General features: G+C 35.5%; 5 protein-coding genes and 1 long non-coding RNA gene across 14 annotated transcripts; 4 read left to right on the top strand and 2 right to left on the bottom strand.

Moving 5' to 3' along the window:
- The first annotated feature begins 36,045 nt into the window (after positions 1-36,045).
- Positions 36,046-43,021, top strand: LOC108331137 (oxysterol-binding protein-related protein 1B). Its single transcript, XM_017565768.2, has 10 exons — positions 36,046-36,833; positions 38,335-38,694; positions 38,770-38,866; positions 39,540-39,955; positions 40,069-40,224; positions 40,385-40,552; positions 40,655-40,795; positions 41,609-41,839; positions 42,221-42,334; positions 42,442-43,021. Exons 1-10 carry the CDS (start codon positions 36,342-36,344, stop codon positions 42,616-42,618), a joined length of 2,352 nt encoding a protein of 783 aa, XP_017421257.1. The 5' UTR covers positions 36,046-36,341; the 3' UTR covers positions 42,619-43,021.
- Positions 43,022-70,049: 27,028 nt separating this feature from the next.
- LOC108332116 (phosphatidylinositol 4-phosphate 5-kinase 2) lies at positions 70,050-74,752 on the top strand. Its single transcript, XM_017567238.2, has 8 exons — positions 70,050-71,371; positions 71,454-71,618; positions 71,710-71,875; positions 72,041-72,151; positions 72,265-72,458; positions 72,553-72,683; positions 72,769-72,835; positions 73,901-74,752. The coding sequence occupies exons 1-8, from the start codon at positions 70,392-70,394 to the stop codon at positions 74,208-74,210; spliced, it is 2,124 nt and encodes a 707-aa protein (XP_017422727.1). The 5' UTR covers positions 70,050-70,391; the 3' UTR covers positions 74,211-74,752.
- A 3,077-nt stretch (positions 74,753-77,829) lies between these two features.
- Positions 77,830-95,178, top strand: LOC108331695 (translation factor GUF1 homolog, chloroplastic). 4 transcript variants are annotated; one of them, XM_017566569.2, is made up of 22 exons: positions 77,832-78,131; positions 78,217-78,393; positions 78,526-78,612; positions 79,097-79,153; positions 79,273-79,338; positions 79,688-79,750; positions 84,489-84,533; positions 84,633-84,733; positions 85,243-85,339; positions 85,556-85,627; positions 85,983-86,137; positions 86,251-86,308; positions 86,763-86,843; positions 86,980-87,066; positions 87,204-87,275; positions 87,411-87,545; positions 87,647-87,720; positions 88,793-88,880; positions 94,065-94,142; positions 94,250-94,325; positions 94,640-94,680; positions 94,932-95,178. In XM_017566569.2, exons 1-22 carry the CDS (start codon positions 77,859-77,861, stop codon positions 95,025-95,027), a joined length of 2,079 nt encoding a protein of 692 aa, XP_017422058.1. In that variant the 5' UTR covers positions 77,832-77,858; the 3' UTR covers positions 95,028-95,178. The 4 variants fall into 4 exon arrangements, 2 of the variants coding, with proteins under 2 accessions (XP_017422059.1, XP_017422058.1); XR_008248576.1 differs by lacking the exons at positions 94,250-94,325; positions 94,640-94,680; positions 94,932-95,178 and having other exon boundaries at positions 77,830-78,131; positions 87,647-87,683; XR_008248577.1 differs by lacking the exons at positions 94,065-94,142; positions 94,250-94,325; positions 94,640-94,680; positions 94,932-95,178 and adding an exon at positions 90,699-90,719 and having other exon boundaries at positions 77,830-78,131; positions 87,647-87,683.
- A 1,996-nt stretch (positions 95,179-97,174) lies between these two features.
- LOC108330108 (protein PSK SIMULATOR 1) lies at positions 97,175-105,906 on the bottom strand. Of its 5 annotated transcripts, none has more exons than XM_017564605.2 (13): positions 105,772-105,906; positions 105,466-105,669; positions 104,865-105,181; positions 104,390-104,482; positions 104,196-104,286; positions 103,663-103,720; positions 103,288-103,391; positions 102,994-103,063; positions 102,597-102,700; positions 98,755-98,871; positions 97,777-97,853; positions 97,585-97,629; positions 97,175-97,467 (listed from the first exon to the last, which is right to left on the bottom strand). In XM_017564605.2, the coding sequence occupies exons 2-13, from the start codon at positions 105,667-105,669 to the stop codon at positions 97,335-97,337; spliced, it is 1,413 nt and encodes a 470-aa protein (XP_017420094.1). In that variant the 5' UTR covers positions 105,772-105,906; the 3' UTR covers positions 97,175-97,334. The 5 variants fall into 5 exon arrangements, with proteins under 5 accessions (XP_017420094.1, XP_052732951.1, XP_052732952.1 ...); XM_052876991.1 differs by having other exon boundaries at positions 105,466-105,672; positions 105,772-105,895; XM_052876992.1 differs by having other exon boundaries at positions 97,175-97,235; positions 105,466-105,901.
- Positions 98,642-101,864, top strand: LOC128196354 (uncharacterized). 2 transcript variants are annotated; one of them, XR_008248579.1, is made up of 4 exons: positions 98,642-99,521; positions 99,715-99,781; positions 99,906-99,990; positions 101,622-101,864. It is a non-coding gene; the product is annotated as an uncharacterized LOC128196354 (long non-coding RNA). The 2 variants fall into 2 exon arrangements; XR_008248578.1 differs by lacking the exon at positions 98,642-99,521 and having other exon boundaries at positions 99,647-99,781.
- Positions 105,907-116,800: 10,894 nt separating the features above from the next.
- On the bottom strand, positions 116,801-134,103 carry LOC108331711 (protein PSK SIMULATOR 1). The gene is made up of 12 exons (XM_017566591.2): positions 133,403-134,103; positions 132,562-132,899; positions 132,383-132,475; positions 132,184-132,274; positions 131,315-131,393; positions 127,808-127,905; positions 127,471-127,540; positions 127,202-127,305; positions 120,934-121,047; positions 117,977-118,053; positions 117,798-117,842; positions 116,801-117,699 (listed from the first exon to the last, which is right to left on the bottom strand). Exons 1-12 carry the CDS (start codon positions 133,700-133,702, stop codon positions 117,216-117,218), a joined length of 1,893 nt encoding a protein of 630 aa, XP_017422080.1. The 5' UTR covers positions 133,703-134,103; the 3' UTR covers positions 116,801-117,215.
- Between the last annotated feature and the right edge of the window lie 10,076 nt (positions 134,104-144,179).

The following is a 144,179-nucleotide window of genomic DNA, read 5'->3' as shown; positions in this document are numbered from 1 at the left end:
AGATTTTAATAGTCTTTGTAACCATGGAAATTTTGCTCTGTGACCAATAACTGTTGGCTGTCATTTTTCGTGTACACATGGAATTAATTTTACAAATGTAAATATTTGAAAAGTGGTTTAAATAAAAGTGGATAAGCATTAAAAATTGGAAATGTGGCTAGAAAAATAAATTAGGGGCACTTTGGGTTTCCCATTTAATTACTTCTAGATTTCAATCGGTTCATGACAATTGAACCCACTCAATCTCAAAGAACAAAAACCCAAGCTTGGGTTCTTCGTTTCGTGCAAGGAGTAGTGGCTAGGAAGGTTTTCGTCTTTTTTATTTTTGGTTATGGTTCAGTTTTTTTGGTAAGGAGGAGAAGCACCCTTCTTCTCATTTTGTGGTTTTGGTTCAGTTTTTGTAAGGAGGGGAGGCTCGGTACAGGGGCTCATGTGCGACGCCCTGTTCATGGCGTAGTGCCCCACAACAGCAGGGCCTCCACGGCACGAGGTTTTTTTTTTCTCTAGCGTGTTCACGGTGATTTTCGTTGGCAGTGACAACCTGTTTTGTACGGTGGTCGGTGGTGGTCTCTCCCTGTTGCAGAGTCCTTTTTTGGTAGTGAGAGTTGGTATGGGTTTGGATCAGCAACACTTTTCTTTGCATTGCTTGCGATGGTTACACTGGATCCGTATAGATGATTCTGCTTGTGATCTGGTTGTGAATGTAGGGTACATTGATGGACACTGATGAGGCAGTGTCTCACAAGGATGAAGATGATGTTATTATTTTGAATATAATATTGCAAAATATATTTTAACGTTGATACATTCCGAAGTCTCGTGTGATGCGGTTGCCAATGTTAAATTTTTTAATGTACAACGTTCAAATTGTTGCGTCAAAATCACTTCCGCAAGGCACATTGCGGAAATTTTCCGATTGGCTTTGGACCTTAGGCCAATCTTCGTTGATTTCCCACTCTATTATAGAGAGTGGCTTTGTTCATTCCAAACACATACTTTCACACTCTTCTCTTTCTCTCATTCTCTTATTATCCATTTGTTTTCTCTCATTTCTTTTATTTCTTAAAAATATTATGAATTTATTTTTATTCTTTTTTTAAGAGATTTCTTGTTGTATCCTGGGAGCTTGCGCAATACACCGCGAATAAGTCTTTAAGGACAATGATCTACACGCTTCAGGAAGTCTTTTGTTCGTGATCTTTATTTTATTATTGTCAGCTCCTACAATAATCTTAAGGACTTATGGCTCACAACAACAACAACTCAATCCCGGAAAATCAGAATATTGTTTCCGAGTGTTCACGAAACCTTTCCTGGATGTATCAAAAATTGAAGTCTTTTCTGGTCAGAATTTCCAGGCAAGAATGCGTGTCAACCCTCTTACACATGTACGGAGTCGCTTTTGCTCTTTCATCTTCAAAATCCGACTCCAGTCTCCCTTTAAATTCGAAAGTAGCTGAAGACTGGGTTCATGCAAACAAGGTATGTCGTCATACTTTACTTAATGCACTCTCTAACAATTTGTTCGATGTGTATGCTTCCTATAAGGAAGTGAAAGACATTTGGGATTCGTTGATTCTCAAATACACTGCTGAAGATATAGTCAGACAAAGATTCATCATTGGGAATTACTATCGCTGGGAAATGGTTGAAGACAAGGACATAAAGTCGCAAATTAATGAATACCACAAGCTACTCGAAGATATCAAAGCGGATAACGTTCTTCTACCAAATGAGTTTGTTTCAGAGCTTCTGATCGAGAAACTACCACCTTCCTGGACTGATTACAAACAACAACTAAAACACAGGCACAAACAAATGTCACTTTCAGAGCTGATCACTCACATAATTATTGAAGATACCAACAGGAAAGAATGTGTTACTGCGAGGGCCAAAGCTTTTTCTGTAAAAGCAAACATGGTAGAAGACAAACCTGCTCCAAAAAGGTACGAACACAAATATGATCACAATAAGAAAAATAATTTTCGTAAATATCGCCCCAACGCATCTAACCCTACCTTTAAGAAGAAAGGAAATTGCTTCGTATATGGGAAGCCGGGCCATCATGCACCGCAACGCAGGCGTAGAGTAAGAAACGACAATCCTCCTAAGGCAAATATAGCCAAAGGAGATGACATTATTGTTGCGGTCGTTTCTCAAGTAAATCTGATGACAAATGTGAGCAAGTGGGTGGTAGACTCTGGTGCTACCAAGCATATCTGTGCAAACAGAAGTGCCTTTACCTCTTACACTAGTGTAGGGGATGGAGAAGAACACGTCTACCTCAGTGATTCCAGGACCACTCCTGTTCTGGGAAAAGTGAAAGTTCTTCTCAAACTCACATCTGGAAAGACTCTGGCCTTGAGTGATGTGCTACATGTGCCATCAATCAGAGTTAATTTAATCTCTGTAGCACTACTGGGAAAAGTGGGGGTTAAAGTGTCGTTCGAGTCTGACAAGATTGTAATGATAAAAAATAATGTTTTTGTGGAGAAGGAATATTGTGATCAGGGTCTCTTTGTACTTAACATTTCTGAAAATATTAATGAATCATCTTCTTGTGCTTATATTATTGACTCATATGATATATGGCATGCTAGATTAGGACATCTGAATTCTTCCTATGTTATGAAATTAAAACAACTAGGATTAATTAATATGCATGATAAACAGAGTAGTAAATGTGATATATGTGTAGAATCTAAAATAACAAAGAAAACCTATTTTTCTGTAGAACATCAAACTGAACTCTTAGAGTTAATTCATACTGATCTAGCTGATATGAAAAAAACCAGGTCTAGAGGAGGTAAAAATTATTGTGACCTTTATAGATGATTATTCTAGATACACCAAGGTATACTTAATCAAACACAAAGAAGAAGTCTTTGATGTGTTTTTAACCTATAAAGCAAAAGTAGAAAATCAATTGAATAAGAAGATTAAAAGGATTAGATCAGATAGTGGTGGTGAATATGTTTTGTTTAATAACTTTTGTGTTAAAGAAGGTATCATACATGAGGTAACTCCACCATATTCACCTGAGTCTAATGGAGTAGCGGAGAGAAAGAATAAAAGTCTTAAGGAGATGATGAATGTTATGCCTATTAGTTTTAGTGCACCTGTTAAACTGATTTTTGTCGCCTAAAATTAGAACAAACTAAGTTTCCCCACTAATGAAGTATAGGGACAACCTAGGTATCAATCCAAAGACTCGGCTAGAATTAAGCTATAGAAATGTAGAGTTTAGTCTTGATTTTATTTACTACCTAATTAACTACTAATGCAAGGTGGGGAAATGAAATATGAAACAATGAAATTAAAGAGAAAAGAATAAAGAAATCAAATTTGTATAAAAGAAAAATCAAGAAATAAAATGCAAAGAAATAAAAAAAACTGAAACCTAAGCTAAAGTATAAAATGAATGCAATTAAAACTAACCTATGAATGCTAACAGTTAAGAATGCAAGGAAACCAAAACTAAAACTGAACAAGATACTAAGATGCCTAAAAGAAGTGGTATATACATGTATCCGAACCAAAAGAGTGGACATCCAACATCTAATCTACTGAACCTAATCTATATTCACAGGAAGACAAAAATCAAAGTAAGAAGTATTGGCTAAAACAGAAATCAACTTGCAATGAAACCAAATCAGCAACACAGATCACTCTATCCTAATCTATATATCATCAAAAAGCAAATAGCAGCATAAATCAGAATTGAAACAAAGCAAGAACAATACCTAAATTCTAACTAATCAAAAACAAGATAACAAACTCACAAATAGAATTGAAGTCATAGGTGAAATGTACATTGGACTGAATAAAAGAGTGCTTAGAGTTCTCAGGAAGACATGCTGATAATGTGAATCCCAATCCAGGGTGTTCTAAGTCATATTTCAAAACTTTAAATTGACTCTTTCCACTAATTTGTCCAACCAACGTTCATTAGCCTATTCATCAATCTAAAATTCACAAACAAATGAGCTGAAGCATAGAACATAATTTAAATGTACAAATGATTGAGGATAAAGTTTCAATTACACACAGAAAGACATTATGACTAAAGTAAGCCTAATCCAGGGTCTTATAGTTCATATTTCAGAACTTGAAATGATAATTTCCACTCATTCTCAATCAATGCAAATCTAAATCTGATATACACTAAAAAGAAAAAAATAGAAACACAAATTCAGATGAATCTTTATGCATTGGACTCATCTCTAACTCGAGAAGACATCTCGATAAAAAAATGCTCAGTACAGAGTCATTTAATTCCAAAAGGAATAATAAAATTGCAAAGATTCAGAGTCCAATTCATTTTCAATGAAACAACACAAGAAACACAGAAACATTGAAGAAGAACAATCAAAACACAAGCGAGAATAGAACTCTCGCAATTGTCTCGGCGAAATCCAGAAGCAAATGTAAACCCTAATCTATGAAAGCGATAAACCTAGAACTACTTTTTATTCTACTCAAAAACTAAAACTGTAAAAGCTCTGTGAAAGTAAAAGTATAGAGAAGTATGTATTTGACATGAGAGAACCCTTTTTATAGGGTGAAAAACGAAAAAAGAAAAAAAAATTGGGAGAGGGGAACCTTGCTTGACACGCTGTAATCTTTGCCCTCCACGTGGCAGCTCCGGTCAGCTCTTCTTTCTCACCGGTCAGCTCCGGTCATCTTCTCCGGGCAGGTGATGTGCTCCTCTCTTCAGCTCTCTTCACTCACGGGAGCCCTAGCTTAGCTCGAAGGGAAGTGCTTTTTTTTTCTTTCTCCAAATGAAGTGCTCCCGCAAAGAGCCCCTAAGGCAATAGTGCACCAAAACGCTCCACATCACTAATTGGATTTCAGCCCACCAACGTTTGCAACAACAGTGCTCCCAAAACGCAGTCGTTTCCAGCAACCCAACAGTGCAGTTCAAAGGCGTTTTCAGCACTTTAGTGCAATTTAGAATCAAGTGTAGTGTTCCAGGGCCCAAGTGTTTTTCCAACCGCAACCATCAACCCAAATGCTTTTCAATGCCCAATTAAAAATCACAAATAAAAGTGCACAAATAGAGAGTTATCACACCCCCACACTTAGACAACTGCCCTCCTGGGCAGGGACAAACTAAAAAGAAAGACTCAATCTACATAGGAGAGAAAACTAAAGACACACATCAAGAACACTAGACTCTTATCACAATCAACTCAACTCTGCTAATTACACAACTACCAGCTATTTTTCTCTAATAAGAACTGCACAAACAGAATCACCAACTCTAAATCTAAGTTTCAGTAACTCTAGCAAGCAAATAACAATTAGATTCAACCAAAATAAGCAAAAAATTACAATTCAGAGAAGTAGCAGCCCAATTTCAACCTCACAGGATAAGGTGTTTCTCTCAGATTCACTCAACTGTTTAGGTTAGCCTGTGTTTCACTCCACATAACATGATAAACCACAATTCTTAACTTTGGAAAAACTCTAATTGACACTGCTTGAATCAAGATAACTCTAGATCACTAGGACTTTCTTGGCTTGTAATGTAATGGAGAATGGAAAGGCTAGATATATGGAAAATAGAAGCTGGAATGGATTAGAGAATGTGCAAGAAAGAAAGGAGAATCTGAAACTCACTGCAGGTATTTCCTTTTAGCTTGGCCACAATCTATTGTTTTTTTTTTCTTCTGATTTTCTCTCTTTCTGATACTTTCTTTTTCCAGGTCTTTTTCTCAATCAATTTTCTCTTTTTCCAAACTTCTTCTCTTTTTCAGATCAGATTTTTCTCTTTTTAGAGCTATTTTTCTCTTCAATTTCACCTCTGGCCTTACTCTTTTTATGCTTTCTGAGTTCCAAATTGTCCCTACCTCTCACAAATCTCTCAAGGTTGTTTATTTATATGGTTGGGGAATGGTTTGTAATGGATGGAAAACAAAGAAATAGCTAAGGCTCAAATGAGGGTACAATGGAAAGAAATGTATGTGAATGGGAAGAAAAAAGAAGGCCTAGATCATATTTAAAGTTCTACCAAGATCAAGCACACTCAAAGAGAATCAATGCAAAGTCAGAACTATGGCTATACATGCATGCAATCACATTAGAAAGAAAAAATTTGGCCCAAAACTCTCCAAGATTAAAAAGTTGTCAAAATTGAACTTGCTACTCTCTATCATACAAAAACTGCTTAATTGAATTGAAGTAATTGCAAAAACTACTGCTAGAGCTACCTCTACTCAAATCTAGAGCTAAAGACACTATTGGAAATCTATCTTAAAGAGACAAAGCTAAGAAGTTAAGTAAATCAGCAAAAAGTTAAGTAAAATGTGAAATAGAATCTAGAAATACCTACACAATATTACCTAAAGCTATTTACAACCTAGACAAACTAAGACAAAACATAATGTAACCAAAAAGAATCTAAACTAAAGCTCTACAAAGTAAAACAACAAAAGGAAAAGAAAAGTATCTAAACAAGATCTAAACTATCAAAACAGAGACGTAGAAAGAAGAAGAAACTTAAAACAATGCTTAAAATGAAAAGAACCTAAAGGGAATTCTAACTAAAGGCTAAAAATAGGACCTAAGTAAGAGAGGAATCTTAAAGAAAAGAATTAAAACTAACAAATCCTAAAGAAACTTCTATTTACATGCTAAAACCAAATCTAAGAAAAATGAAAAACACCTAAGGGAATTACTAAATGGAAACTAAAACAGAATGTAAAACAAGAAACAAAAATAGAAGAAGAAAAAGAACCTAGTGTGAATTCTAAGAAGAAAAAGAACCTAATTTGAATTCTAAGAAGAAAAAGAACCTAATTTGAATTCTAATTACAGAAACAATAGAGTCTCAACAATCCGAGAAAACAACTTCAATGAATCCTAAAAACAAGAAAACAACTAGGTATTTACAAACTAGAATGAAGTATTTACAAACTAAAACTAGAATGGCTATTTACACCTATGAGCTTCAATGTTTACAAACACAATGAGACCTAAACTAAAGGGATCACAACTCAGGAATTTTTTTTTTACCCCTATTCTACTACAGAACATATCAAACATTATACATAAATAACAGAAAACGAAAATTTTAAACTATACTCTCTCACCCCCACACTTAAGAGGTACATTGCCCTCAATGTGTGAGTGAGTAAGGTTTTATATCAACACAAACATATGTAATAGGTATATACAAGACAAACAACAACAAATATTTACATAAAAGACTTAAGATTGAAACTGTAAAATAATTCTGGAGGGCTTAATTGATCCCTCTCACAATCTTCTATTTATAAGAATAAATTGATACACAAGTACATGATAAATAGGGTAACCCTAGACACAATATAATCATGATAGGGTAATCCTAGACACAATATAATCATGATAAATAGGGTAACCCTTGACACACAATAATGATGATAAAATAGGATAAATATCCTAACACTCCCCCTCAAGTTGGAGCATACAAATTGTATGTACCAAGCTTGGAACAAATAAACTCAATCCGAGGACCCCTTAATGACTTGGTCAATACATCTGCGAGTTGATCGTTTGACCCAATAAATTCAGTACATATTTCTTTGGTCAACAACTTTTCACGAACAAAATGACAATCAATTTCTATATGTTTAGTCCTCTCGTGAAACACTGGATTTGAAGCAATGTGGAGAGCAGCTTGATTGTCGCAATACATCTTCATAGTATGGATGTCACAAAATTTAACCTCTTGAAGGAATTGTTTCACCCATATAAGTTCACATGTTAGTGATGCCATTGCCTTATACTCGTCTTCCGCGGTTGATCGAGCTACTACATTCTGTTTCTTACTTTTCCATGAAATAATGTTTCCTCCCAGAAAAACACAATATCCTGTAGTAGACCGTCTATCAATAGGTGAACCTGCCCAATCTGCATCACAATATCAAGAGCATACTTCCTTTGGGAGATTACAACTCCATCTTTTGATTGCGCTACTTCAATGCCTAAGAAGTATTTGAGACTTCCAAGATCCTTGGTTTGAAAATGTCTACACAAGTACTCTTTTAGTTGAGATATTCCAACAATATCATTTCCTATAATGACAATATCATCAACATATATTATTAAGTAAACACATTTCCCGAGAGAAGAATGACAATAAAAAAGTGAATGGTCTGCTTCACTACGTTTTAGCCCAAATTTTTGAACAATGGAGCTAAACTTTCCAAACCAAGCACGTGGGGATTGCTTGAGGCCATATAGAGATCGATGCAATTTGCATACCATACCAGACTCCCCCTGAGCAACAAACCCAGGAGGTTGCTCCATATAAACTTCTTCCTCAAGATCACCATGTAGGAAGGCATTCTTGATATCCAATTGATGAAGTGGCTAGTGACGAATGGCTGCCATGGCAAAGAAGAGACGAATAGTAGTCATCTTGGCTACAGGAGAGAAAGTGTCACAATAACCAAGACCATAAATCTAAGTGTAACCTTTTGCAACAAGCCAAGCTTTGAGCCGATCAATTTCACCATCAGGGCCAACTTTAACTGCATACACCCATCGACAACCAACCGCCTTTTTTCTTGGGAGAAGGGGAACCAGCTCCCAAGTATTACTATGGTCAAGAGCCTGCATTTCTACAATCATAGCTTGTCGCCATCCAGGATGATCAAGTGCTTCTTTCACATTCTTGGGTATAACAACAGAGGACACTAAGGATAAAAGAGAAAAATAGGAGGGCGAAAATTGATGATAGCTTAGAAAATTATAAATGGGATGAGGGTTTCGAGTGGAACGAGTACCTTTTCTGAGAGCAATAGGCCATGCTAAATCATTTGCACCAGGAGGTGTGGGAGGAGGTGACGAGGGAGAAGAATCTGAAGTAGGAGATTCACCATTGTCTTGGGGAGGTGGACTATCCATTGGGGCCTTGTGTGGGATGATCTTAGTATGTGGAGAAACAGGTGTAGAAGGATTGTGATCAAGACTTGGAATGACAGAGATAGTGGGGCTATTTGACTCAGCCATTGGAATAGGAAGGACCTGCTAGAGGATAGAAACATCCTGAACAGATGGAGAGAAGTAAGGAGTCTGTTCAAAGAATGTGACATTGGCAGACTTGTAATACTTCTTAGTTTCAGGAGAGTAACACCGATATCCTTTTTGAAGTCGAGAATAGCCTAAGAAGACACATTTGAGAGCGCGAGCGGAGAGTTTGTCTAGACCTGGAGACATGTCATGAACAAAACATACACAGCCAAACACTCGGGGAGATGTATGAAAGAGAGGATCATTAGGAAACAAATTGGAGAAAGGGACTTTATTATCAAGAGAGGAGGAGGGCATCCTATTAATAAGATAACATGCAGTTAAGATGGCATCCCCCAATGATGGACAGGAATATGGGCACCAAGCAAAATGGTACGAGCAGTTTCAACCAAGTGTCTATTTTTTTGTTCTGTTATACCATTTTACTGTGGTGTATGAGGACAAGTAGACTGATGTAAGATACCATGGAAACTCAAGATGGCAGAAAAGGAGGATGAGAAATACTCTTTTGCATTATCACTTCTTAATATTGTGATTACTTGACCAAATTGATTCTTGATTTCATTCAAAAAGGATGTAAAGATAGCTAACAATTCAGAACGATTTTTCATAAGATAAACCCAAGTACATCTTGAATATTCATCAATAAAGGTAACAAAATATCTAAAACCAAAGGAGGAGATATGACTAGGTCCCCATATATCAGAATGGATGATGGAAAAACTAGAATTACATATTGATTGAGACCTTTTAGGAAAGGAAGATCTAACATGTTTTCCTAATTGACATGACTCACATTCTAAGGTTTGGAGACCACTAAGTTCAGGACACATCTTTTTTCATTTGGACAAATGAGGATGGCCAAGTCGATCATGTAGCACTTTAGAATTAGGAGCAACAACACAGGACACCCTTGGACGAGATCCAAAATGGTATAATCCGCCAGCTTCATATCCTTCTCCAATCTGTCTCCCTAAACCACGCTCCTGTATAACAAAAGATTTATGATCAAAGGTTATTGAACAATTTAACATTTTAGTCAACTTGCTTAAGGAAATTAAATTAAAAGGACAATTAGGGACAAAAAGGACTGAGTTGAGATTGAGGGAGGGAGACAAAGAAACATGACCGACTCCTTTGGAAGAAGTTTTAGATCCATTTGCAAGGGTTATGAAATGAGGTTTTTCTCGAAAGGAAATAGATGAGAACAAAGAGGTATTACCAGAAATGTGATCAGAAGCACCTGAGTCAATTACCCATGAATTTTGACCTTCCATAGATTGAGAAACGCAGGCTGTTGATGTATTGGGAGATTGAGATGGTTGTGCCAAACTGTTAGACTTTAACCTTAAATACTCTTGATATTCATCCTCAGAAAACATAGAAGTGGAAGTTTTAGTCTTCGAAATATTGGCGGTTTTGGAAGGGAAACCATGTAAGGAGTAGCAATTCTCTTGAGTATGACCCATCCTTTTACAGTATGTGCATTGAGGACGTCCCCGACCTCCTCGTCCTCCTCCTCTAGTGCCACGTCCTCCTCTTCCTCGTGTGGCAACCATGACAGATGGTTCCACTAGTTCATGCGCTTCTTGAGTTTGAGGTACCGAGACACGCAGAAGGCGAGTGGTCAATGTTTCCATAGAGGGGACCTCATGACTAGTTAGAAGTTGATCTCTGAGATGATCAAAATCGGGATGTAGGGCACGAAGGATCAACACCATGTAAAATTTGTCTAGTTTCTTTTTTATATCCTCTAATGGATCTACTTCCAAAAACATCCTAAGTTCTTCGACAACAGATTGGGCTTCAGCCATGAAGGACACCATATCATGGTCTGCCATTTTAAGAGATCCAAGCTTGTTCGTAGTGTCATAGAGACGTTGAATATCGTTGGCATAAATGCTTTGGGCTTTCTTCCAAAAGGAGTGACAAGTTTTGAAAGCCCTCAAAGATACAAGAAGTTTGGGTTCCACTGATTGCCATAAAAGGGCACACAACTGGAAATCTGCTTGTTTCCACTGATCAGCTTTTTCAGTAGGCACATGGCTTCCATCTCGCTCAAGGTGGTCATAATGCCCTTGGCCAAGGAACCACATTTCAACAGCAGCAGACCATGATAGATAATTTTCCATTTAGCTTCTCGGAGGTAATTGATGGACTTCCAGAGAAGGAAAGAGTACTGCCAAATGCCATTTCTGAAGAAGACGAATAGTACTAGCGAGGAACAAGAAAACCCTAAGGGTTTAGACGAAGGAAACTGTGACACTGATGGACGACGGTGGCCGGCAACGACAGGCGGTGGCCGGCGACGACGGTGGCCGAACAGTGGCCGGCGACGGACGATGGTGGCCGACGATGGACGACGGTGGCCGACGGTGGACGGTGGCCGGCGGCGGACGGTGGCGGGTGTCGCAACCGGAAAATCGCGACGGGACGACGATTTGTAAAAGAAGATATTTTTGGAAAAGAGATTTGGAGTCGCCACCATAGTTTATTTTGGAAAACTACAGAAAAACCATAAAATGATAAGGCATGGTCTGCGAAAATGAGATTCTAAGTTCGGGAGTCGGTTACGTGTAGGGAAGGTATTAGCACCCTACAACGCCTGCCCTAAGGCAGTACCTTTAACTAAATATGCGAATATGATGTGGTTTTCAAAATGTTTAACTATTCCCTAAAATAAGATTCTAAAGAAACAACATGTATTTTTTAGTTTTTTAGGCCCGACAAGGATTGACCTTGCTCCTACGTATTCTCATTAAGAATGAGAAATCAGGGTTCCGTAGTTCTTTTAGAAACTGCTTGAAAATATTGTTTGAGAAATTGTTTAGAAAATTTGTTTGGAAATGATTTGGATTTTTGGGGAAATGAACCTGACAAGGACTAGCCTTGCTCCTACGTATCTCCACTTTTGATGGAGAATTAAGGATCACGTAGTTTTGGCAAGGCGATTGTTTGTTGTTTGAAAATATGGATGTTTTTAGTTTTTGAAGATTTTATTTTTTTTTGGTATTTTTATATTTAGGAGAATGAAAAGGTTTTTAGCACAAGGACGATGCGTGCGATCACACATGTGCCTAAACCTTTAAAACGTATTTTTGACATTTTTTTTAGAATATTTAGATTTTTTTGCGTAAAGAGCACTGGGCTGATGCGTACGATCGCACGAGCACTCACAAGGCTTTTTTTGTTTATTTTATATTTTTGTAATTTTTATGCAAAACGACACAGACACGTCTAATAGATATAAATAAAGCAAAGTGATAGGATTACCGTACAAAGGAAATACATACAATAAAACCAACTAATATCAAAAGCATAAAAATAAAATAAGGGAAAAAGCCTAAGAATAGGGATATAGAGATAAAAACCAGTGCGTGCGGAGTAAAATTGAGCTCTTTTGCTTTGGGTCCAAATATTGTTTCCAACTTCAGGTCCAATTCCCTTTCTTCTCTTCCTTTTTTAATTGTTGGCCGAATGGGCTTAACCCGAATGAAAGTGGGTGTGAAAGTGAGAAACGGGGTGTGTGAAGGCGAAATCTTTATTATTTTTTTTTATTATTTTGTTTTTTATGTATTTTTTTTATTAAGAAAAGGAAACCGGCCCAGCAAGGGCTTATTTTTTGGTTAGAAGCATTTTACTTCCCTTACGAAATCTGGATCTGGTGCACACGCCCACCACAGTCTCTCTGGACCATCCACTTATGCCTCCACCCTCTACCGAGCTCGGCGTCAACGGCGACCTCAAGCGCCCCGCGTCGGCCAGGGCTTCCCTCTCTCGTCTCCCTTTGAAAATGACGATTCCGCCGGCTCCCGCACACAGGCCGTTGCCTTCGCCGCCCAGCCACCGCGATCCAGCCTCCGACGGTACCTCCTCGGTTCGACCCTTATCGGACCGGCGCCGCTGCAATTCCAACCACTGTCACTAGTGCTTCCCAGCCGGTGGTATTGCTCCCTTCTGAAACGGTTATTCCCTCCAAGACAACATCTTTTTTTATTTTGATTAGATACTGTTATTGAAGGTGATCAGATTTGGGGCCTCCTTCTCTGTTCAATTGATGTATGTATTCTATTGTATGTGATGAACCGGAAGAGAGGATTTGATGTTTCAAGAATTTCAATGGATGAATCCAATTGATAAGTTTAGTATGTGATGGAGGAAAATAGGTTGCGGTCTTTGCTTGAGTTGAATTCCTGAAAATAAAGAAGTATGTGGTTGTATGTGGTGGTTGTGAGGTGTAAGGATGATGTAATGAGCAGAGAGGGAATCAGTGCCCTCCAGGAACGGAGATTGATGGAAGGGTGTTTTTATGTTTTGGGTGTTAAGATGGGTGGTGGTCATGCGGTGTTGGAGTTGAAGGTCGTGGTGTTCGGTGTTGTGGTAAGTGAATATGGATGATGGTTGCAGGCAATGGAGTTGAGAAAGAAAAAAAAAGGAAAAGTGGTAGAGGTGGTTACGGGTGAAGGGAGTCAAGGAGTTTGAGGTTGATAGCCATGGGTGTTCCCAGTAGCCGTGAGTGTTGAAGATGAAGGGAGGTTTGAAGGCTTGGTTTCCTGTTCTGTGAAAAGTGGTAGTGGAAGGAAAAGGTGGCTGGAAGGGTGTCACGGCGGAGCCAGGTTTATGAAGAGGAAAGGGATGAAGATCATGGATTGTTTGGAGGTTTTGGTTCAGAGATGAATATGGAAAAGAGAGGGATGAAGACGAAGGTGATGGCCATGAGTGAATATGGAGAATGGGTGTTTAGCCGTGAAAACGAAGAGGGACGGGATGAAGATTGATCAGAGGTGTAGGCCCTTTAAATTGCCAGAAGGAGATCAGTGTCGGCAAGACTTGATTGGAGAATGAGGAGTCGGCAGCTATAATTGGAGGATGTAGAAATTATTGGGTTGGTGGAAGATTATAGGCAGACATAAGTGGAGGGTTGGTAGTAGTGGAAAAATTTGTTAACTGTCTACATCCCGATGACGTCAGACGGCCCCAACTCCTTTTTTTTAGTTTTTTTTTATTAAAAATAAAGTAAAAGCATATACAACGTCCTACGCTGACAAATATTTAAGAACGAATGCTAAACCTGCGAGAAAAGTCGAACGTCCGTGAAGAGAGAAATGTCGAACGTCAACGAGACCGAATGGCTAAACAGTTGAGGACGAACGGTATTAGGATAAGGAGAATAGGAATACACGGCAAAGGACGAACGGTAGACGAGAGGACGAGCGGCGGAAAAGAGAGGACGAACGGAAGAAAAGGGAGAACGAGCGGTAGAAGAGAGTGATTAGGACGAGCGCCAGGATAAAAGGGGTGACATGGACGAGCGCCTCACCACACGTTTTGCCGATTGTTGTTCGCTGCTGGGTCGAACGCTGGACGAAACTAAGCAATATTAGTACGAACGCTGAACACAAACGTCGGACCGAACGTTCAAAAGAAAATAACATTACCAAGACCGATCGATCAAATTAAGACCAAACGTTCAAATGAAGACCGAACGTTCAGTAAACACTGTGACCGAACGTTCACTAACACATAACACATAAAAACCGAACGTTCACTAAGAATAAACAAGACCGAACACTATTTTCTGAACACCACCATGGGCCGAACGTTCAAAACCGAACGCTGAAGACAAATATCATTGAGACCGAACGTTCATCAAAACATTATGACCGAACGGTTGATGATGAGGACGAACGTCCTAAAGAACCGAATGGCCGAACGGTCGAATAGTGGACTCTTGAGAACAACCGAACGGTTGAAGCTGAAAATTGCCGAACGTCCTAAAGGTAAGTATGGACGACCGTTCGAATAAGGCAAAGTAGGAATGGTGGAGGACGAACGTTCGTGAAAGTTAAAGGACGAACGGTTGCATGCACAGTTGATGGCGAACGGTCGCGTAGGATACAGTAAGGACATTTGAAAGGGGAGAAAACGAACGTGCACGGTGCAGGACGAACGCTTATGGTCATGCATGGGAGAGGACGGTGCCGAACGTCAGAAGACGAACGCTCTTTTATTTTTTATTTTCATTTTTATTTTTTATTATTTGTTTTTTTTACTTTTTTTTTTATTTTTTTTATTTTTATTTGACACTCATGATGAAAATAAAATAAATCTAGTGGTCAATCTGGATGAAATTGGGTGTTGACAGCGGGCGATGAAGAACTGTGGCGCCGGACAAATATATATTACGAGACAAAAACTAGAGCAGGATCGACCCGCTCTGATACCAACTTAAGATTGAAACTGTAAAATAATTCTGGAGGGCTTAATTGATCCCTCTCACAATCTTCTATTTATAAGAATAAATTGATACACAAGTACATGATAAATAGGGTAACCCTAAACACAATATAATCATGATAAATAGGGTAATCCTAGACACAATATAATCATGATAAATAGGGTAACCCTTGACACACTATAATGATGATAAAATAGGATAAATATCCTAACAAAAAGAAACTGAAAAACATAAAAATAGTCAGAATTGAACAAGAACAGAACAAATATGTACAAATCAAACATGACAAACATCATCAGACTTATTCAAAACAGAAATGAAAAAGAACTAAAATTGAAAAAGAATGCATATAACATAATAGAACTAAGAAAACTAAACTCAACAAATCACAGAATGTATATGAACAAGACTAAGAAAAGTAAACACAATAGAACAGAACTAAAAAGCTAAACTAAACTATAAAGCTACAAGAAAAAGAGAATTTATTCAAATTGGCCACAGATCAAAGTTAATTCTTTTTATTTTTATGAAAAAACAACATATTATCTATCCTACTATTTACTATGCTACTTAAAACTATGCACATTACTAACAAATACCTATAACTATTATTTAAGAGTAAGGAAAAGAAAATTCTTATGGGTTTTTCTCCATGCTCTACCTAGGTGCGCATTGCTTCCATGGCTGCATTGAAATCCTTTTTCTCAGTCATTTGTTGCAGCATTCTCAACTCTCCATTCAGTGTTTGCAGTTGGTGGTTACTTGGAATTGGTGTTGGGCGTGTAAGCTTGCCACCATTAGCAGCCCTCCTTCCTTGCACAGTCAGGACTGCATCTTTGCTATTAGTGTCTGCATCTTTATTACAATCAATGTCTACCATAGGTATATCATCTGCCACATCATAATTATCACACATGAGTGAATCATCAAATAATAGAGAGTTGTCAAAAGTGAAATCAGAATCACCCAGCAAATCATCAAAATTTAATGCATTAAAATCTGAACACCCATCAGTAGGTGTGTTTCTATGATTCACAACAAAATTCTCATCCACCAATTCAGAATTGCTAGGCATGACAGTAAGAATATTAGGTAAGAGTTTCTGAGACTCAACATGCACATGATCATTAATTTTAATTTGCATCTCACCCAAATAAATAGGAAGTTCAAGTTTAGAGTAAACCTGTTCTAGCTCCTCAGCAACTGCCTTATTAAATCTATCATAGAAATTGATGTTAGTGCAAGGATCATGAACAGTCACATGTATGTCAATGTGTTTTATTTCAAGTGCTGAATCACAAATGTGAGAATGTATAGGCATGATAGGGACACTATTCAATGCAGGTTCTATGAGTTCAACTTTAAACATATCAAAAATGTTAAAATCAGGTTGAACCTCGTCTATATCAATTGGAAGATTCAGTTTAAAGAAAACCTGATGTCTTGATTCACCAGCTACCCTTTCAGGATCATTCCCATCCAGCTTGCAGATAATGAACTCTTCCTTGGCACCTGCAAAACAATTAGAAGTAGAACATATAGCAGAACTAATTTCTTCACAAATTTCACAACCACCCCCAAGGCATGTACAACCAGTGAGTTTTTCATTGCCTAATTCCAAAGAAGTTAAGAACTCAGCAAACTCAACTTGAAGTTCTAATCCTAAATCAGTACAAGCATTTTCAAAATCAGCCATATCAACTTTCACATCATCAAAAATTGCAAATCTATTATCATGAGCATCTGATTCATCATCAAGAAGTGCATTTAAATATGTGCAATCATCAAAAACACTAGATGCAGGTATATGAACTTTATCAATGGAATATGCTGAATTTATGATATTAGTATAATCAAAGCAAGGACTAAAATCAACAACTTCTATAGGCACATCATGCATATGATCAAACACATTGAAATCAATTTCAGGCTTACACACATCAGCATCAAAATCCATTTCATAGTACTGAAGCACCAAAACATGGTCAGCAATTTCCCTCATTTTTTTCAAATACTCTTTAGACTTTCTGAAATCAGTTTGTACTTCCAGCACAGTAGATTCAGCTTTTAAATCAACAGTATAATCAATTTCATTGAAACAAGAATGAGGTTCAATACTATCACCATCATAATACACATTTTCACTTAATTGAGCACTAGTAGTGGTAAAATCATATATAGGAACAACAACAAAACTATTACAATCATGGATCACAGCCAACTCCCTAAAACCATCAACTAGCTTTTCAAAATCAGCATCAGTGTAATTATGGTCATAAGGTTCACATACACATTCAGAAATATCAACAGATGCATCCATACAATCATCACTCATCAGAAAATCATCATTAACAGAATTCAAAGCAGAATGTGAATCAGTGAAAGAAGGATTAGAGTATACAAAGGTGGTTGGACAATGAATCTCTTGAAACACTAGGCAGCAGCTACCATCAGTGGTGCTTCATTGGTTGCTGCCTCTTTCTCTTCTTCAACTCTCCCAGTCAACTTGTTGACTACAACTACTAACTGAGCCACTTGAGTGGTCAGCCCTTGAAGTTCAAATGCTAGAATCCCCTGCTGTGATCACAGAATTGTGGCTGCCATGGTTGTTCTACTTGAAAATTCTCCTACTCTGGTTCAGCACACTGATCCCAGTATAAGTGTGGCAGCTGTTGTTGCATAGGCCAGGGTGGCTGCTCACAAATTGATTGAAAATATGGTGGTGGTTGCTGCAAAGGATGCTCAATAAAAGGCTCACAGAAAAGGTCAAAACTTTGTGGTTGAGCATTATAAGGGAAAAGATGATTACCATATGCAGAGGAATGATCCATGCTTACCAAATACACACTGGAAGAACACCAACCAGACCACTGAGATCTCTAGGACAGAACTAAAGCAAATATCTATCCAAGAAAAGAAAAAAACTAAACAAGACTAACCTAACACTCTAAGACTTAATTCGCAGAGTCCCCAACAATGGCGCCATTTGTTAAACTGATTTTTGTCGCCTAAAATCAGAGCAAACTAAGTTTCCCCACTAATGAAGTATAGGGACAACCTAGGTATCAATCCAAAGACTCGGCTAGAATTAAGCTTTAGAAATGTAGAGTTTAGTCTTGATTTTATTTACTACCTAATTAACTAATAATGCAAGGTGGGGAAATGAAATAGGAAACAATGAAATTAAAGAGAAAAGAATAAGGAAATCAAATCTGTATAAAAGAAAAATCAAGAAATAAAATAAAATTGAAACCTAAGCTAAAGTATAAAATGAATGCATAACAAAACAGAACCTAAACTAAAATGAGAACTGAATGCAATTAAAACTAACCTATGAATGCTAACAGTTAACAGTGCAAGGAAACCAAAACTAAAACTGAACAAGATACTAAGATGCCTAAAAGAAGTGGTATATACATGTATTAGAACCAAAAGAGTGGACATCCAACATCTAATCTAATGAACCTAATCTATATTCACAGGAAGACAAAAATCAAAGTAAGAAGTATTGGCTAAAACAGAAATCAACTTGCAATGAAACCAAATCAGCAACACATATCACTCTATCCTAATTTATATATCATCAAAAAGAAAATAAGAGCAGAAATCAGAATTGAAACAAAGCAAGAACAGTACCTAAATTCTAACTAATCAAAAACAAAATAACAAACTCACAAACAGAATTGAAGCCATAGGTGAAATGTACATTGGACTGAATAAAAGAGTGCTTAGAGTTCTCAGGAAGACATCCTCATAATGTGAATCCCAATCCCGGGTATTCGAAGTCATATTTCAGAACTTTAAATTGACTCTTTCCACTAATTTGTCCAACCAATGTTCATTAGCCTATTCATCAATCTAAAATTCACAAGCAAATGAGCTGAAGCATAGAACATAATTTAAATGTACAAATGATTGAGGATAAAGTTTCAATTACACACAGAAAGACATTATGACTAAAGTAAGCCCAATCCAGGGTCTTATAGTTCATATTTCAGAACTTGAAATGACAATTTCCACTCATTCTCAATCAATGCAAATATAAATCTGATATACACTAAAAAGAAAAGAATAGAAACACAAATTCGGATGAATCTTTATGCATTGGACTCATCTTTGACTCTCGAGAAGACATCTCGATAAAAAAAAGCTCAGTACAGAGTCATTTAATTCAGAAAGGAATCAAAAAATTGCAAAGAATCAAAGTCCAATTCATTTTCAAGGAAACAACACAAGAAACACAGAAACATTGAAGAAGAACAATCAAAACACAAGCGAGAATAGAAAAAGAACTTTATTAATATGAAAAGAAGATTACAACTATACCGGAAGTCACCAAGATTCTCGCGGCTGTCACTCTCGCAATTGTCTCGGCGAAATCCAGAAGCAAATGTAAACCCTAATCTATGAAAGCGATAAACCTAGAACTACTTTCTATTATACTCAGAAACTAAAACAGTAAAAGCTCTGTGAAAGTAAAAGTGTAGAGAAGTATGTATTTTGCATGAGAGAACCCTTTTTATAGGGTGGAAAACGGAAAAAGAAAAAAAATTGGGAGAAGGGAACCTTGCTTGACACGTTGTAATCTTTGCCCTCCACGTGGCAGCTCCGGTCAACTCTTCTTTCTCACCGGTCAGCTCCGGTCCTCTTCTCTATCTTCATCGGTCAGCTCCGGTCATCTTCTCCGGGCAGGTGATGTGCTCCTCTCTTCAGCTCTCTTCACTCACGGGAGCCCTAACTTAGCTCGAAGGGAAGTGTTGTTTTTTCTTTCTCCACATGAAGTGCTCCAGCAAAGAACCCCTAAGGCAATAGTGCACCAAACGCTCCGCCTCACTAATTAGATTTCAGCCCATCAGTGTTTGCAACAGCAGTTCAACAATTAAAAAAATATTTCAGCAATTCAAAAATATAGAAAAAGATTATTATTAAAAGATTTCCTAAAAAAATTAAATTCCTAATTATTTATAAATATCAAAAATACTACTAAAAATCTATTTTTAACTACAATTTTGCAAATCTAAAGATTTAAAAGAAAAACCTAAAACTATCCTAATTCTAAGCAATTAAAAAGAAAAACAAGCTAACCTAGACTTCTAAACACAATTAAAAGTGCAAAAATAGAGAGTTATCAGCACCTGATAATCTTTGGGTAGAAGCCTTGCTTACTGCGTGTTTTTTACAAAATAGAATACCTCATAAGAAAATTGGTAAAACTCCCTATGAGCTGTGGTGAGGTTATCAACCTAACCTTAAATATCTAAGAGTGTGAGGGTGTCTAGCTAAGGTGATGTTACCCAATCCTAAGAAAAGGAAAATAGGCTCTAAAACCTCTGACAATATGTTCTTAGGCTATGTTGAACATAGTGTTGTCTATAGGTTTCTTGTTCTTAAAAGTGATATACTTGAAAGAAATTCTATAATGAAGACGAAAAATGCTGAGTTTTTTGAACATGTTTTTCCTTTAAAGGTTAGTGAGACGTCTCAACCTATAGATAATAATAGTGATGTCTTATGTGAGGAATTAAGAAGAAGTAAAAGACAAAGGAAGGAAACTTCTTTTGGTAATGATTTCTATACCTATCTAGATGATAATGATCCAAGTAACTTTGTAGAAGCCATTAGTGCTCCTGATGCAAAACAGTGGGATAAAGCCATTAAAACTGAAATTGAATCAATTCAGAAAAATAATACTTGGACCTTGGTAGATTTGCCTAAAGGAGCAAAACCCGTTGGTTGGAAGTGGATCTTTAAGAAAAAGTATTATCCTGATGGATCTATAGAGAAGTATAAGGCAAGATTAGTAGCAAAAGGTTTTACTCAAAAACCTAACATAGATTATTTTGATACCTTTGCCCCTATGACTAAGATTTCCTCCATTCGAGTGTTGTTAGCTCTAGTAGCTATCCATAAACTAGTGATACATCATATGGATGTTAAAATTGCCTTTTTTAATGGTGATTTAGAGGAAGAAATTTATATGAATCAACCGGAAGGGTGTGTTGTACTTGGTCAAGAGAATAAAGTTTGAAAACTTTTAAAATCTTTTTATGGGTTGAAATAAGCCCCAAAATAGTGGTATGAAAAACTAGATAATGTATTGATATTTGATAGTTTTTCACTTAATGATGCTGATAAATGTGTGTACTCTAAATCTGAAAATGGTGATTGTGTCATTATATGTTTATATGTGGATGACATGTTAATTTTTGGTATATGCAATGAGATTGTCATTAGAACTAAATATTTTTTAGGATCAAATTTTGAAATGAAAAACATGGGTGAAGCCAATGTAATTTTAGGTGTTAGAATCATAAGGAAGGGAGATAGTATATTACTATCCTAAGAACAATACATTGAGAAACTTCTTAAGAAGTTTGGGTATTTTGATTTCAAACCCGTGAGTACCCCTTATGATACTAACTCTAAATTAATGAAAAATAGAGGAGAATCATTATCTCAGCCTCAGTATGCCCAGATAATTGGGAGCTTACTACACTTGATGAGCTTTTCTAGACCTGATATTGCTTATGCAGTAAGTAAACTGAGTAGGTACACTCAATGTCCTAATTAAGAACATTGGGATGCACTTTCCAGGCTTGTGAGATACTTAAGAGGTTCAATGGATTATGTCATTCAATATAGTGGATTTCCCGCTGTACTAGAAGGGTATAGTGATGCTAACTGGATCTCTGATTCAGATGAGACAAAATCCACTAGTGGTTATGTATTCACACTTGGGGGTGGTGCGATTACATGGAGATCAGCCAGCCAAAATATTATTGCAAGATCAACAATGGAATCTGAGTTTGTCGCTCTTGAGATGGTTGGTAGTGAGGCTGAGTGGTTGAAAAACTTCTTAGCAAACATTTCACTAGGAATGAAACCAACCCCATCGGTGTCAATACACTGTGATTACCAATCGACAATAGCTATAGATAAAAACAAGAATTACAATGGAAAGAATAGACATATCCAATTGAGACAGAATTTGGTGAAGCAGCTCCTAAAGAGTGAAACTATTTCTATTGACTATGTGAAGTCAAAACGAAATCTAACAGATCCTTTGACAAAACCCTTAGGAAGAAATATGATTTTAGAAACATCGAGGGGAATGAGACTTAAGCCACTAGCAAACAACCAAGTGATGGTAACCCAAACTTTGTGATTGAAGATCCCATGAATAAGGTTCATATGGGTAAAAACAAGTCACTTGTTAGTTCTGATAGCACTAATTTGATTTTAAATCAAATATGTCCATTCCTATGGTGTGTGTGAAAGTGCTAGACACTGCATTATTGAGAGGTTAAACTTTGTAATTAAACAAAGTTTTTAATGATCTTCATGTCCCTTATGGGTGGTGTATGATTTGCAGCATAACTTGATGAAATCACCTATATGAGTGTCAAGTGGGGCCGCTTGCATGAGATCTTGGCATGATCTCTAGAGCACTTATGAATATCGGGCACGTGCATGGCCTAGTAAGCGCATCACAACGATAACAACAAGGATTGTGGGGTGTATTGTGATTGATAAACCTCTAACACACGCAAGTGTCTTTGGTTCATATAACTTGTTATACCAACTATATTGTGTGTTAAGTTTCTTGATCTAAGACTGGTTCATATAGCTTGTTATACGAGCTCTGATGCATTACATCTTGTGAAATCTAGAATAATTTCTTTTCTCTTTCATTTTTATATATCTTTTGCGATATGTGGGGGATTGTTATTATTTTGAATATAATATTGCAAAATATATTTTAACGTAGATACATTCCGCAAGTCTCGTGTGATGTGCTTGCCAACGTTAAATTTTTTAATGTGCAACGTTCAAATTGTTGCTGCATGGTCAAAACCACTTCCGCAAGGCATAAGATTTTTCCCATTGGCTTTGGGCCTTAGGTCAATCTTTGTTGATTTCCCACTCTATAAATAGAGTGACTTTATTCATTCCAAACACAGACTTTCACATTCTTCCCTTTCTCTCATTCTCTTATTATCCTTTTGTTTTCTCTCCTTTCTTTTATTTCTTAAAAATATTTTGGGTTTATTTTTATTCTCTTTTTAAGAGATCCTTGCAAGTTTTGAGATCATCAGAAATTATGAGAAGTTCCTGTTGTATCCTGGGGGCTTGCGCAATACACCGCGGATAAGTCCTTAAGGACAATGATCTACACACCTCAAGAAGTCTTTTGTTCGTGATCTTTATTTTATTATTGTCAGCTTCTACAATAGATGAAAGCAGTAATAAAAAGACAAAAAGAAAGTAAAATAAAAATAAAATTTGAATTAAAATTATTAATTATAAATAACTATAGATCACTAATAAAAATGTGAATCAAAATAAGATTCATTACCTACATGTTTGTACGAGACGTCAAAAAGAAGAAAATGGATAAGTAAGGGAAACAAAGTGGGGTCCACACTAGAGTGTATGGATGAGGCTTTATAATTTGATGTGTGTAGGATGGAAAATGGGGTGTGGTCCGTATTTACTTTGACTATTTCATGTGTTTGGTTGACGTCATATGATAATGATGTTGTTAATACTATTATGTGAAGACGAATTGAATGGGTTACTATTTAATATATGAACCATGATAGTTTGACAATTTTTTTAACAACTTTTTCACAATGTGTCACTATTTTATTGGTCCGAATGTTTGAAATGGACCAATCACAAGCTATCACATAAGTTGTTGTAAAATGTTTTTTAAAAAGATATTTTCCTTAATATATATTTGAGAGTGAAGTTGAGAATATATATTTGAGAGTGAAGTTGAGAATATGTGGGTTTTTCCTTTTGGTTGTATGGATATGAGATAATGGGAATGTCTATTTGTTATACATAGTAAATCTTGAGTTTTGAGCTTTTGACCATGCGATACGGAAAATATTTTCTTTTCAGTTGTGCAATGCAGGAAAACAGTGGGGTTTAAGTGTTGCACCCTTTTCGGTCGTGCGATGCGGGAAGAGGATAATGATGTTTTAGTTGGACTCTGGCTCGTTTGTCTGGTATAGTGTCCACAGTGCAATGCACTGATGTTTTTACTCGTAAGTCCTTGTGAGCAAGGAAACAGGTCCTTTAACGGTCACTAGTGCAGCGAAGGGAAACGACCGCGGTTGTTTTTGAATATACGCTTCGATTTTAGAACCGCGACATATACGAGCGAGGTAAAAAGGTCTAGGACTTTTGGCCGCAGTTCCAACCGAGGTAATATCCTAAAGGATACTGCCTCGGTTCTTCAACAATCGAAGTAGTAAAGAAGAGGAAAAAGTGGGGGGGTTATTACCTCGGTTCAACCAAGGTAATAACGTGAGGATATGACAGCGGTTCTAGCTTGAACTACGTCCAAAGCCCTGTTTTTTTTTTAAAATCATGTGCACCTTATGACTTCGGTTGTGGCTGAACCGAGGCCATAGGAAGGCTTTCTACCTCGGTTTTGGCCACAACCGCGGCCTATTCTCCTACAATGTTTTTTTAATAGCAGGTCTGTTTTTGTTATATCCACTATTACAAAAACAGACCTGTATATCAAACAATATCATAACAACACAGATTCAACACAATAGTCAATATTTACATCACATAATGTACAAAGTCTAATAACTATAAATCAACATGTTCTAATGTATTTTAAATCTAATAACTATGAACTATTATATAATTTAACTAAATGTTTTGCAATTGTCTTCCTCAAGAATGTAAGTGGCTTCTCAGGAATTGGAGTAGGAGTCTTGAATCTCAGCACAAGACAATTGATATTAATTAGTGTATATGAATTCCAAATGTTGGAGAAAATCAAGATTCATTAAATTTAAATATTACCGTTTTCCAGCCTCTTGTGATATGGGCATGAATAATGTAGGTCATCCAATACATTACATAATATCCGCACTCATATGACCCGCTCTGTCTGTTACACTACAATATATCATCACAATTGTAAATAGTTAGTGAAAATCATTATAACAAAACAACTATAAGAAAGTATGGCTTTAGCATATGTCAAACCTTGAGAACAATCCATGCAAGCTTTCTACTGTTGGCAATTGATTTCCCAACCAACATCATACTTGCTAAATAGAACTATATATAAAAAAAAGGTTTTAGCATTCATTTATATAACAAAGAAAGTCCAAACATTGAGGTTCTTACCAATCAACTACTTGTCTGAGATGTTTGGGAGGCGACTTGTGCAATGAGCAGAACCACAAAGCATAGCTCTCCGGTACGGAAATAACAAGTAGCTGCCAATGGTGCCTAAAATTGATAATAACTTAATTGTTATATACTAAAATCACATATGAAACTTTATTAAGTTAACAAACTTCACTTACCCAGATATATAAGGAATAAAATGTATGTCCTTCCTGCTTGCAAATCTGCTTGTGAGATATGTTGTGATCTCATCAAAATCATTTGCTTCGTGAATGACTTGGGGATCAATGAACCCATAGACATCATTGTACCCCAAGTTGTTACTGACACCAAACATATACCTGAAATCAAAAATTACCTTTGATATAAGTATACTTGATATATATATCAATTTTATATAAATAATTGCTCATAGACTTACATTATTCATAGTTGAACTAATGAAATTAAAAAAATAAACTTTAAAATCATACCATCATATTAAATTATACGATCATACAAAATTTTTCAATCCTAAATATTATACATATATTATATGATCATCCAATCACATATTCAATCACACAATCATACAAAATTATATAATATTATTAAAAAGTAAACTTTAAAAATTAATATAAGAACTTGATAGTGTGAAAAGCCAATAACAAAGAACAACCTGCGATCCAAAAGGTAGAAAATTGAACTGTGCAAAATTCAAACATACAACAATATACAAAAAAATATTAGTTTTAGAAACATAATCAAACATAAAAAAAAATAGCAAATTTACCTCTAAGGGGGAGAATCAAAGAAACCAAATCAAAACGACGTTTAGAACGATTTTGATAAGTTAAAAAGCTTCCTAAATGGTGACGATGGCCACGGCAACAACCAAAATCAAGATTAAACGGTGAAAAACGCAAGAAAATGGCAAAGAAGGCGCGAAGCACAATGGTCTCGAGAGGGAACGCAGAGAAACTGTTTCTCGCGAGGAAGACGACAATGCTCGTCTCCTGTTTTCTTTTTCTTAACCTACGAAAGGATATTACCTCGGTTCTCAGTAAAACCGCGGTAATATCAAGGATATGGCCTCGGTTACCACACAACCGAGGCCTATTCTCTTTAAAAAAAAAAAATCAAAATCAATCTGAAATGGCAATTTGAAAATTTTTTTAGACCTTTTTTCCGCGGTTGCCCGCCAAATCGAGGCCAAATCCTCATTTAAAAATTAAATTTTACTTAAATATTTAGATTTTGTTCAGATCAAGGACTATGGTCGCAGTTCGGAGGGGAACCGAGGTCATATCCCTAACGACCTAAGTGCTATTAATTAATGTATGACTACAAACATCGAATGTCAGAATTTTGGTAGGGGTCTATGGTCGCGGTTCTGAGGGGAACCGCGGTCATATCTCCTGCACAAAGGATTTTCAATAACTAGTAGACTGAACTGTTATATTCTTGCAGGGGTTTATGGTTGCGGTTCTACAGACAACCGCGACCATATCTTCTACAGAGGGATTTTCAATAACCAGCAGACTAGACTGTCAGATTCTTGTAGGGGTTTTTGGCTGCGGTTGTCTGTAGAACCGCGGTCGTATACCCTCTTTGGCATCGGTTCATTTGCAATCGAGGCCTATACTGTCGAGAAAGTTTCAAAAAATGCCACTGCATCATTTTATGCTTCGGTTTCTGGTGAACCGATGCATAACGTGCGCGATAATATCCCATTTTTTTACTAGTGGGTGAGAGGAGGATGACTCCAACGACACTGTTTGGTATAACAAGTGTGAGGTTGGGTATAAGAGATATACCAAGGTCCTTTAGGATGACGTTGAGGTTCATGATGATGATGTTGGGGACCGTGTTGATGATGATGACAATGATGGTATGGTCATAATGTTGTTGATGAAGACGTTATCATGGTATGGAAATGATGATGTTATTAAGGATAACACTGTGTATAAATATTTTGTTATTATGTCATGTTTATTTGCTAACCATATATTATATTGTTATCGGTTGTGTTAATGGAAGCTTACCTGTACTTGTTTGTTATTGTTTGTTTTTGTTTCGATAGTATAATAGTTTATACTGGAGCAGAAGTTACAGATGTTCTGGATGCATGATAGAGACATGAGAGGATAGGAAAAACTTGGGCTTATTTAAAGTTTCCTGTATGCTATAAGCATCTGAAACAATATAATTGTGTTTATCTTATTTTTTTTGTTTATTTTGATTAAATTTGGAACTATGTAATTCCATAATGATTTTGGTACAATTATGGTTTTGTTTTAATTCCGCGCATTTAAATATTAAAGTTTTTGCGAATAAGTTTTGAGCATAATGAAAATTTTAAATATTTCAATTTTAATTAGGATTCGTGACATCCTTAATTTGGACGTCACACGAAATATACGTGTATTGGGTTTTGTTATATTCATTTGGGTTCATGTAATAGTCGAAAAAAATGACATAGATGACTGATGATCTATTTTGGAAATGAAGTAATCGAATGGATGTTAAACAGAACTGTGTGGATGAATTTGATAATGAATTGGATTATTAACAATGTTTCAGAAGAATCTGTATTATACAAAGTGTGAACCCTGCTTGTTTAAGGTGTGTTGTGAGCAGAATGCTTAGTTTTGGATGTTTTATATGCTCTGAACACTTGTTTAACATGTATTAGAATTTGGAATATATGTGCACTGGAATTAGAAGTGAATATTTGGTTATAGTTGTTGTTACGCTGGTAAATTATACATAAATATATTGTTTACTGAATTGAGGGAATGTGGTTCTGGTGTTAAGTAAATATAATGTTGGTTTTGGGTTAAAGTAAATATAATTTTCTGTCATGGGGTCACTTTGTTTTTGGAAAAAGGGCTAGAAAGACTGATTATTTTTGAGTTTATAAACATCATATAACTACTGTTTTTCGTATTCAAATTATTAGAGAATTATAAGGTCACTTTTTATGGTTCAATTTGTCATAAATTATGAGTTCTAGAATGTTAAATTGCTAGAAATTAATTTAAGGTAGAGTTTCGTGTGAAAGTAGGTGCAAAGGTTGTTTCAGTTTTGGACTTTATTGCATTGGATATGTTTCTAGGAATTAAATATCAGTTTTGATTGAACTTGTTATCGGTAAAATCTGCATAAAAATGTTGGTTGCTTGCTAAAAAGATCTGCAGAAAATGTTTGCTGTTTTGGTTATAAAACTCTGCAGAAAAATCTTTGTTAGATTGTTGTAAAATCTGCACAAAAGACCTTGTTGTTTGTTGTTTAAAACTCTGCATTTTCTGTTTGCTGTTTCTGTTGGTTCAAAACTCTGTATATGTTGTTTTTGCTGTTGTAATTTTGCAATTGTTGTATTGTTGTTGTGGTGTATAAATTATGCAAAAAGTCTTGCTATTATATGAATGTAATTGACATAGGAAGGATGCTTAACTCTGAACAAAACTCTGTGGGTCTTGAAAAGAGAAAATTCGAAGTTTGTTATGGCTATTTAAATTGATTGAGTACGTGAGTCAGCTTTTGATAATGGTTTTACTCTATTTTGTATAAAAGAGAAACTTTATTCCATAGTTCAAATGTGTTCTGTAGAGATTAGGTAAAAGAAAAAACGTTATTCAAAGAATGATGAGGTTACGTAACTATATACCTGATTAATTCTAGTCTGTGTTTTGTTCCTTAAAGCAAAATTGGTTGAATGAATGGAAAGGTATTACTATGAGCGTATAGACTTGTATTTGGATGTTTGATGTATATGATTAATGAATGTTTGTAACTGCTTTAACTTTGTTAATCTGTGCTATATGTGTAAAGACAACTCTGTAGTATGAAGGGATATGGATGTTAAAATGAAAATGTTGGTACCTTTATATTTATATACAATGATAGTGAACTTGGGTGATTCGTTAGCATATGATTTAGAGATGTGTGGCTGATCTTTAAATGTTGTTTAGTAAATTCCAGATCGTAATGGTTGGTTGAGATAAGAATTTTGGTGAGTTGGTGAATATAGATGGATATGGTTGTGATGTATGAATAATCTAATGGTGTGCGTGTTATATTGGAACATGTTTCGAAAGTTGCTTGCGGTCTTAATTAACTTTACTACATTACGTTGCTCTTATAAAGGTTCAATATTGACAAAGTGGTTTGGTCCGTGAGTACCTTGGTTATTTTGGATTATATGTGTTATTGTGTTACTATTATTTTGATTATTTTAATATTAATGTTTCCATTATTATGTGTAGCGATGATTGTATAAATTTGTATTATATGTGAGCAGTTGTAGTTAATGCAGGTGATGAGTACATGCATGGGAATGGGATAATGATGTATGGGATTTTAATAAAAATTGTATTTTAATGTAATGGGTTTTAAACAATTTTTTAGTTGTGTACATTTGTATTTGGTTATTGAGTCTTGTAAATAAATAATACATGTTTTTTTATAAACGTAATTAATTTATTTGAAAAATATTCTTGAATTTTCGAAATTGTTAAAGTGATTCTCAAATTTGGGACATTACACTTGACACCTTTTTTCCATAATATTTTTAAATTATTGATCAAAGGTTTCTGGTTCACATTAATGTATTTTTCAAGTTGTCTAGGAGCCAATATCATCATAGATAATATTATATATTTTCTCTTCATGAATAACAAAGAAGAAAGATAGTATATCATCAACAAAATTGACCATGAACTATGTTTGCTACTTAAGTTCTCATAAGAATTCATACCATATGTAGGTAGTACAAGTCTTAAGTTTCTTGGCTCTACACTAAATTCTGGAAATATTTCATCAATCTTCTTCCATTATGGGGAATCAACGGCATGTCGAAGAAGATTATCACACTTTCTTCCATCAACGTAGGTATTATAGGCAATATTTAAACTCTTCTTTAATGGAAAACAATATTTTCAACCTAGGTATTATAAGCAAGTATCATGTCACCTTACCAGGTGGACCATCATTGCCTTCATCACCATTATTTCCATCAAATTTATTTTTAAACCGTGACAAACCACATGTTGGACACACCTTCAGTGAAGCATACTCTTCTCTATATAAGACACAATCATTGAGGCGTCCATGTATCTTTTAGTATTCCAAACCTATTGGATATAGATAACGTGCTATTTTCAGGAAACATCTCCTTTAGCAACTTCAACAATTCTATGAAACTTTTATCAGTCCATTCATTCCTTGTTTTTTAAACTAAACAGTTTCAATGTTTCCGACAACTGTGTAAAGTTGGAGCATCTTGGATACAACTATTCATTTGAATCGTTCTTAAGAGAATCATATAAATGAACTCTTCTAAAATTTTCTTCACCAACATCACGTATCATGTTCTCTAAATGACCATTTATTCATTCATCCATATAATCTATTCCTCGTGACATTGTATGATTGTGTCGTACTTCTCCATGCCAAGTCAAACTATATAACTTCTCATATACCATAGATGAATGATCACACATGTTGCCCAAGTTTTGAAGTATTTGATTAAGACAGTGAACACAAGGAAAACAATATCTCTCGTTCAAAAAGTTTGTGTGTTCTTCAACATATTGTAGAAACTCAGAAACTTCCTTTTCATAATCTTCATTGATGTGACGTTCATTCATCCAACTTCATTCCATACTATGTTTGTAACAAAATCCATCAGTCTTAAATTTGTAACTCTCACAATGTTAGGCTTCTAACCATTCAGAAAAATTATTTTTCATAATTGCTAACACACATACAAAAAAGTCTAACATGATAATTTTGATAAAATTTCGACAATATTTCGCATTGGTCTCCGAAATACATGAAATAAAAGTGATCAGGGATGACCATAATCAAATATGCATACGGAGAATAATACAAAATGATCTCAACCGAAATTTTATCAAATTTATCCGTAAACTCCAACGTACATGTTATAGCAAACTATGAAAAGTAATTTTTTCGAATTTTCTGATCGGACAATTCGAGATTTAATACAAACGATTAAAAGTTTAATCATTTGTATTAAATCTCAATTAGGAACTAAGTTTCACTTAGTGGTTAACTATCATTTCATACTACAAATATTTTAAAAATTTAACCAAAAATAAAATGCCAGAAACCACTCAAAAAAGTTTGTCTAACATAACAACCATAATGAACAAGACAAACTTAACCAATGACATATACACAAGACACAATGTTCAACAACAAAACTAAAAATTACATCTCCAATAACCAATCAGTACATTGCAATGTATGAAAACTAAGAAACTAACCTTTTTGGATGGGCCGAAGATCGTTGTCGCCACTAAAGAATGGAGGGGGATCTTTTTTTCCAACAATGGAGAATGAAGAACTCATCGCCGTCACCGATGGCTAGTGGAACACAAAATCAATCCATGAAAACTAAAATATCATTTCAATTCAACTTCTAAATGCTCATGGCAGAATATATGATGTGTAGTAGTCAGAAGTCCGACACCAAAAAAGGATATAACTTCGAGTTTGAAGGTAGTCGACATCTAATATGTTATTTTATTTATAAAACTATCACTAGTTATATTTAATGTTGACTATTTTATGATATGATGTTGTATGTGTGACGTTGAATTCACACTTGTGTTTACTTTTCTATATGTACAATAGGGATATTATATTTTGTCAATAGTTTGTTAGGATTTATTTTCTAATATCAATTAAAAAACTTTCAAACAATATTAATTTATATTTTTTTTATCAATATTAATTGGAAACTTGTTAGATAATTTTGATAAAAGAAAAGTTGGTGAAAAACTCATAGCCTTCACTATCATAAAAATAACATTGATTAATTACACCCTAAATAGCTGAAATCGATTTAAAAACAATTTCAATTTACATAATTTAAAAAAGGTTTTTAAAATTATCATATGAGAATATATGGACGAACTAAATCACGATTAACTACAAGAAATTATCAATATTAATACTTTTAATTTTTTAATAATTATTTATTATTTTAATAACCTTTTAAATTTGTTGGTAATTAATACTTTACCATTAAATTCACTAAATTTAATTATTTTGTTTGTAAGAGACTAGAAAATAGAATATTAGAGTTGATAGGTGTATTAAAATAATGAGAACGAATATTTTATTTTAAAATAATTTCATAATATAAATAGAATTTTCTAAACTCGTCTCATTATTTAAAACATAAGTTATTTCTCTAAAACTCTTTCTCTTTGCTTCCTCTCACATCTCTCTAAATGTTCTTTCTGCTTAGTCATCTATTTGACAATCAGGATGTGTCTAGACAACAATGGCGTCAAGGTCTACAAATCTAACCGATCAATTTTTATCTTAAGTAAGTAAGTTTCTACTCATTTTTACCTTTTAGCTTCGATCTATGATCATGCATGTATCATTTAGTCTTCTTTTCTTGTTCTTGGTGGATTTAGAGTTCTAAGGACTCTGTCCGTTTCCAATTTGGTGTGTTGTAGGTTCCTCTAGAGATTTCTTGGGTTTCAAGCAATCGACGGAACGTTTTTTTGAGTTGAGCTATTATTTTGAGGTAAAGGAAGCTAGACATTGTCTTAGTTGTGTTTGTAGTATAAATTGACATTTCTATGATTTATAGACTTTTTCATGAAATTGGTGTGATTAGGTAAATGTTATGTATGTTAAATTGATGTTTTGATAATATGATGTTGATTATAATTGGTATGATGAAATGATGATGTTGTATATTTTTATAATTGTGTGTGATAAGGATGTTTTATTGTTTAAAATAGAATTGATGTGGTTGTTGGAAGTATTGGTTAAGTTACTTAGGTTTCAAACTTAAAAAAAGGGGGGGAGGGGGGCGATTTTGGTTAGTGAAATTTAGAAATATGTATGGAAGTGTTATGGTAACAGATTTGGTATTGCATAAGGTAAAATGGAACTTGTTAGGAGGGCTAGATGGATGAAAACTGTATGCAACAAAAATGATAGTTCATAGTTGATGTTTTCAAGTGCTTTGGTGTAAAAAGAGGGTTTTAAGTAGTAAATTGTTGAGCTTAGTGGTATACACTGTTTTGAAAGGTTAGAGGTCTATTATTACACTTATTATGACTTGTCTAGGTGCTAAAATCGGAAAAATCTGTTATGAAAGTGTAAATGGCTTCATATGTTGAGTTTTAGTCCAATTTAGAGGTTTTAAGAGTTGGAAATAGAAAGTAGGATATCTGGGATGAAACTAAGGTTTTGGAGAGTGCTAGCAAGTATGTTTAGACTTATTTATGCAGGTTGTAAACTAGGATGAAGTTTTAAACGTGTAGAATTAAAATTGGGTAGATTGTAGGAGTGAATTTGGGTTACAAAGGGTCAAGTTGAGTTACATTAGGGTTTTCTAAGTTTTCTCAAGATCTGGAGGGTCCTAGGGATCTTTAGAAGTTTAGGGTGAAGTGTCACAAGTCTAGTTTGTCATGTTTAGGTTGCTGTCATGGCGTTGAGTGCCAGCCCTCTAACGCTTGGCACTACCTTATTGTCTCATGGGCGCTAAGCGCCAGCTTCTAGCGCTGAGTGCTAAGCAAACAGAGGTTAGGGCGCTGAACGCCAACTTCTGGGCGCTTGAGCGCCACCCTGGGTACTTCTATGTTTTTGTTTTAAGTGATCTGTGATGTATTATTGGGTATGTTTTAATTATTTTTCAATGATTTGTTTGGTTGTTTAATGCATTGTAAAGTATGATTGAAGGTTATCAATATTAGTGTGCATTGTAAAAGTGAAAAGATGTATGTACATGGTTTCAAAGATTTTCAAAGTTGTGAATTGAGTTCCAAGGTGGAATTCTTGGTGCAGTTAGTTTGAATGCAAGGAGCTTAGTATTGGGGTTTATCCTAACATTTTAATATAGTCATTCATTCTTATATAGAGAGGATTGATACATGTGATGAGAGTAATAGGAGGTCTTATCTTGGTTCCTTCCAGTATGATCCAAGGCATGGAACAGACTAACATTATGAGTGTTGTAGGGTGAAACTCATTGATAATGACTTTACAAAGCAGTAGAAGTCATCACAAGTGCACAACTCGCCATAACTCGACATTCATTCTAAGTTCGGATAGTCCATTCATATTAATTAGTGTCATGCATAAAGTGTTTGATGATGGTGTAGTGATGTGTTTGTTGTATGTGAAATGTTTAAATGCGTTTATATGTATAACATTCCTTAATTTTAAACTAGCTCACCCTTTTATTTGTGCTTGTGTTTGTATGTGTTGTTTTCATTACTTTGTTATGATCGTTTTGTAGGTGTGAGGAAAGGGAGATGAGGTTTCCCTAGAGCATGCACTTGATGGAGGAGATGTTGTTGTTTAGTTTTCTTTAGATTAGCTTTGTAAATAGTTTTGGTTAATCTGGTTGTATATAAAGTTTATTTTTATAGTTATTCTTAAATGATTGTAATTTATACTTTATAATATTGTATATAACTGATCTATCTTATTAAATCTATAATGACTATTATATAGTTAAATGTTATATTTTGGGATGTTACATTATCTAAATAAACATTTAAAAATAAAACAATTTAAAGTAAAATAAGTTGAAATTAGATACATTTGCATGAGTAAGAAATTGTGAAATTCCCTTAAACACGTTCATGCCCTCTAAAATTGAAATTTAAAGAAAGGAGTGATGGAAATAAAAAATCTTTACATGAGCAATTTTATGAAGCCTTTTAACCAAGGAAAATGAAACATGCGCTATCTTATTTTGGACTTTTAGAAATAAGAAAAAAGAGGAAGATGACATATGTTGACATATTTGTATTTTGTGAAAATTATTTCCCCCTTACCCTACTTAATATTTATTAAGAAAAATAACCACTCTTATATTATTCTAGTTTTTATCTTCCACTATTGAAGTCACATTTATCTTACATTATTTCTTCCATTAATCTATTTATTGTTCTAAAAATTCAATTTTAAAAAGATGAAACAACACTACCATCAAAATCATAAACAAAAACGAAACTCATATTTATCTTAATTTTAAGTATTTTCTAGAAAATAAACCACTCCAAAATTATAGCCAAAAAATTTATCCAACCTATATATAGTCCCACATTTCCCCTAAATTCTTAACCAATAATACCATTATTCAATTCCTTCTTGAATTCCGTAATTTTCAGCAATATTGCAAAAATGACCTTATTAGGATCCTAATTTCCATCCAAGTAAAAAAGAAATCCTACAAGATGCACATTATTTACTCCCCAAGTTAAAATAATGATATATAATAAGTACGAAGATTCATAATTTTCATTCAATCATTTTTAATATAAGTGTCTGCAATTAAGACTAAAAGACACGACACACTGGAGAAAGAAATTTTCACAAAAATCCGGTATAAATTGAATTTATTGCTGTAATGAAAATGATTAAAAGTTCAAAAATTGAAATCATCAACACCATTGATCATAAAAAAAATGTACCTGAAAATATATTAAAATCTATATAACATTAACAATATAATTGTTCAATAACTTTAGTTATCTCATGCCTTTGTATCGATTAAAAATAAACAATTAGCATAACATTAACGAGAAAATAATTACAAATAAATAAACTTATTTATATTACAGTTTAAGTCAGTTCAACTATTTAATTCCATCATTACTTTCTTTGTCTCACTTGTCGAACGACGATTACAATTTTATTTTTTAAGCGGGCGATTTTTACTACGAGCCACCCTTGCATGGTGGTGTGGCCGCTAAGAACGCTGCCCCGGTAACCACAACACACAAGAGAGAAAGAGAGAGAGAGAGAGAGAGGGAAACTCTTCGTTCACAACACAACTCCTCCTTTATGCATTCATTCGCATCATCATCATCATCTTCTTCATCTTCATATTCAATTTCATCATCTTCATCCCAACCCTATCTAATTCAGTTCTGCAATGAATTCCTTCCGCGGATCACAAAGCCGAAACAAACACGCTCCAATCCCGCGTCAACCCGGATCCACCACCGACGACAAACCCATGAATCCGCCGGCAGGGCCGCCCGCATTGCGCTTCCGCTCCCTCTCAACCTGCAGCCACAGCCGCCCCTCTGTCTCCCGCGTAGTGCAGCGCTCCGCCTCCGCTCGCATCACCCGCCAGCACACCACCACACGCGGCGAGGTAATGCTCAGCGACGTCGTCGGTAACGGCATCTCCGGCATCCTTCACAAGTGGGTGAACTACGGGCGCGGGTGGCGCCCCCGCTGGTTCGTCCTCCACGACGGCGTGCTCTCCTACTACAAGATCCACGGCCCCGACAAACTAGTCCTCAACCAAGACGTCGAGGACGGTTCCATGGTCATCGGCGAGGAATCCCTCCGCCGCATCAACAGCCACCGCCACTGCCCCTCCCGCAATCGCAAACCCGTCAGCGAAATCCATCTCATGGTTAGTTCTCTCTCTCTCACTCTCTCTCTAAAATCAAAGCTATCGGAACTTTAACCCTAATTATCAAGTTACGTTTTGGTTAGGTATAAATCACTCGTAACCGTTCGTTCATTCATGTTACGTGGTTTTAACACAAACATCATGTCATAATCAAGTTTAATAAACTGAAACACGTTATCAGCAGTTTAAAAGTAAGTTATTAAAAAGTATGCTAAGACGGTTTAGACACATTAATTTCTCATTAATGAAATATTAGTTTGATATATAACAGTATTTATTAAATTGAAAAACTATGTATTTTAAAGACCTATTTTATCAATTATATAATAAGAACCTGCCTAATTTATTCTCATTAAATTTGACTTTATATGGATGATAATAGGTTGATCAACATCTCCATAAAAAGAAATTGTCTGTTATGCGAGTAATTTTATACTCACGGTAATAGATGGATCACGTGAATATTTTCTTATTCTTTTGTAAGTTTTAAATAAAACTATTTTAAAACGTATTCTTTAAAATGCAAACTTAAATTAAAAATGAATTTTAAAATATAATCTAAATAAAATAATATGTAAAATATTTGTATCAATAAAATTTTTGTTTTCAAAAAGACAAATTAAATAAATTGCACAACAAAAATATAAGTTTAATATCATTATATACATTTTAAAACAATTTTAATTTATAAGTTTAAATAAACGTATAAATTTGTAAAATTAAATTATAAATAATTCTTTAATTATTAATAATTTTTTCATCACTAACCTTATTTTAGTCACTTAATTCTAGAAAATTATTCGTATACAAAAATATTCATCTAAGGAATAAGAAATATTTATATTTACATACTCTAATTAATAAACATATCATTAAAATATTTATTCTTATTATTTCCATACATAAAACTATTAAAATTACATATCTATCCATTGTCAATTTATATCCGCTAAATCCCATTCAAGGATATTTTTGCTATCCTTAGTCCCATTCAAATAATTGATTTTAGATATTAATTTCTTCAATAATTTTGGACGAAATTATTTAACATTATTTTTACTCGGCGACAAAGTAAGGGAAAGTAAAAAATATTTAAGATATATATAGGTTGTGTTGAATATTTTATTTACAAAAACAGCAGATATAAATAAGAGAAATGTAACTACAAAAGATTGATGATTATAATGTAATAAATAAAAAAGAGAGATAAAACGATGAGTAAAGAGTGATTGAATTAATAGTCAACTGAACTAACGACAAATAGTTTTGGGAAAAAAGTTTTTTGATACTATTAGACTACCATGACCTTTATGGGGGTAAAATAGTTAATTATAGTTTTGTGGTTAACTCACCCCGAATCTATCTATTAGTTTCTTCCGAAACAAAATCATGGTAAACACCCTTAAACATTGAAAAAGTGAGAGTGTTGTTCTAACAGAAGTGAGTTAATTCTTCAGTGGTTCAATCATTTATTTTTCATGTTCATTGTATAAATTTGCAGGTGTGTTCGGTGCGAGAGAACAGTTCAGATAAGAGGAGGTTTTCTGTGTGTACGGGGACGAAGAAGAGACTGCATTTGAGGGCGGAGAGTAAGGAAGATAGAGCAATGTGGGTGGATGCAATGATGGCAGTGAAGGACATGTATCCTCGGTTGCCCCATGCAGAGGTTTTGTCACCCGTGGCATCAGTGGCTATTTCCACTGAAAAATTGAGAGAGAGACTTTTAGAAGAGGGTGTGAGTGAAGCTACAATCGGGGAATGTGAGGAAATCATGAAATCCGAGTTCTCTAAGTTGAAGAAGCAAATGGTGGCTCTCAAGCACAAGCATTTGCTACTAATAGACACGTTACGCCAGTTAGAGGTACTCGCTTCATTGTGTTACTGTGACTTAACCAAACCATATTGTAATATCATATTCATTTCTTCATACATATAGTCAGAGAAAGTTGATTTGGAGAACACACTTATCGAAGACCAAAGGCAATCAAAGGATGGAGCAGATTCTCATCCATTAATGCAAGACAAATATAGCGGTACGTGCATGGAAATTAATTAATGCACCCAGTTTATGCCTAGTGCACTTGTTCATTGAAGTAATAGGAAAATGGAGAAAGTTTTTTTAACAACTTGTTTCAAATATCATGATCATAGGGAAATATAAGGTTAGTGAATGTTGAACTTCATCCTTATTCATATAATCTTTTCTTTCTGTTGCTTTCTCTTCGTCCTTAATCGAACATATAATCAAAATTATTAGAATGAATCTGAATGTAGCTTTTCAGTTAGCACACCTTTTGCCATTTTCAACTCATTAATTAGCACACTGGTTCCTCCTTCTTTCTCAATTTATAATGCACATTTCTCTGGAATAGTATGTCTCGTGTTATGCTTTGACGCCTCTTCCTTATAAAGTTTTGCATTGGTAAACCAAACTATACAGAAACTTCATGTTTCACGTATTGTGTTTTCTCCTCAGCGACTTACTTTTACTGCTTTTGCAAACAAATTTTTAGCAACGATATTTTTATACCACTACTTGTATGTCTCTTCGACCTCATTTTCTCTAATTGCTTCTGATTACTTTTGTAACATTAGGTGTACCATTTTTTTTCTTCTCTTGGTCTCTCTTAGTAGGTGTATGCAGTTACTGATAGTGTGGTCACATTTGTCATCAATTTTAAACATGAAATATTATGATTGTGACAGAGGGAAGTGGGGAAGATTCTTCTGATGAGAACGATAGGCTGGATCCCTCAGACGACGACGACGATGCATTCTTTGATACATGTGAAATTCTATCAACAGGATCAGATAACTTGAGATCCTGCCATGATTCTGAGCAGGATGATAGTGGTCCAAATGAGATATGTGATGAAAAGTCTCCCATTGGATCTGTTGGATTTAACTATCCTCATACCAAGCGACGAAAGAAGTTGCCCGATCCTGTTGAGAAAGAAAGTAGCATCAGTCTATGGTCAATCATAAAAGATAATATCGGGAAGGATCTAACAAAAGTTTGTCTTCCGGTTTACTTTAACGAGCCTCTCTCCTCACTGCAGAAATGTTTTGAAGATGTTGAGTACTCTTACCTTCTAGACCAAGCATATGAATGGGGTAAAATGGTTAGTTTGTTAAATCTTCTTATTTAGTATATAGATCATTTATAGTTAGTGTCGTAATTCACTAGGAGTTGTTATGTGTGAGATTTGTCACATGCATACTTATTTGTGTACAGGGTGATGGCTTGAAGAGGATGATATATGTAGCTGGATTTGCAGCTTCGGCATATGCTAGCACCAAAGGTAGAAGTTGCAAACCATTTAATCCACTGTTGGGAGAGACATATGAAGCAGATTACCCAGACAAAGGCATTCGCTTTATCTCTGAGAAGGTACAAAGATAACTTCATTCATATAATTCCAAACCATTTATATTGAATCCTTCATGATGATAAGCCATAGACTTGCTTATCAATCAATAGCTCTGAGTGTTATTTTTTCTTGTGTAAAGTGGTTTAAAGAAACATACTTACGCTATTCATCTTATGATAGGTCAGTCATCACCCCATGATTGTAGCATGCCATTGTGAGGGCAGGGGCTGGAAATTTTGGGGCGACGTCAATTTAAAAAGTAAATTTTGGGGTCGTTCCATCCAGCTTGATCCAATTGGTGTATTGACAGTGGAGTTTGATGATGGAGAAACCATTCATTGGAGCAAGGTATATATAGTTATTTGCATGAAGTTAATTAGTAATACATGTACCTGTCAATCTCTTCCAAAATACACTCTGAATATTAGCTAATTCATGTTGTATCACCAGGTAACAACATCTATTTACAACCTCATTTTAGGAAAACTCTACTGCGACCATTATGGTACAATGCGCCTAGAGGGGAAAAGTAACTATGTAAGTAAGATCAAATTCAAGGAGCAGTCAATCATTGATAGGAATCCTCACCAGGTGCCCTTTCTCATATCTTATTTTTATGTTCTTATTTGGTTCCTGATATATTGGTCGAAATTTAAATGTGTTACATTTTTTTGTACTATGACGTGTGCCACCTGTGGCTTTTTGGACAAAAGTTCCATTTCAAGTCGGAGAATTATGTTGGTAGCATGTTATTTTGTTCACACATATTGTTCACAAGGGTTTGGTCCTAGTTCACGTAGACTAGGTCTAAAGAAGCCTACAGGACAAAAAAACCTCCATTATTAAAAAAGTCTACACGACTTTCATTTTAAAAATAAAAAATATTAACTTTTTTAAATGTAATATTAAATCTTTGATTAAGGCAGGCCTATCTAGACTTTAGCCAAACTGGTGAGGATGGATCTTCAATCTAGATCGATTCATCTCAACTTTAAGAAATTCATGTTGACTTATCTCGAATTTTAGATAGAGTCAATTTGAGTAGACCTTAGCCCCCTAAAGTACAAAAAGATAAAAATTGTACATGGTTCTTGACTCCATTCGTTGTTTGTTATAAATGATAATTGCACTAGGAAGTTAAACTCGCGTAGTAATTGTAATTTCAATCGACTCCTATCAATGTCACTGTTCGATTTCAATTACCATGAACTTAATTTTACAGTTCTATGTTGTTGAATCAAATGAATTCATGTCAGTTTTAGCTTGACAATGGATGCCCACTTTACCATTTTCATAGGCTAAAGAGATGTAAGATTACATTATGAATTACATAATGTTCTTAAGTATATATAGTCCACAGACATATTATGTAACTTATGCTTTGTAATTTAAGTTCTGCTGCAGATTCATGGCGTAGTGGAGGATAAGAAAGGTAAAACAGTTGCAACTCTAATTGGGAAGTGGGATGAGAGTTTGCACTACGTCATTGGAGGGGGTTTTGGGAAAGGAAAAGGGTTCGATGAGTCATCAAAACCACATCTTCTGTGGAAGAAGAACCCGTCACCAGAGCACCCGACAAGATATAACTTCACACAATTTACTATTACACTCAATGAAATCACACCTGAACTAAAGGTGAGTACGAAATCACACAATTGCACACTGAAATTTACAAAACTGATTTTCCTTTTTTTATCCGAATACTTATCCAAACTCACAATAACAACAGGGTTACGCTGTTCATACTAAATGTTCACATCTTTAGTTTCATTTTAAAGAATTGATCGTGCACTGAAAATTGATTTTAAATAGCTTATCCGTTCCATAAGAAAGGTATAATAATTTGTACTGCTTGTGTAAATCATTTCTAAAATCATTACAGTTCAGTCAAAAACTCATCAGATAGTAAATAATCATGCAGTTCAATGGAGAATCACATCAACAACGAGCAATCAAACACATTGAAATAATGTTGTTGGTTTGTACTAGTGTCTGACATTTCGTGTTAACAAACAGGAGAAGTTGCCACCGACAGATTCAAGGCTAAGACCTGATCAAAGGTGTTTGGAGAATGGACAGCATGAAATGGCCAATTCTGAAAAGTTGCGGCTGGAACAAAGACAGCGGCAGGTACAGATGTTGCATTATTGGACCCTGTCCTGTAATGAAATGCATGATGTTATGCTGGCTAATGTGCTCTCATTCATTAATAAACAAGAGACTCTCCATAATTGCAGGCACGAAAGATGCAAGAAAAGGGTTGGAAACCAAGGTGGTTTGCTAAGGAAAAAGGCAGCATCTCTTACCGTTATATTGGAGGGTACTGGGAGAGTAGGGAAAAGGGGAATTGGGAATCCTGTCCTGACATTTTTGGTCAATTCTCAACCGATACTGATGTTAACCCAACTCCATAAATTCTCATCCTTTTTTTACCTGAGATTTCTACCTGCTGCCCCTAACACCACACCCTTTTGATCAAAATATACATTCGTAACCATATTTATGATCACAACTTCTTTTAGCATTCAACAAATATGGTTGATTACTGCCTTCGTGTACAGAAACAGTGGTTCTCATTTCTTCTCAACAAGGCAACCTCCAATTTCCCTATTCCAACTTCTTTTCTTGCTGTCAGATGCTTGTTTCAAAGTTGGACTGAGAAGGGATGATGCGGAGCTTTGTATGAAAATCATAGTTGGTATCCTAATCATTTCAGTATCATAACATTCCACTCTGGAATAGAATGAAAACTCATTAAATGAACATGCACCTATTTTAATGCTTCCTCTGATAATCCATTCAAACATGTTTAACTGTTTGCACACGTTTATTCCATTTTGGTGCAACTTAAATTTTGTAAGTAGTCCACCACAAGGGACAACAGAAAAATGCTGCGCGTGCATGAGAAAACATAACTGACTAGAATCTTGTATTTATTTATTGTTTTTATTCGATGAAAGATGGGGTTGTTGTGTGAAAGTTCTTGTTGAAAGTATTAAGAAACAAGGGAGAAATAGTGATATTTTATGTATAGCAGCTGCCAAACGATCAAGCCCCTATGCCTGTGATCCTTGAGATTGTTGTAGATCAGACCATGTCAAAGAAACAAAATGAAATTTTCACAGTACTTTGTTCTGTCAGAACAAAAAACAAGTTAACAGTGGGGGAAAAAAATTCTATCCACGTGATTTCTTGTTCAGTAGCGTGCTACCAAACCTAGTTCAATCTGTTCATCGTCCAAAATAAACATTTGCAAAGAAAAATATTTCTTCAAACATACGTATCTGACAAAAGACTTTGTGATATATACTATTATGGAAGTTAGGTTAAAGAAGAGTTTTTCGTTTTTTTTTTTTTTAAAGCGAAAGTAAAATATATAAAATGATAGAACACTATGGATGCTTTATCCCTACAAAGTCAAAGTATGTAGAGATGGCTAAATCTCATACATAATATTTTTCTCTACCAAAACAGAACAATAGTTGTATAATATGGATATTATTACACCTTATGAATACACAAGTTTCCGGTCACAAGGCAAGTCACCTTATACTTGAGGTTACAATCCAAAAAGAAAAAATGTTTGTGTATGTTATATCTGGATTAAAATGCCACTACAATCGTGGTCCTTGCATTAGCATCCACTCATTGACTGCATATCTTGTAATAAAAAAAGAGTGCAACACCTTGATTCCCTTAGTAAATCTTCCTTTATAGTAATCATTCAATATCATTTCACAAGACCTTGTATATAACTTCTGCACACATACTAAAACACTTAAACACAATCCGTACCACATTTTGTAGTCTCTATACTTAGTCCTACCCATGCTCATTCTCTAAACAATCTTTGCACGAGTCCCTTATTGTACAACCCTCAAGCATGTTACTAAGCTCGTACACCATTCAAAAAATGTGAAATTAGCCTTATTGTGCCTAACTACTTATCCTCCCTTAGAATTTACTCTATAACCTACTTTACACGCATACACAAGTTTCAAATTAAAATATCATAGTAGACATTAGAGACAAAAGAGATATTCACAAAATGTTCTTCACTTGAAACGGTGTCTAAAAGAAAGTACAACCTACTTCAAACAAAGTATTGAAAAAACATGTGTACTCTAACAAGTTGAATTTAACCAACGATTGTTGTACACGAAGAAAGAGAAGACACAAGAATTAAGGCCAAGAGCTTAGTCTAACAGACATTTATCCAAAAGCCTTTAAATAGAATATCATTCAGATGAAGAATCAAGAGGATAACATACAACGAAAATATTCATCCTTTGAAAAACATTCAAAAGAAAAGCATAGAAGGAGATAATATATGAGTTGAAAAAAAGAACAAGAGAAAAGAAGAAAAGCAATACTCTTGAGCTTCAATTTAATATTTGATTACTTGATTACTGATTGTAAGAAAGAGAAAAAAAGAAAAGAGAGAAACACTTACGGTGTTTAGACTGCATTGTATTGTAATCACATCCTCTCTGCGAGAGTAATAGTCTGAACAACTTGTAAGCAATCGTTCATTGCAATTCTAAAGAGAATTGAAACACTTTTTGAACTCAGTTGAGTTAAGGAAATCTAAGCAAGGTTGCTTAGTACCAGGAGTGGTGTGCAAATACTCATCTAGTATACTCATCTAGTCCAGAGTAACAAGGGGTTATTTGCTGACTAAGAAGACCAGAAGTGGTGAAAATACTCATCCAATCTAGGGTAACAGAAAGTTATTCGCTGACTGAAGACCATGAGTTAGGCAAATACTCAGTTGTAATATTTTTGAAGATTATAGTGGAACCCTTTACAGAGGAGATTAGACGTAGCTCAATTGGAGTGAACTAGTATAAAAATATTTATTCATTTGTAATTTTTCTCTTGTCTAAAAGCTTCTCTTATAAGCAAGGTTGCTTATAAGAGAAGGTTGCTTCTGAGCAAGGAAATCTAAGCAAGGTTGCTTAGTATCAGGAGTGGTGTGCAAATACTCATCTAGTATACTCATCTAGTCTAGAGTAACAAGGGGTTATTCGCTGACTAAGAAGACCAGAAGTGGTGAGAATACTCATCCAATCTAGGGTAACAGAAAGTTATTCGCTGACTGAAGACCATGAGTTAGGCAAATACTCAGTTGTAATATTTTTGAAGATTATAGTGGAACCCTTTACAGAGGAGATTAGACGTAGCTCAATTGGAGTGAACTAGTATAAAAATATTTATGCATTTGTAATTTTTCTCTTGTCTAAAAGCTTCTTTTATAAGCAAGGTTGCTTATAAGAGAAGGTTGCTTATAAGAGAAGGTTGCTTATGAGCAAGGAAATCTAAGCAAGGTTGCTTAGTACCAGGAGTGGTGTGCAAATACTCATCTAGTATACTCATCTAGTCTAGAGTAACAAGGGGTTATTCGCTGACTAAGAAGACCAGAAGTGGTGAGAATACTCATCCAATCTAGGGTAACAGAAAGTTATTCGCTGACTGAAGACCATGAGTTAGGCAAATACTCAGTTGTAATATTTTTGAAGATTATAGTGGAACCTTCTACAGAGAAGATTAGACGTAGCTCAATTGGAGTGAACTAGTATAAAAATATTTATGCATTTGTAATTTTTCTCTTGGCTAAAAGCTTTTCTTATAAAACCTGCAACTGCATATTTATTTCTACATACAAGAACATTTCGCAATAAACATTTATTATTCAACTAAGGAAGTTATTACAAACAATATAGTGTACATTCTGAATAGCACGTTAAAAGCAACTATATTTTAAGATCATTTATTAAATCGGGCGTCTAAGCACTTATTTGATAAATCCAAAACTCGAAAAATGTGTGATACACTGTTGTTGACGCAATCAAATTAATACTATTAAACTATAGCAACTTCAGTATTGCTAAGATAGTAGCCAACAAAACAGAAAGGGTAAATTCAACCCTAAGTCGTCTCCCAATGAACTCGAAATTGATTTCTAACAAATTAGTTCTTATAAAAACTATTCAAAAGAGGCTAGTCAAATAAAATAATAGAAGTAATAATAGAAAATAAAACATTAAAGAACCAAATAACAAAAGATAGAAAGAAATAAATTTATAAAAAGATTTAAAAGATAAAAAAATAATGATAAAGAAAATAGGTTGATTTCACTGCTTTTTCAAAATAGGATTCATCATTGGTTATCTAAAGATTATTGTTCAATTAATTACTATCCTAGATTTTCAAATTAATCAATGTAAATTCTCAATTAATTTGTTGGCAGCCTCACTCTTAACCAAAGTACATTCTCAATTAAAAGTACAAACTTTGTAGATTAATCATAGTAAATTTAACCAAAGCACATTCTCAATTAAATATTACTATGCCTAATCATGTCTATTCTTTTACCTTTTATATAAAGTAAAAAACTAATTAACCAAAGTACATTCTTGATTAATTCTTGTTAAAGTTTTTACCACTAATCAAAGTTTATTCTCAAATATTGACAAAAGTTCATTCAATCATATGAAAGTTTCTAACTTTAAGCAAAGTAGATTCTCAATTAAACTTTGATTTAACATCATGCTAACTTGCTATAATGTAAAAATCATTACTTTTACTTGATTAAGAAGCAAAAGACATAGATAAAAGTAAATCATAACAAGAATCAAAAGAACAAACAAAATTTATTCATTTAACCTCAGAATCCAGTTAAGAAATTACAACATAATCAACCTTAGAGGCTTAACACTCCATGGAATGCTCAAATAACATGAAAATATAAGAAGAGAGGGTAGAGAACATGAGAGAAGAGAGGAGGGACGAAATTTGAACCACCCGAAATGGTTCCTAAGCTCCCTTAATGTGTTTCCCTGTCTCTTTATATAGAAATTGGATTGGGGTTTGTTTCAGACTTTTATGTTATTGTAATCTTTTTTATGATAATGTAATCTTCTCCAATTATCTTCTAAATATTCCAATATCTTCAAAATATATTTGATTTTTGTGGAGATCTAAAAATATTTAAGAAAATATTTGCTACATTAAAAAGGATTTGACAAATATTATCTTTTGATATGTATTGATATAGTTAAATAAGATAATTATTTCACTAGTACAAAAATCGCGTACAACGTCGAATATTTTGGGTTTTTGACAGCGAATTCGTGAACGACGTCATATCAGGAGAGTTTACATTTATGTCGAATTTAAAAAATTCGACGTTAATCAACTTTTTTGTTTTTTGTTTTAATTAATTGTAATCCTTTTTTACAACTCTACGAGACCTGAAAAGCTGAAAAACAACAAATTTCAGTTTTTGGTATTTTATAAAACATGAACTATGAACGTGTAGTGTAGTATCAATCGCAAAGAATCATAACCAACAACAAACAAGTTCAATCAAACAACAACAAACAAGTTCAACTAAACAACAACAACAAACATGTTCAACAAAAAAAAAACAACAAACAAGTTCAACAAATAAGTTCTTCAAAACGAAAACGAAAACTAAAACTAACCTTGAAAAGGTGGGTTCGTCGGAATAAAATTTCGTCACAGTGAGAGAGAAAGGAGAATGCGCCTATGAAGAACAAGAGCATGAAAATAATCGGTTAAAACAAACAAAAATTATACATAAAGTAATTAATTAACATGCATTTGTATCAAACGAAAGAAAGATTACATGTGATGGTCATCAAACTTTGTTCGAGAAAAGTTTGAGAAGAGAAGAGGGTATCGTGCGTTAAGATAAAGTGAATGAATTTTCAATCTCCTGCTCAAATTTTTATTGAATTCACTAACCTTTTGACGTCGAATTTAAAAGTCATTCGACGTTTTATATCCTTTTACGTTGAATTACAATTCTAAAAGACGTTTAATAATTACATTTATTTACAAAAATGTCACTGCTCATCTTTAACGTTGGTTATTCAGTGGTTGGGCGTTGAATGTGTGACGTTATACGCTGTTTTTGTACTAGTGTTTCACAATATCAAATAAAATATCTTAAGATATATTTTTCTAAATTATCTTTAATCATAAACATTTATTAATTATCAAAGCCCTCTTGGTAGAAAAATAGAGAAAACTCCAAGATCCAATTTTTGTTGCCTATTCCCTCCTCTTGGCTTAGCCAAATTTCTTCACTTTTTTTATGCTATGCTTGGATTGAATTCTTGTGGTCTTTATTATTTGTTATTCTTGGATTTATCTTTAAGTTGTCATGAAACTTTAACCAATTTATTTACACACACCTCAATGAGATCAACATAGTTGCAGCTGCACTAACACAGTCAAAATATCCAAAGAACATTTATGCAACTTAAAAGCTATTTTTAAGGCTTAGTAGGTTATTTCGTCCCCAAGTTAAGAGCTGAATTTCCGTTTAGTACCCGGTTTTAAAATACTTCTATTTCATCCCAAAGTAGTATAAATTGTATCAATTAGGTCCCTTTCGTTAAATTCACATAAACGGAGTTAACTCCAGGTGACGAATCTGCACTTTTTCTTCTCTCTCCTCTGGATTTCCTACAACATTCCATCTTTCTCTCTCTCTCTCTCTTCTTCCTCACTTTTTCTGTACTCCTCTGCACTCACAAACCCATCTCCAACCCTCTCTGATTCATGCGAACAAGATGATGGGCAGCCGATTTCAATGTCTTTGATGATGGGCAGCCGATTCAAGTAAAGAAGACTAGTCCAAAAGCAGAAAATGAAGATCTACCAAGGACTAATGTATTTGATAAAGCTAGCAAATCAATCAAGAGAGGTAAAAAATTGTTTCTTTTCACAAGTAAAGGAAAAGGAGAAAGATTAAAGAGTAGATAGTTCATCAAGACTTGGTATGTGTAGATGAAGAATTCAAACGTGGCAAACCTGTCAAGTACAAGAACAGGGTATGGGTTGTGAAGGAGATTAAAGCAAATGGAGTTATTGAGATTGAAGCTCCATATTCTAGAATAGTCAAGATGGTGAACAAGAAGTTGCTGAAGATAAGTTGGTGTGATGAAAGCAAGAGGAACACCAACATCAAAAAGTCAAACTGAACTTTATGGCGTCAAGCTAGTGACGTTAAAGAAGCGCTTACTAGGAAGCAACCCAGTATTTGACTTTTTCTTTTTAATTGATTATTTGTGTGGTTTGGATTTGATTTTGATTTGCAGTAATGACAACATTATGGATGCTGATATGAAGAGTATCATCTACTGATGGATGCTACTAGATTAAAACATCTACTGATGGATGTTATGATGATGAATATTCATATGAGAATATCAACTAATGGATGCTACTAGATTGAGCATCTACTAATGGATATTATGCTACTAGAAATCTATTGATGGATGTTACTAACAGCATCTGCTAATGGATGCTTTATTTGAATTTTGTTTATTTTGTTTTTATTTTAGCTTGCTTATGTACTTAGTTTAATGAATTGTGCTGCAATGGTTTGGTATGATGTAATAAACTGTTCTTTGTGATGAGTAATATTTTTGTGTTTGCTCTATTGTTCTATAATGCATGTTGAGTTAATGATTGGTGAGGCTTTTAAGCATAGATGGTGGTTGCTCATAGTGTGTTTAAAACAGGTGCATGATTTCAATGGTGATTAATATGTTAGGGAGGATGTTTATCAAGTTGTGGAACTTGAGTTAACCGGTAAGAGGTTGGACTCCAGAGTCTTTGATTAATTGATGCTATTGCTTTGGAATCATAATTGATTTTGTCTAATTTTCTAGGATTGAACCACTTGCTTGTTGTTTACACATGATCAAGGCCTTCTTTTCTTCTCCCTTATAAGCCAATGCTAATATGTGAACCCAACAAAGAATAATGTTTTTTCTATCCTTTGAACCTTGAGCCTAAATTTGAATTTTGAATGAAACCCTTTTTGAAATCCTTACCTTGAGTTGAGTAGAGTATGTTTATATGGTAATGGAGAATGGTTCATGTTTGGGGTTGTGAGAAACCATAAAGAACTTTTTGAAGTTCATTAAAGAGAATTGAGAAAAAGCAAAAAGCAAAAGAGAAGAAAAGAAAGAAAAGAAAAAGGTTAATATCAATGAAAGGAAAGTTGGGAATGAATTTAAGATTGGTTTCTCACATAAAAGAAGAAAGAGAGATTATTGTTAATGAGAATAAACGAATTGTGCACTCTCTTAACTCAAGGATTTTGTTGTCTAGAAAAACCAATTTTCTTCTTCGTCCGGCCTCAATACAAACCTCAAAAAGTCCTGGTGATGATAACTTGCTTGTAAGTGTGTTTGATATGTGGTTAAATGAAAGACAAAGTTGATTCATGTGACATTGTGATGATAGAGTGTAAGAGTGTCACCTCACTATACATCTTTGAGTTTGAGTGAAACACTTTTGAGTGCTTAAGTGAAACACTTTTGAGTGCTTGAGTGAAACACTGTCTTTGGTGAGGAATAGTTCCATGCACATAGGGTAACATTTTATCTGCTTGGTGATCACTCATAAGGTTGTTGCATCTGTTGTGTATGTCTTGATTATGTGAGCACCATAGTTGAAGCTTGATTGGCTAAAGCATCATTATATCTTGATTAATATTTCTATGATGAGCAAACATGAGTGATTTACTTGTCCTAGAGGAAAATGCTTTTTGGTGTGTTAGACCATTGTAGTATGATTATTTTGTTTAAGCCAAGTTACATTTTTCTTGAGGACAAACAAAGTTTCAAGTTTGGAGTTGTGATAACGGTTGAAAATATCGTTATCTGTGATTCAATTTTGATATTTAACCAACCTTTTTTTACTTAGAAGCTTGCTTAAACTCATGGTTTTAGTATAGTTTTGTGAATAAGTGAGTAGAGGGTATACTTTATGATTTTATCATTAAAAGAGGAGTTAAAGTACCAAGGAGTTGGAATGCAGAAAAAAAGAAAAAGATGCAGTGCATAAAAGTCAAGCTGGGGCTGAGCAGCAAAAAGGAGGGCTGAACGCCAGTTTCATGTATCGCACAAAGCTTGAGCGCCCTTTTAGGGGCGCTGAGCGCTAATTTTCTCGTAATTTCGCCTTGGCGCCCTAAGTAGGGGGGCGCTGAGCGCGAGCGACGTTGGCCCATGATCCAATTCAGTTGTATATAAGGACTTGGACGTTTTAGAGGGGGGATCTTTTGACAGAATTGACACAAATTCAGATTTTTCCAACTCTCTAGAGGTAGAAGTGGATGCAGAAGCTCTCCTCTTTGGTTTTTAGGGTTTATCTTTCATTCTCATTCCACTGTTCATCTAGTTTCTCCATGATAAGGGGGAACTAAATTCAATTTGTTGTTGGGGGATGATGTAACCTTGTGAACTCTCATGTATTTGAATTAGTTTTACTTGATGTTTGCTTCTTTCACTAATTGTTAGGGTTGTTCTTCTTTGCTCTATGCTTGTTATGTTTAACTCATTCATGACATGATTATTTGTTTTCGTGATATAGACACATATGGGAAAACCTAAATCTGGAGAATTTCTCCCAAAAGTAGTATTGCCTAGACATAGGGATGTGAGTTTTGGTTATCTTAAGCTTCTAATCGTAATGCATAATTAATTATTAGGGAGACAAGACATTGTGAACTAGTAATTAAGGATAGGCTATCTTCGCCGAGACATCGGGTTTTAAGTATTTTAGAAAGTGATATTAACATTAATGAAGAAGATGAATTCATATATGCATGAGAGTAAAGTAGGTGAAATCTAAACCCCAACAACATATCCATCTCATATTTTCAATATCACCCATTCATCTTTGTGTTTTTCTTCAATTGATCAAAAGTGCATTCATGTTTATTTTTATTGTATTTGCATTCAAAACCCTAAAATTGTTCTTCAAAGTCTTAATTAGTTAAGTAATTACATGAGTGTTTAGTGTCGTGAGTCTCTTGGGAAAAGATGATTGGTCTTACCAATTATTATTACTTGATATGATTCGGTACACTTGTCGAGGTCTTAACAACTAGATATAGGCATTGAGGTCGAACCAGTATAAAATGAGTTTGATTTTCTCTCCTCTATCTCTTTACAGTTTCATTATCATTGCATATACAAGTACTGTTTCATTGGACACATATTTGCGTACTGCACAAGAAAGATTCCAAGAACCTTTTAGTTTGCGAAAAAGATTTAAAAAGTGCAAGTTTTTATAAAACACCAATTCACCCCATTCTTGGTGTTGAGAAACAAAGTCCATCAATTCTAACAGATGCCTCACAAGAATTCTTCAAGATTCTTCAAACTCTTCGCGTTCTTGATTCTTGGAGCGTATTAAGTAATTTGTAAACTTCCTAATATCAAAACAATCAAGTATGAAAGTGTTAGAATGATCAAAAGTTACAGAAACATAACCAGTGCGTCAATTTATAGTTACTGTCATATCAGACACAAAGTAATCAATTACGTTAGTAGTGTAATCGGTTACATAAAAACTGTTGTAACATTATTACAACTAACTCAGCTCTTAATTGAATGTACAATTAATGTAATCAATTTGCATTAAATGTTGGTCAAACATATTTAAAAATATGACCGTTATAGTAATTATGACAAGCATGAAATCAATTTTCAAAGCTTAACAGACTTAATTGAATACACAACACATGTAATCGATTAAGCTTAACACTTAAACATATTTCAAAACTTTTTCTTCCCAAAAACTCATCACAACACATTTGAAAAAGATATTTGCAAACACATGAGTTTTAATCGATTTAACAACTAATGTAATCGATTCAAACTAGTTGTTTTGCCACAATTATAAACATAAACATATTGTGTGCATACACATATATACTCATATCATAACATAATCGTATCCATAAATCACATAGTATGTCCAACATATGCATTTGTCACAGAATATACATTTATCACAGTAAGCATGTACAAATTCACATATGTATAGCACAACACAGAAACATTTTCTGTTGTGACATTTACAACATTCATGTGTTGTCTTATTAATGTGTTGTCATCATAAAAAACAACATAACAAGGATTGGGTTCAACTATCACATTGCTCTCGTTATCAACAACGAGCAATTATAAGAATTTTCAAGCAAGTTTTTTACCGTTGCCATTCATTAAATGCATAATTGATTACCTCATTTAGATAATCGATTATCACACGTTAAATAACTGACAACAGGCTTTTAGAGGTATCGACGAGTGAGATCTCTATAAATTAGATTGGGACTCTCATTCTAATATACGAAATATGTGAATTTTGAAAGGCTTATATGTTTTGTTGTATATTGTGATAAGTGTGTTCTAGGGTTTGTGTAACCCTTGTGCTTGTGGCTCAGAGAACTTGGTGTTGGCATATAGTGATAACTTTCACGGGAGTTGTGATTGAGTGTTGTTGTTGTTGTTGTTTAGTTAAAGCCTGTCATCCTTTGTGAAGATTCAAATGATGTGTTCATCCCTTATGGCTTTCAGGGGAAGTGAGTTTCATCTCTTGGGATAACAAGATAAGTGTTCTAACCTTAAACTTGTTTATTTTCTTTGTGATTGTAACACTATGTTGGTGTGTGATAGTGGATCATTAATTCTCATTTGAGATTAACAACTAGATGTAGGATCTCTATAATCTAAACTAGTATAAAAATCACATGTTGAATTTTCTCTCTTCCTTATTCTCTTATTTGTTTTAATTTATCGTTAAGGAACTTAATTTAAAAGAGAAAATATTTAAAGGCACGATTTGCGATAAGAAACCAATTCAGGCCCCCTCTTGGTTTGTTGTTCACGCTAACCATTCTGTTGCACCGCTCTGACAAAGGTTGTTAAGACAAGATCATCTAAGGAGAATATATTATCTAGCATCTCAAAGTTTTTTAGTTTAACAAAGAACATTTAATGAAATATTTATTAAATTTGAATAGCGTCTAGACGTGGTGCACATCAGAACACTCTTACTAAACGCTTATAAGATAGACCATGAAGTGTCAAGTATAAAAGAATTAAACAAACATTTGATAAAAGCGCGTCCAATGAAGGAAGTCATAAATGCTATATCTTATTAGTTGTGACTACTTGAAAACAATCAGACTTGCATTAAACCCTTATTAAACTAAACATGTTTCAACACTATATCAATGTATAGATCATTAAATGCATGTACATATTGTACCTTGTCTTCTTTGCTTTTTCCCTCTTTATCTGTGTAGATATTGACACCACTAAGATATACTTAAAAGCATTGACGAGGACCAGAAAGATGTTGTGAGATAGAAAGGCATTCTTGAAATGTTTCCTAAAGCTTTGTCCTACCTTTGTCGTACAAGCTCTAACTATGAAAGCAATGTTCTTACCAAGGCGTAGAAAAGTACATATCTTTGTATGAGAAAGCCAACTACTTTCAACGAATTCAACTATCTCTAAGTAACGGTCATCTATCAAAGAAAGCTATAAAAGGAGGACTTGCATAAGAGAAAATAAGAATTTTTGTTATCAATGTATCGTTATGCTGTTATTCTCTCAATAGGAAAAAAGAAAGAACTTCACAAGTTCTCAAAATTCTATGTATTGTATTTATCCTCTCACTAAGAGTTATTAGAATTTGTACTTGTAAAAGAACACTGATTGTGTTTAGATATTCTAAAGAGGATTAAAATACTTATATTGTTTAGCTCAGGAGAGTTAAACTTTTTAGAAGAGGAGTACAAAAACTTACTCACCTTTGAAGGAGGTAAGGAGATGTGGGACACTTTGATTGTGACATATGAAGGTTCAAATGAAGTAAAGCAAAACAAGCTAAGTCTGCTTTCAAATATCCAGAGCATGTTCAGCAAATTTCGAACGATCTTAAATGAGTTAAGATCATTAGGTAAGGTTTATCTGAATTTTGATCTTATTGATAAAATCTTACGAAGACTCCTAGGTAGTGGAGACCACTAGATCTCTCTAAGAATATAAAAGAATCTTAATAGTTTAAGCTTAAAGGAGCTTGATGGAATCCTAAAGGTACACGAACTTGAGCTTCAGCAGGATGAAGCGTTGAAGAAAGAGAGGAATATCGCTTTGAAAGCACAAAAACCCACCAAAAGAACACCTATAAAGACATTTAGCTCTAAAAAATCCTTAAAAGAGTAAGATTTTGAAGACTCAATGAGCAACGAGGAGAAAGATGAATTATCATTCATCTCAAGGAAAATGTTTTCCATGTGGGGGAGAAAGAGAGGCACACCTTCTAGAGGTAGACATATTGGACCCACCTCCAAAAAATGACCAGTTGAACAACAAATAGGTAGGACTAATAGTCTGCTATGAGTGCAGAACTTCGGGACATTTCAAGTCATAATTTCAAGATCTTGAAAAGGCCAAGAAGAATATGGTATTTGTTGATGGATTGGCAAGTGTACCAAATCACACAAGTAATATAAAATGGTAAGACCAAGTATCGTATCCCAGACGACTCTCGCCACTAAACAGTTGTGTGATGACTCAATTAATTAAGACTTAAATAAAACTAGATCATTGGTTTAACATGCAAAGACAGAAAATTAAATATGAATGCAAATTGATCAATAGTAGAGTAACACAAAGATGAACAGATGTTGTTTAATATGAGATGAATATGTTGTTAGGGTTTGATTTCACCAAGTTTACTCTCATGTATATAAGAATTCTTCTTTTTACATTAATGTTAACGTCACTCACTAAATTACTTAGAACCCGATCTCTCGGTGCAATAACCCTGCCTTAATTCCTAGTTCGTGCAATTCCTAGCATTCCTAGAAAATTTAGTCTGAAGATCAAGAGCTTAAGACGACCAAGTACTCAGCCTCATCCCTGAGAAATATTACCCTTGGGAGAATTCAACAAGAACCTGAATTGTAAGGAACCTCCCGACACTGATGCAATTTATAAATCATGCTACTAAATGAGATAAATAGAGCAACCATTAAAACAGATGAATTCCCTAACAAATAATGAAAAAGCATATAAATTAAGAATCAATTCAAATACATGAGAGTTCACAAGGTTACATCATCCCTCAACAACAAATAGAGTTTAGTTCCCCATAGACATGGAGAAACTAGATGAATAATGGAAAAACATGAGATAGTGAAACCCTAAAAGTAGAAAAGGAAGCTCCCACCTCTAGATCCTCCTTCAGAGAGTAGAAGAGTGTGTTGTTGTGTTGCTCTAGCCAGAGATACCGAACCTAGGACGCTAGGGTCCTTTAAATAGAACAAAAGTAGAACAGAAACAAAGCCCAAGCCTGAGTCACTAGCGCTCAAGCGCCCCACTTAGGGCGCCCGGGCGGCGAGCGGTGGTCTTCCACACTCAAGCCTCGCAGAGGTCGCCAAAGCCTTCTATATTCGGCGCTCAAACGCCCCTAAAAGGCTTGAGCGGCACTTCTTGCGCTTAAGCCTTCCAGAGTACGCCCAAGCCTTCTTCATTCGACGCTCAAGCGCCCCAAAAAGGGGCGCCCGGGCGGTGAGCGGCACTTCCTACGCTTAAGCTTTCCAGAGTACGCCCAAGCCTTCTTCATTCGGCGCTCAAGCGCCCCCAAAAAGGGGCGTCCGGGCGCCCAAGCCTCGAGCTTCTTTCCTTCTAGTGCTTTTTTTGAACCTTTCGGTGTTCTATCTCTTTAGCACTTTATCCCTGCTTTCCATATTAACTCATTTTCTATCAAAACAAAGGGAATTAGTCATAAAATCACCAAATTCAACCTCGACTCTCTTATTCACACAACTTAACAGAAAGACATGATTCCAAGCAAGTTTCTAAGCAGAAAAGGGTGCATTTAGTATTAAAATTACATGACAGATAACGGTATTTTCAACCGTTATCACAATCCTAAACTTAGAACTTTGTTTGTCCTCAAGCAAAACAGAATGTAACTCAGCTTTTCAAAACAATCACTACAATGACTCAACATTTTTCAAAAACTTTTTCTTCTAGACAAGAAATCACTTTTATCAACTCAGCATAAAGATGTCAGTCAAGATGTGTAGATGCCTTAATCCAACAATATCAATGTGATGCTCAGTAGATGTTATCCTTAAGAATGATCAATCAACCAAGCAAAGATGTAATCAGAAATTCAAAGAACTACTCCTCACCAAGGAAAGTGTTTCACTCAAGCACTCAAAAGTGTATCACTCAAAAGTGTATCACTCAAGCACTCAAAAGTGTATCACTCAACTAGAAGGTGTATAGTGAGGTGTCGGTGTCTTTTTCTCTCTGCTATCACAATGTCACACAAATTAACTTTGCCTTTCATTTAACCACAATCAAACATATTCACAAGTAAGTTGCCATCACAAGGGCTTTTCATGGCTTGTAACTTGGCTCGGCTAAGAAGGAAATTAATTTTTCTGGTCACAAAAATCCTTGAGTTAAGAGAGACATTTATGATTTCATCATTCAAGTACAAACTCTCTTTCTTTTTCCCAGCTTTCCCTTGCATTGAGCTTTTCTTTTCTTTTCATCTTTCTTTTTCTTTTTCTTTTGCTTTTGCTTTTCAAGTACTTACTACTTAGCTCAATGCTTTTTCTTTTTTAATTTTCCAAGTAACCCAAAACTTGAACCTTAATCAATGCCTCATCAAATGTTCTCAACTTAACTCAAGGTAAAGATTTTCACAAAGAGTTTTCAAAACATGCATAAGGCTCAAGGTTCAAAGCTTAAGACAAATTGTTTACTTTTCAGTGGACAAAAATCATGTGAAGGCTAAAACAATAAGGGGTAACAAAAGATGGCCTTGATCATATGAAGCCTGCAAGCAAGTAGTTTAATCACAGAAAATTTGGACAAAATTATTCATGCTTCCAAAGTAATATCAATTATTCACAAAAACTCTAAGGCCCAAAACTCACACAGGTAAACTCTCAAGTCCCAGAATTCAAAAAAAAACATCCTGCTTAGTATCTCAATCAAATTTTACCTCAAGCACCTGTTTGATACTTTTTGAGCCATCACTTGTATATTATCACATCATGCATCATCTCAACATCAATCAACACACAAGAGCATTACAAAGCACTATTTATCACAAAACACAGCAGTTGAACCCAAAGCAGTGTAATTTATCCAAGCAGAGTACAATAACAAAACAAACAATTAAAAAGAAAGGTTTAGAAAGTTGGGTTGCCTCCCAGTAAGCTCTTCTTTAACGTCACTAGCTTGACACCATAAAATCAATGTGGATCAATCAACTCCATAACAGTGGAAAGGCGTTGCACTTCACAACCCAAATAATGCTTGAGACGTTGTCCATTGACCATCCAACTTCTTTATGGGTCTGCAGAGGATGGATCTGTCAACTCAACTGCTCCATGTGAAAGGACATTCTTGACCATAAACGGACCAGACCACTTGGACTTCAACTTTCCAGGGAAAAGTTTTAGTCGGGAATTGAACAACAACACTTGTTGTCCTGGATTGAAGATCTTTTTTATCAGCTTCCTGTCATGATAAAATTTCGCCTTCTCTTTGTAATTCTTATAAGAATCATAGGCATGTAGTCGCATTTCCTCAAGCTCAATAATTTGCCTTCTTCTCTTTTCTATAGTGTCACCAGGATCATAATTCAAGAATTTTAAAGCCCATAGAGCTTGATGTTCCATCTTTACCGAAAGGTGACATTCCTTTCCATAGACCATTTGGAAGGGAGATAATCCAATAGGTGTCTTCAATGCAGTCTGATATGCCCAAAGAGCATCCTCTAGCTTTTAAGACCAATCCTTTCTTGATAAAGCAACTATCTTTTCTAGAATCCTCTTTATTTCCCTATTAGAAACCTCAGCTTGCCCATTTGTTTGTGGATGATAAGGTGTAGCTACCTTATGTCTCACACCATAGTGCTTGAGTACCTTTGCAAGCTGAAAATTGCAAAACTGAGATCCTCCATCACTAATAAGTACTCTGGGTGTTCCAAAACTGGAGAAAATTTGCTTTTTCAGAAATTTAATCACAATGCTAGAATCATTCTTGGGACAAGCCAGAGCTTCAACCCATTTACTCACATAATCCACTACCACCAATATGTATTCATTATTGAAAGATGGTGGAAAAGGTCCAACAAAGTCTATGCCCTAGCAATCAAAAACTTCAACCTCTAGGATGCCTTGTAGTGGCATTTCATGACGTCTGGAGATAGTACCTATCCTTTGACACTTGTCACAGTTCCTGACATGCTTATGAGCATCTTTAAATAAGGTAGGCCAATAAAATCTTGACTGTAACACTTTTACAGTTGTTCTCTCTCCACTAAAATGTCCCCCATAAGGTGATTCATGACAATGCCATAAAATTCCTTCCACTTCTTCCTTAGTCACACAGCGCCTCAAAAGGTTGTCTGCTCCAATTTTGAACAAGTAAGGATAATCCCAAATGAATTGTTTGGCATCATGCAAAAAAAAATTTCTTTGTTGCCAATTGAGATCTTATGGGATTACTCCTACAGCTTTGAAATTAGCCATATCAGCAAACCACGACCTTTATTGGATGTACATGAGTGTTTCATCTGAGAAAGATTCCCAAATTTATGCTTCCTTGCTTGTGACTTCACTGTTAACCAACCAGGATAAATGATCAGCAATTACATTTTAACTTCCCTTCTTGTCGCGGATTTCCAGGTCAAATTCTTGTAACAAAAGTACCCATCTGATCAATCGCGGCTTGGAATCCGACTTGGTTAGCAAGTACTTTATGGCTGCATGGTCAGTGTAGATAATCACTTTAGACCTAATGAGGTAAGGTCTAAATTTTTCCAAGGCATATACAATAGCAAGCAATTCTTTCTCTGTAGTGGCATAATTCAACTTGGCTTCATTCAAAACCTTGCTTGCATAGTAAATAGTGTGAAATACCTTCTCTCTTCTCTGGCCAAGAACAACTCCTATGGAAAAATTACTAGCATCACCCATCAGCTCAAAATCTTGGTTCCAATCTGGAGCTAGAATAACTGGGCAGAAATCAATTTTTTTTTAAAACATCAAACGCCTTAAGGCACTCTTCATCTAGCACAAATGGGGCGTCCTTAACAAGGAGGTTGCTTAAGGGTTTGGCAATTTTTGAAAAATCTTTGATGAATCTTCTATAAAAACTAGCATGTCCCAAAAAACTTCTGATTCCCTTCACATTGGTTGGTGGTGGAAGTTTTTCAATAACCTCCACTTTGGCTTTGTCAACCTCAATTCCCTTGGAGGAAACTTTATGACCCAAGATAATGCCTTCCTTTACCATAAAGTGACATTTTTCCCAATTAAGAACAAGATTGGATTGGGTGCATCTTTTAAGTACAACATCCAGGTTAGACAAACACTCATGAAAGGAACTGCCAAACACTGAAAAATCATCCATAAAGACTTCAATGCATTTTTCTATCAAATCTGCAAAGATTGCCTGCATACATCTCTGAAAAGTGGTTGGAGCATTACATAACCCAAACGGCATTATTCTGTATGCAAAGACCCCAAATGGGCAAGTGAAAGCCGTCTTTTCTTGGTCTTTTGGATCCACCACAATTTGATTATATCTAGAATATCCATCCAGAAAACAATAGAAAGTTTGACCTGTCAATCTCTCCAGCATCTGATCCATGAAAGGAAGGGGAAAGTGATCCTTCCTAGTAGCATTGTTCAACTTTCTGTAGTCGATACACATCCTCTATCCAGTAACAGTCCTTGTGGGTATGAGCTCATTTTTTTCATTATAAATAATTGTCATCCCACCTTTCTTTGGTACCACCTGTACTGAACTTACCCATGCACTATCAGAAATAGGGTAAATAATGCCAGCCTCAAGTAACTTTAGCACTTCCTTTCTCACCTCTTCCTTCCTTATTGGGTTTAACCTTCTCTATGGTTGAGCAACTGCTTTGTAGTCATCTTCCATGAATATTTTCTGCATGCAGTATGTTGGACTTATGCCTTTGAGATATGAAATTGATGATCCAATAGCTCCTTTGTTGGCTTTGAGTATTTCTACCAACTTTTCTTCTTCTTTGGAAGAGAGAGAGTTGCTGATGATGACTGGTTTGTTTCCACCTTCTTCTAGAAATACATACTTCAAGTACGACGGTAGCATCTTTAGCTCCACTTTACTTCCCTTGACTTTTTCTTCTGTGTTTTGCAAAGGAACCTTTTGTAACTCTTCCAAATCAGTCAAGTTCCCATCAATTAGTTCTTCTTCTTTTTCATTTAACTCTTCATAATTGTCAACTAGCATCTCCTCCAAAGAAAGAGTATTACTTGCGTTATTTTCTTGTATCATGGAAATTTCATCAAGAGAATCCAGATGAAAACATTCCTTATCATCTTTTGGGTGAGACATGGCTTTAAAGACATCAATATTTACTTCTTCATCTTGTACTCTCACCTTCAGTTTGCCATTTTCCACATCAATCAAAACTCGTGCTGTTTTCATAAAAGGTCTCCCAAGAATAAGAGGTACATTCACATCCTCCTCCATCTCCATGATGACAAAGTCCACAGGAAAAAGAAATTTATCTACCTTCACAACCAGCTCTTCAGCTACCCCATAAGGATATTTTAGGGATCTGTTTGCAAGTTGAAGAGTCATCCGAGTAGGCTTGAGTTCCAACCCTTCAATCTTTTCAAACATGGAGAGCGACATGAGATTAATACTAGCTCCCAAATCAATAAGTGCTTTCCCAACAAAGATATTCCCTATAGTTCAAGGAATAGTAAAGCTTCCTGGATCTTTATACATGGGGGGTAAGAGCTTTTGTATGATAGCACTGTAGTTTCCTTGAAGTTCAATGGTTTCTTCTTCAATGTACTTTCTTTTCTTTGTGAGGAGCTCCTTCAGAAATTTAGCGTATGAAGGCATTTGTTGCAGAGCCTCAGAGAAGGGTATATTAATCTCCAATTTCTTGAAAATTTCCATGAAATGCTCAAACAGTTTTTCTTTTTCCTTTCTGGAATAATTCTTTGGGTAAGGAAGGGGTTTTTCATAAGATTTTGTCTTTCTTCTCTCATATTCTTCCCCTCTTTTTTTCTTTTCTTCTCTCTCTTTTTCTTTTTCCTCTTTGGAGTTAGTTTTCAAGTTACTCCCCAGGTCATCCAGCTTCTGAATCATGTGACAGAGTTGCTTCTCTATCCTCTTGAATGCTGCTTGATTGCTTTTATGATGAGAATCAAACACCTGCATGAACTGTTGAAGGGTGTTATCCATCTTCGCCATTCTTTTTTAGAGGGAGGGTTATTGTTGCCATTGTTTTTGTCTGGTAGCTTGCCCAAATTGATCTGATCCCATGTTAGAATGAGATCTCCACTGGTGGTAGAAATCAGTTTGTCCATATTGCATCCTACAAACTGGACACAAAACTCTAAAAAATTCGTTAGTACACAAAAAACAAAAATACTTGACACAAAACAACTTAAGAATAAAAATTAAAAACAAAAATAAAAATAAAGTAAAATTAATCAAGAATCACACAAATAGAATAGTTTAAACCGTGAGTCCCCAGCAACGACGCCAACAACTTGTTGATGGATTGGCAAGCGTACCAAATCGCACAAGTAATATAAAATGGTAAGACCAAGTATCGTAACCCAGAAGACTCTTGGCACTAAACAATTGTGTGATGACTCAATTAATTAAGACTTAAATAAAATTAGATCATTGGTTAAAGATGCAAAGACAGAAAATTAAATATGAATGCAAATTGATCAATAGTAGAGTAAAACAAAGATGAACGAATGTTGTTTAATATGAGATGAATATGTTGTTAGGGTTTGATTTCACCAAATTTACTCTCATGTATATAAGAATTCTTCTTTTTACATTAATGTTAACGTCACTCACTAAATTACTTACAACTCGATCCCTCGACGCAATAAGCCTGCCTTAATTCCTAGTTCGTGCAATTCCTAGCGTTCCTAGAAAATTAAGTCTGAAGATCAAGAGCTAAAGACGACCAAGTACTCATACCCTCATCCCTGAGAAATATTACCCTTGGGAGAATTCAACAAGAACCTGAATTGTAAGGAACCTCTCGGCACTCATGCAATTCATAAATCATGCTACTAAATGAGTTAAATAGAGCAAACATTAAAACAGATGAATTCTCTAACAATTAATGAAAAAGCATATAAGTTAACAATCAATTCAAATACATGAGAGTTCACAAGGTTACATCATCCCCCAACAACAAATAGAGTTTAGTTCCCCACAGACATGCAAAAACTAGATGAATAATGGAAAAGCATGAGATAGTGAAACCCTAAAAGTAGAAAAGGAAGCTCCCGCCTCCAGATCCGCCTTTAGAGAGTAGAAGAGTGTGTTGTTGTGTTGCTCCAGCCAGAGATACCAAACCTAGGACGCTAGGGTCCTTTAAATATAATAGAAAAAAAGCCCAAGCCTGAGTCGCTGGCGCTCAAGCGCCCCAATTAAGGCGCTTAGGCGGCGAGCGGTGGTCTTCCACGCTCAAGCCTCGAAGAGGTCGCCCAAGCCTTCTATATCCGGCACTCAAGCGCCCCTAAACGTGGCGCCCGGGCGGTGAGCGGCACTTCCTGCGCTTAAGCCTTCCAGAGTATGCCTAAGCCTTCTTCATCCGGCGCTCAAGCGCCCCAAAAAGGGGCGTCCGGACGGAAATTGGCACTTCTTGCGCTTAAGCTTTCCAGAGTACGCCCAATCCTTCTTCATCCGGCGCTCAAGCGCCCCAAAAAGGGGTGCCCGGGCGGTGAGCGGCACTTCGTGCGCTTAAGCCTAAAAAAGGGTGCCCAAGCCTCGAGCTTCTTTCCTTCTAGTGCTCTTTCTAGACCTTTCTGAGTTCTATCTCCTTATCACTTTATCCCTGCTTTCCATATTAACTCATTTTCTATCAAAACAAAGGAAATTAGTCATAAAATCATCAAATCCAACCTCGACTCTCTTATTCACACAACTTAACAGAAAAACATGATTCCAAGCAAGTTTCTAAGCAAAAAAGGGTGCATTTAGTATTAAAATTACATGACAAATAACGGTATTTTCAACCGTTATCAGTATTCAACAGGAAGGACAAAAAAGGTCCTCATAATCACTTGGGAGGACCTAAACGCCTATTAATTTAAGGAAGAAAAGGAAGTAAATCTTTGTCTTATGCCAGATAGCGTTGCATACTCATTAGACGACTGTGATGAAGAGGTAGACTTCTCTAACATTCACTCTATTATTCAAGTATATCATGAGTTATTGTCAAACTCATCAAGGCTATCAAAAGCCTATCAACTATTACGAAAACAAAACAAAAGATTTTCAAAATATCCAAAGAACATTTATGCAACTAAAAATATATTTTTATCATGTTTTTGTATCACATGCTCAATATACTCAGTTATAATAAATCCTAATTGAAATATTCTTTTAATGTACAAAAACCAATTAAAAATCCAAGATTAAAGGCTAAATGAGGGCATAAATATGCACTAATCAGGTAGATAATTGCCTTAGCCATGGTCCCGTAGTTAGAGCGTGTGGTTAAGGTCTTCCAACCGACCATTTAAGAGACTTGTAGGGTGTCCCGACCATTCGACATATTGGTCAACCACCCTTCGAAGCGTTTGAAAATATCATCGTTGGAAGGAAGCACGTAGCACTTCTAATTTTGTGCTTGTTAGAAACGCAGAGTCAGATGATCTCAACCATTGGATTCATCTTGATTTGATAACTGAGGACGGTACACAGAGAGGCTTATGCGATTATAGATAAGGGGTGAGCCTTCCCTATCATTTTCAAATTTACTCTTTTGCTTTCTCCTATAGATAGTTCATTCACCAAATATAGGTAATAATGTGGATCGTTCAATTATCTTTGTCTGAGGAGTCTTTTGGAGGAGTGGCAAAGGGTATGTAGATGATGCTTCTTCGTCATCAGTGTCATTGTCAATCACTCACCCATTTTAAGATCAACTAAGCGGGACGAGGATTCAGTCGATAATGTGGCCATTGTAGATACAAATTAGGTCACCAGCTCTGACGACACTAAGGTTGGTGTTGAGTTAGATGTCAACACAACCAATGAGAGGGATGAGCCCACTTGTTCTCTCCTAATCGTCCTGGGTTATGACTAGGCCTCTAGCGATGTTGAGGAATACATAACTTATTTTTGTTAGGGACATGTGTTGATGGATTGGGTTAGGAGGACGAACCTTGTTGAGGTCGATCAAAGCGCCAAGATGTTCAGCCAAATCGTTTACAAGGGGAATGAATGGGTATTTCATGGGAAGTAGAGTTGTCCTATGCACTTCTTCTAATGGAAAACTCCTAGCCAAGGGTCCAATCACCAAGAAGCATGACCAAGCAAATCCAAAAAGAGTCATCCATGGAAGGTGAAGTCAAGCTCTTCTTCTCTTGGGCCATCATAAAGTAGAATAATTTTGGGCTTTGTATTATAGGCCTAGTAGTGTAGGATTTATTTTTGGGCCAAGTAGAATACGGTTTTTGACCACTTAAGTCAACAAATGTTGACCCAAGTGGATGTCCAAGCTTGTTTGACCAATGGGTTCAACGTTTTCAAGCTAGCTTGGTGAGCAAGGGAGTAGGCGTACCACCTATGTCTTAGAGGCCATGTGTCACTCTCACATTGGAGAGGGTTTCCCATAGGTAGTGGCCACATGTCTTCCTCCAAATGGAGAGGATTTTGGCCACATGTCCTCTTTCTGCTGGAGAGTATTTTCACCTTGCTCTCCAACCTAACCAAGTTTGAGTTTTTAGGTTTTGCTTTTACAAATTGGAGACATTCTTAACCTATAAATAGAGGTGTCTCACACTCTTGTAATTAACTTTGGGTTTGAGTGATGTTATGTTGTCCTTTTTGAGCCATACTACTGATCTTAGGTCATCCAAGGCTAGGGCATCCCAATTGGTCTCCTCTAGTCACCTTTCTCATAGTTGGCCTAACCTCTCTTTGAGCATCATCAAAAACCACTCCTTTCCACCTTATATCACCTTTAGCCGAGAGCCTTAGCCTTTTCCCTCACCAAATTTTGCACCCCACCACTATTTCAACCATCTTTAAGGCATCTCTTTTAGTTTTGGCCTAACCTAGCTAGAAGGAGTGTTATCATCTTCTACATGATGTCTCTCTCTTTCAATATTTACTCACTTGTCTTCCTTTCAATGAATTCCAGATGGGCATACTACAAGAGCTAAATGTGGCACTCACATAGCTGCACTCGAATAATTGAGCTTGGATATAGGCCTTTAGGGTGCTCTACTCGACCCCCGACATCACTCAAACTCCCCTCATCTTTCTACATTACTTTTGTACCCACCTAAATGCCAAGAAGGGTTGGGTCTCTTTGATATTCAGAAAGGGGAGGTGGCTATTTTCTTTGTATATCACCTCCTTCAAAGGGTTCAAGACCGGGTACTTCAAAGTGGGAATAATAGAGACGAGTGAACTTATGTTTTTTTATGAGGCTAATCGACCTAAGTTTTGTTTGTACTACACTCTAAGTCGTAAAAGAAGAACCTCTTGACACGAGTCCATAATGACACCAAACGAAGTGACTGTAGTGGAAATGATCGATTAGTTTCTTCCTTGGCCCCCTCCCGAAGACTAGTCATGTGCCACAAATCTGTAACTCTATGTAACAAAGTGTTTGGTAAGCTATGTTCTTTATCTAATTGTGTAGTTCTAATTGTGGGCATATTATTAATGAGAAGTATAAATAAATAATAAATTAACATTTTGTTGGATGAATTTAATATAGTATATGTTATTTTAAAAAAATTTGTTGAATAATTATTTTTAAAAGAGTTAAAGAAATAATTAATTTCTAAAATTCGAGATTGATTCTTTATAGAAAATGTTATGAAACTATTTATAAGAGACAAATTATTTGTAAACATTCAATATCATCATGTTAGTGTGTACCATATTAAGAATATTATGATGTTATGCATCTTCAATTTCAAAAAATTCAAAATACATTACCAAAACAAGAAAGACATATGAGATTAAATATGGGTTGACTTTAAGTAAATAAGTTTTTTTTATTTAACTAACATTAACAAAAATATTTAGAAGATTTAATCATTTCGGAGGTACCTATTTGTACATAATTGTCTCAAATAAGTCTTCGTATTTTTTTTATCTCAATCAGGTCCCTATTCCTGTAAAATTGAGTCAATTGGAACCTTGTCGTCAATTTCAGTAAACGACGTTAATTTTGTTGTGTCATGGCATGCTAACTATGCATTGTTATACATGTGGCACACTTAGAATATTAATGATAGGGGGTTTGTAATTTTTAAATAAAAGAAATTTGGGATTTGATTGAAACCATGGCAACCTCTTCTCATCGTTGTTAAATTGTAAAAGAGAAAAAAAATGATTTTTGTTTAAGAAATAAATAGCGAAAATAATGATGCAGGAACGGGATTCAGCAGAGAAAAAACTTGTTCGAAGATGGTGGTTTTGGAACAACATGCCTAATTCCACCAGGGAAGAATTTCACTTACATTCTTCAAATTCTTCAAGTGAAGGATCAAATTGGAAGCTTTTATTACTTTCCTTGCGTTTCACAAAGCTATTGGTGGTTTTGGAGGCATCAGGATTCTAAGCAGACCAAGGATTCCGGTGCCATTTCCGGATCCTGCTATTGTTCCTATTCCACAATGGCATCGACGTTAGCCTTGCGGCTCCACTTTCGACCACAGGAACTAGACGGCACAACAAGCTGATGACGCTTGTGTCCATCCAACGTATGCATGTCTTCAACAAAGCCAAAATAGTCATCCTCATCCACATACGTCATTGCCATTGCGACTTTGAGATTAAGGTTTTTTTGGGAATTTTGGAATCTGTTCATGCAATTTTGGGTTTTTTGAGTTTTTTTGCGATTAGGGTTGGTTCTTGTTTCTCTTTTTGTGTCTCGTGATGTTGGGTGGGATCGTAGGAGAAAGGGTTTCCAATTTTGACAGTCACTGATGATGGTGAACTCCAGTCCAGTTCTGGCAATGTTGGGATGTGAACGATATCACGGTGGTTGCGATGGCAGGCAACCTGTTTCGCGTGGTGGTTGGCAACGGAGTTGCTCCATTCTAACCCTGGTGGAGTCCTTGTGGGCTTGGTTTGGATTGGCAGAAGTTTGGTTTGTATTAGGCTGTACTGTTTGTTGTCGGGAGGATGCACGACTCCGAGACCTTCGTTGGTGTTGACGGGGATATGTATCACGATGTGTGGCTCTCGGACAAGAAGCACATGTTCGGGGAGAAGTGATATGGAACGACGACGTGTACGAGGGTTGGTGGCGGTGCAACCTACAGGAGAGGGAGGGAATGTGTAGGTCCGGAAGTGGAAGAATGGCGCCATCTTTAGGAAATAAATTTAACTTATTTAAATGTTAAAATAAATAAATTCCACCTAATGCGAACTCAGGTTGCCACATGACAAATAATTATGCAGTCAGCATGTCACGACACAACAAATTTAACGTCGTTTACTAAAATTGACGGCAAAGTTCCAATTAACTCAATTTTACAAAAACAGGGATCTAATTGAGATAAAAAATAATACGATGACCTATTTGAGACGATTCTGCACAAATGACCTCCGAAATGATCAAACCTATTTAGAAAGAGAAGTTACACTTGTATAATAATAAGTAATTTTGTATAACTACTTTTGGTTTTATTTTTAATTAAATGATTTTGCCTTGCATTAAATTAAATAAGTTGTATTATTTGATAAAATACATACGTTAGAGTCTCTCACCTAAAAGTCATCACATACTCTAAAATAAAAAATTGTTTATAAACAAAACATAGAATATTGTTCAATAATCGATTAATGGATAAAAAGTGAAGCAATGGTGGAATACATTTAAGAAGACATGCTATGTCGTCAACTGTCCCCTCCAATCCAAGTATTGATTAAGCAAAAATGTGCTTAGTTTATGACATTATTTTATTTCCAAAGTAAAAGCGCAATGCATATTCCATTAGGTCATGTTTGGTTGATATCATAACTCGTTTTCTTGAGTTTGAGGCCACCTTGTGTTGTGGCCCAGAAATCATTGCAACAAATATGGAAGATCTCAGATATGTTTTGTTATAATTTCTTAAAATCAAACCAACACAACTTTTTCCTATTTCTCTGATAACTCAATATGCTTCACTTCACATAATAATAAATATCAAAACGCACATTTATAAGTTGTTACTAGCATGAAAACAAGTGTAATAACATTCTTTCACATTTCACACTTTTCAAAAGGATACACATAATACCCACGTAGGTCATGAAAATGCATGTCATTTGGTGTGATGCAGAACCTAGCTAAGAATCACATTTTTTGTTCATAAAATAGTAAATGCTGCATATATAGGGATGGTAACATGACGCAAAGTCACGTAACATATGCTACTTTCGTATTTCATTCATTCTATCGCTTTCACCAGCCCCACCACTTGGTGCTTCTCCTAATTTCATCGTGCCACCATTTTTTTACATCAAAGTTCACAAAAACATGGTTAAGGTAAGGGTGGGTGGGATTATTATGCGTGACGCCAACTATTTCAGTGTTTCTAATTCAAACAGTTAACTATTGTTATTAATAATGTTATATTAACACTGAGATTTATTCACAATGTTTCTCAAATTGGATCGGCCCCCTTCATCTTGGAATTTGCCCCCTTGCAAAAGTAAGTTAGTTTTTTTTTTTTTTAAAAAAAAACATTTCGACACAGTTTTTTTTATAATATTTTCACACTATACACGTATTATTTTTTTTATTAATTCATTCTTTATTTTGTTACTTAATGACATTCTCTGACATATTCTAAATTTAATGAAAAAACGATAAATATGTTCTGTTTTGTCAAAAAAATCTGTTCACTGTTTTTTTTTACTTATGAAAAGAATTGTATTCTTAAACAAAACATTAACTCCTTTACGAAATTAAGGTGGAAGCCATACGTAAAGGAAATCCAAAACAACAGAAAAGCTAATGCAGATGTTTAGTATGGAAATTAAAGTGAGGAAGAGGAACAGAGTGGTGCTTTTGGCGCCTGCTATGGCAATGTTCCTGGGAATTAACCATAACTATAACTATAACCACTTTCTCTCTCTACGTTTCTTGTCCGGTTATTATATCTCTTTTCCCAAGGCACTGTAACTCACTTCTCTTCTCTCTCTTTCTCTGTGGATAATCTCTTCCATTGCTCACAGCAGGAACACCATTATTACCGTTAGAGAGTTCGCAACGGCTTTTCAAATGTGACGCTGTCTTCAGGAGCTTAGGAAAAATGCAAGAGACGCTACTCACACTGTCGGAGCAACAAGAGGACAACAACGCAACCACAAAGGACATCGAGCTCCTACTGCCACCGCCGTTGTGCCGCCGTCCAACGAGGACGCGCCGGGTGTCTCCCGAGACTGTGGAGAAGGCGCTCCCGAACGGATACATCTACAGCGGCAGCCTCTCGAGAAACGCGCTGCTCGGCAGTGGGAAGTACCTCTGGTTGAACGGGTGCATGTACGAGGGAGGGTGGAGGAAGGGAAAGGCGTGCAGCAAGGGGCGATTCTCCTTGCCCTCTGGCGCAACCTACAAGGGCGAGTTTGCCGCCGGGAGGATGCACGGCCCCGAGACCTTCGTCGGCGTCGACGGGGATATGTATCGCGATGCGTGGCTCTCGGACAGGAAGCACGGGTTCGGGGAGAAGCGGTACGCGAACGGCGACGTGTACGAGGGGTGGTGGCGGTGCAACCTGCAAGAGGGGGAGGGGAGGTACACTTGGCGCAACGGGAATGAGTACGTCGGGGAGTGGAAGAATGGCGCCATCTCCGGGAAGGGCGTGCTGGTGTGGAAGAACGGGAACCGTTACGAGGGGTGTTGGGAGAACGGGGTTCCCAAAGGGAGAGGCGTCTTCACATGGCGCGATGGGAGCACCTCCTCTGGGAATTGGGGGAAGGAGTTTGTCAATGAGAAACGTGTGTCGGTGGATGAGTGTTGTAACAAGAACCACAACATAAAGAGTGTGAGTTTTCCCCGGATTTGCATTTGGGAGCTTGATGGCGAGGCTGGGGATATCACTTGTGACATTGTGGAGGCTTCTGTGTTTTATGGTAGTGGTGGTGGTGGAGGAGGCACAGGGTGTGAGAGTGATGTGCAGTTGCAGAGGAGTCCTTGTCGTTCTGTTGATGGGGATGTTAAGAAGCCTGGTCATACTGTTTCCAAAGGGCATAAGAATTATGATTTGATGCTCAATCTTCAACTGGGTATTAGGTATTTTACTTTGATTTTACCTATATTAGTTGTTTAATTTAACTAGATACATCCCTTTGAGGACTGAATTGTTCTTGTGTAGATACTCTGTTGGAAAGCATGCTTCTGGTTTGCGAGAGCTTAGGCCTGGGGATTTTGATCCGAAGGAGAAGTTCTGGACGAGGTTCCCTCCGGAGGGGTCTAAGTTTACACCTCCTCATCAATCTGTGGACTTCAGGTGGAAAGATTATTGTCCTATGGTGTTCAGGTATCGACTAATGGACATGATTTTCCATTTTCTGTGAACTTTGTTGGATTGGTGTTGTACTAATTATGGCTATGTCTTGGTGGGCATTTAGACATCTAAGGGAATTATTTGGAATAGATCCTGCGGATTACATGCTTGCTATTTGCGGCAATGACACACTGAGGGAGATGTCTTCTCCTGGCAAAAGTGGAAGCTTCTTTTACCTCACTGAGGACGACCGGTTCATTATCAAAACCTTGAAGAAGTCTGAAGTCAAGGTTAGTTGCCAGCCTTAACTACACTTTAAGATGGATTCATTTTCTCTGAGAAAGAAAACCATAAAACCTATATTTAGTACGGTGAGGTCTCACTTTCAGTTCTAGGCCACCGTCCATTTTTCTGTGGTTATTCACCATTCAATAATTAGTTGGTGGCCGTTTCAGGTGCTCATCAGGATGCTTCCCAGTTACTATCAACATGTGTGTCAGTACAAGAATTCGCTGGTAACAAAATTTTTGGGGGTTCACTGTGTCAAACCAATTGGAGGTCAAAAGGTACGTATGAACTTACCTTATTTGAACTTTGCTTTCCGCTGGTTTACTGTGAGTGTATACTTGTAACAACTTACAACTATATTCACACTTGTAAATCATATTGTGGATAACAGACTCGGTTTATTGTGATGGCCAATGTATTTTGTTCGGAGTATCGGATCCATAGGCGGTTTGACCTCAAAGGTTCTTCTCATGGTCGAACAACCGATAAACCTCGGGAGGAGATTGATGAGACTACCACTCTTAAAGACCTTGATCTTTGTTTTGTCTTCCGCCTGGAACAGTCTTGGTTTCAAGAGCTAAAATGGTATAGAATCTGCTTCCAGTGTTTTACATATTGCTTTTACTTTGAAAATTTTTTATGCTCTCAATTTTGGTCTCGTGTGATGACTTCTGTTCAGGCAACTTGATAGAGACTGTGAATTCTTGGAAGCAGAGGGAATAATGGATTACAGTTTTTTGATTGGCCTTCATTTCCGTGATGATAGCTTAGTTGATGACGGGAAGAGTTTAACCAATGAGTTGTGTTCAGGTTACTTCCTCGTTGTTCTGTGTTTCTCTTCATTTGAATTAATTGATTGAGTCCGAGAAGTAATTTTTTTTTTTGGAATTTATAGGTATAACAGGCAAGAGAGACATGCAAAATGATGACACACAAGATATGAAGTGGATACCCATAGGCCGGTATGCCCTCTACCCTTTATCCACAGTACCTGACTGTTTTTGTTGTTTCATCATGACGAATAAATTCCTATGAAGTTATGGAAATAAACAGAAATTATTGTCTTCCTTGAATTTTTCATTTATATTCCCAAAAGAAGGAAAATATTTAGGGATTTTAGAGATCTTTGTGCAGTTCTATTATTAGCTTGAGCGGTCATGTGACTTCCAATCCAACCCCTCATTTCTTGAAGATGGACTATTCCAAGTCAATTAATGATATTTGCTTCGGGAAAAGAAGGACCATTCTAAGTTGCAATATTTTATGACCATAGATGGCTTAGTGGGGTTATACCTGTATTAGTCTCTTGATACTTACACCCATTGGTAGCCATAGCTTTCACTTCTATGACTAATTTTGCATGCATGTGCCATGTTCTTCGAGCCTTAGTCTGTCTGGACCCAGTCATAAAACAAACAAAAGCAAAATGCTTATGTCTTAAACTATCAATATGGCCCATACGCATGTAGAAACAAAGTAATTGCAAATGAATTAGCCCCTCCATTGGTGATTTAGGAGCAGGTAACTTGCTAGTTATCTCCATTTTGGAATATGATTCTGTTGGTGGAGATGGACCGAAAATGACTTGAGTTATCATTGGCAAAATTGGAGGTAGTTTTATTGACAACAAATGCTGGTGGGGTCTTCTGATTTTTCTAAGAAGGGCAAACCCTTCTTTGCAAAGCTAGTTGTTAGTTGACTCGCGATTGCGATTGTGATATTCATAAAGCAGTGGTTGCTGTAAGGAATTTTGAAGCTCGGGAGATATATATTATGTATGTATATATAACATAAAAATGTGACCATTATTTGCTAGTATATGCAAGTATTTTTGTTTTTGATTTTGTTTCTACTTTCAAGATTTTATCTAATCAACTGAACTATAAAATTCCTTATTAACCAAATTAATGTACAAATTTGTGGGTTCTCCCTTCCTGATGGTTGGTTTACATACCAATTATGCAAATATTTGATTTGAATTCTAATTCTAGTATTTCAGTAAATTATGGTGATTCTTGGTATTTCAGGGGACTTCTAATTCGACTGGGAACAAACATGCCTGCCAGAGCTGAGAGAGTGTGTAAAGCTGGGTTGGATCAGCACACTGGTACTGGAAGTAGCAATTCTATCCCTTCAGAGAGTGGTGGTGAGGTCTCTGATGTAATCCTATACTTTGGCATAATTGACATTCTCCAAGATTATGATATAAGCAAAAAGCTAGAGCATGCATACAAGTCGCTGCAAGTGGATCCCTCCTCCATCTCAGCCGTTGATCCGAAGCTATACTCCAAAAGGTTTAGGGATTTCATACATAGAATCTTTGTGGAGGACAAATGATAGATATATTTGGAGAGAGACAATTGGAACTGAAACGGGACCAGCTTTGGCGTGGTGACACCTTAGCATCAGGATCAGGACATGTCAGTGAATGCTGCAAATGTTGGCGATTTAAAGTTTGAACAGAGATGTTGGTGCCAAAATTGATGGCTAAATTTTTCTCATAGCCATTGCAAATGGAATGAAAAGTGAAAACTGGTGGGGGGTGTTGGTAGATGATAGACATGGCAGGGGATGCTTTATTTAGTTTTGTTTTTTTTTTTTTTTCATTGAGGGGAGAGATTGTGACGATAGTTGGTTGTACATGTAAAATGCATCAAAGGGCATGTGACGAGGTATTCTTTTTTTATGACTTTTGGTTGTGGTTGTGGAGAGAAGGGGATATAGTGAATAGAAAAATGGGTATGGAGAAATTCATATTTGACCGGGGGGTGTACAGTTAAAGATGAATAAAGGAATTGAATTGAGTGAACATACATTTTTGGTTGGTTAGATCAAAAACAGAAGGTTTGCCTGTTGAACAACAAAGAAAAGTTCCCACAGAGGACCCCTCTGTCTCAGTCTCTCTCTCTATCTCTACTGTATGCATTCAAATGGGTGTTTTCGCTTTTGCAGTGAATAAAGCATAAAAAGAAGAGAAAAGCACAAGAAAGAAAGAGTTGGGTGATTCCATGGCTCATGTTCTTTCTTTGTCACTCTATATAAACCAAGTTTAAAAAAGCAGGATGACAATAATACAAGGGTGTGTCCTTTTTTCTTCTTTTGAACAATACCAAGAAGCAAACAACACGACAAAGGAATAAATTTGGACACGTAATGTGAACCTGTTTGGTATTTGAGAGCAATAGCTATCCATGCATGTTGTGCTGCCCCTGTATTTTAATAACAGAGAAATAGTGAAACTTGATCCCGTGTCTGCACAGTTAATGGTTTTGTCAAATAGTTTTTTTACTACAACTAACATTGAAGTGCAGTCATTCGTGTTTAGATGTTTTATTTCACATAACATGATCTAATGATCTTGTGAACAAGATGAGTGGAATAAAGTCGAGAAGAGAAGGCTGCTTTGATCCAGAAGCTGGCAGGGCTTATTTTGTTGTTGGAGTGAGTGATTGTCTCTTGCATGGAATAGTAAACTTTTATTTCTTCTGCAAAACTAAACTAACCTTCACTAGACCCAAGAGAGCAATAAATTTATCCCCCATCAACCAAAATTCCCCCTGCCTGAACATGGATTTGTTTTGCACTCCTCAAATGAGAATTATAATACTGTGAGTGAAATTAGCCAATAGTCTAGTTGGGAAGAAAAAAATCCATAACAGAAAAATAAAAAAGATATTCAATATCCATCCTTAACTAAATAATATTTTTGTTAAATAGTCGTGGATATAAATTTTGAGGTAACGAACCACATCAAATTTATGATGTGTTTCTATTTTTGTTTTTATTTATGTGTATACTTTCGTTTCAAAAAGATTATTTTCTTATCATGTGATTCTCAACCAATATTATTAATATTTTTCTTTCATTTCGTCTTAGCTTTGCTTCTTGCATTATGTTATTAAACTTTACATTACTTGACTTGTTTATAATTCGCAGAAGGGTTTGACTTTTAGCTCAACCAATATAAAAATCGAGTTGAAAGTGTTGCCTCAGGTTAATACTTGGTATAAGACTTTTAATATACAATTGTGAATAATGAATAACAGTTACAACAAGATTACTTTGTTGAAAATATGTAAAAATAAACTGTTGGCCATATTGACTTGTCAGAATTTTAATATCATCATCTTAATGTACAATTTTCTAACACAATACATTTGAAACTATATTTTTTGGACAAACGTTTTGTTTTGAACTTTTTCAAATTGCAGCATAATCATGAGCACACAACACACGCACTAGTGAGTAGTGACAGAGATACAATCACTACCAGTGGATCTGATTCATTTTGTAACATGTGGAATGAAACAGGAAACGAAATAAAAGCAATTAATTACTCATACATCATTGAAATATGGAATATCCCAGCAAGCAAATTCCTTCTTGGTGATGGTGAAGAACAAAGAATCAAATGAGATGATATATAGTGGGAACAAAAGTGGTCAGGAAACAGCAGCAACAGCAAATCAAAAAATTGACAACACAAAGGAATAAGTTGGCACATAGACACATCAGAGGCGTGAAGCCGCACAAAAGACTATCTTTCTAACATAACGTGACGTTCAGATTTTTATGTTTTCATTTTCTGACGAGAAAAAATGGACCCTATTGCCAATCAAAATCATGCATCCAAAGTCGGTTCATGTTAGTTAGTTTGGTTTGGTTGATTGCCTAAAAATGATTCATCAAACTAATTTATAACATGTTTTCTTCCTTAATATGTGGTTGAATGATTTAAGAGACAGAGAAAAAAATGAATACTATATACATATATATGAGCAATTGATTTAACTCTACATATAACATGCTTTGCTTAACTATTTCACAAGTTCGATTGGATTGCACATGCTATGATGCTGACCCTTGATATAATCTTTCCTGCATAACTCTTGAGTTGTGATAGGGGAAGTAGGTGGATGTCGCTTCATTTTTCTAAATTATAGTTTTAATCCTAAGTTTTCGAAAGCATTCACATAAATTTATTTCATGTATTTTATACAATTCACTACCTAATATTAAGGAAATGACAATATTTAGATGAAAGTTGTGTTTGTAATAGGGATTTCAAATATAGAAATCACATTGCAAATTGAAAAATAGAAATAACCATAAAAAAGTATGAAAAAAACCTAGAGTGGTGCAGGTGTCCCACACAGAATGATATGTATCCGTGTGGAGTCCTTTGCGAAGGTAGAACAATTTTTTCCTCTTAACATGCACCAAAGACTTCAACTTAGCTTAACTCATAAACACAATCACACTGTGACAGGTACAAAAATTGGTGTGGCAAATCATAATGCTATAAGCAGCAATTGTCATGATAATAACAATAATGCAAAAAAAAAAAACATGTTGGGGAGACTTTGGAAGCTTTTAATCAAGTTTCATTTCTACCAACTCTGTATTGATACGTGCTTAAGAAATTGATAATGTATTTTTGAATAATTTATCTAGAAAGATTTCTTTTGATAAAAGGAGGTATGAAAAGAAAAGAAAAAACACGTCAAAGAACAAATTGAGTTGTTCTTGGAGAAATAACCAACTTGGGGTATTTCTTTTACCACATTCATACTTTCTTACAATACCTATGGGAGGTGTAGAAAAAGACCAAGTTATCTCCGACTTGCAAACATTATGAATTGCGCAATTGATAAGTTTATCCGAAATTAAAAAAAGTATTTACAATATGAATTGTAGAACTCTAAATATATTTTTGAATTTCGTAATCTAAAACTATATTACGAATTTTATTATTTAGAACTAAAAAATGTAGTTTAGATTACATAATTTAAAAATTTAAAAATGTATTACGGATTATATAATCTTCGATACAATCAGGTTGTGGAAATACATTGGTGTAGGAAGCAAAAACCCATATAAACGGGCCTGTTCAAACAGATCGAGCCCACCCAATTCCATTGCGCACATTCCCAAACGTTAAGTTTGGTGTTCCATTGGCAACGGAGCAGTAGACTAAAACTTTCAATGGCCGCAGAAATATGTGGCGCGTCTCTATTCTTATCCGCTAAAACTCAGCTGCAAGTGCAACTGCAACTGCAACTGCAACAACGACACCACCAGCGACTCGCGTTTCAACGAAGCAGAACAAGAAAAATCACTACCAGGTTCCACTCATCCAAACGCTGCTTTAGTTCCGGCTTTCCAAATGCTTCCACGTTTCGCCGCAGTGTTGTGTGCCAGGTCGCCAGCACCGACTTCGAATCCGCCGCCAAAGCCGGCGAGCATCGACTCTCTAAGGTATCGTCAATTGCTTTTTCTCGTATTTTCCTCAAATTGCCCGTCGTTCGTTGCAGTAAACATGTTTGGATTGTATTGGTTTTAGGTGCCGGTGCGTAATATAAGAAACTTCTGCATCATTGCGCATATTGACCACGGGAAATCGACGTTGGCGGATAAGTTGCTTCAGGTTACTGGCACGGTGCACCAGCGAGAAATGAAGGACCAGTTTCTTGATAACATGGACTTGGAGAGAGAAAGAGGCATCACTATTAAGCTCCAGGTTCCACCATTTCGTAATCCCGTATTATATTAGCTTAATCTTGTGTAAGAGATTGGGAAATGTGATTTTAAAGTTGTCTTTCGATGTTTAGATATTTGAAAAGGTATTTTTGGCTGAATTTTATCATGGCAGGCAGCTCGAATGCGTTATGTGTTTGAAAATGAACCTTATTGCTTGAATCTAATCGATACACCAGGTCATGTCGACTTCTCGTATGAGGTATGTAATGTAGTTAGTTATACATACATGTTAACTGCCTGACTGTTATATGCTTCTTTATATTGTATTATTCTGCGGCAGTCTTGTCTCATTTCATTTCTTTCTTTATTCAAATTTAGGAGCCATAATGACATGCAACATCTATATGATTATGGAACAAAGAAACTTAAGCACCACTTGTCTTGTCAACTCTGTCCATCAAAGTAGTAGTTTCAAGAATTTGTTGCCTTAAATGGCGAGTTTTGAAAATAATTTGTTTTTAAGCTAACAATGAGAACTAAAAATTCATTAAAATGGAAAATAAAACGCTATATATTAATCACATTTTAGAATTTATATTTGTTCTTTCTAAATGACACTTCCCACTCAATTGAGTTCAAGTGTTAGAAATGAACATTATCTTCTTTTCTTTCTTTTCTGGTCGAGGTTAAACCCTCCTCGGAATCAATACAATAATACATTGGGACTATTCAACTGTGATCAGGTTTCACGGTCACTTGCTGCATGTGAGGGTGCTCTTCTAGTAGTAGATGCTTCTCAGGTGAATCTCTATGTTTTTATGCTCTTCTCTCCCCTCGGATTTTATGGCCTTTATCATGTGGGAGTGATCTTTCAGTAATTCTTGTATGCTTTTTGCAAAAAATTGCTTTCAAATCACAGGGTGTTGAAGCACAAACCCTAGCTAATGTTTATTTGGCTTTGGAGAACAACCTAGAAATTATCCCTGTAAGTACATTATTTTTTTTATTCCACTTTTAACTTATATTTAATTTTTGTTTTAGTTTACTGAGTTACACATTATCCTTTATTGATTCTATTTTTCAATTAATAAACCCATATATATATATATATATATATATATATATATGTGTGTGTGTGTGTGTGTGTGTGTGTGTGTGTGTGTATTTACACTTACTAAACAGTTGTGTAATTTTGTGACATTGGATTTTCTCTTTTCAAATTAAGGATGAATTGTTTTTTTGTATTTTTTCATCACTTTTCTCAAGTCATAAAATGATAAGATAAAATGTCCGAATGTGTTGCATGTTTAGTAACACTAGATATTCTGTAACAGGTTTTGAACAAAATAGATCTTCCGGGTGCAGAACCAGATCGAGTTATCAAGGAGATTGAAGAGGTTTGTCTGCCTAGTTAGACACCTGACATCATTTCCTTATTTAAAAATTTTCACTTTCAAAGGGAGATAGTCTAGGATACTTCTCATTTAAGTTTGTGCTCTTATGACACTATAAATTACCTTTTTTGGTAAGAAATGAATTGATTAAGATAAGGCAACCATGAACATAAGGGTAGGACAACACAGGAGGCTAGAAAAACTACTCAGTCCTAAACGAACTCAATAGAAGATTGCTGTCACCGAGATTCTAGCAATTTCTTTCTGTGAGAAATAAAGAAGATTGGGAGAAAATATCCCTTGTGTGTTTAGACTACACATAGGGTAGTTTATTTATATTGTAAGATATGGGCCAATGCCCTTAATACAGAATAGACTAAGCCCAAATAACAAAGACACACATCTTAACATCTAACACTCCCCCTCAAGCTGGAGCATATAAATCATATGTTCCAAGCTTGTTACAAAGATAATCAATTCTAGGTCCTCGTAAGGATTTAGTGAATATGTCTGCCAACTGGTTGCTTGAGTTAACAAACTCAGTCTTGATATCTCCGGATATGATTTTTTCTCGAATGAAATGACAATCAACTTCAATGTGTTTGGTTCTCTCATGAAAGACAGGGTTAGAGCTAATATGGAGAGCAGCTTGATTATCACATATAAGTATCATGTGAGTGACATCTCCAAATTTCAATTCACTAAGCAATTGTTTAAGCCACACAAGCTCGCAAGTAGTTGATGCCATAGCTCTATATTCTGCTTCTGCACTCGACCTTGCCACAACACTTTGCTTCTTACTTTTCCAAGATATCAAGTTGCTACCAATAGAGACACAATATCCAGAAGTAGACCTCCTATCAGAAGGGGAACCAGCCCAATCAGCATCTGAATAGCAAACGATCTTTGTATCGTTGTTAGGGCCATATAGCAAACCTTTTCCAGGTGATCTTTTAATATACTTCAGTATACGAACAACTGCATCCCAATGGTCTTCACATGGGGAGTTTAGAAATTGACTCACCACACTAACTGCGAAGGAAATGTCAGGACGCGTAACAGTAAGATAGTTTAATTTACCAACTAGTCTTCTGTACCGTTCAGGATCTGAGAAAGGCTCCCCCTGATTTGGTAGGAGTTTGATGTTAGGGTCCATAGGTGTCTCAACAGATTTACAATTCATTAACCCTGTTTCCTCCAAGATGTCTAACGCATACTTCCTCTGAGATATGACAATACCATCATTGGATTGTGCTACTTCAATACCCAAAAAGTACCGGAGTTTGCCAAGATCTTTGGTTTGAAAATGATGACAAAGGTGTTGTTTCATCTGAGAGATGCCAAGATAGTCGCTTCCTGTGAGAACAATATCATCGACATACACTATTACATAGATACATCCAGCACTCGAGTGGCGATAGAACACTGAATGATCCGCTTCACTGCGAGACATACCAAATTGTTGAACAACACAACTGAATTTACCAAACCAGGCCCGAGGAGACTGTTTTAGGCCATATAAGGATTTGCGAAGACGACATACCAATCCAGATGACTCCCCCTGAGCAACAAAGCCAGGCGGTTGCTCCATATAAATTTCTTCCTGCAAATCACCATTGAGAAAAGCATTTTTGACATCAAGTTGGTAAAGAGGCCATTGTCGAAGAGCGGCCATGGCAATGAACAGGCGAACAGAGGTCATTTTTGCCACTGGAGAAAAAGTATCACCATAATCCAAACCAAAAATCTGTGTGTAGCCTTTGGCAACCAGTCGAGCTTTCAGACGATCAATGGTGCCATCAGGACCAACCTTGATAGCATACACCCACCTGCAACCAACAACAGACTTTCCAGATGGTAATTGGACAAGCTCCCAAGTTCCACTTTCCTGTAAAGCACTTAATTCATCCATCATAGCTTGACGCCAACCAGGATGAGTTAAGGCATCACCCACAGATTTGGGAATTGACACAGAAGAAATGGATGAGAGACAAGTATAAAAAGATGGAGATAATCTGTGGTAATTAAGAACAGTATAATGGGGGGAAGGGTTACGGGTAGAGCGTATACCTTTACGGAGGGCAATAGGCAAGTCAGACTCAGTTGCTGGAGCCGGAGGAGACACATGAGGCGGCACCGGAAGTGAGTCATGAGGGAGACAATTACGGCGACTATAAACCTGAAGGGGTGGAGGTGAAGGATGATCCTGTGGTGAATGAGAGTCTAAAGAAGGAGAAGACAAAATGGGTGGAGCATCACCAGGAGGATCACAGATAAGAGGAATATCAACAGTAACAGGGAGAGGTACAGAACTAGAAGATAGATGTGAAAAGTAAAAAGAAGACTCATCAAAAGTGACATCAGCAGAGATAAAATGACGATTGAGGGAAGGGGAAAAACACTTATAGCCCTTTTGTGACCGTGGAAATCCTAAGAAGACACATTTGTGAGACCTAGGAGACAACTTATCAAGACCAGGACTAAAATCATGAACAAAACATGTAGACCCAAAAACTCGAAGAGGTAATGGATGCAGAGGGTCTTGAGGAAATAAGATAGAATGAGGGATTTTGTTCTCTAGGACGGAAGATGGCATGCGGTTGATAAGATAACATGCCGTGAGAACAGCATCACCCCAAAAACGTGAGGGTACTTGACCATGAATGAGAAGGGTACGAGTTGTTTCAATAAGGTGTCTATTCTTGCGTTCAGCCACCCCATTTTGTTGAGGGGTATAAGCACATGAGGTTTGGTGAAGAATGCCATGAGAAGCCATAAAATGTTTAAACTGTTGAGAAAGGTATTCACGGCCATTGTCACTACGTAAAGTGCGAATAGAAACCCCAAACTGAGTTTTTATTTCATTGAAAAAGGTTTGAAAAATAGAAAACAACTCAGAACGATTCTTCATGAGAAACAACCAAGTACATCTGGAATAGTCATCAATAAAGGTAACAAAATACTGAAATCCTAAAGTTGACTTAACACGACTAGGTCCCCAAATATCAGAATGAACCAATGAAAAGGGAGATGACGCTCGTTGTGAAACACTACGAGGAAAGGAACTACGAGTATGTTTACCTAACTGACAAGACTCACACGACAAACTTGATAATTTGGACAGACTCGGAACAAGTTGCTGCAGTTTGGCAAGACTGGGATGACCTAACTGAGCATGAAGAAGGGATGGTGACTCCATGATTACGCCAGCATGTGGAGAAGGGCTGAGATGATATAGGCCATGAGACTCACATCCTGTGCCAATCATGTGTTTCGAACTCCGGTCCTGCAACCAAACAGAATCTTTGGTAAAAGAAATAACACAATTAAGGGAACGAGTTAGACGACTTACGGACAATAAGTTAAACGGAGACCCAGGGACATAAAGTACATTATCAATGGATATGGAGGGAAAAATATGAACAGTACCAATACCACGAGATGAGACTCTAGACCCATCAGCCATCGTTACCGAGGGTAAATTAACCGGACATGACAAGGAAGAAAACAAGGACTTGTTACCAGTGATATGATCGGTGGCGCCTGAGTCAAGGACCCAAGATCCGAGAGAGTGAGTCAGACCAACAAAAGGAGTACCTGTGCGTGTAATAGAAGCAGATGTAGTGGAACTAGAGTGCTGACGGTCCTCATACCATCTGAGAAATTCCTGAAAGAGTAAAGGGTTATTTATGGGATTTGATGTAGGATGGTCTGCAGACGGTGATGGGAGAGGTGGATCAGAATTAGCCATTGCTATAGGTCGAGGAGGATGTCCATGAAGCGCATAACATCTATCAATTGTGTGGCCTAGCTTGCCACAGTGGTCACATTTTGGACGTCCTTTACCTGATTGGCGAGACTGACTCCGATCATCAAGTTGGGCAGCCATGGAGAGGGAGAAACCCTAAAAATTCAAAGTGCTCTGATTGACGCAACGACCACAGATCCAGAAAGAGGGCGAGGAGGCGATCACGGCGGTGCTGATCGGCGGTGGAAAGCTCCGGCGACGCGCCGGCACGCGCGGCGGCAGCGGCGACTCTTGCGGCGGCGCGTGGAGGCGCGTGAGAGGTTCGATCGCCGCGATCTTCGTACGACGGTGGTCGCCCGGCCGAGACGCTTTCGATGGTGTGGTCGCCGGTCGATTCTGGAACTCCGGCAACGGCGGCGGCGGTCCGACGACGGCGGCGGCGACGACGGCAGCGGCGGCGGTGGCGACGGCAGCGGCGGCGACTGCGACAACAGCAGCAGTGATGGATGCCGGAGACCGTGGAGTTGACTGGAACTATTCCTGTGCTCTAGATACCATGTGAGAAATAAAGAAGATTGGGAGAAAATATCCCTTGTGTGTTTAGACTACACATAGGGTAGTTTATTTATATTGTAAGATATGGGCCAATGCCCTTAATACAGAATAGACTAAGCCCAAATAACAAAGACACACATCTTAACATCTAACACTTTCCAACCAAATACACAAAAGTGAAGCTTGAGAATGCAACCAAACTTTTTGGCATTATACAGTATACATTTTGGTTACAGTAATAATTTATAGTAGTAATTTCATAGTTTAGTTACTACTGTTAGAATGGTTACAGTATACACTGCCCCAGGTATACATTTTGGGATTGGGTTAACAAGGCATCCTTTCGTGGGCATTGCTAATTCGTTTATTTATTAATTCTTGAATTATTCTTGTGATATTAATAAGAAAAATCGTGAGTGGATATTATTTTTTGTGTAGATTGTAGGTCTAGATTGTAGCAATGCGATTCTCTGCTCTGCAAAGGTTTGTTATTATTCTTTCATTCCCTGTTGTTTTCTTTGGTTTCTGATTTTACATTAATATGTGCATGTTTCTACGTGATGAAGTTACTTTCTGCTTTAGGAAGGAATTGGTATAATTGATATTCTCAATGCAATTGTTGCAAGAATGCCCCCACCTGAAGATACATCTAAAAGACCATTGAGGGCTTTAATATTTGACAGGTACTTTACTATTTTCATTCTTTTCAAAATGTTATCAGACTAATCCATTTAATGATAAATGTCTGCAATATACTATAGATTGTCATTTTAGATTTGGATGACTTTGATACCATGAAATAATTTTGGTAAGGTAAGGTTCCTACAATCTAAAAATGATAACAGGTTGAACTGAGAGTTGGTAGACTTATTGTAACATTTTAGGATCTAATTTGCATGTCTAGGCTTCATCCCATACTTTAGGTAATTCTTTTTCCCATTAATTTTGTTGTTTTGTGCTTAATGCAAGTTCAGATACCTGTACTTTATGCATCTAGTTGTTATGCAATTACTCTCTACACAGACATCCTTGGATGCATTAACTTCCATAAAGATGTGAAGTATTTACGTGGATAAAATTCCTATAGTATGTATAGCCGGTTAACATTCCTTGCATGTTGTATCAGCTAAAGTTCTTTTACATGTGGTATATATCCTTCAGGCACTCATATTTATTATTTCTTTTATTTCAGCTACTATGATCCATATAGAGGTGTTATTGTATACTTTCGAGTTGTAGATGGGTCTATAAAGAAAGGTGACAGAGTTTATTTCATGGCTAGTGGGAAGGTATAGTACGTTTCCTATTTTTTGATCCCTTATTCTTGCCTTCAAAGATATAGTTTGGTGGTGACAAGCTGTGGTATAATTGGCTGTTCGTAATTGTATTCAACATTTATCAAACCTTTAGTTATGACTGCAGACAAATTCAAACAAGTTTTAACATATCATCAGTAAAAACTTGGTCATTATGAAGTCTGAACTTATCTAATTATTAAATTACAGGATTACTTTGCTGATGAAATTGGAGTTTTGTCTCCCAATCAACTTCAAGTTGAAGAACTGTATGCTGGTGAGGTAAAATAGTACTACTGGATGGTTAAATTAGCTGGTTGATGTATTTCATATTGCTAATGGTATTTTTGGTTTTCTCCCCCCTCCTTTTTTTCATAACATATCTTATGTACTCTCTCTATGAGAAATGAGATAAAATACTTAAAAAGGGGAATTAAAAAGATGACAAGACACAATGCATGGCAGTGGTGTATTGTTTCTGCTGAGTAACTAAGCATCTGTATGTGCATATTTTTTGATGTCATGTCAATTCCGTTCTGTGGTAAATTCATTATTGTTATTTTTGTTCTCTAAAGAAAGATAAAATAAACATTGTTTACTCACTATGACCAATGATATCTCAAGTTGTCTTTAATAGGTGGGCTATCTATCTGCATCAATAAGAACAGTAGCTGATGCGAGAGTGGGTGACACTATTACTCACTATGGCAGAAAGGCTGATAATTCACTTCCTGGATACGAGGAAGCCACTCCTATGGTGTTCTGTGGCTTGTTTCCTGTTGATGCTGACCAGTATTTATCTCTTGTTGACTATCTTCTTTCTTTCTTGAGCAAAACAATTTGATTATTCTTTAATGTATCTGAAATTAATCATTAATCATTTCCTTATTATCATTTATTGTCAGATTCCCTGATCTGCGTGATGCACTTGAAAAGCTACAACTCAATGATGCTGCACTAAAGGTTATACTGATATGTTGGAAAATACTTCATCTTTGTTTCTAGACTTTTGGCAAAGGAACATAATTTTCATTTTCCTGTATATGCTTATCTGTTAGTTGTAATTTGCTATTCAATTATAGTTTTCTTGATTTAGTTATAATTTCTTTTTATCAATTTGATATTTCTTTAAACTGTGATGTTTATTAAATTATTCAGTTGTACTTTTGAATTAGTTTTCTTTGGTTAAGAGAAGCATTCAAAGTCTTCCAGCCTTGAAGTTTATTTAAACTACTCCATTGAGATCTTTATGCACAGCTGTCTTTTGACATTTGATGGATTATAATACAGTTTTATCTAAAGTTTTGTACCAAACAATTATTTTCCTTTATTATCCAATTTTCTTTAGAGTCGGGCTGACAATGGTAGGGTTAGTGATAAGTTATTCAAAGATTTCATTTTCTTTTCTGATTTACAGTTTGAACCTGAGACCTCGAGTGCCATGGGGTTTGGCTTTAGATGTGGGTTTCTGGGTCTTCTTCATATGGAAATTGTCCAGGTTTGCATTTTTTGAAGCATATACTCTTTGGCTTTCAGAGGAAATGCTTGAATGTTCTTATACAGGGTATAATTCCCAGAAATATGATTTGTCATTCTGATTAACTATGGAAACCTGGTCTTACTTTACACTACAGGAGAGACTTGAGAGAGAATACAATTTGAGCTTGATAACAACTGCTCCAAGTGTTGTGTACAGAGTAAACTGTGTAAATGGTGATACTGTAATTTCTTCTCATTCCTAAGCTCCCTTTCTATGTACTAGATTTTTGGTTGAACTATTCGTTAAAAATGAGTTTACACTATTTTTTAAATGTCATATTAATGCCATCATTTTGTCTGAATCACAAAATCGTTGAAGGTTGAGTGCTCAAACCCATCTTTACTTCCTGAGCCTGGACAAAGGAAATCAATTGAGGAGCCATTTGTTAAGGTTAGTTCTTGCACTTCGTTCTATTTATTGTTCACCATTTTCAAGAATTGGAACAGTTAGGGAAGAACATTTTAATTCATAAGTTGTATGTGTGTGTGTATTGTTTTTATTTGTAATTAATGTAGTTGTGTACAGATTGAGATGCTTACACCAAAAGACTACATTGGTTCACTTATGGAACTGGCACAAGAAAGAAGAGGGCAGTTTAAAGAATTGAAATTTATTGCTGAAAATAGGGCATCAATTGTCTATGAATTACCATTAGCAGAGGTAATCTCTTTAGTTCTTTTCGATGGACCTAAAAACTCATGCTTCTGTTTGACTAGTTTTTCTTTCAAGTATCTGAATTGTTTTTAATGTCAATTTTGTAGATGGTTGGCGATTTCTTTGATCAGTTGAAGTCAAGAAGTAAGGGTTATGCTAGTATGGAGTATACGTTTGTTGGGTAAATGTCTCCAAGAGCATAATTTATAGATAAAATCCACATGAGGTTCTGTTGGTTTTCAAGATACTGTTTACTACTGTGAATATTTGTCGCTCTCTAGTGTAATCAGGGTAGTTTTGATAAAATAAGACATACCTCATGTTTAGGGACTGTAAGTTAATGCAGGCATATCTGCATTTTGGATTGGCTTCTAGACATGGAAGCTATTCAATTGTAAAAACCTACCATTAAGACATTTCTAAGGCAAGAATGATGGGCTTCTTAAGTTAGTAGTTGTCTTTGAAGAAGTTAGACGAGAGGTCTAAAAGGGTTGAGGTGCATAAATAAATTTTAACTTAGTATGTAATTTTATTTTTCTATATGGTTGTACTCTAACAAATATGTGAAATAAATTTTATGTCTGAACTCTAAATATGTGATTAGGTGCAAAGTGATTTTTAGGTTATCTATTTCTTTTGAATTGTCTGAAGTTATAATTGTTTTAGTGAAATTACTAAAAGGGGTATGAAATTATTTATATCTCCAAAAACAATTCAATCCTAACACACTTTTATATGGGAATTTTAATTCATTTTATCCCCTAACTTATTTTATTTTCTTTTCTTGTAAGTGTTTATTTAGAAGTTTATCCAAATTGGTGATTTATCATCTTGTAAATAATGCACAGTCTTTGCATGACTCATAACTGTAGAATATATTATTTAATATACCTTTAACTCTGCATCAGAAGAGGACGAGCTTTATTTTTTTAATATTTGAAGCACATAATAATTTTATATATGGTTGTAAAGTTATCCTTGCGTATTATTAAGTATTTATATATTTATATATTATTTCCTATACCCTTAGCTCTGCACCAGAGGAGGATGAACTTTATTTTTTTAATATTGGAAGCACATAGTACTTTTACTGCACTAGAAGAGGACGAGCTTTATTTTTTCTAACATTTGAAGTACATAGAATATTTTTTTTATATTAGTTTTAAAGTTATCCTTGCTTATTATTAACTATTAATGTTGTCTTTTCAAAGATTCTTCTAAGGCTCTAATGCTTTCTGATAATTAATTTTCAGGTACATCGAAAGTAATTTAATTAAACTTGACATAAGGATAAATGGTGACTGTGTGGAGCCATTGGCCACAATTGTGCACAACGATAAGGTAACTTGTAATTCTCTCTGTTTTGGTCTATGCATGGGTTGGAAATACATATATATATATATATATATATATATATATATATATATATATATATATATATATATATATCTATATATATCTATATATATCTATATATATCTATATATATCTATATATATCTATATATATCTACATATATATACACATATATATGTATGTACATATATACACATATATATGTATGTACATACATATATACACACATATATATATATATATGTATATATATATATATATATATATATATATATATATATATATATATATATTTGTAATTTCCATGTGAAGAACTTAAGGAATCATACTGATTTGGAGAAACCATAATTGAATGTATTGTCTTCTATTTTTCAGAAAAAAGTTCATGGTAAATTATTCATTAACTCTGATTGCAATTGTTTAAATGCAAGTACTCGGGTTGAAAACGAATACAATTCTCTAAAGTAATTTTCACTGTCCAAGTCTACTATATTATAATCGTACAGGCATTTAGACGGAAGAGAAGTGACCCATAATTCAGTAATCAGAATAGTTGGTTAGACCTGTAATTCTTATTTTTATTCAATTAGAATAATAAAAGAGAGTTGGTATAATGAAAGATTTTTTAGTTAATAGAGACATTTTAATGAAACTAATGAAAAACATGTTAGGTTTCTTGATTGAAAGAAACCCAAAAAGTGCTGTTTCACACCCAAAAACACCAGTGACACCCACACCCAGCACTGAATATGTATCTTTTATTTCACCACAACCTGAGTACAAGAAAACAATCAAGGGAAAATGTTTCCCTCACAGGATGCTACTGATCCCTGTCCAGCCTCTCAAACTTTCAAAAAATGTAACCCTCCAAAAGACCCAACCACACCTATATATAGTCTACTCACTAAGGAGACTATAACAGCCCAAACCTCCTAACAACAACCTGTAACAACCTATTTGTTAACAGCCTTCCTCCTAACATAAACAATCAAAACATTTTTAGGCTATACAGCTTGAAAATTGCCAAAAAAACTCATTGGATGAGATTCTCCTTAAGGACTTCTAATAGATAGATATATGAAGAAAAATTAATGAGTTTGAATTCTCATTAAGTTAAAACTAGTTTATGCATAAGTTAAAAATAAAATTTTGGAGAAATTATATGAGAGTGCTTCTTTAAATTTGTTAGTTTATGCATAAACTAATTTTAACTTGTGGAGAAATATATTTTTTGTTCTTTTCTGGTTTAGAAGTTCTTATGGAGAAGTCATATGAGAGCGCTTCTTCAAATTAGTTAGTCTATGGATAAACTAATTTTAACTTATGAAGATATATATTTCATATTTTTTCTTTTCTCTTCTAGAAGTTCTTATGCAGAAGTTCGTCTAAATAGATCCCTAGTAATCTCAAGATTGTGTTGTCTACTCTAGCTTTTCTTACTGTTAAAAGATCTCAATTATTAATGCATGAGATAGTGGAACTATCATGGGGTTGCAGCCTCCAACTGCTACAAAAATCTTGTTGTGAAACATTTGGCTTCATGGATGTTGTGCCTGCTTTTGCACCAGAAATGAGAGCAACTCACGAGTATCTTGGCTATTACTGTGAACAGAGGCCAGCCCCTCCAATTTTCTGTGTATCTGACCTGTTTTGTTGAGGGATTGTTTTATAATTCTCCCTTTTTTCATTGGAGTGCTGTGAAGTGTTTGGATACAATCATTATATATACTACATTCTCTTGTGTGGGCGTACATTTATCTGAACATTCTCATTTTGCTTCTATTTTTTCTCATACTGTGATAGGTTTCCGAAAGAGAAACCTAATCAAGAACGCTCCAAATACCACACGTAACAGGTACACAATAGAGAAAAAAGAATTAAACTGAGTATTATTCACAAAAGAATGGTCTGTACAACTACAGATACAAAGGGCTTAACCCCCTCCACAGGACAAAGCTTGTCAACAACCTAACTACCAAAAGTCCCCCCTCCACTAAACAAACAACTATTTATACAACTCCTCTCCTATCCTAATCCCCTTTCCCATTATATCCAAATACCCTATGTCCTAACATTACCCTCCTCTCTTTCAACAACCTTGTCCACAAGGTTGAACTCAGGATATTGATCTTGGATAGTCACCAGGTATATAACTCCAATCCTCACAAACCCGAATTGCTGTTCCAGACGAATCCCAATGAATACCAGACTCAACATGTTAGCAAGCAAATGAATAATCCCAGCGTGTAACCAAATGCAAGTGACAAGTCTCCATCCTTGATACCCGTTCTTAACATTATCCCACCGAAGGGCTCCCATCTTGGTCAATGTTGAATAAGAAGGACCAAGCAACAAATTCTCCTGCATAAGTTCGAAGGAGAACCTTCCAAGGAACTTGGCCACGCAGCCACCTTGGGGACCGAGGTTATTCTTGGGACAATTGTTGATGTACATGGAAATAACAAAAACAACAATATTAGCAAACACAAACATAGGAACCAGCCATGATGTCCAATGGGTATCAGCTTCATAAAGATTAGAAGACTCATGCGCAGTGTAGTTTTCCTCTGTTCTGTTGTTCTTGGTTCTCCCATCGCCAGTCTTAAGATCTCTTCTGACCATAATTTTTTGTCTCTCGATCAAACCCAATTTCCAAGTCTCAAATTTTATTCTATAAGGATGCTTTGTATCACGAGGTGGTGGTAAGCCCTGCACCTCCTGAAATACTCGGTAGTGCGCCTGCAGCACTGCCTCCAATTCTGCTTTCTGCTCACCTGTCAAGTCAACTGGTCCCTCACCATCCACCTCTTTCTCCACTTGGCCCCGATCCCAAACCATCACCCATGACTCAGCATCTGTCAACTTTAATAAAGCCTGAGGTTCAACCAGCTGTCGGGGCAAAGCAGGGTCACCTTGTATCATCACCTTCTTACCCTCCAGGTTATATCCGATGGTCATTTCTTTCCAATTTATCATCACCTCCCCCAATTTAGCTAGCCATTCAACCCCCAAGATGACATCTACATCGCCCAGTTCGAATAAATGCAGCCTCTCCTCAACTGCTACCTCTGCCAGAATAATTGCTACCTTCTCACAACACCCTCTCGTCTCCCTTCTCTGACCATCGCCCAGACTCACTTGATAAGGAGGTGTGTCTTCTATGGACAACTTCAGCTCTTCCGCCAATCTCCGGCTAATAAAGTTGTGACTGGCCCAGCTGTCAATGATTACCAGTACTCCCCGGTCTCCTATCATTCCATTCAACTTCATAGTTTTGGGCTGAGTCAACCCCTCCGCCGAGCAAGCAGACAATTCCATAGGTTTCAGCTCCGGTTCTACCCCGTCGCTTGCGTCATCCTCCGCCAAAAGCAGAACGCGTAAACTCCTCTCCGAGCAGCAGTGGTCGGGAGCAAAAGGCCCCCCACATCGAAAGCATCGTCCTTCTTTTCTTTTGAGGAATTTGGGGTATGGTATGTTCCGCACCATCCTTCTCGTATTAACACTTCCTCTGATCGTACTCCCTTTCGTGCTACTTGTCGTCGCATTTCCATCTTTCCTACCGACCCATTTCCCTATGTTCCGCCTGATCGATTCATTGACTGACGATCGATCTCGCCTCGTACAACTGTCGTCATAGTTCGCGCCCCCGCTGGGTTCACCTTAAAGCAGTTCCAACCTCCTCCTCTCGCTCTAGACATCACGTCTTCCACATCCCGCACAATCCTCATCGCACCCATCAATTCTTGAGGATCTTGAATGCGAACCTGCCCCTTAATGTCTTCTCGCAGACCGGTGAGGAAATATCCCGACACCAGTTCCTTCGATAATCCATGGGTCTGACCTAATAATATTTTGAAATTCCTGACGAACTCCTCCACTAATTTGTCTTGTCGCAGCGTCGCAAGCTGCCCAAACACAGTTCCCCTGAACCCTCCTTCAAACTGACTAATCAACGCTGCTTTCAGTGCCGACCAAGATCGGTTCTTGGCTTTGTCTTTCCAAAATCTAAACCAATAACTTGCACTACCTTCCATACTAATGTATGCGACCTCCACCTTGTCCTCCTCCGCCACCTTCTGAATATCAAAGAAGCGTTCTGCTCTATTAATCCAACTGTGAGGCTCCAGTCCTTCAAACGCCGGCAGATCCACTCGTGTTCGCCAATTCTTTCGTATCCCCACGTTATCGCGTCTTCCTTCATTGTCATTCACCGAGCTGTTGTTCCCTTCAGAATTTCCGTCGTGATTGTTAGTTGGCCCCCCATTATCCTCATAAGTTGTTGCAGGTTGCGACGCATAGCGGCAGTCTCCGCCTTTATCCCCTCCATCGTGATCTCAAGATTCTCCAGTCTTCCCTCCGTAGTTCCCTCCATCTCCGTCACACGCCCCTCTTGATCCGGCAGGTCGGACCAATTGATAGGTTTCCGAAAGAGAAACCTAATCAAGAACGCTCCAAACACCACACGTAACAGGTACACAATAGAGAAAAAAGAATTAAACTGAGTATTATTCACAAAAAAATGGTCTGTGCAACTACAGATACAAAGGGCTTAACCCCCTCCACAGGACAAAGCCTGTCAACAATCTAATTGCCAAAAGTCCCCCCTCCACTAAACAAACAACTATTTATACAACTCCTATCCTAATCCCCTTTCCCATTATATCCAAATACCCTATGTCCTAACATACCGTCTCTTTAAAGCTATGGTTAAAAAATAAAAGGAAACAAATTGTACGGCTTTGATTCAAATCTAAGTGGTTTATTTAACTATTTAAACTACTATATTCGAATCAATGACGGGTAAAAAACAACAATCCTTACAATCCTTACCCTCTTAATTCCTCGCATCTCAGCGTTAACTGCTATTTCACTACACTACTATCACTGATTATTTCCCTTGCACATACCTCAAGTGCTTTTGCCTCTAATTGCTGGACTTGAACCATGAAATATCACAAGATACTATTTTAACTATTTAAAAAGTTATCTATGGCTCACTCGGTTTACTGTTCACGTCTCACTGCTAGTCCCGTCTGCATAAGCTATACTTCATCATGTATTATATAGGCTACACCATTATAGTTAAATTTGGGGCATATGTTGTGATTATACTTTTTAATTTTGATGTCTACAAATTATCGGAAAATCAGCTGAAGCTTTTATTGTCAGGCGTATTCTGTGGGAAGGGCTTTGACTTTGAAGTTGAAGGAGCTCATACCACGACAAATGTTTAAAGTACCAATTCAAGTAAGCATTGAGTACACTTCTATTGTTAATTTTTCAAAAATATTTATTCAAAATGATTAAGCTAACCATGATAACATTAACATATATGCTTGGTCACTTTATTCTAGGCATGTATAGGATCAAAAGTGATTGCCAGCGAAGCGATATCTGCAATACGGAAGGATGTACTAGCCAAATGCTACGGTGAGATAAATGGAAAACCTTAGGGTTTGTCTTGCTTAAACATGCTTAAAAATATTTAAATCATCATTACCACCGCGATGAAATCTCTTAACTCGTTTTTTCGTGTTCCTCTTCCCACATATTTTGAGAAGAATTCCTAACCATGTGACTCTTCCTATTATAAGTGAAATTTCGTTCTTATGTAGATATTTAGAAAATAGAAACTACGAACAATATTGTATTTGGTACAAGACATCCATCTTTCACTTTATTTTTTCCTCGTACTGATCCGATTGCCGGGATTGCCTTGCAATTTTTTCTCTTTGATCTTCTAGGTGGTGATATTACAAGAAAAAAGAAATTGCTTAAGAAACAGGTATAGTCTAGTATAAATTCACGAATCTTTTGTTGTATTAAGGTTATCAAAATGGATGTCTAGCTATGTATACATGTATCTATAGATGTGTGTTCTCACTTCAGTTCCAGTAGTATTTTTCGTACAAATAAGTATGGTTATTACTTGATCAATATGCATGGTGGGAATGGAAAATTACTTAAACGCAATTGATGTTTTAATTCTGATTTATGCCTTTGATTGCTCTACTATTATCGTCTCTTTCTAACCAGGCTGAAGGAAAGAAAAGGATGAAGTCTATTGGTAAAGTTGATGTTCCCCAAGAAGCTTTCATGGCAGTTTTGAAACTTGAAAAGGAGGTAATATGAATGTGTTTCCGTGTAAGTTGCAACATGATCTGAAATTGTAAATATATTAAGAAAATATTAGAATCTTGGTCTCTTTTTGTTTGGCATAATTCTTCCATTGTAATTCTATTATTCTTAATTGCATCATATATAATTTTGGATCATTGACAAATTCTGATTAGCTTTAAAACTTGATATATTAAGGTTCTAGTTAATGTCTTAATCGTCAAGACTTATCATTTATTGCCAGAATTCGGCCACCTGAAATGATCACTTACTGGTTGCTGTATGGACTCTGTCAATGCTAAGTTGCTAATATATACATATACACAAACAGTAGGGACATAAGTGGGATAGAGACAATGATGATGATGAATAAAGCGCATTTTTTATTATTTATAACTGTGGTCTCTAATATATTTTTAATCTTTTCGTCCTTGATAAATTTTTCATTGTTTTCTTATCGCAATCAGATTTTGATAGTTCTTTATACAGTTAACTAAAGTGATTTAACAATTTAATTTAAGATTTTTAGGTAAGCTTTTAGGGACCAAAAATAAAATAAAATAAAATAAAATGAGATTTAAACCCTTGGATAGTCCTTATATTAGTTCATGAATCTCAATTCGCTTTTGTTTAAAACAGTCTCAATTGGATCTTAAATTTTGTAAATTATTAATAATTAAACATTTTTCATTAAGTGGTATGAAACAATGTTAAGACGTGTTGAGTTGTAATATTTTTAGAGGACGAGTCATTCTGGATTAATTTTAGTGGTTGATGTGTTTCATGATGATAATTTACATGTGGAGTGAATTATGACTTGTAATTCTCCACCTAAATTGGGGTTTTGATGTGAAAGGGATTCTTAGGATGCGAGGGCATGGAGAAGGTTTTATGGTGATTGTGTTGGTTTTATCACGATGGCGCATTGCAAAGTTAGGTTATGTGGCCTTTTCCTTTCTGTAGGTTGAAGAAGCTAATGGAGGTAGTACGTGAGGTTTCTTGGAGAAGATGAAGTTTGTGTAAAGCTTGCAAGAATTTCTTATTGGTTCTGATTTGCAGGTGATTCGATGGTGTGGTGTGATGGAGAGGCTATGGTGGTGTGATTAAGCTTGTTATGAAGGAGGATTGTGTGAGGATTTCAGACTAGGGTTTCGTTTTCTCTACAGGTTGGAACGCGATTTAGGTTTTGTTGATGATTAACGACGAGGTTAATGGTTTTGCGGTGAGGAGCTTGCAAATTCGCGAGTTAAGGTTTTAATTTGCGTTTTTATGGGGTTTTTTGGTTTTAGGTTATTTATGATTACAGGTGCATGATGATGGAACTGAATGTTCCATGGTCCCTGTAGTTGCACGATTTAGGTGGCGCGATTCTCGCAAATTGGTTTTTGCAAGTTCGTGAAGATTATTCACGGTAGAGGAATGAAGACACGAGATTGTGGTGGTGCTTTTATAGTTTGCGTCTTGGTTATGATTTTGGGTTTTTCACAATCTGAGTTTTCTGGTTTTCAAGTCTTCACAAAGGCACGGTCATGGTGCAATGATGGAACTTGCAATTTCTGTGATTAGAGTTTCGTCATGATGGCAAAACGACTGATTTGTGATTAATTTGATAGGTGTGTGACACATGAAAGATGTTGCTCGTGGTGGTGATTGAAACGAACATGGTGGAGTCGCGGTAGTCTAATGGAGATGACGACAGTGTGAGATTTGTGGATGAAGATGAGTGTTTATAGTTTTATTAATAGCACTGTTTTAAACGAAAAGACCAAATGAAGATTTTTGAACAAATATGAGAACCATATGAAGATTTAAACCATAAAATAATTAGGAAGTAAACTAGTATGCGATCGACCGAATACATAGAAAGAATTCGTAGTGCAATTCCGTGCCTTGAAATTGGTTTAATAACATTGCCTAGCTACAAAGTTATGGTTTTGGTAAAATTTATATTGTTTTCCTAAAGTTATATTTGACTGATAAAAACTAAGTGATGATAGAACTTGAATCATAAATGAGATAAAAGATTATTTGATCTAAAAATTTAATTATATACTATGCATTACCTAAAATCAATATTTTATCCGGTTCAACCAATTTATGATGTAAAGAGTACATACCTCTTTCCTAGCTATGGCAGAAAATTATTTTAACCGAACAAATGATTGTGCAAAATGACACGCACTTCCTTAAAGAAAAGTAAGAGGAATATCTGGTGTTCACGTCCTGTTTCATCACAAAAATTGACCATAAAAATGTGTAAATATAAGTTACAATTCCTAATATCAATGATTTATTTGGACGGTTATTCAGCCACCAATAGCATCATAAGACACGGTTATTTGGCAAGCGATGAAACCATAAGAGAATTTCAAGAATATAATGTTCCACTTTGTCTTTATCTGCATGGTGGAATGTCTCAATCCACATTAAACCACTCTTTTTGTTTACCTCGTACCTTTAAAAAGAGGGAAGAAGTATTTAAGTAAAAAAAAAGAATTAATATAAAAAAAAAAAGAAGGAAAAATGTAAAGGATTTGTAACTCAAATATAGCAGTGGATACTTGCTGCTTACCTTGTGTTTGCCCACTGGCCAAGCCAACCAAATCTATGATGTGCTCTGAACCAATTTTAAAACAACCAAAAGAAACGGCCATACAGGATTAGAATTAACTTGTATGAGGTAAATAAATATACCGATGATTAAAGAAGGTTTGTCATATGGGTGGTAATTAGGACCTAGTTTACAACAGGCCAGATATCTTACTTGGATGTGTTAGTGGCCATGCGGACCAACCAACGTAAGGTTTTCTTTATCTCACTTCTTACATCAGCTACACTTAGCTGCAAGACTCAAACAACAACCATGAGGAAAGAGTAAAATAGAACAAGGGAAAAAATTAAGTACATTTTTTTGGTCGAAAATGGAAAGATGAAAGTAGAAGAAAAGTTATTCTTCAAAAATTAAGCGTTTTCTGCAGTGTTTTAAATATTATCATGTTATGTCGTGAGTAACCAATCTAGGCAAGTATGAAGGCATGTCCTTTCGTGAAAGAATAATTGGTGTTTCGGGGAGATCCGAGTTATGCTGTATCGTCCAAAATCTAAATCTGATTTAGAAGTTTAAGTATTGTATCAAACCATTCGTCCAAACCCTCCTGAGAATACACTTAAAGGACACTCTAATGCTAAAATTAGCTTAATGTTTGACCGTTAGTGATCAATGTAATCGTAAATGTACGTAACCTACTTCCTTACCTCAAACTTCTATTTATATAAGTTTAGAGATGAGTTTTTGATTAACGTTGGTTTAATCAGTCCAATAATGAAGGCAGCTTCACATTACTCGTCCCATTGCTATTAGCATGAAGCTCAAAAACTTGTCCACTCTAACACTAAAGGTACATTTGGAGGAATTTAATAGCATGCTATATCGCCTAATTTGGTCAAAGACTTGCTTATAACTTGGACCCAAGCCCATACTCTAATCAAGGGCCTATCACTCGTAGCATGATAAGAAGATTCCAAGAAGACCTTGAAGATACATCCAAAGAGGTGAATAACTTATTCACTTGGAAGAAAGGAGTGAGTATGATGAGTGACTACTTGATGTTAATGACGAGGTTGGTTGGCGTTATTGTTTAAACCTAAAATCTTTTTGTCTGTTCTAAACTTTTCTTTTATCTATTTTTTGTGGTTTTTTAACAAAGTGGTAATAGTAGAAACTATCAGCAGTTAATCATACCTCTTCTGCAACATGAAAGGATGGTAAATTAGAACGTAGAACTAATTTGATATTAGGAGGCAAGCTTTGATATAGTGAATCCTTTGTATTTGCAGCAGGCATGGTTGATTTGGCTACCTGAGTGTCAATACAGGACACAGTAGAATGTTACTCAAATGTATTTGCTTAGAATGACACAAAATTGAACAACTTTGACTAGTATATATAACTACACCTAATTCAATCTAAGAAAATGCAGAGGGAATCATTAGTGAACAAATCATATCCCAATATCATATAACTAGGTTTGAATGTGAAATCTGATTAAAACATACAAAATCTCATGAATATATATTTCAATATCCTAAATTATTTTTATAGGAACCGTGGTTCGTTATGATCTGGATCAGGCTCAGGTGTTCTGTGACTAGAATGTGTCATGTATGAAAACATGATGCTGAGCAACTCAATCCGTTAAAAAGAAAATTGAAGGTATATATTGTTTGATGCCTTGACAAATTGGGAAGTTTCAACTACCGCCAAGCATGGTTGAAAACAAAAAATAAATAAAACTGAGAATTTTCCTGGCACCAGCTATGCTATGATATAGGTGTTGGATCTAATGCAGCATGGAAAAAAGGCACGACAACTATTGTTTCATTTTTAAAGTACCTGTAGAAGGGCACTGAGGCAAGTTGTCAGACCTCATTAAAAACGCACTCCAAAACCCTTTTTAGTGGAAGCCAAGTGTCGAGAAGAGAGTTAGAATTTCAGAGAATGGAAAACAGGTGACTGCAAGGAATTGGATGTTCGGTTTTGGTTGGTAGAAGCAAAATCTGAGTTTCAAAAGTTTACGCAATTCTCTGCATGCAACCATCTTCCTCTCTGATTTCTGAAACTCCATTTTCTCCTCCTTCTCTTTAAAAGCTCTTCCTTCTCTCTACAAAATCTCACCCTTTCTCTTCTCCGATCACCACTCAGGCACCGCAGAATCACTTCCGGCGTCAAGAGCTTCCAGTTAAACCGTTCGGTTTGTAAAGCTGAGCTGGTAAGTTCTTCTCTTCACTTAGTCGTGCGTTTTCTTTTACATGCAAACCAAGTTATGGTTTCATGTGTTGATCGCTCCTCTAAAATGAGAGGTTCTGATAGTGTTTTGGTTTTACTTGGTTTAGTTGGAAAATTGTCGAGCGTTGAGGGTAGAAAAACTGGTATGGTGAAACGGTACTCTGTCTCAGTGAACGTTCGGTCACATTAGAGGTAAGGGAAGCTTATATAATTTGATTTGTATGATTGTTTGGATAGTATGTACGTACGTTGAATTGACTGAATTAATATGAAATATGATAGTTGCTATGTTTTGATTGTATAAAGTATGGAAAATTTACTATGATATGAATGTATGAAATTATGAAGATAAATGTTGAGAAATGAGTTGAGATAAATAATTCTAAGTATGAAATTCGCTATGATAATGTACGTTCGTTACTGAATGGTCTTTAACCGTTCGGTTTTTCTCGGGGACTCGTTTAGAACTGGATTCTTTCATTTGGAAGGAATCTATGTTGAGGACGAGCGTTTTCGTCTAGTACAGTTTGTGTACAGGCGTTCCACCAAGGATATTCTTTTCTTGGCATTTTGATATAAATTTAAGTATGTCCATAGGTAGTAGTATAGTCGTTCATTCTTGAATATTAATTAAATAATATCTTATATTCCAAGCGTTCGTACGATTTAGTGCTAAGTCTTTCACCAAACGATCGTACTATCTACTCATAGGTCTTTTATCAAGCGCTCGTAAGATTTAGAGCTAGGTATTTCACCAAGCGTTCGTACTATTTAGTGTTGGGTCTTGCACCAAGCGCTCGGTCTCTTTTCTATAATTTATCTGGATGAAAATAGCCTTCGTCCAACCTCAATGGTGTTCACCTCTACCGTGCTCGGTCTTTGACTAGTATTCGGTTTTTTTGAGAATAAATTTATAAGTAAGCTAAGTATTTATAAGCGTTCGATTTCTTCTTATGAGTCTTCTAAGTACTATTATTTGATTGTCTTGTGGTGTCTGTCTCCATTGGTTTCGGCCTAGAGTCTTAGTACTCGGTCTAGGCTTTAAGCTGTTCAGTTTAAACGCTCATGGGTCAGTTTATCAAATTGACTCACCTTGTAAATAATGTTCGATCCTTTTAAATCTTGAGAAATATTATTGAATTCTGTCTCTTTCAAATCCCGATAGCAATTCTCTCTCGGCTTTGATCTTTGCTGGAACTGGAAACCTTTGGTCTCACTCCAAGCGTTCGATCTGGTTCAAGGTTGATGTTTAACGTTCGGTATTTGGTATCCTTAATGATCTTTGTACAAAGGGTTTAATTGAGATGATTAATAATGAAAGATGAATAGAGTATGATATGGATGAAATGTTTTGGAGTATGGACGAGCGTTCCGGGGAGGAATAGCTTATGAATGTATATTGGAATTTGTAAAGTATGAATGTGGGCATGCTAAGCTGGCGGTTCATCCTGATGTTCCGTGATTACTCGTCCTCACGTAGAGGAGGGTAAGTCATGTGTAGGAATGGCAGGAGGCCCTAGTCCTTATGGTTAATTTGGACAGATAGAACTAACCTCGGGTGGCAGCTGTTGAGGGTATCCCAGTTACTACATCACCCGGGTGCACGAACGTCGTAGTTACACAGATTTCATACAGTCCGACAGTCAGTCTAGTATTAGGCTTTGCATGAACGAATGATGAATTATCTTGTTTGGTTGATTGTGTAAAATATATTGTTATACATGAATTAAATTACATAAGCTTACCCTATGTTTCCTGTCTTGTCTGTTTTGTACGTTCGGTTGTCCTTCTGTTGCAATGATCATCCATGTGGATGGGAGCAGAAGGAGATGAGCTGTTGGAAGAGGCGCTGGAGGAAGATAGCTTGTGGAGGTAGAAGTTAAGACCAAACAGTAGAATCGTTCGGTCAGTAGTATAGTCTGATAGTAAGGTGATCGCTCGATCACCTTTTCCCTTTGCTTTTGTATGACCGTTCGGTATGGGCTTTTCTAAACCGTTCGGTCAGAACTGCTTAGTTTTAAGATGATCGTTCGATCATCTTTTCCCCTTTTCTTTTTGTAGGACCGTTCGGTATAGTATTTTGTAAACCATTCGGTCGGATTTGCATATGTTGTTCGGTTTTAATTTTCTAGTTTTTCTGTAAGGCCGTTAGGCCACAAGCATACTTCTCTTTTAATTTAAGACTGATCTGTAATATTATTTAATGTGATTATTCTATTATATAGTTTTAGACTGTATTTTTGGGATGTTACATAAGTTGAAAATAAATTAACCACGAAAATTCTAGATTTTCTTTTCTTAGAGGCAGTGTGCATTCAAATATTTCAAATTACTAGATTTTCTTATTTACATTACATTACAAACGTGATTGACAAAAGACTTGAAAGGGGATCATCTAGTTTCAAGTACATCCGTTTTCACTTTATAAAAGGGGATCGATCATCTACTTTCAAGTCCAGGTCACAGGTGGTGTAACAAACTGATAGCAGTTTGTATCAGAAACTTGAAAGCACACTGAAATTTTCTACCAAATTATCACCGTTTGATAGGAATGGCAGCAAAAACTTGTAGAAGTCAAATGCTTCGCTTTGCTTCTGATTCTTGGCTGAGTTTTCCTCTTAATATTAATGATTAAAATAAATAAGTTTACAGTCAAATCCAAATATTTAATTACACCAATATTAAAAGTAATTAGGAAGGAAGTTACAGAGAAGTGGCACAATAGAAATTCAAGCTCACCTGGTTCAAGATAATAAAATAACAGAGATAGAATGTATTAAATATAAAGATTAACTCACAAGAGTATCAATTTGAAGCACTATATTTGCATAATGCAAAGCAAGGCCGGCAGGGCCCAATCTTTGGCAATTGTTCATGTGTCCAATTGATTGTTCGTGGTAATCTGCAGGTGCCCATGGATAAATATTACAGGTATGTGGAACATAGATTTCATTTAAAGATGGATTTCACCAGGAATTTGACTGGAATATAAACAAAACACCCACCCTATTCTCCCTTTGTAATTTAAAATAAGAATCACTACAAAATAAGGCTAACATAAATGAGATTTGTAGCAAATCTTGTGTTAAATAAGTCCTGACATGGATAAGAAAGAACTGCTATTTAATAATTAATATTAACTGGCACAGAACAGCATTACAGATCAAGTGAAGCAAACATAATCTAAGGGCATACCTGTATTGCCAAACACAGTGATTATCTCCAAATGCAAAAAAAGGACAATATCTACAAGCTTCTCCACAACCTGTAATACATCAGATTTGAATCATATTCAACTTTTACAGGTTCTCTATTTATAATATCCACAAGATGAACCCACATCTATAAATAAAAATCATTTCTATACAGTATATTTGATTATACGTGAATCGGAAACGATGAAAATCTAATTGAGGATAAAACAAACAAGGAGGACAACATTGAGCGACAAGATAAACATAATTTTGCAGAGAAGAAATCTGATGTTACCTCCTCCAAATTTCTAGACCAGAGTGATTTTTTCTTTAAGTGATTAATTTGCTTCTTTTTTCGGCTTTTAATTTCCGCGCTCAAGACGGCAAGATCATCATCACCTATATGATAGAGACATACACTGAAGGTCAAAAGTATATCTAAGGTACTACATAAATACTGAAAGGTTCTACACATTCACCACCGACTAAAATGATGGCTCTATTTTCAACAACAACAATAACATTAATTCCAATTGTTCCTCACTTTAAATTAAGTCTTTAAGAGCTTCTGATTTAAGATTAAAAATTGTTACACACAAAGACAAGATGAATATTATTCTATGGCCCATTGGTAACATTGAAAAACTCCATCTTTGATTCTCCAACTCACACTTACGCTGAAAATGTTGTTGAAGTTTATCCCAAGCATCTAACTCATGGTACAATTTCTGCAGCCAGACAATTTTTTTCCAATTTTAGAACTAAACCCACGTAAAGAAAAAAATACTTAGCTGAATAAAAAGAATATGCATAGAGAACTTGGTTTCGGCAAAGGAAAGTAATAGAAAATCTAGAAGATCAAGTAACTGCAAAATGGTAGAAAATGAACAGAGATAACAAAAGGTGCAGTAAATATGACACCTCAGGTAATTTATTAAACTACCAATTTATACAAGTAGTATATAACACATTTCCACGATTACTTGTAACAGTGTATTCCTTCTATAACACGTAATTTGTACAATCAAATTAAATGAGTAAAGATTAGATTAATCAAGAAGGTATCATAACCATCATATTGGTTTCACTTGTAGAATACATGTGTCATTGTGATACCATGGACCTCTTTCCTTTTCAAGTTTTCTTACACTATCAGCTTCAAAAGTTACTATTACCAGTTAGTGATACAAAGAATACACTCACAAATGTAAAATCAACCAAAGTCATCAATCGTTGCATTATTGATTCTGCCTCGTCTCTTGATAGTCTTTCGGTGTTTAATTGTCCGCTAGTTCTAAAATTTACAAAGAAAATACATCAAAGAATAAAGGAGGCTAAATATTTCTTTGATGATGAATGAAAGGCTAGACAAATTGAAGGAGAACAGTTTGTATTACTTTTCTAAGTAACGATCTAAATTGTGCCACTGAGGATCCTTCGAACGATTTCCAAAACGAATCACCTCATTAGAAAAAACTTTCAACTCCTTCCTGACAACATAATCCAAAATGACATACAGTTCATATTTCTGTTTTACAGAGCCATGGGAATGCAAAACAATAAAGTAGTTAAGGTCTATTTGCATAAATATCTTCAGAAGCACATTGGAAGAGAAAATAAGAAGAAAAGATTAAATAAATTTCTCCAAAACTAAAACGATGTTATGCATTGCTAATTTGTAAAAGTTCTCTCTCATGTTATTTTGTTAGCTTTTCCATAAGTTAATTTTATCTTTTTGAGAAGTTTATTCCAATTTTTTCCTCTTATTTTCTTCCCCAAGTAGTTATAGAGAAATTGATGCAAACCCAAAACTCTTAGTTTATAGATGGTACAGAAGTCATTCTTAGTAATTTAATTTAACCAATATTTTACCTCTTGTCTGCTGCAACAATCCTAAGAAGTTCATTCATATCTTCTGATATTAAATTTTGCACACCCTCTGAAAGAAGCACCTTTTCTTTTAAATTCCTAACACTTTCTGCGGATAGAGATCCCAGAAGATTAAAACCTTTGACAATTGTGTTTGCAACCTCGAATGCCAAAATAGAAATTCCATTCCCCTTAATTGCAGCTCCAGAAGCAAACCCACTACCAGCATTTAAATTTGTGATGCTGCTCCCAATGGTATCCAAAACCTTTCCACATCCAATAGTGCCAGCTCTGCTCAAGAGTAAACTCATCTCTGAGACCTGAAAATCAGCACTAGTTTGGATAAACTTCCAAATAAACAGTCACAGGAGAGAAAAAGAAAATCAAAATAAAACAAACACCCTCTAAAAGCTGAAGTGCACAACTTGTGGAAACATTTTAATTCACTGTCTTCAAAGTTTATCCAAACATGTCATGTCCAAGATAAGAGACAGTTTCAAAAATAATAATTGTTACTTACAAATATACCTTAAACCCAGTTATATTTAGCATAACAGACATCAATGAATGATTTGAAATCAAAATTAAAAACCAAGCAATCAACCTTTGAGATTGAGCTTGACTTATGGAGAAAGCAAACATCGGCAAAGCATGGGATTCCATCATAGAAATGTTGGTCGAAAACAGTAACACGTTCTTGTACTTGCGTTTGTGGTTGCAGATTATTCCCTTCAATTATACCCTGTGTGTTTATGGAATCAGTACCCCTATTGACAGGATGCCTCTTTGAATTTGAACCCCCTGCCATCTGCTACACCAAAGACTAAGAGAGTTCAACCTCAACAAAATGGAACATCACCTTCTTCATTATAGCACCTTCAACCATTAATTGCTTAGCTACAAATAATACCTTCTGCGCAATTTCTCATTAAAATGGAAATTGCTCAGTAACTGCGTTTCAAGATCACACGAACGCACTCACGTTTGTACCAAGAAGAAATTTTGCCTTGTTTTCTAGAAACAATTTATCAAGGATAGTAACTCTTTTAATATGACAACCTTAAAATTTGGTATTAAACTCTAATAGATTATTAGCTTTTAATAATTATTCACGTAAAACTATATTCCATTATACTAAAACATTTATGAAAAAGCAGTCTCGGTCATTTCGGTTGAGGTTTTAGGCGAATATAATTTATTTATAATAAGATTATAGGGAATTGTAAATCTTTTATGTATTATTTTTTATGTATAAATTGTAATGATTATTATACATAAAAATAGTAGAAGTGAAAAAATAATCAGTCTTTCCCCCTTTTTATTCATGTGGTCTTTACTTTCTCGAAAATAATAGAAGTGAACCAATAATCAATCTATCTAGCAATAAATTTCTTATTGCCACAAAGTTTTCGTGTAAAAATGAAAGTTTTTAAATTTGGAACCAAGACTACCTATGTGGGTGACTAAGAACTATATAAGTGATTCAATCAAGATTGGTTAAATAGGAGATCACAAAATTTATGAAGGGTTCAACTAAGATTGTCTAGATAGGTGGCAGGAAACTGCATAAAAGGTTTAACTAAGATTGTCTAAGTACTTCTAATACTTTTAACACGTCTTGTGGCCACCTTCCCTTGGTCGAGTTCAATATTTTCTTTGATTCCACCAAGATGACTTTATTGGCAGTTTTGGGTTGCTCGTTATATTGGGGTGCTCAAACAAGTAAAGAATAACATAAATTGCGATGTGATAATCTTATAAAAATTAGGAATTATAATTATAATGTAATGTATTAAAAGTATTTTTAATATTGTAAATTTTATTACAAAAATAAATATTTCTTTAGGAATGTTACGTTGTGTTTTTTTTTTTCATAGAATTACTATTTAAAGAAAATAGGAAGCAGTGATGTGAGGGGTTTATGATCTTTTGTAGAGATTAGGAGGCGACGGAAAGAGGAGAATTGCGAGATTGATGTTAATTTGTCATCTTTCTTCAATGAAGATATTTATTTAAGAGTTAATTTAGTGCTTTTTTCCTGTCACAATTTGAATGACATCATGAAGAATGGCGAGAACCAGATCTGTCAAAGTTAGAACCTATTTCGTTGTGCTTGAGGAAAGAATTAGAACCTATTTTGTGGTGGTTGAAATCGATTCTAGAGGTGTGGGAATCGAGTCTATTTTGCTTGGAATCTGTTTTGTTGTGGTTCTGTTGTGCTTGGAACCTGTTCTATGATGGTTGGAACCGATTCTAGGAATGTGGAAATGAGTTTTGTTTTATATCTTTTTTATTTCAGTTAATAATTTTTTTTAAATTTTATTCATTAAAAAAATTCTAAAATAATTCTATCTCATCCAAATATAATTTTATATTACTTTTAACATTAAAGACAATTTAATAATTTTAGTTTCAATCTATTAAAAATAATCAATTTGTAGTTAAATCTATCACAAATTTCTATAAACTTTATTTTTAAATCCATATTTCACTGTCACCTTCAAATTTTTAAAAAAAATATCACAAACTTCACCTTTAAATTAATCAAAATCCATCAACTTCATCCGTCTCCCATCATTCCTTATAAAATAACACAACCTTAATACTTGTATGAGATCTAACTATTTTAGGAAGATAGGCAAAACTTTAACGCTGACCTTTTTTCCTATTAATTAATTTGTATTAAGAATTATTATATGAGTTTATCAATATTTCCAAAACAAAACTTTTCTTTTTATTTTTATAATTGAAGGGTTTAAAATATTTTGTTATGGAAGATTACCTCAATAAAAAAAATGAGATTAATGGAATTGCCACAAGTCATATAAAATGGAAAGTCAAAGGCGAGTTCTACGTTGCCCAACTATATGATATGACATGAGAAATTTCATGGAAAAATGAGAATTCATCATTATTGAAGTCAGCAAATGAATGAAGGTGAATGGAAGCTAACTTTGACATTTCAACTTCTAATTAATGGCTAAAGATTAAGACAGGCTTTGTGAATATATATTTTTAGTGCGAGAGAAATATCCTTGTGCTGTCTTTCCCACTTTTATTTTGTGTCGGCTATGTTAAATGCTATGGCCCCACAAGAGTTACGTGTTGGCAGTTACATATTGCAATAACTGATTAAGTCTCATATTTCACATTGTTACTCGCGAGGAACCAGGGTGTTTGCTCCCTATACACCACCATCCTCTGCTCCTTCTACCTTCTCATTTATGTTTTATCTTTCAGTAAAGTTTTATGTTTAGAGTTAAAAATTTAAATTTCTATCCACTCTTGCGCCAAGTCTTCTTCCTACATGAATTCATGCAGTGGCAAACACAAGCTCTTCTTCCTCTTTAAAGTTTGTCTTCCTCTCATTGTTTCTTCATTGTGCATCGAAAGTGTGGTGAAGTTTCATTAGATGGTGTGCATTGGAGAGGTTGCAAAGGGTGGTGATAGTGAAAGGAATTGATCCAGTGATGCCAGAAGTCGGTCTTGGTGGTGTGGTGGTGCTTAAAGGTATAGTGGAGAGCTTCGTCCAGGTGCATAATAAACCTTAAAACAAACCCTAAAAATAACGTGAACTTTAAACGAATGTGAGCATCCGTCAGCGAATGTGAACATCTATTTAAGGTAAAATGAATGTTAACATCCGTTTTACCTTAAACGGATGTTGACATCCGTTGACGAATCCGCTTAGAGTTTACATTTGTTTTTATTAGTTTATTATTTTATATTAATTTTGGAGATATTTTAATAATATAATTTATATGTTTTGATGTATTACTTTTAATATATTTTTGATGTATTTTAATAATGTATTTTTGAAGAATTAGTTTATATTTATATTTTTGTATTTCGCACGTTATATATAATTAGTTTTTAAATTTAATGTTTTTGTATAATATATATTTTTTATATATGATTTTTGTATTCTTTAATTGTTTAACAATTTTATAATTATATAAAAAATTACTTATTAGTTTCATTATATGAAATATATAATTTATTTATATTAATATTTTTATATTTTTTTGACTAATTATTAATTATGCTAATAAGACTGATTATAATTTTATAGGTGATTATTGTTTAAAATGGATGAATATCTTCGTATGAATTCTCAAATTGGTTGTAGTTTGATATCCAATTTCTCTTCATTTATTAGTGAAGTTGTAGAGGGAGATTTGACAAATAAATTTACCATAAATGAAATATTTCGTTCACGGGAGCACTTAATTGAATGAGTAAGAGAGATGACTTATGATTTAGGATTTGTTGTGATAATAGTAAGATCTGACATAGCTACTAGTGTACGGCGAAGAAAAATGTTCGTCATACTTGGATGTGAAAGAGGGGGGAAATATCAAAAATACAAAGTCAATGCGGTGGCTAGTGTATACAACACTCGTAAATGTGAGTGTCCATTTAGATTTAAGGGTAAATCATGTTCAGATTGGGATGGATGGATGTTGAAGGTGATGTGTGGACATCACAACAATTAGTTGGCTGAAACTTTAATTGGTCACCCTTATGCTGGCAGGTTAAATATGAGTGAGCAGTCATTACTGGTTGATATGACAAAGAGTAAAGTTACACCAACAAATATTTTATTAACCCTCAAACAAAATGTTAACTTTTTGCAAGTATACCAAATCGTTCCAAGTAATATAGAGTAAGGTCAGAGTATCGTTCTCCCAAACGACTTGTGCAACACATGAGAATTCTTCCTTTTATAACTCAATTAGACATCAAAATGCACAAAATACCACAAGAAACTCTTTTTGGTATTTTATCAAACAATTGGTGTGCAAGGAATTTATATTTAAAAGAAACTTCGTTGGAATTGGGTTTCATGAATCATATGAATATAAAACTCTGTTCAATATTTCATTATTTCATTCAAACATTCACATCAAGGCATACTAGTCCTAATCCTTTAGCAACTAGTTCTAAATTAATATATCAAAATGTTAATCCCTTAGTCAATTTAACATACAATTTGCATTAAGTCTGATGTTAAGAATGACCAAGTTATTGAGTCTATCCCTAGATCCCAAATCACTTAGTATCTATGTTCATGTTCAAATTTACCTTCCAGTAATGACATTCAAATAACATTATATTTTCATACAATGTTATTAAATTCAAGAAAGAGCATATGAACGAACAACGATATATTGAACAGGAAAATTACATCAGAGTGAGTTCATTACATCCAATTCCAACGAAAGAAAAATTTAACTACTCCTAGACATCTAGAACGTACATATTTGAAGCAATCCCTTACAACAATGGTGCTTTTATATTACTTGAAGTAGTCTCCGGAAGTTCTTGAGATGTTTTCGTTTCTATCCTTTGTCCGGAACTTTTGTCTGACGTTCTTTCTGTCTATTTCCCACTTTAAAAGCTAATTGAAAAAATAACTAATTCGCTAAGCGCACAACTCTTTATGCGCTAAGCGAATATTCAACTATAGCATATCTTTAATTGTCCTTTATTCGCTCAACGAGTTGTGCTGGTGTGCTAAGCGAATAAAACTCTATTTAGCTGAGCGATTTAATGTTGGCTTAGCGAGAAACATCTGATAGCACTCCACTTTGATGTATAAATTCATGTACAACTTACTACACACTTTCCTACTTCTAATTACAACTTTCCAATGAGGAACACATTTTGAGTTAATTAATAAGTCTGAAAACATGTATTTTTCATACTTATTAACTTCCCCAAACTTGAATTATTGATAAAATGACCTTGCACATCAGAAAAAGTCACATGCATTTCTAAAGATTTCAAACAAATATGACATGGTGCATTCATCACCCAAAAGTTCACCTGTGCATATAATATGAACAACCAGATCAAAATTTAACATCCTCACCAATTAAGTGTTTGTCCTCACATGAGAGTAGATTTGTCATAGAACTTCATCAGCTTTTGCACCTCATCTAATTCACATACTTCACACATCATTGGTTAAGTCAAAAGGTCTTTTCAGGTTAAAGCTTGGCTTGGCTAGAAAAAGAATCATGGTTTTTCCTAGATTCAAAGTCACCTCTTAAGAAGAGAACACAAGTACATGCTTCAATTCTCAATTCAGTCATCAAATCCCAATATATATCACTCATTCCATACCATATTCTTTCACAATTCAACCTTCTTTTTCAATTCAAGCACCCTTTTGATCAATTTTTTTTATTGAACAATTTTTCTTCCCCCAAACTTGAATTCAACCTTACCCTCTTTAAAAGCATAATACATGTTCTCTTCTAGGGTGTAAGGTAGGATATCATATAATAGGCTCAAGGTGGAAGGAAAAAAATTTTTAAGGCTCAAAAGGGTTCACAAATGTATCATGATGTGTTAAGGTTGGCTGTTTGGCCAAGTAACTGTATAATCAATATCAAACAATGCCTCTCTAATCCTTAACCACACAGGTGCGTATGTATGTAGAATCACAATCATGCAAAAGTCAACTCCATATATAGATAACTCATCATATTTCTCACCCTCAACACATGCTCTCAACACTCAATAAATCTAGTCATAGTTCATACTCACACACGGATAAAAATATATGAAGCACATTGCAATCACAGTCATATGTGTTATCATTTTCAAGAATCACATCAACTTAATCAAGACAATGCGTAACCATTAAATAAAAAAGTCACATGTCTTTACAACTAACACATAGTTCAAAACATATTACAAAACATAAATAACATAACTAAACATTGAAGATAACTCCATCTGCACCTGCATAATCATATCATCTGCATATAAGGCACTTGCACTCCCCCACCTGAAGTCTGGTCTGCCCTCAAGCCATGGGAGATGCGCAAACTCAAAGGAGAATCTATGCTAATCATAGTTTAAAACAAGGTTTTCTTCCTATGCCTCAACACGTTGTACTCTTGAAGAAGACCCTCTAGTGGTCTTAGGAGAAGTTATCTGCATAATATTAGTTAAGCACAAAAGAACATTGAACATATGGTGAGAAATGCACAAAATCAAAAAACTGCAGCGAATTACTCGCTGAGCGAACAGCTCGCTGAGCGAATAAGGTGACAAACAGAACCAAAGTTGCAATGAGAAATTCGCAGAGTGAACCGCTCGTTAAGCGAATATTTTTTTTTTCATATTTGTGTTTATTCACTGAGCGCACCGGAACTATGCGCTAAGCGAATAAAATTAAATTTTTTTTTTGCGTTTATTCGCTTAGCGCAGCAAATAAAATTACAGATTTTTTTTAATTTGTGTTTATTCGCTAAGCGAATAAAATTAAAGTTTTTTTTATATATTTGTGTTTATTGGCTGAGCGCACCAAAGTTGTGCGCTGAGCGAATAAAATTATAATTTTTTTTTGTTTTAAATTTGTGTTTATTCACTGAGCGTACCAAAGTTGTGCGCTGAGCAAATAAAATTATAATTTTTTTTTACATTCGCTCAACTCACAAATTCGCTAAGCGAATAAATTCTCTTCGTCATTAATTCACTCATCTAATTGCAAACTCACAAATATATTCACTTAACGCACCATATATATATATATGCTTAACAAATATTGCAATATTGAACATACATTACACTTAACAATGAAACACAGAACTTACCAACACAGAAACTTCAACAATTTCTTACAAAAACTAAAACTTAATAAAATTAAAAGTAACATATAAAGAAGTGAAATAGAAAAATAAAAAAACAAACAAACAAAGAAATAAGGAAAAGAAGAAACAAAATTGCAGAATGTGAGCACACCAACCAAACAACAATTCCAATATGCAAAATGATTGAAATGAATTTCCTAAATAACCTCACTCAGATCCCTCTTGTTGCAAGATCACTTAGTACTCTCTTTCAGTTGTTGAAATCTCATCCCTAAGATCTTCCAACAACTAGAAACATCTGTAGGCAAACTGCATAAAAGAAATTCAAACAAAAAAGACATACAATTGACAAAGAATTCCACTTTCCATGTTTTCTAAAGTTAGAACACTCAGATCCCTCTTGTTACAACTGCATACACAACAACATTAAAAAAGAAAATTCACAACAAAGTCTAAAAGAGTCATAAATGCCCAAATTGCCTTGTGTTGGAACACAAGTCCCCGACAATGGCGCCAAAAACTTGTTAACTTTTTGGCAAGTATATCAAATCGTTCCAAGTAATATAGAGTAAGTTCAGAGTATCGTTCTCCCAAAGAACTTGTGCAACACATAACAATTCCTCCTTTTATAACTCAATTAGACATCAAAATACACAAAACAACACAAGAAACTCTTTTTGCTATTTTATCACACAGTTGGTGTGCAAGGAATTTATATTTAAAAGAAACTTCGTTGGAATTGGGTTTCATGAATCATATGAATATAAAACTCTGTTCAATATTTCATTATTTCATTCAAACATTCACATCAAGGCATACTAGTCCTAATGCCTTAGAAACCAGTTCTAAATTAATATATCAAAATGCTAATCCCTTAGTCAATTTAACATACAATTTACATTAAGTCTGATGTTAGGAATGACCAAGTTATTGAGTCTATCCCTAGATCCCAAATCACTTAGGTGTTTTATCTATGTTCATGTTCAAAGTTACTTTCCAGTAATCAAAGACATTAAAATAACATTATATTTTCATACAATGTTATTAAATTCAAGAAAGAGCATATGAACAAACAATGATATATTGAACAAGAAAATTACATTAGAGTGAGTTCATTACATCCAATTCCAACGAAAGAAAAATTTAACTACTCCTAGACATCTAAAACGTACACATTTGAAGCAATCCTTTGCAACAATGGTGTCTTGATGCCTTGAAGTAGTCTCCCAAAGTTCCTGAGATGTTTTTGTTTCTTTCCTTTGTTCGAAACTTTTGTCTGATGTTCTTTCTGTCTATTTCCCACTTTAAAAGCTAATTGAAAAAATAACCAATTCGCTAAGCGCACGACTCTTTATGCGCTAAGCGAATATTCAACTGCAGCATATCTTTAATTGTCCTTTATTTGCTCAGCGAGTTGTGCTGGTGCGCTAAGCAAATAAAACTCTATTTAGCTGAGCGATTTAATGTTGGCTTAGCGAGAAACATCTGATAGCACTCCACTTTGATGTATAAATTCTTGTACAATTTACTACACACTTTTCTACTTCTAATTACAACTTTTCAATGAGGAACACACATTATTTCATGAATAAATACAAACTTTGAGTTAATTAATAAGTCTGAAAACATGTATTTTTCATACTTATTAACTCCCCCAAACTTGAATTATTTCATGTCCTCATGAAATCACAATACAGTCACAACCATAAACATCTGACATTTCGATGAATGCCATTGCAAATGTATTCCCTAAGTCATATGTTATGTCGGTTCCACATCCTTAAAAATGTTAAAGCTAAATGCAAAATGTTAGTTCATTCTACTAAGGCTTGGGATGCGTTGATAGATGCATGGGAAAATGTGATGGATTGTGCTGATGAGAGCTTGTTTGCTGAGTATGTGAATGATCTTCAATACGCGAGCAAGTTATGGCCTTTGTGGTTTGAATATGTGAATCAGACTTGGATTATTCCGTATAGTACTTACTTTCTAAAGTTTTGGACGAACAGAGTAATGCATTTAGGGAACACAACCACAAATAGGTATGTTGTAATGTTATTTTATTTATTTGTTTTGTAGACAAATATTTATTTGCACTTGTTGATGATTTTTCTTTTATTTCAGGGTTGAATCTGCTCATTGGAGTCTGAAGAAAGTTCTGGGCAATAGTATGGATGATTTGTGTTCTTGTTGGGATAATATTCATGACGTCATTATCCTACAACACAAGATTAAGGCGTCATTTGAAAGAAGTTTGTTGCTCACAAGTGGCCATTTTAAAGGATACAGATATAGAAAACTTATTGGGCGTGTCTCTCGATATGCATTGGATCTCATTGTTGAGGAATTGGAAAGAGTGCAGTAGATAGGATTGGACTCATCAAAGTGTGGATGCGTATTGAGGCGTACATTTGGTGTCCCATGTGCATGTGAATTAGCATGGTATGATCCTAGGATGATCCCTGTAGGTGAATTTCATATCATATGGCGAATATTACATTTCTCAAATGTTGAATTAAATGAAACCGAGCCCTAGTTATCCATTAAAGATGAGTGAAACGATGAGTTGAAACAAGTAGAAGAACAATTCAATGAGGTTGACATTGGCCGTAAAGTCACCATCAAGCAAAAGTTAGTTGACATTGTTTGTCCTACATTGATATCAATGGTCCCTCCATTACATAAAGTCAAGACAAAGGGTACACAAAAAAGTAAAGTTCAACGAAGAGAAAGGTCTACTACGCAAGATCCATCATATTTTGAGCATGTGGATGTCTTTCATTCAACCATAGAATCTTCATCTGTGAGAAATAAATTACAACCAAAGCCAAATGCACTGAAGAAAAGGAGAGTTCCAATGATAAACGAGTTTCATTCTACTACTCACCCCTTCATTGTGGACGTTGTTGATGTTGTGGCTGATGGTCATTATGGATATAGATGTATTGCTGCGTTGTTGGGACTCGGAGAAGATTCATGGCCCGTTATCAGAAATGATTTGTACAAAGAACTTAGTGAATGGCGTGATGAATACACAAGCCTAGTAAGAGACTATAATAGACTAAAAGAACTGACAAACTCTTTGTTGGTGCAGTCATAGTCGACGGTAAGTGTTTCTTGTTTTATGTATTTTATTTATTACATTTGTTTTTCCTAACAAATTGTTTTATTCATAACAGGGTAACAGGAGAAAGTGGATGACATTACCAGACATTGGTTATGTAATTGCTAACCGATATAACGTCATCTTAGTGTGTATGTCATACTCTCAAAACATGGCTTCCATCTCGCTCAAGGTGGTCATAATGTCCTTGGCCAAGGAACCACATTTCAATAGCAGCAGACCATGATAGATAATTTTTTCCATTTAGCTTCTCGAAAGTGATTGATGGACTTCCGGAGAAGGAAAGAGTATTGCTAGACGCCATATCTGAAGAAGACGAATCGTAACAAGAAAACCCTAAGGGTTTAGACGGACGAAACTATGACAGTGGCTTGCAGCGGCTGGCTGCAAACGGTGGCCGATGGTGTTGGTCGACGGTCGGCGATGGCGGCCAACAACGACGATGGTGGTTGTCGGAGGACAACGACAATAGACTTTGACACTGGACAGAAACCATAGCAAGATTGACCCACCCTGATACCAATTTGAGAATTAAACTGTAAAATAATTCTAAAAAACTTGATTGATCTTCTCATAATCTTCTATTTATAAGAATAAATTGATACAAGAATACATGATAAATAGGTAACCCTAGACACAATACAATCATAATAAATAGAGTAACCCTTGACACAATATAATCATGATAAATAGGGTAACCCTTAACACAATATAATCATAATAAATAGAATAACCCTTGACACAATATAATGATGATAAAATAAGATAAATATTCTAACACAATAAATAACTAAAAACACATTATTTTCTTCCTATGGTATCATAACTTCCACTATGCTCTTCAACCAGAACAAATTATAAGGTCAAAACCGCCTCATCACCAAATATGGTGATGATCATCCATCAATTCCAATTAGCATATGCTCTCCCAGCCGAAAACGGACAACAAATGTTCTATCTCTTTTAAAACGTAATTTTGTTTTTTTGGATGCGATTTTTAAAAATTTGCTTTTGCTATTAGAAATGTAAAAAATCATCTTCAAAGCACGATGTTAGCTATCAATTTAGATATAATTTAATTAAACCCACTTATTAGTACAAAAGCTAGATGCAATTTCATAAGAAATTTGTCATGTTCTATTTAGATATATATATATATATATATATATATATATATATATATATATATATATATAGATGGAAATTAATTAAAATAAATAAAATAAATATAAAAACTGAGATGATGAAACTCAGCTAATAAAATATTCTACATTGGACAGCCAAACCAAAAAAAGAAAAAGACAAACGTGAAAAAGGATGGGCAGTGTATCCAGGCTACACCATAATATATACACTCAAGAATGAACTAGTCCACTCCGCTCCTACACTAAGTGGGCTTTACAGTCATATTCATTCAAGCATGAATGCCTAACGTCTCAACAGTTACCTTCTTGGTGCCATATAAAGATATCTACATCACATGTAACTTCCCCCAAACGAATCCAAAGTACCAAAGGTTCCGCAAAAATATGGCATTCAACAGCAAGAATGTTGCATGTCTATAAGACTATTGCTCCTTTCAATTGATTTTAAAGGCAGTCAAGAAAGCTTGCAATTACCTTATCACATCAGTCTGTCAATCACGTTCAGTGCTCTTTCTTTGTCAATATCAAAATCAATCACTGGAAGCTTAGACAAAATCCTATTGAAACATATCTCCTTGCTTTTACTTGATGAATAACTTCTACTCTTGGTCAATCTGTAGTTCTCCCTGAACCTAATACTCACACTGCCAAAATCCAAGCTTTTACTGATTCGTCTAACAGGTTTCTTCATATTTTCATCCTGCAGCATGTTTTGCTCGTCCAGTGTCAACAATGATAATACTGCATTTGTAGACTGTTCATTTGTCTTTTGCAAAGCAACGCCAACAGGGTACTTGGTGGCAGGCCTTACTTTACCAGTATCACTTCCTGCCTTACTCCTGATGACCAAACGATGAAGCCATACAAGAAGTTCAAGAATATAATGTTCCACTTTGTCTTTATCTGCATGGTGGAATGTCTCAACTCGAATTGCACCAGACTTCCTGTTTATCTCATCAGAGCTTCAATAACAAAGCAAGTATGAAAATAGGAAAGGATTAAAAACACAGACAATACAAAAAAAGGAAAAACGGACAAATTTCTAATTCAAAAAACTTACCCTGTATTTGCCCACTCCCCTACCCAACCAAAGCCATGATGGGCTCTGAACCAATTTTAAAACAACCAAAAGAAAAGGCCAAAAAGGACTTGAGTTAGCTTGTGTATGAGGTAAATAAACTGAGGATAAAAAACGCATGGATAATAAGGAGCCAGGGGACAAAATGCTAGATATCTTACTTAGATGTGTTAGTGGCCATGGGGGCCAACCATTGTAATGTTTTCTCCATCTCATCAGTGATATCGGCTACAGTTAACTGCAAGAATCAGACATTATGAAGAGCTAGCAAATAAAGAAAAAGTTAAGTTGACATCAATCTTTGGTTGAAAGTGGAAAGCTGAAAGCAAAAGAAAATTTATTCACAAAAGTTGTAGATCATTTTCCTTGCCATTCTATATGTTTGTTAGTATTGACTTCTGGTGTAACTCAACTCAAGAAAATCAACCAATAAGATGAGACGATTGTCCAAACTTTAAACGTACCATTCAGACCTAATCTCTAATTGAGGTGGGATTTATCTTCGTATGTGTTGACGTCTCATTGTCTCCACGCTACGACACTCCATTTAGCATCCAAACTTTAAAATATCCGAACTCACTACTCCAACATATCCATTTAGCATCCAATACAGGTTTACTCACATATATCGAGGGTACAAAATTTTCTTGTCATCCCTAGTTCCTCCATACCCCTCCAAAAATAAACATGGAGACTCATACTTAGTCTACACGGGAAAATATTGCATGCTACTCATCAGGTATTGGCCAAAGATTACCTGTGAATTTGTGTTACTCCCCGGGTGTCCGGGTGCAAAAAATTTAAAATATAATAAACTCAGATAAAAATAATAATTCTAAAGTACAATTTAAATAAAATTGCACAATAAAAAATTAATGTAAATAAATTTAGTCTTTTCAAAAGAACAAATTTAAATGAGTAAGTTTTAAAAAATTAAGTTTTTTTAATAACAACTTCAATTTGATACGTCTAAAATAAAAAATATAAATATAGAAAATAAAAATCTAAACAATTCTTCAATAGTTAATAACTTTATTTTGATTACTTTATGTTTTAGAAAATGCTTTAATAATTAGCAAAGAGCGGCCATGATATCCATACCTTTCCGAAACGGATCAAAATATTTGAACTCATTTTTATATAATATCCATTTCTTATCCAATACAGGAGTTACCCCACCAAAAATAAACATGGAGACACATACTTGTCTACATCAGAAAATATGGAATGGTAAAGTATTGGAAAGATTGCGTGGGAAACTATTTTACTCCCCAGGTGTCAACGAATATATACCCACAAATATCTATTTATTTTAAATAAAATTATTTAAAAGCAATTCTTTAAAATATAAACTCAAAAAAAAATCATTTTAAAATACAATTTGAATAAATTGCACAATAACAAATAATACAAATAAATTTAGTCTTTCTATAAAGACAAATTTGAAAGAGTTGCACGACTAAGTACAAGTTTTAAGAAAATTGTTTTTTAAAAAAAAAAATCAATTTCATGGATCTAAATAAAAAAAATATAAATATATCAAATAAAAATCTAAACAATTCTTCAATGGTTAATAATTTTATTTTGATCAATTAATTTAACAAAAAATACATAATAAAATTCACTATCAATGATTAGCAAGGAACTAGTATCCTCAAGTTAAATACCATGATACCCGTACCAATCTCATCAACAAAAAAAAATAATTAAAATATTCAAATACCCACGGATATCCATTTAGTATTTAATACAGATTTTACTCGTGGATATCAATGAGTATAAATTTTCTTGTCATCTCTGGTTCCTCTGTACCCCTCCAAAAATAAACATGGAGACAAATACTTTGTCTACACAGGAAAATATTGCATTTGCATCACAGTAGGTAATTCTAAAAATTATCCAAAATGCAAACCCTGAAACCGCATTAGAGATATCATTTGTATCGGTTGGAGGCTGCATGGGAAACCCCTTAGTTCATTCAATATTTCCCATACATCTATTGTTGAGCCTTAACACTCCTATATTACCAGATAACTAATCTTGCATGACTCCAACAACATACGAAAGCTTTATCAAATGGTGAAACTTGCCAATCTACTAGTAACAAAACCTTGGCAGCGCACAGTGCAACTGCTCAAAAAGCTTAAATTTGAAGAAAATTCTCAAATACACCTTACATTTGACAATTAGGTAGCATTGTCTCTAAAAGAGCAAACATATTGAGATAAATTGTCATTTCATAAGAGAAAAGTTGGACTCTGGAGGCATCACTAAATTTGTCAACTCCAGCGAATAGTTGGCTGACATTCCCCAAACAAAGCACATACAACTTATATGGTCCAGTTTAAGGGGGAATGTTACAAGTATATAAATAAGGTGCAAATCCTTTACAATCAGGAATAACTAGATTATATATACATTATTAGAACCATTTTTATTCATTCTCACATCATACATTTATTATTCATCTCCTCTATATATTGTATTGATTTTGTTTCTCTATAAAAGAAAAGCACTCATGTTTGCTTAGAAACACCTAGTTTCAATTCCCTATATCTATATTTCTTGTAATTGAACACATTGTAGAACCAATACTTAACTCAATTTCACAAAAATCAACTTGTAAGGTGAATATTGTCCGGTATCCTCCATGTACTACTCAAGACTTATCTCTAATTGATATAGGATTTCAATCACCTCTCAATGGCTCCACCCTATAGTGCTTAACCAAGTCTTTCTAGTTGCACCCCCACACAAGTTGCCCTTTTCTGAGACAGCCGCTTAGGGGTGACAACAACTAAATTCAAGATGTTATTCAGTGAATTAGCAGTCTAGGAGAGCATAAGGCACATCTTACAGTTAAAGCAAGAATTGGCTAACAAAATTAAGGGCATTAAATGAGGATTGAGTGTGAAGGTAAGACGGATGACTAAGGAAAGTCAAATAGAAGACTAACTGAGTAATTGATTTACAATGATATAGTTTATATGTTGTGGGCTTGAGGCAGAGTATGTTTCAACCTGAATTTTTTTTGTTTCTTCTAAACTATCAACTTATTTCTTTATATGATTCTTTTAACAAAGTGGTAAAAATAGAAAGTAGCAACAGGCAATCATACCTCTTCTACAACGCGAAGAGATGGTAATTTGGAGCGTAGAGCTAATTTTATATTAGGAGGCAAGCTTTGATATAATGAATCCTTTGTATTTGCAGGCACAGAGGATCTAGCCACCTGAAAGTGCCAACAGCAGCACCAGACCAAACACAATATTAATCAATGTATTAACTTCGTTAGACATAAATTTGATCATCCGTGAATAAATATATGTATGTACACCTTATCAATCCAGGAAAGGACAACGGCAATCAGGAGTTAAGAGCAAACATAGGTTGGGTTGAGTTAGGTTTGGGGGAGAATCTTGATGCCAAACCAAATGAAAATGGTTTGGTTAAGTGGTGAGTGGCTCAACCCAACCCAAACACAACCAGGTTGTAACAGATAGATATTGTAAAGAAAATGGAAGGAAAAAGCACAAAAGGGGGAAAACAAAAAATAAAAAGGATATAGATATCTATTCCAAGTAAATATAGAAAAACAATAAACAAATAGGGTTGAAGATCAAGGGTAATTACATAATAAATATTGTATATTTTGCTATGATTAGGTCAGCTCAGGTGTGAAGTTTCCAAACGAAACCCAATTACTTCCAATTAATCCAATTTTGAAACCAACCCAACCCAATCCAGTGTTTTTACCTCAATATGGTCAAGTGGAACCAACCCATTATGATTAAACTTATTCCATAGAGAAGAAATCATATACCAATTATCATATAGTCAAGCATAAAAGCACAAATAAATCAAAGCATAAGAGTCATGAAATAATATATAAAGATGCCCAACTCTCTAATCTGTTAGTTGTGAGCATACTCTCTGCATCAAACAGATTCTGATAGGGTTAGACAGTTGGTTAGACAGTTGCTTTAGGAGGTTGTTTTAGGAGTTAGCTATATAAGGGGGAATAAGTGTCTGTCAAGGGACACATTTGTATTGTTTTGTACTTGCGTCAGGATCTGTGCATCCTGTGAGGGAGGAAGACAGGCTTCCTCGAAAGAGTTGTACATTGTTGTGTTTTTCTAAAATAAAGAAACCATTGTTCTTTGTTGTGTTTCGCTTTTCTGGAGTTAAACCAGAATACTGTCCAAGGTTTCTTGCTCTCAAGAAACCTAACAATGGTCTGACCTGCCAGATGTCAGAAAGGGGTAGTGATGGAGGGAAGAAACAGCACAATTGAAAGGTTGGTCAGCGAACATGGGAGGGCTATCGAGGAGTGAAGAGACAGGCAGCAAGAACTCAAAGAAATGATGGGAGTTCTAAGGAAAAACTCCAAGAAACCTGACAGAAGTTCGGAGGACAGCCAAGGGTCTGTGAATGGGGAGAAGGATGAGAAATTTGAAGAAAGGGGAGAAACGCAGAAAGGCTGGATGAAGAGAGTGGATTTGTCTACATTTGAAGGGCTGGATCCGGTGGGATGGTTGTCTAGAGCAGAGAAGTTTTTTGAGATCCAGAATGTTTCAGCAAAGGAAAGACTAAGACTGGCCTTCATCAGCATGGAGGGAGGGGCCAGCCACAGGTTCCGATTCTGGAAAAAGAACCCTTCTTGGGAGGAGCTGAAAGAGGCATTAATCTGGAGGTTTGGTGGTAAAGATAGGTGCACAGTGTTTGAGAAACTGGCTGCAATAAGGTAGAATGGGTCTGTGGAAGATTATATTCAAGAATTTGAGAGGCTAGTGGCACAAGCCACTGAATTGGCAGAGGAGCAGCTGCTGGGGTACTTCTTTGTAGGACTGCAGGGGAATATCAGGAGCCAAATTAGACCCCACAACCACAGAGGACTACTAAGGGCTATGGAGATAGCCAGGGATGTAGAGGAGGTTACAGCAGATCCTAGACTGGACAAGGGGGTGGTCACAAGGGGAAATCAATCTACAGAGCGATATCAGGGGATTTTTGGGAGTGTTTCCAGAACTGAGACATACAAAAGGACCAAGAGTGGACAGGGTAACACCAGTGAGATGAGTACAGCAAGGAAAGAGGGGGCCAGTACTGCGGGAATATCCAAGAGTGGCAGGGATATGACAAGGGATAACTGTAGCAGAGGGATACGGAACCTGCCTTATCCAGAATACATCAAAACGAGAGAAGAGGAAAGGTGTTTTCACTATGGAGGTCCCTATAGTCCAGGCCATAGGTGCCCTGAAAGGAGTATCAGGATTTTGATTATGGCCGGAGATGAGGAAGAAGGTGAAGGTGAGAAGGAGGGGGAAATGGGGCAGGAGTGTATAGAGCTGTCAGCCTTCTCGGTAGGAGGACTGACTCAGACAAACACTATGAAATTACAGGGATGGGTGAAAGAAATAAGGGTGTTGGTGTTAATTGATAGTGGCACCAGCCACAATTTTATTTCAGCAAAATTGGTGGTTGAATTAGGCCTGGAGGTGGAAGAAACCCCATCCTACAAAGTATGCTTGGGGGATGGCCACAAGAAGACTACTAGTGGATGTTGCCATGACATTTTGGTGGCCCTGGAAGGAGTATAGGTGAAGGAGAAATTTTATCTGTTTGAACTTGGAGAAGTGGATCTGATATTGGGAGTATCATGGCTGGCCTCATTAGGGGAAGTCAAGATCAGTTGGAGAAAATTAACTATGAGTTTTGCCCAAGGAGAAAGGGGGGTGATGATTAGAGGGGATCCTACTTTGGCCAGGAAAATGGTGACTCCGGAGGCTTTATTAAAGGAAACAGAAGTTGAGGCTGTGACCTTAGTTTGGAGTCTAGAAAAAATAGAGTTGGAAGAAAAAGAGGGAAGGGTGGATCAATTAACACCAACACAGTCCACAGAACTGGAGAAGATTTTAGGGAAGTATGAGGAGATTTTCAGGGAACATGCAGAACTACCACCCAGAAGAGACCAGGATCATAGGATCCCTATTAAAGCCGGAGTGGACACTACCAACGAGAGGCCTTATGGATATCCTCACCTCTTGAAATCGAAATTAGAATAACAGGTAGATGAGATGCTAGGTACGAGTATAATTAGACCCAACAACAGCTCCTACTCTATCCCAGTGATCTTCGTAAAGAAAAAAGATAACAGCTGGAGGTTCTACATAGACTACAGAACTTTGAACAAGGCCACCATCCCAGAGAAGTTCCCTATTCCGGTTATTGAAGAATTGTTGGATGAATTTCAAGAGGCCAGTTTTTTTTCAAAGGTGGATCTACGGGCAGAATACCATCAAATAGGGATGAAGGAAGAAGACATCCACAAAACAGCATTTTGCACTCACCAAGGACACTATGAGTTCTTGGTCATGCCTTTTGGCCTAGCAAATGCATCTGCCACATTTCAATGTGTTATGAACACATTTTTAATCTAAGGAAGTGTCTTGGTTTTTTTTTAAGACATACATATAAGTCATGGGAGGAGCATCGAGAACACCTCTAGCAAGTGATGCACACATTATGGCAACAACAATTTTTTGCCAACAGAAAGAAGTGTGAGTTTGGGCAAAGACAAATCAAATACTTGTTAGGATATTGTTCTAGAATAAATCGATGTAGTTCTGGAATGGCCAATTCCTAGATCAATAAAAGCTCAAAAGGGCTGCCTGAGCCTCACCAGCTACTATAGGAGGTTTATAAAGAATTTGTTAGGATATTTACCATATTTATCATATTATATTGGGTCAAGGGTTACCCTATTTAACATAATTATATTATGTCTAGGGTTACCCTATTTACCATGTACTACTTGAAGAGTTAGAGAAGCTGAAAAGTCTTATCTTTTCACTTAATAAATCTGATACAACTTACTACTGTATTTATTGGAGACAGTAGTTCTAAAAAGTAAAAGGGTGGGAAGCCCCTAACATAAATATTAATAATAATAAAGACATTATATTTCAACACTCCCCTCAAGCTAGAGCATATAGATCATATGCACCAAGCTTGGAACGTATAAATTGAATTATAGGCCCCCTTAGAGATTTGGTCAAAATGTCTTTGAGTTGTTTATTAGAGTTGACAAACTCAGTAACAAGATCCTTTGACAGCAACTTCTCTTCAATAAAATGACAATAAATCTCTATGTGTTTGTTCTTTCATGAAACACTGGGTTGGAAGCAATGTGAAGGGCGGCTTGATTGTCACAGTACAACTTCATCTGCTCATTTTCACAAAATTTCAACTCTTGAAGGAGTTGTCTAATCCACACAAGCTCACATGTAGTTAGAGCCATAGATCGATACTCAGCTTCAACACTAGATCGAGCAACAATACTCTGTTTCTTACTTTTCCAAGATACAAGGTTCCCTCCAAGTAAAACACAATATCTTGTGGTAGATCTTCTGTCAATTGGACAATCAGCCCAATCTACATCACAATATCCTTCAACTCGAGTGTTTCCCTTGTCCGCATACAACAATCTCTGTCCTGGGTTCCCTTTTACATATCTGAGAATATTTAGTAGCATTGTTCAACAATTTAGTATGACTTGAAGTGAGACAAATCATTCAGTCTTTTACCATCATTCAAGTATTGGATGTGTCTATTTGATAGTATATGTTGATGACATTGTTGTTATAGGTAGTGACCATTATGGTATCTCCTAGATGAAACAACACATTTGCCACCATTTTTAGACCAACAATCTTGGCAGTCTCAGATATTTCTTAGGTATTAAGGTAGCACAATCCAACGATGATATTGTTATATCTCAAAGAAAGGATGCATTGGATATTTTAGAGGAAACTAGGTTGGTGAATTCAAAATTTGTTGACACGCCCATGAATCCTAATACCAAACTCCTACAAAATCAAGGGAGGCATATTTCAAATCCTGAGCAATATAGAAGATTGGTTGGGAAATTAAATTACCTTATAGTTACTCGTCCTAATATTTCCTTTACTATCAATGTGGTAAGCCAATTTCTTCTCCATGTGAAGATCATTATTAAAGTACATTAAAAAATCTCTTGGAAAAGGTTTGTTATATGGTTCCAATAACCATACAAAAGTTTATTACTATTCAGATGTTGATTGGACAGGATCCCCTTCTGATAGAAGATCTACTTCTGGGTATTGTGTCTCCACTGGTGGTAACTTGATCTCTTGGAAAGGCAAGAAACAACATGTTGTGGGAAAACCTAGTGTAGAAACTGAATATAGAGCTATGGCATCAGCCACTTATGAACTTGTGTGGCTTAAGCAATTGCTTAGAGAGTTACAATTTGGAGATATCACTCAAATGACACTTATATGTGGTAATCATGTTGCTCTTCATATAGTTTTTTAATCTTCTCTTTCATGAAAGGACCAAACACATTGAGATTGATTATCATTTAATTCGAGAGAAGATTGTGTCTAGAGACATCAAAACTCAGTTCGTCAATTCAAATGATTAGTTAGCAGATATTTTCATTAAGTCTTAATTGATTATATTTATAACAAACTTAGTACATACAAACTATATACACTAGCTTGAAGGAGAGTGTTAGATATATTACGTTTTTCTGTTAATTAGGAAAACATAATTCCTATATTAATTATGTTATTTTTACATATTTATTTGTATTTGGGCTTAGCCCAGATTCTCATTATTATAAATATATTACCCTATATGTATTTTCTACATAAAGGAGATTAATCTTATACCTAGTTTTACTATATTCAACATAAATCACAAACATGATCAACCTAAGACATTGACCTCGTGGTATTGAGTTCACTATCACAACTTAGCACCCACGTATCATAGAAATATTACGCCATTAGAAATTGTTACAAAGATTTAAATTTAAGAGGGTCATCCAATTCTCATTCTAACAATTAGGATCATTAACTTTCAATGCCTGGCCATAGATTGTGTAACAATCTGAGGCAATTAGTAATAGAAACTTCATCCCATGGAATTATCTATCTAAATTGTCTTATATCAATGACGGCCAAATTTATAGTAAATGCTTAGTATACTACTAGTCCGTGGTTGAGTTTCCCTCCTAATATATTAATGATAAAAAGTTGCATTCTGATACAAGCATCCAATTACATATATCTTAAGTTAATAGAAGGACGTAGCAGAGAAGTAGAACAGTAGAAATCATAGTAAATATCCTACATATAATAGGGTACGTCATTCTTAGCCAAAGGGAGATTAGTGTGTGTATTAATACACACAGAAAGATAAATGTTTTAAGAGTCAAGTGAAATTCAATACGCAACAAAAGGAGAAACTCCAGAACTCAATTAATTTTGACCTGATCCAAGTTAAGGAATAAAATAAACAGAGATGGAATGATGAAGTAAATACAATGAAGTTTAACTCACAATAGTATCAATTTGAAGCACTATATTAGCATAATGCAAAGCAAGGCCTGCAGGGCCCAGTCTTTGGTGATTGCTTCTGTGTCCAGTTAATGGTTTGTGGCTATCTGCAGGTGCCCATCGATAAACAACATTACAAATATGACTGATCTCAACAGCAATTTGATAAGAAGACAGACTGATATTTAATACTTGTACATTAAGTGGCTCAGAACAACATTTACAAATCAAATGAAACAAACATAATATAATGGCATTTAGTGGGTACAAACCTATATTACGAAAGACATTACTTATCTCCAAAAGCAAAAAATGGACAATATCTACAAGCTTCTCCATAACCTGCAATCCATTAGATTATGGATTATATTCAACCTTCATCAGTTCTGCATTTGTGATATGCACAAGATAAAACCACGTCTATAAATAAAAATGATATCTCTACGCTATTGGTGTTTCCTTCTTTATTTCTTTACATAGTTCAAGTGTTATATTTGGCATTACACATGGATCCGATACAATGACAATCTAAATGAGGATAAAACAAACCAAGACGAGGATACCAAGGGACAAGAAAACATATTGTGAAGAGAAGCAATCTGATGTTACCTCCTCCAGACTTCTAGCCCAGAGTGATTTTTTCTTTAATTGTCTAACTTGCTTCTTTTGATTTTTAATTTCCGCCCTCAAGAATGCAATGCCATCACCTACACGAGAGATATACTAAAGTTCAAAAGTATATCTATCAGAGACTACAAAAACAAATACTGCTCTATATACTGAAAGGTCAAACTTCAGAATCAGAATTACATCGTCGACAACAATATGAAGGGATGATTGTGGAAAAAAAAAGTAAAGGTATTGAAACTGCTACAATTTAACAGGATGATTTTCAATGAGACGAAATGGCAGGTGAAGACATTCATAACAGAATAGCAAAACCATAGAAAAAGAACTATACAGCTAAAGCAGAATATAAATAGCTAGAATTCAACCTAGATTCATTTCAGAGTCATTGATCAAACTGTTGTTGATGCTAGCGTATATCTTTTTAAACATCTCAAAACCAACTACATGATCATTGTTAACTCCACATATTTATCACCATCTGAATGTTGAAGAAAATACTAATAATCATACCAAAATCATCCCAATGTTAAACTAAAACTCTTCAATAGATTCAGATATACAGTTCATTTGGTTGGAGGTGTGGAAAGTGGAGGACATTTTGGAGTGCTTTGAAGAGAAATTAAATGAAAAGTGAGGTGGTTTGGTTTAATAGAAAGACAGTAGAATTGAGTAGACAGTTTCTTGATATATATGATTGATTTGATTGGTAGGTTATTTTTTAGTCTAATGTTAAAAACGCCCTTAGGTGTACTTTTAAAATACAAACATTTTATGTTAAATAAATATTAGTTGAGAAAATGAAAATAAATTATTTCTTAAAAAATATTATTTATTAAATTCCAATAATAATTATAAAAATATTATAGAAAAATCCAATAAATAGAATTATTTTGAAAAATGATGGACATAAGAGTAAATTAGTAATTCAACAAACAATCTACACAAATCCATCATTTTCTCCTCATCTCACACTGCATTTTTTCTTCCAAAACTTTCCCCACAAATCACCTAAATACACACTATCCCTCACAAATCAATCCCCACAAATAGTAAATGTTGTAATTAGAGAAAATAGATATATAATCTTCTATTTTATTTTGTTTACCTAGTTTCCCTATTTCCCTTTTTAGGAGAATTAGATTGTTACAAATACAAGATATGAGAATGTATTTTTTATGATTCTAAATAATAAAATCAGTCCTATTTTCAACTTGGTGTCAGAGCTCCGATCTTGGGGCTCCGTTCCGATGCATAATCGCGCCGCCGCCGCTATCTGACCACTGTCGTTGCCGCCGTCCCCGGTTGGGGTTGTTGATAGGGCAGAAAGGTGCGCCCAACACCGGCGACCACAACGCCGGAAGTCGCTCCGTGAGAGAAGTGTAGTCCACGCGTCCACCTCCGACGAGACCTACCCGCCGCCGTCGCCACAGACAGAGTTGTCGGAGCCTCCCGAGTTTGTTCCTGGGGTCGATGACGACCCATTTGGCCTATATTTGAGTAGATCTCAGTTTTAAGTTCTCCTTTTTCTCGATGTGACCCACTCGTCGTCGCCGCCACAGATATCGGAGCCTCCTAAGTCTGTTCCTAGGTTGGTGACGACTCATTTGGCCTATATTTGAGTAGATATGAGCTTTTAAGTTTTGCTCCTCTTTTCTTGGTGTGACCTACACACCGTCGTCGTCTCGAAAAAGGTCACCGGAGACTCCTGGTTGCGATCTACGGGATGTCTGAAGTAAAATATATTCCTTTGTGCCTTCATTAAAAACGGATCTTGAGCACTTGAAATCAATGGTTGAATCAATGAGTAAGCCCTCTGGATCATGTACTCTATCCATAAAAGGTAAGATTTGTCTCAATACTATTGGTCATATGTCTAAAGGTATTTGGATCCTTGATTCGGGTGCAACTGATCATATGATACCTTTTAGTGTGTCCTTCGACTCATGGTAAAAGAAATAAAGAACAACTTATTACAGTTGCGAATGGTCAGGGTATACCTATATGCGGCTCTGGGAATATAATTTTGGACTCATCTATTGTATTGAAGGATGTTTAGCATGTTCCTCAATTATGGAGATTCCCTCAGGCTTTGAAGTGAAAAATGAAAGAAACAAGGTATGCCTCCTGAAGAAAGCATTGTATGGGCTTAAGCAATCCCCTAGAGCATGGTTTGGAAGATTTACAAAAGCAATGGTTTCCTTGGAATACAAAAAAAGCCAAGGAGATCACACTCTATTCATAAAGCACTCTTCTACAAGTAAACTCACTATATTGCTTGTGTATGTGGATGATATGAGTATTGCAAGAGAAGATGAAACAGAAAAATTGGCATTAAAAGATAAATTGGCAGCTCAATTTGAAATGAAAGACCTAGAAAAACTCAAATATTTTCTTGGAATAGAGGTTGCCTACTCCAAGAACAGAATTTTCATCTCTCAAAGGAAATATGTACTTGATCTCCTCAAAGAAACAAGAAAACTGGGATGTAGAACCTCAACAGTTCCTATAGAACAAAATCTTAGAATTGGAAGTGAAGAATGTGCTCCTGCAAGGGAAGACCCAATATCATAGATTGGTAGGAAAATTGATTTATCTATCACACACAAGACCAGACATTGCTTATGCAGTTAGTGTTGTGAACCAATTTATGCATGATCCAAGAGAGAGACACATGCAAGTAGTTGACAAAATTCTCCAATACTTGAAGTCAAGTCCAGAAAAGGGGCTATTATTCAAAAGGGAAGACATATTGACTATGAAGATATATATTGATGCTGACTATGCATGTTCTATTACTGACAGAAAATCTACTTCTGGGTATTGTGTGTTTCTTAGGGATAGTCTAGTAACATGGAGATGCAAGATAGAGTATCTCGTTCTAGTGCAGAAGCTGAATTTCGAGCTCTTGCTCAAGGAATGTGTGAAGGACTCTAGATGAAAATCATTGTGGATGATCTTAAAGTCAAAGTGGAGAACCCGATGCAACTACACTGTGACAATAAGTCTGCCATGAGCATAGCCCATAATCCAATACAGCATGACAGAACCAAACACATTGAGATTGACAGACATTTCATCATAGATAATCTTGACAGAGGCTTTGTGATTACAACTCATGTTCCTACAGAACTTCAAATAGTAGATATTTTTACAAAAGGGCTTCCTCCGGGTAGATTTCAAGCTCTTGTAGGCAAGTTGGGAATGATTGACATTCATTTACCAACTTGAAGGGGAGTGTTGTAATTAGAGAAGATATCTTTAGAATCTTCCTAACTAGAGAAAATAGATATATAATCTTCTATTTTATTTTGTTTACCTAGTTTCCCTATTTCCCTTTCTAGGAGAATTAGATTGTTACAGACAAAGGATATGAGAATGTATTTTTTATGATTCTGAATAATAAAATCAGTCCTATTTTCAACTGTAAATGACCTCTACCAAACAATGCATAGTACTCATAGCTCAAGGGTAACATGCCATAGTTACCTCTTTCATCATCATCCTCACACTTGCGCTGAATATCTTGTTCAAATCTATCCAAAGCATGTAATTCATGGTACAATTCCTGCAGCCAAAGAAAATTGATTTTCCAATTTCTTAGAAACTCATATAAATGAATGACTACAATGAATAAAAAGCAAATGCATGGAGCAAAAGTTTCAGCAATGGCAAGATAATAGAAAATCTTGGAGATAAAGTGACTGCAAAATGGGAGAAAATGAGCAAATGCAACAAAAGGTGCAATAAATAAGATGCATACTTCAGGAAGATAATGTCTTTAAAAAAAAATACATCCAGAAAAACATACATGTCTTTTCTAAATATGGCAGATAATGTCCACTTTACATTTGTGATAATAGAAATCAGAATCGGAATGAATTTTTAAATGTACCTGCAGGTTACTAGTACTACAGAGCTATTGCAGATGAACTCAAATTCTCCTCTAAATCTTTGAGTAAAAATCATGATTGAAGGTATTGGGTAAGAAACAGAGTAAGGGATGGAAAGAAAGAAATCTCTGAACAAATGTAATACATAGAAGATATAGTCGTTCAAAATCCTTAAAAAAAATCCCCCATAATACATTTCCAGGAAATTGCAAAACAGAATTATAGGATAAAGTATTTACTATTTAGGGACAATCACTAACTAAACTGCTTAACGACATTGAAAGAGTGGTTTAATGAGTAATCAATTATAAACTTGATTAACCCTTGAGTTAATTGTTCTTAAATTATAAATACTTTTAGCAAGAACTTTTTTATTTATTTTCTTATCTTTTCAGCTTCAGGAGTTACTATAAGTCCTCGAGCAACATTAAGCATCTTCTTTAGCGACACAAAGAATACACTCACGGCTGTTAACTGAACCAAAGTCATCAATTCATTCATTATTGATCCTGCCTCGTCTCTTGAGGGTCTTTGAGCATTCAATTCTCCGCTAACCCTAAAATTTAGGATGAAATCACAGCTTAGAATAAATACAAGAAAGGCAAATGTTTATTTGAAAATGAATGAAAGGCTAATAGAATTGAGTGAGTACAATTTATATTACTTCTCAAAGTAACGCTCTAAGTTGTGCCATTGAGGATTCTTCGAACGATTTCCAAAACGAATCACCTCATCAGAAAAAACCTTCAGCTCCTGCCTGACAACATAATCCAAAATCATATACAGTTGATATTTTAATTTTACAGTCAAGGTAATGAAAAATAAAATAAAATCCATATTTACCTCTTGTCTGCTGCAACAATCCCAAGAAGTTCATCCATATCCTTTGACACTAAATCTTGCACGGGATGTGAAAGAAGCACCTCTTCTTTTAAATGCCTAATACTTTTAGGTGAAAGAGATTCCAGAAGATTAAAACCTTTGACGATTGTGTTTGCAACCTCAAAAGCCAAGATAGCAATTTCATTCCCCTTAATTGCAGCTCCGGAAACAAACCCACTGCTAGCATTTAAATTTGTCATGCTGCTCCCAAGAGTATCCAAAACCTCTACTGCTTTCTCAATTCCAATAGCAATTCCAGTAGTACCAGCTTTGCCCAAGCGTGAACTCACCTCTGAGACCTGAAACAGAAAGAGCTCAGTAGATTTTTATTTTTTTTCAGTATTATTCAATTTAAGCAGGAGCAAATTAAGGATTTTATACATGCTCCCTTGCCTAAAACCTCATCTACCTTGTCTTATCAGAAATAATGCCTACTGATATCAAAAGCCCTTGAATAATTTCCCTTTCCAGCACATAAAACATATTGTCAAGCCTCAAGTACTTAAATACAACCATAAACAATATAAACGATACAATCCTAAAACTCATAATTACTAACAAAAAACAAACCCTAATCCCAACCACAAACCTTACTTCCGAATTATACAAGTCACCAAAATAGTCACTAGTATTCTCTAATTCCAATCGCGTCCTCATTAACCTCATTAATTTATTTCCTTGCGTCTGTGAACTACCAGCCCTACATGCGACTAAACCATCAACAACGACTCAAACACGCTATACATCACTCCAGTTCAGCACAAATTTATTCACAACAGAGAAACGGTTTGTTTTGTTTAACCTTTGACCTAGGCTTCTGAGGCAAGGAGTCCTTAGGGAAGCGCGGGATTCCATCGTAGAACTCTTCATCGACAGCGGAAGAAGCTCCGCCGTTAGTTCTAGAAGGTTCAGGAAGATTCCTCTCCATCCTCTGAGGCGCGGCTGAGAAAACTACGGCGTCATCAGCGGCAGGTTTACTCTGAGCAGCAGAATCGGCGTTGACAAAAACTCGGTCGTCGGCCGCGGAGCGCGAACAGAGTCCTCCCATGACTTGCGACAACCACACCAAGAATTCGATCTTGGAATTCGAAGCCCCTGCCATGTAGTTGTTCCCCTAAGATCGCAAGGCTCATTGATTTTTGGTCATTGCATTAGTTGGTAGCAGTAATGAATAGTAACGGAGAAAAACAATTAAAGAGAAAGAAAAAAAAAATGTAGCACAAGGTGTGTGAGTAAACTAATAAAGGAAATCCAAAAGGTAAGAAGAAGACAGAAAGAGAAGAGACTGGGTGGTCAGTTATCACGTGTGGGGTAGTGCCCCAAAAGTCCACCCCTCCCATTGGGTGCCAACGATGTGAAATTCAAAACTAGTCCAGTTGACTATCACCCATTCGGTCCAACCGCTGTGACTCACTGTCACTCACCACGCACCCTACCGTTTAGGCTAGGCTTTAAAAAACGTTACAGACATATACCCTTAATTTTCGTTTATGGCTCCCCTTTTTCCGTTCGAAACTTCAACTCTCGTCTTGCTCAACCAATCGTTTTCGCTCTTACCTTCACGCTAAACTCAAGTAAATTTAATTTATTATAGAGTTGCAGATTCAGTGTGGAAATAATCTAATCATTACAACGAGTATCAGATTCTTTTCATTACATTTAAGAGGGTTAAAATCATGAAGAAACTTATTTTAAAACATTGTTCAATAATTTAAATTTTAGAAAGTTAAATTATTAGAAAAATATTTGGTTAGTCATTTAAATTTCTTCGTATAAAAAAATGTGAACAGAAATATTATGGATTGATTTTATGTCTTTTACAACACTTCATTCACCCTAAAGTTATTGGCATTACCTACTTGTCGTGTGGATTTTTCCATAACCAAATTAATACGTTGTTTGATAATAGACCATGTGAAAGATCTAGTAACTGGTTTTCTAAGCATTCCACCTAGTTTAAACTCTTATGCCAAGAACCCTAGCCCAACTAAGATCTAACACCAAAAGTTACAACTTAGATTCAAAGACTTTCTTTCTGTTCCAAGTTCTCTTCTTCTTCTTGTATTTCAAAACTTTTATGAATGTTTCATCTGTCTTTCTGATTAAGATAAAAAAAAATATTCTCTCTCCTTATATTTATTTCACCCACCCATTTTTATTTTCATTTTCACACTTTCTCCTTTCTCCTAATCTATCGGCGCACCACCCACCCACCTTCAAAGAAGTGTTCTTCCTATACATCTCCTACACCGCATCTCTCACCACCACAGCACAGAGCACACTTCAACCTTCAAGCAATTCCTATCACTCGAAAAAGATAAACATTTGTAACACTCCAATTCAGAGCGTCACAAGTCGTTATAAAATTCAAAATATTTTAAACTTATGAAAAATAATATTAATAAAAACCTTATTATTTAAACAAGCGGAAATAAAATATAGCCATAACTGTTCAAAAATATTATTTAATTGCATTGTTTACCACCACTAAAAACAACGTATAATGTTGGTGTTTCTCCGTCTTTGATGTCGAATTATAAGAACCGATGTTAATTTAAAATATAAGATGTCAACCCATAAAATCTACGATGTTTAAGTTGTAATAGGGTGAGATGCAGAATTAACGTCTGATATAGCTAGGGGCCAACATCAATTAACGTCATATTTTTCAATTTTTTTATTTTTTTAATTAATTGTGATCCATTTTTACAATTCTAAGAGACCTCAAAAGTAGAAAAACAACAAATGTAATCAAGTTTATAGCATTAACTATAAACTATGAACTACGAGCAAAAGCACAAAAGTTATGACAATAGTAGTATTAACTTGTGATTTTTGATATGGTCATTATGGTTGGATTTTTTTTTTACCACTCCTTAGAAAACCTAGTTCAGGAAAAAAACAGTAGGAAGCTCTTACTTTAGGTCTCTGTGAAGTAAAAATCTTATTTGAAAAGTGAACTGCGATAGATCTTTAAATGACCATAACATTTACTCTGATTGTTCGATTTGTTATTATTATATATGGATTTGGAGTAGAAGAAAATTTTCAATCTCGCAAAAATATTTCACATACCTAGACTTAGAATTTTGATCTAAATTTTTTTGGGGGCTTCTCATGATATTTTGGTGGTTTGAACAAATTTTCAAGTCATTTGGAGTTGTTTTGAATATACTCTCAGTTTTACCCTAAAGCTTGGATGTATAACGTATAGTGTAGTATGAACAACAAACAAGAGGTATGGACAAGAAACAAGTTCAACAATATAAAAACACAAGTTCTTGAAAATGAAAATTAACCTTCTTGAAGGTGGGTTCGCCAGAATAAAGTGTTTTCGCTAGTTAAAGAGAAAGCAAAACGCGCCTATGAAGAAGAACACCAAAACAATCGGTCAAAACAAGCGAAAATCATACCTAAAGTAGTTAATCAACATGCATTTGTATAAAATTAAAGAAAGATTATATGTGCTCATTCACCAAGCTTCACCCACCCCTGGTTGTGCAGTATTCTTCACCACTCCTACTATCCCTAGACACTCTCGGTATCCTTTAGATACACCGCCTAGTTGAGTTTCACCCACTCGTAGTTTCCACTAGACAATTCAAATATCTTCCTGATATGTTGTCTAGCTACCGTTTAACCCACCCTCGTTAAATGTTAGAGTTTCACCCACTCTTGGTTTTGTTACCAATGAGGAGCATTGGTGTCTTGAAGACAATGATTTTGATGATGTTACAAAGTGAAGAATATGAAGACCCTTGTTGTCTTAAGTTTAAAAGCACTTTTGTATGTTGGTCCGTGAGGAAAGGGAACAAGAGCCTAGATGCAAACCGAACAGTGTATAACAGTTGAAGACTAAACAGTCACAAGCAAATGAAGGCCAAACACAGGACAAACACTAGCCGAACGCAGTTGGAGGCCGAACAATGTTGAAACACAGGCCGAGCAGTGTTGAAACACAGGCCGAACACATGTTGAACACAGCTAAAAGGCTTAACGGTGTATAGAAGTTGAAAGCCGAACAAAACAGATAAAATAACACATGTACAAGATCGAACGATCACTAACAGATGATGACCGAGATCGAGCAGTTTAGACCGAGCTGTGGAAGGTATGACCGAGACCAAGCGAGGTATGACCAAGACCGAGCAGCTAGCACCGAACGATGGAAAGTGGTGAGGAACCAAGCTGAACGACAAAAGGTGATAAGGGGTCAAGCCGAACGGCAGAAGGCGATAGGGCTCGAGCCGAATGGTGGAAGGAGGTGAAGAACTAGAGCTGACCGTTTGAAGAAGTTAATATCCTAATTGTTCCAAAGTCTCGCAGATAATCAATTATCACTTATAATATCGATTATCATTGGCAGTTGTAATATGTCTTTTCAATTTCTAACACTACACGAACTTGGGCTTATAAATAGAGGTCTTCACAGCTCTTAAAAAGTAACTTTTCATTTTGAGAGTATCATAACTGTGTGCCTAAGGGAAGCTCTCAGAGAGTGAAAAGGGAACTTTGCGATTTTGAGAATACAGTGCAATCTGAGGAAGTTCTCAAGTGCTAGTTCTTGCTCTTGTCAAGTCTTGTGAATAGGAGAAGCTCGTGCTTTGTGTGTTAAAGGTCAGAGATGTTCTCTTCAAGTTGGCTAAGTGTTCTTGCTTCCAGTTCGTTTGTCGAAGGAAGATTGTTTTGTTCGTTTGTCGAAGGAAGATTGTTTTGTTCGTTTGTCGAACGAAAGGTGTTCTCGTTTCTTAATCTCCATTCACTATCTCATAATCTGTACAAACTGTGAAACTGTTTTTAGTGAAAAAGGTTAATTACTATTCATAGTGATTAACGACTGAACGTAGAATCTTTTGATTCGAACCAGGATAAAAATCATTTGTGTGCTTTATCTACTCCCTATACTCTTTACATTTTCTGCACATCAACTGTTTGATAAAACGTTTATAAGAAAATTAAAGGAACCATTTTTTTAAAATTGACCGAACACGCTTTACGCTATTTTATTCCGCTGCGCGACTCGACGATAACAGTTGTTTTAATCAATAGGTTTCCACTAGACACACTTGTCTAGATACCGTTTAATTCCTCAAAGTTAAACGTAAAGTGTTTTAATTCTTTTCAGAATTTACAATCAAAAGATTGATTACAAGTCTTTAGATGATAACTCTCGCAGAAAGGATATATGTTAAATACAAATCAATCTAATAGACTCACTAAGTGTTTCCCTCTTTTCTCTCTTCTTACAAATGTAAGCTTATACATCAATGAAGCTTGAAAGTAGCTCTTCTTTCCTTTAGGTGTTTTCCTTTCTCTCTTTCTCTTTCTTCTTGATCTTCCATAAGGATGATTCTTCATTTCATTCCTTAAGTGTCCATCATCTCTTTTTTTCTTCTTCAGAGATATTCTATTTATACACCTTTTGACAATACAGTCGTAGGGAGTTCACAATTAACACCATCATGCCTAGTACAGTTGGCTAACGCTTAGCATCGCTTTGCCTAACAAGCCATGATTTACGCTTAGTGAAATCTAAGATTTTGGGCTTGGGTTTTCTACTTAGAATTGCTGATTGTGGTTATTATTATGAGAAGATTCTGGGGATTATGTTAATATGAGATACAATATTATTATTCACTAAAATAAATAATAAAAGATTAAATATGTTTTTAGTCCCTAAACTATCAAGCGATTTTGTTTTTAGTCCCTCTTTCAAACTTTGGTACACTTTCATCCTCCTCCTTAAGGAAACCATAATTTTTCGTCCTCCAAAACTAATGGCCTTAAAAAGAAGCTAAGGTGGCTAACATCTGGCCACGTGTGATGAAATGTTTCATTGCTCACGTTTGCCACGTTGGTATTTTTCAATGCAAAGTCAGCCACGTTTGGCGAAACCCTCCAAGCGGTCGTTCGATGTTTCTTCTGGATCTCCACCGCCATTCTCTCATCCACAATTAACGAGGATGACACCATGCGTCTTTGGGGAGTTGTCGACAACGTCTTCCAACAACAGGTGAGGATGCGTCAAGCTATTAGGGTTTGTGGTTGAGAGGTTGAGTCGTCGTGAAGGGCGGGGGTTTCTTCCGCTGGAGGCGTCGGTGGTGGCTGACCTCGCTAGTGACGGTAAGGACACGTCACGAAGGAGAAGGGTGTCTCCCTCTCATGCGCGAAGAGAAGCCAGGAAAGGAGAGCTTTCACGGTTGCCGACGATGACCCTGACGACGTGCGATGTCGCGTGCGATGTCGTCGACGACGCCTTGGGCCTGGAGGAGGTGTGCCACGATGTTTGGTTTGGTGACGCTACCAAAGATGCACGGAACTTGTTCGATACAATGCTTGAGAGATGGACATCTCTACATTAGCAACTTGATTGCTCAGTGGTATGATCGTATCTACAATAGCCATCATAATCCTCACACGCACTACCTCACATCAACTATGTCCATTTCAACTTCATCCTCAACCAAAAACACATAATATTGATTCTTATGATCATGTTGCTGCATGCACCTTATGTTCTCAATAGATGAAGGGTAAGAGCTACAGTTGAAATAGAAACTCAGATTGAAATCTAGAGAGTTGAAAGACAAAGGAAGGTTTTGTAAGGAAACATTGTGTTGTGCCCTAGGAAATGGTTTGAAGTTGGATGAGAATGGGGAAGAGTATATTCTCCCTCCTATTGGCCCAATTTGCTATCATTGTTGCTCTGTGTTGAGTTGCACATTGTAGTTGTAGCTGTAGGACCTAAACAGCTTTTTGTTAGCAGAGTTAACTTGGTCTGATTTAATATCAGGATATGCACAGCAAGAGAAAACAATTGGACGTGAATGATAATTAAATAGATCAGTTGACTTAGGCCCTTAATTCATCAACCAGTTTTGATCAGAGGTGATGCTGCAACTTGACATTGGGACCATAATAGAGAAAAGTTGCGCTTTCTGCGTTCAAAGTTTAGGTTGAAAGTGTAAGAAATAGAAACATCATAATATCCCTAGTTAATATAATATGTGCACTAACCTTATTGTTATGGAAGGATTAAAAGGCATTGTCTTTTTGTCACTAATGAAGTTATTGAAGGTACTAAGTTGTTTTTATGTGCATGGGGAATGTTGCAGGTAGATTGGATACTATAGTTGAGCAAGTGAGTCGTTTTGCAGAACAAACACATTCATAGAGTTTAAGGAAAGGATTCAATATACAAAGTTTGTGACAAGTCACGATTTACAGAATCGCCCTGCTTCCTTTCCATAGAGTTCAGCCCCTTCAAATGTTTATACTTCGTTTTTTCTTGATCCTCAGAACATGATGTAGTTGTTTCCTAGATACAACAATTTCTTTCTTATGTAGTTTATTTATAAAGGCCATGATGTTGTAAATTTTGAATAAAATACCATATATGACATCTTGACATGATGTTGAATATTCAATTCAACAGTGTAAAAGACACACAAGAAAAAAAAGTTGTAGACTGAATATATAATTTGATCAATCATGGAAAATGATTCATTAAGAAGAATAGAGGCCAAAATATTATGTTTGATGGTTTTTTCATTCAATAAAATTAATGGCAATGACAGAAAGTAATAGAAATGCTAAGCTACTCTATTTTTTAGCTCAAGTCATTTCTTTCATTCCATTTATATTTAAAAAAGATGAAGACATCGTTTCTTTCAGACCTAGATTCAATGAAGACACCAAAGATAAAGCCACCAGACATGTTTGACCTTCCAAAATTGTACAAACATTTTTTACAACAAATTAAGAGATGAATCTGGCCATCTAGTAAGCATCTTCCCTAGCCTACCAGTTCCACAAATAGTTATTGATATAATTTCCTACCTCACCAACTAAGGCAAGTAATTCTGAATCTGAATCTTCCACAACACATCACCCCTCTCTATTAACTCAGGATCAACATTGGTGTAGCCAAAACCCAAAACGTGCCACGATGGATCTAAGGGCTAAGTTAATCCATAAAATGTCAACAGTCCAAGCGGCAAGTACCAAGTTTCCCATATGTCCTGTCCACAAAGGCGGCAAGACATCCTTCTCCTTCATGTTGCGTCCTCACGGTCATTAGCGAGGTTAGCCACCACCGACGCCTCTAGCGGAAGAAACCTCGCCCTTCAAAGCGACTCAACCTCTCAACCACAAACCCTAACAGCTTGACGCATCCTTACCCTCTGGTGGAAGATGTTATCGGCAACTCCCTAAAGACGCATGGCGTCATCCTCGTCGATTGTGAATGAGAGAATGGTGGTGGAGACCCAGAAGAAATAGTGGACGACCGATTGGAGGGTGTTGCCAAACGTGACTGACTTTGCATTGAAAAGTACCAACGTGGAAAATGTGAGCAATGAAACATTTCATCACACGTGGCTAGACTTTAGCCACCTCAGCTTCTTTTTAACGTCGTTGGTCTTGGAGGACGAAAAATATTGTTTCCTTAAGTAGAAAGATCAAAGTGTACCAAAGTTTGAAAGAGGGAGTAAAAAGAAAATCGCTTGATAGTTTAGGGACTAAAACCATATTTAACCCAATAATAAATATAAACAAGATTAAAAAGTCTATAAATCTTTGAGAATATTCTTAGATATAATCTTGGAGATATTCTTAGAGAAAATATTGGAGTTAATTTGGGAGATAATATAGTTTTATAAATGTTAGAATGATTGGACTTTGTTTCTCAACACCAAGAAGGGGGTGAATTGGTGTTTTATAAAAACTAGCACTTTTCTGATCTTTTTCGCAATAGGTATGGTTCTTGAAAAACTTTCTTGTGTCGTAAGCAATGTGTGCAATGAAACGAGTATGCTTGTAAAGATTATAACAAAATGAATGCACAAATGTAAAGAGATAGGGAGAAGAAAATCAAAGTCATTTTTTATACTAGTTCAGCCTTAATGCCTACATCCAGTCACCCTCCCAATCAACCTTAGATTGAAGAGCAATTCACTATAATGATCAGAGTATTACAACTAAGGCTTTACAGAGCAACTCTCAAATGTAAACACCTCACAAACTCTCAATCAAATATAAAACAACAAAACCTGCCAACACATAACTACCCCGTTCTTGTCGTAGCAACCCCTTTGAGATATCCCCTCACAAAGTCAAGAGTACATCACTCTTCTTCCTGACACCACACGTATAGGGAACAACAAATCAAAGATTTCAAGTCTTCTTCTCCTGATCAAACAGAATGCACCTTCAGTTGTGCATAAACGATTAGTCAATTTAGTCCAGTCACGTTTGCTTCTCAAGAATGCTTCAAGATTTGTAAATCACTTCTCGTTCTTGATTCTTGGAGGTTTTGATCAATCTGTAAAACTCTCTCAAATGAAAATCAATCAGATATGAAAGTGTAATTCTCAATTGTTCTACAGAAAATCAAACAATGCGTCAATATATAGTTTTTGTCAATTATGACGCAAATCAATCGATTACAACAATAACGTAATCGGTTACATTAAACACATGTAACAAACTTACAGCAGTCAAAGCACATAATTGAATGTTCAATTAATGTAATCGATTTCATTAACTGCTTAGTCAAACACATTTAAAAATATGACCGTTATAGCAGTTATGACAAGCATAAGTCAGTTTTTAAATCTTAACAGATTTAATTGAATACATAAACTATGTAATCGATTATGCTTTAACACTTAGAAGATTTTGAAAACATTTCTTTCTAAAAACTCATCACAACACATTTGAAAACGATATGTGCAAACACACGAGTTTTAATCGATTCATCAACAAATGTAATCAATTCAAAACTAGTTGTTTTGCCATAGTTTAAAACTCAAACTGTTTGATGACTTTAATTGATTATCGCACACTGTAATCGATTAAGTCATGCATATATGCTTTTGTGCAGGTGGTTTTTATATCACCAAAACCTATATATATATATATATATATATATATATATATATATATATATATATATATATATATATATATTGTGCATACACAAATATAGTCACTTCATGAATATAATAGTATGCATCAATCAATACAATATGTCAATCAAATGTGACAAACACAATATGTGCATATTTCATAGTAAGCATGAACACATATAACACATAACACAGTACACATACATGTGTTTTTATTAACAATGTATTGTCATCATCAAAGACAAATAACACAAGGATTGGGTTTAGTTAACACTTTGCTCCTCCTATCAACAATCTCCCCATTTTTTGATGATGCACAACCATGATTAAAAAACCATGTTGTATAGTACACTATCAAAACAATTTATACAATTTCAATTATCTCAGTCACACAGTTCAATTATTTCTCCCCCTTTGGGCAGTAACAAAAAAGGATATGTAATTGAAACAAATATATTAAATCATATAGAGATGCATCAACCAAGTTATTAGTAATATAATGATGCTCTCGTGTCAGCAGTATTCACATGAATTTAACATTTTCTCCCCGTTTTAACATGTGAACCATATATAACAGCATACAATACTCCCTCTATCATTATACATATCACATTTCAGTATCAAAGATGCATAACAGAGATATGACAGAGTATGTATCATCCAAATATGTTCAAGCAATGTACCAGAAGATTTGACAAATATTATATCAAAGCAAATTAGATATCGCTCTAAACAATCAAATTAGTTTAATAAATCATAACCTCATATCAGATTCATAGTGGATTAAACACAATGAGATATATGATGAATAAACATATAGTAAAGCACAAGTCAAGGTTTAAAGTATAAGAATTAGAAGTTTAGACACTTCAAACCAGTTCACAAGAAACAATCGATTATTGTTGTCCCTTAATTGATTTCATTCTGCAGAGTAATGTGAAATTCTCATTTCAGCTCAGCAAGCAACCAACATTCTTGCATAACCTTTTAATCTCATCTAGATCAAGCATTTTAGTTCTTATGTAGTCATATCACAGTTTAAGTATGATTATGCAATGAAATGATGTAATAATGAAATGTTCAATTTGCATATATACAAGTGATTGATTTAAATCAATAACATAATTTCATTCATATTCCAAATGTGATTATAATCAACCAAAGCAAAAGATGACATAAGAAAGCCATTAATCACAATAAAAAACAAAACACAACAAAAAAAATTGTGCTTAAGATCCTAAGATTCCTATCCTGATTCTGATGTCTCAAAAAATTGTTTTTCCATTTTGTCCCCCTCACTTTCCGATTCATCTTCAGAAGTTCCTCCCAAAGCATTAATTCTTAATGCATAGTCCAATTTTCTGTGCATCTTAGAGGAGGACTTTTTCAGTTTGGATAACTTTATGTCCTGTCTCTTAAATTCATTTACCACAAACTTTTCAAACTCTGATTGAGGTTTAAAGTGGTACCCGGACATGTCAATGTTAACAATATCAATTTCCTCCTGTTTTGGAGCATGTTCATAATTGAATACCCAACCAATTTTTTTTTTCTAAAGTCGATAAGATGCAAAGACATTTTTTCGATCAAATTCCTCTTTGAGATACCCATAATGATTTCATTTGAAGTAGCTACACCATGATGTCTTAGAATTTTACTGATGAAGACAAC

This window comes from Vigna angularis, chromosome 4, assembly GCF_016808095.1.
Source record: "Vigna angularis cultivar LongXiaoDou No.4 chromosome 4, ASM1680809v1, whole genome shotgun sequence".
Lineage (NCBI taxonomy): Eukaryota > Viridiplantae > Streptophyta > Magnoliopsida > Fabales > Fabaceae > Vigna > Vigna angularis.
The sequence above is the reverse complement of the archived record's forward strand: the minus strand, read 5'-3'. Positions and strand labels throughout refer to the sequence as shown.

Excerpts from the sequence above, each read along its gene's own strand:
- LOC108331137 (XM_017565768.2), top strand. The coding sequence starts at position 36,342 with ATGAATTCCTTCCGCGGATCACAAAGCCGAAACAAACACGCTCCAATC. Across the intron at positions 40,225-40,384 it reads TTCGCTTTATCTCTGAGAAG|GTCAGTCATCACCCCATGAT; the intron begins GTACAAAGATAA and ends ATCTTATGATAG. Across the intron at positions 42,335-42,441 it reads TGGAACAAAGACAGCGGCAG|GCACGAAAGATGCAAGAAAA; the intron begins GTACAGATGTTG and ends CCATAATTGCAG.
- LOC108332116 (XM_017567238.2), top strand. The coding sequence starts at position 70,392 with ATGCAAGAGACGCTACTCACACTGTCGGAGCAACAAGAGGACAACAAC. Across the intron at positions 72,152-72,264 it reads AACCAATTGGAGGTCAAAAG|ACTCGGTTTATTGTGATGGC; the intron begins GTACGTATGAAC and ends TGTGGATAACAG. Across the intron at positions 72,459-72,552 it reads TGGTTTCAAGAGCTAAAATG|GCAACTTGATAGAGACTGTG; the intron begins GTATAGAATCTG and ends ACTTCTGTTCAG.
- LOC108331695 (XM_017566569.2), top strand. The coding sequence starts at position 77,859 with ATGGCCGCAGAAATATGTGGCGCGTCTCTATTCTTATCCGCTAAAACT. Across the intron at positions 87,276-87,410 it reads TTGAGGAGCCATTTGTTAAG|ATTGAGATGCTTACACCAAA; the intron begins GTTAGTTCTTGC and ends AGTTGTGTACAG. Across the intron at positions 94,143-94,249 it reads TGTTTAAAGTACCAATTCAA|GCATGTATAGGATCAAAAGT; the intron begins GTAAGCATTGAG and ends ACTTTATTCTAG.
- LOC108330108 (XM_017564605.2), bottom strand. The coding sequence starts at position 105,669 with ATGGCAGGGGGTTCAAATTCAAAGAGGCATCCTGTCAATAGGGGTACT. Across the intron at positions 105,182-105,465 it reads AGTCAAGCTCAATCTCAAAG|GTCTCAGAGATGAGTTTACT; the intron begins GTTGATTGCTTG and ends GCTGATTTTCAG. Across the intron at positions 97,854-98,754 it reads CCTTTCATGTTGCAGAAGAG|CTAAGTGTAGCTGATGTAAG; the intron begins GTATGATTAACT and ends TGAGTCTTGCAG.
- LOC108331711 (XM_017566591.2), bottom strand. The coding sequence starts at position 133,702 with ATGGCAGGGGCTTCGAATTCCAAGATCGAATTCTTGGTGTGGTTGTCG. Across the intron at positions 132,900-133,402 it reads CTCAGAAGCCTAGGTCAAAG|GTCTCAGAGGTGAGTTCACG; the intron begins GTTAAACAAAAC and ends TTTCTGTTTCAG. Across the intron at positions 127,541-127,807 it reads GGGCTAGAAGTCTGGAGGAG|GTTATGGAGAAGCTTGTAGA; the intron begins GTAACATCAGAT and ends AATGGATTGCAG.